The 126,979-nt window shown below is 36.4% G+C and overlaps 2 protein-coding genes across 3 annotated transcripts; one reads left to right on the top strand and one right to left on the bottom strand.

Moving 5' to 3' along the window:
- Positions 1–25,315: 25,315 nt before the first annotated feature.
- Positions 25,316–64,337, bottom strand: NUP58 (nucleoporin 58). Its single transcript, XM_040621660.1, has 15 exons — positions 64,052–64,337; positions 59,278–59,420; positions 55,490–55,639; positions 54,548–54,685; positions 51,821–51,931; positions 47,441–47,465; positions 46,283–46,348; positions 45,793–45,967; positions 41,724–41,803; positions 39,528–39,646; positions 39,016–39,098; positions 35,968–36,169; positions 30,427–30,525; positions 28,746–28,841; positions 25,316–27,474 (listed from the first exon to the last, which is right to left on the bottom strand). Exons 1-15 carry the CDS (start codon positions 64,156–64,158, stop codon positions 27,305–27,307), a joined length of 1,764 nt encoding a protein of 587 aa, XP_040477594.1. The 5' UTR covers positions 64,159–64,337; the 3' UTR covers positions 25,316–27,304.
- Positions 64,338–84,066: 19,729 nt separating this feature from the next.
- MTMR6 (myotubularin related protein 6) lies at positions 84,067–118,261 on the top strand. Of its 2 annotated transcripts, XM_040621656.1 has the most exons (15): positions 84,110–84,251; positions 95,637–95,753; positions 99,571–99,733; positions 100,978–101,135; positions 101,656–101,784; positions 104,292–104,426; positions 105,070–105,183; positions 106,571–106,703; positions 107,427–107,536; positions 107,942–108,067; positions 110,824–110,873; positions 111,295–111,495; positions 113,229–113,360; positions 113,446–113,572; positions 114,983–118,261. In XM_040621656.1, the coding sequence occupies exons 1-15, from the start codon at positions 84,228–84,230 to the stop codon at positions 115,241–115,243; spliced, it is 1,980 nt and encodes a 659-aa protein (XP_040477590.1). In that variant the 5' UTR covers positions 84,110–84,227; the 3' UTR covers positions 115,244–118,261. The 2 variants fall into 2 exon arrangements, with proteins under 2 accessions (XP_008690375.1, XP_040477590.1); XM_008692153.2 differs by lacking the exon at positions 105,070–105,183 and having other exon boundaries at positions 84,067–84,251.
- The last annotated feature ends 8,718 nt before the right edge of the window (positions 118,262–126,979 follow it).

The raw sequence follows: 126,979 nt of genomic DNA, 5'->3' as shown, positions 1-126,979 counted from the left end.
TGGAGAGCAATGAGAATGAAAACACAACGGTCCAAAACCTATGGGACACTGCAAAGGCAGTCCTAAGGGGAAAATACATAGCCATCCAAGCCTCACTCAAAAGAATAGAAAAATCTAAAATGCAGTTTTTATATTCTCACCTCAAGAAGCTGGAGCTGGAACAGAAGAACAGGCCTAACCCACGCACGAGAAAGCAGTTGATCAAGATTAGAGCAGAGATCAATGAATTAGAAACCAGGAGCACAGTAGAGCAGATCAACAGATCTAGAAGCTGGTTCTTTGAAAGAATAAATAAGATCGATAAGCCACTGGCCTTATCCAAAAGAATAAAGGACGCAAATTAATAAAATTATGAATGAAAAAGGAGAGGTCACGACGAACACCATTGAAATTGGAAGGATTATTAGAAACTTTTATCAACAGCTATATGCCAATAAATTAAGCAATCTGGAAGAGATGGAATCCTTCCTGGAAACCTATAAACTACCAAGACTGAAACAGGAAGAAATTGATTTTTTAAACAGACCAATTAATTATGAAGAGATTGAAGCAGTGATCAAAAACCTCCCCAAAAACAAGAGTCCAGGGCCTGACGGATTCCCCGGGGAATTCTACCAACCATTCAAAGAAGAAATAATAGCTATTCTCCTGAAGCTGTTTCAAAAAATAGAAACAGAAGGAAAACTACCAAACTCATTCTATGAGCCCAATATTATCTTGATCCCCAAACCAGGCAAAGACCCCATCAAAAAGGAGAATTACAGACCGATTTTCCTAATGAATATGGATGCTAAATTCTCAACAAGATCCTAACTAATAGAATCCAACAGTACATTGAAAGGATTATCCATTATGACTAAGTAGGATTCATCCCTGGTGCAACGGTGGTTCAACATTTGCAAATCTATCAGTGTGATCATCATATCATCAAGAAAAGAGTCAAGAACCATATGGTCCTCTCAATACATGCGGAAAAAGCATTTGACAAAATACAGCATCCTTTCCTGATTAAAACACTTCAGAGTGTAGGGATAGAGGGTACATTCCTCAATTTCATAAAAACCATCTATGAAAAGCCTATAGCAAATATCATTCTCAATGGGGAAAAGCTGAAAGCCTTTCCCTTAAGATCAGGAACACGACAAGGATGCCCACTCTCACCATTATTATTCAACATAGTACTAGAAGTCCTTGCAACAGCAATCAGACAACAAAAAGGGATAAAAGGTATCCAAATTGGCAAAGAAGAAGTCAAACTGTCTCTCTTCACGGATGACATGATACTCTATATGGAAAACCCAAAAGAATCCACCCCCAAATTACTAGAACTTATTGAGCAATTCAGTAACGTGGAGGGATACAAAATCAATGCTCTGAAATCAGTTGCATCTCTATACATGGACAATGAGACTGAAGAAAGAGAAATTAGGAAATCCATTCCATTTACAATAGCACCAAAAATCATACGTTATCTCAGAATTAACTTAACCGAGACGTAAAGTATCTATATTCTAGGAACTACAAATCACTCTTGAAAGACATTGAATAAGACACAAAAAGATGGAAAAATATTCCATGCTCATGGATCAGAAGAATTAACATAGTTACAATGTCTATGCTACCCAGAGCAATCTACACTTTCAATGCCATCCCAATCAAAATACCAATGAGATTTTTCAAAGAACTGGAACATACAGCCCTGAAATTTGTGTGGAACCAGAAAAGGCCCCGAATCACCAAGGAATTGTTGAAAAGGAAAAACAAAGCTGAGGGCATCACGTTGCTGGATTTCAAGCTATACTACAAAGCTGTGATTACAAAGACAGCATGGTACTGGCACAAAAACAGACACAAAGACCAATGGAACAGAATAGAGAACCCAGAAATGGACCCTCGGCTCTTTGGGCAACTAATCTTTTGACAAAGCAGGAAAAAACATCCAGTGGAAAAAAAGACAGTCTCTTCAATAAATGGTGCTGGGAACATTGGACAGCTACATGCAAAAGAATGAAACTTGACCACTCTCTCACACCATACACAAAGAGAAACTCCAAATGGATGAAAGACCTCGATGTGAGACAGGAATCCATCAAAATCCTAGAGGAGAACATAGGCAGCAACCTCTACGACATTGGCCACAGCAACTTTTTTCATGACACATCTCCAAAGGCAAGAGAAACAAAAGAAAAAATGAACTTGTGGGACTTCATCAAGATAAAGAGCTTCTGCACAGCCAAGGAAACAGTCAAAAAAACTAAAAGGCAGCCCAAGGAATGGGAGAAGATATTTGCAAATGTCACTACAGATAAAAGACTGGTATCCAAGATCTACAAAGAACTTCTCAAACTCAATACGCGAGAAACAAATAAATCATAAAATGGGCAGAAGATATGAACAGACCCTTTTCTAATGAAGACATACAAATGGCTAACAGACACATGAAAAAATGTTCAAAATCATTAGCCATCAGGGAAATTCAAATCAAAACCACACTGAGATACCACCTTACGCCAGTTAGAATGGCAAAAATTGACAAGGGAGGAAAAAACAATTGTTGGAGAGGATGTGGAGAAAGGGGATCCCTCCTACATTGTTGGCGGGAATGCAAGTTGGTACAGCCACTCTGGAAAACAGTGTGGAGGTCCCTTAAAAAGTTAAAAATAGAGCTACCCTATGGCCCAGCAATTGCACTACTGGGTATTTACCCCAAAGATACAGACATAGTGAAAAGAAGGGTCTTATGCACCCCAATGTTCATAGCAGCATTGTCCACAATAGCTAAATCATGGAAGGAGCCAAGATGCCCTTCAACAGATGACTGGATTAGGAAGATGTGGTCCATATATACAATGGAATATTATTCAGCCATCAGAAAGAATGATTACACAACATTTGCTGCAACATGGATGGGACTGGAGGAGATAATGCTAAGCGAAATAAGTCAAGCGAGAAAGACAATTATCATATGGTTTCACTCATTTATGGAACATAAGAAGTAGGAAGATTGGTAGGAGAAGAAAGGGAAGAAGAAAGGGGGGGGTAAACAGAAGGGGGAATGATCCACGAGAGACTATGGACTCTGGGAAACAAAATGAGGGCTTCGGGCGGGGGGGAATGGGATACGCTGGTGATGGGTATTAAGGAGGGCACGTATTGCACTGGGTGTTATACGCAAGTAATGAATCATGGAACTTTACATCAAAAACTAGGTATGGTGACTAACATAATATAATAAAAAATATTATTATAAAAAAATAACACGCAAACACACACACACACACAGAGAGAGAGAGAGAGAGAGAGAGAGAGAGAGAGACAGTTCCAGAATGGTAAAACAAATATGGCAAAAAAATGGTAAAATTTGTGAAATGTGAGTGAAAGTTATATAAAGTCTTTGTATTATTCTTGGAACTTTTCTGTAAGTCCGAAATTATTTCAAAATTTGAGATAAATATTTCAAAAGTTGAAAAATAAAATAAACAAGACCAGAAAAAAAAAAAGAACTGTTCTCCAGGAGGACTCTCATGAAGTAGAAGAAAAGCTGATTATACTTATTAAAAGGATGAGTCAGATAGCTGGGAAAATTAAGAGAGCCTGGCAAAACTGTTGGAACTTTAAAGAGAAAGAGAAAAAAAATTCTCAGGGCCTCCAGGCAAAAAACTCAAATAACTTGTAAAGGCAAAAGAATTAGACTGCTAGCTAAAAGCAATACACATGGGGAAACCGCACAGCTACAGGCAAGAACCACTTTCTTACACCATACACAAAATTTAACTCAAAATGGATGAAAGACCTAAAAGTGAGCCCCAAAACCATAAAACTCCTTAAAAAAAAAAAAAACAAAACGAACACAGGCAGTAATCTCTTGGACATTGGCTTCAGCAACATTTTTCGAGATACATCTCCTGGCTAAAGGAAACAAAGGCAAAAATAAACTATTAGGACTACACCAAGGGAGAAAGCTTCTGCACAGCAAAGGAAAGCATCAACAAGACAAAAAGGCAATCTCCTGAATGGAAGAAGAAATTTTCAAATGACATATTTGATAAGGGTTAATATCCAAAATACATAAAGAGCTTATACAACTATGACACCAAAAAAATAAATAATCCAAATTAAAAAATGGGTAGAGGACCTGAATAGATATTTTTCTAAACAAGACATAGAGATGGCCAAAGGACACATGAAAAGATGCTCAGTATCCCTCATCATCAGGAAATGCAAATCAAAACCACAAGGAGATACCACCTCATACCTGTCAGAGTGGCTCATACCAAAAAGATAAGAAATAACAAGTGTTGGTGAAGATGTGGAGAAAAGGAAACCCTCAAGTGAAATCATATGGTATTTGTCTTTGACTGACTTATTTTGAGTAGCATTACACCTTCTAGATGGAGCCATCTTGTTGCAAATGACAAGATCGCTTCCTTTTATACAGCTGAGTAATATTCCATTGTATGTATGTACCACATATCCATTCATCTGTCAGTGGACACTTGGGCTCCTTCCATATCATGGCTGTTGTAAATAATGCTGCAATAAACATAGGGGAGCATGCATCTTTTCAAATTAGTGTTTTCATTTTCTTTGGCTCAATGTCTAGTAGTGGAATTACTGGACCATATGGTAATTCTATTTTTAATTTTTTGAGGAACCTCGATATTGTTTTCCACAGTGGCTTCACCAGTTTGCATTCCTACTAGTAGGACATGAGGGTTCCTTTTTCTCCACATTCTCGCCAACATGTGTTGTTGCTTGTGTTTTTTATTTTAGCCATTCTGACAGGTGAGGTACTATCTCACGGGAGCAACATTTTAAAGAAATACAAGGAAAAACACTATGAATCAAAGTATGTAAAGAAAATGTGAACCAATACTGATCTAGCCAAACTCTTTCAAGCTCAGAGATTATAGAAAAACAATATTAAAAATGCAAACTACAGGATATAAAAAACAAAATAGATATAAACATATTAATCATAGGAGATTTTAAGATACCGCTCTTACTACAAGTTAAGTCAAATGGACAAAAAATAAAAATAATAAAGACCTAAACAATATAACCAATAAAGTAGGACTTCTTGGATATATATAGAGCTTCATACATTAATACTAGAGAATATATCTTTTACTCAACTGCTCATAGAACATTCACAAAAATTTATCTTATGTTAGGTAATAAGGAAACATAGTAGCTTCCATAAAATACAAATAATATGAACGATGCTCTGGTCACAGTGTAATAGAATTGTTAATTAGTAACAAGTTTTTTTTTAAGAAATATCACCATTTAATTGTGACACGAAATATGGCTATGAAAGCTAAAATATACAAAGAGAATCTTTTTATTATTCAAGACACCAAATGCACAGAGGTTAAGAGCGTAGGCTCTGCCATTTATCAGCTCAGTGAGCTTAAGCTCAACTATGATAACCTTCCTCTTCTTCATCTGTAACACAGAATTTAAGAGAATTAAATTAAGTACGTCACTGAGCTCACTGCCTGCATACTGTGAGCACTCAGTGATTAACTGTAAGCTCTAGCCATTATTAGGGGTTGATAGTGATCTGTAAATCTCAGTAATTGAAAATTATAGATTTGAGGGGCACCTGGTTGGCTCAGTCAATGAAGTGTCTGCCTTCGGCTCAGGTCATGGTCCCGGGGTCCTGGGATCGAGCCCTAAGTAGGGCTCCCTGCTCAGTGGGGAACCTCCTTCTCCCTCTCCCTCTACCTCTTTCCCCCTGCTCATGCTCTCTCTCTCTCGCTCTCTCTCGCTCTCTCTCGCTCTCAAGTAAATAAATAAACTCTAAAAAAAAAAAAGGAAAAGTATAGATTTGACAGAATCGGGACTTAAAAAATCTTTTTAAGTGTAGGGAAATTGTACTCTGAAAAACAGAACTCAGTCTAAAGGCTAGGAAGTTAAGAATTTACATTGTGGCTAGCAGAGTTCTACTTCATAATGAAAAATGGATGTGCCCCCAGGGAAACTCAAAACTACCACGAGATACTACCTCACACCTGTCAGAATGGCTCAAATCAAAAACACAAGCAACAACACATGTTGGCGAGAATGTGGAGAAAAGGAACCCTCATGCACTGTTGGTGGGAATGCAAATTGGTGCAGCCGTTGTGGAAAATAGTATGGAGGTTCCTCAGAAAAGAATTACTATCTGATCCAATAATTCCACTAGTGGATATTCACCTAAAGAATACAAAAACACTAATTTGAAGGGATACATGCACCCTGATGTTTATAGCAGCATTATTTACATCAGCCAAATTATGGAAGCAGCCCAAGTGTCCATCGACTGATGCATGGATAAAGAAATACACACACACACACACACACACACACACACACACACCGGAATATTATCCAACCATAAAAAAAGAGTGATTTGCAATGACACAGATGGAACTAGAGAATATAATGCTAAGGGAAATGAGCCAGTCAGAGAAAGACAAATACCATATGATCACATTCATATGCAGAATTTAAGAAACAAAACAAATGAGCCAAGGGAAAAAAAGGTGGGAGAGAGGGAGGCAAACCAAGAAACAGACTCTTAACTAGAGCAAACAAACAGAGGGTTGTCAGAGGAGTGGTGGAGGGAGTGGAAGAAAGGATGGGTATTAAAGAGTACACTTATCATGATGAGAACATTAAGGAAAAAAAAATGGTTGTGCCTCTAAAAGGATATTTGTGTTATTTTTGACTAGGCTACAAATGAAACTGAAGGTTAATTATGATTTTCCAGTGAAATTGGTAAGGTGACACTTAATAGGACCTGGTGGGATCAATGTTTAAATTTTTTCTCCCTCTGAAAATTTTATTAGGAGATTTGATGAAACTTAAACAAATGTAGCATACCCAATAAATTAAAGTCAGATAGTGAGCTTGAATGTGTGTCTGCGTGTTTCTTCCCCTTTAAAAAGTCCTGGCAGAACAGACATATTTTAAAAGGTCCTTCCAATGGAAATTTAAAACCTTGTTTTTAACAACTCTCATGTGAAAGCGCAGTTTTTTAAATTACAAAGTCTCCACGGAATAGTTATTGAAAAGCACTAAGAATCAGAATCTATGAGATACTTTTAAAGATAATGATAAAATCTATAGTCTTAAAACATATACCAATGAAAATGAAAATTAAATTATTAAGCTAAATGCTATTTATAAGAGACATGACAAAAATATAAGGACACCGAAAGTTTGAAAGCAAAGGAGGGAAAGTTTACATTATACAGATATTAACAAAAAGAAAGCAAGAGTGACTGTTAATAAGAGACAAGACAGATAATAGTAATATTACTAGAGGTAAAAGGGTTCTGCCTAATGATAAAAGATTCAATTCACCTAATATAATAGCCTTAATGTGTATAATGAAAACTTGATAGAACATCAGTGTGAAACTGACAGATACATCCTTACTGTGGGAGATTTCAGTACCCGGAGTTCTTGTCACATGGTATAATGCAGCAATCATAGGAAGAACACGCAGTCTGCAACGAGAGTCATGAGTGATTCCTTACTCTGGTACCTACTAGCTGTGTGATGTTGGACAAATTACTTGATTCCTTTCAGTTTCCTCATTGGTAAAATGAAGGTACTGATATTCTCACCTTAAAGGGTAGTTAAAATAATTACCTAATAACTAATGCAAAGAGCCTAGAACATCACCTGGTACATCACCTGCTATGTAATTGCTCATTATTTCATTGTCAAGGTCAAGTGTACCAAAAACAAACAAATGTACAAAATGTAGAGGATTTAAACAACATAAATAAAAGTTTGATTTTTTAATAGGCATTGAAATCTTGCACTCAACAGAGAATGTTCTTTTCAAGCACGCATAAAAACAGAGCAAGTGCTATATCAAAGGCTTCAAAAAGAGTACAGACCACGTGCTATGACCACAATTCAACTAAGTTAGAAATGCATAACAAAAGTAAATATGTGTATTTTAAAGAATATGGTTGGAAATGTAGAGACTCCCTGCTAAGTAACTCATGAGGCAAAGCAGAATGCATGCTGAACATGAATACTTAGAACTGAACATGAGTAAAAATGATCAAAGTTTGTGGGATAATGCTAAATTGACACTAGGAGATAAATTTGGACACATCATGTTTATGTTAGAAAAACAAGAAATGAAAAATAACCCAAAAACTAATTAGCCTAATGTCCATTTTTAGACATTAGGAAAAGAGCAACAGGGAAGACAGAAGATCCAAGAATAGGAACCAAAATTAATGAAATAGGAAAGAAAGATATGATACAGAGAATCAACAAAGTCAACCGTTTATGCCTTCAAAAAACTAATAAAATAGATAACTACCAGTGGGATGGGGAGAGTGGCGGGGGGGGGGGGGGGGGGGGGATAGAGAGAGACACAGAGACAGACAGAGAGACACACACACAGACACACAAAGAGGAGGTAGTTTATAAAAAAGATAATACATTATGACCAGGTTTGATTTATCCTATGAATGCAAGGGTAGTTTAACAGAAAATAAATGAGTACAATTTAGTACATTAACAGATTAAAAGAGAAAACCTTTATCATCTCAATCGATGCAGGAAAAGGAAGAAATTCAATACCTATTGATTTTTTTTTAAATGTACACACGGGAATTTGCTTACCTAGATAAAGAGAAACTGTAAAAAAATAATAATAATAATAACCTTTAAAGGTGAAATACTGACCAGGAAAAAGACAAGAAAGCTGACTATTATACCTGCCCCTATTTAGCATTGTACCAGTGAAACCAGCCAGGGGGAAAAGAGAATAAAACCAGGTGAAAGGTCAAAGGATTGCAAAGGAAGAAACAAAATGGATTATTTGCAGAGGCTGTGACTGTCAAAGGTAGAAATGTCTAAGACATATATAGATGAATGATAAGAAATTATTAGAATAGGGAATACAAATTCATTATATGAATTCAAAATTGCATTTTATACAATAAGAAAGGTTAATTGTTTCCTTTAAAAAGTGAATACCATTTATAATAGCAATAAGAGCTTGTGAATAAATCTAACAAATAGTGTGCAGGTCCTACTATGGAAAAAGGTTATAAAACTTTATTAAAAGACATTAAAAAGACCTAAATAAATGGAACCTTATACCATGCCACTTGATAGAAAAATTCAGTATTATATGATGTAATTATCCACAAATTAATCCATAGATTCAATGGAACTTAAGACAAGTTTCCAACAGGAATTTTCATGAAACTTGAGAAGCAGATTTTCATCCTTCCTAGAAAGGGCCAAGAATAAGCAAAACAGTCCAAAACAAAGAACAAAGTAAGAGAACTTAACCTACTAGACATATTATGAAGTTACAGAAGTTAAGCTTGTAATTAGTTTCTGTAACAGTTAAGTCAGTGTGTCATTGATGCTGGAAGAGCTGCACAAACCCATGGAGCAGAATCGTGAGAAGGCGGTGTGCACATACGTGAGCTGTGATCTAAGCCAGAGGCTGTGCGCTGGGCAGTGGGAAAATAATAGATTATTCTATAAATGGTGCAGAGTTTCCATGTGAAAAAAAATGCAATTGTGTCTCTCACCCCACACCTGAGTCAGTTCCAGGTGGAAAGAGCAAAGACTGTTATGACTTCTAAGTAGGGAAAGATCTTTATTTTTTTTTTAAAGATTTTATTTATTTATTTGACAGAGATAGAGACAGCCAGCGAGAGAGGGAACACGAGCAGGGGGAGTGGGAGAGGAAGAAGCAGGCTCATAGAGGAAGAGCCTGACATGGGGCTCGATCCCAGATCGCCGGGATCACGCCCTGAGCCGAAGGCAGACGCTTAACCGCTGTGCCACCCAGGCGCCCCGGGAAAGATCTTTAAAATAACCCCCCAAAAACCTATAAAATCATAAAGGAAAAAAATGAATAATTTTAACTACATTAAAACTAAGAACTTCCATTTATCAAAAAACACTCTAGATGAAAAAGACAAGCCACAAACTGTGATTAAACACTGCAACATATGTAACCAACAAAGGATGGACAGCTGGAATTTATGAGTTAATAAGAAAAAGATGATAGAAAAAATGGGCAAAAGATATCACTGATATTTAATTGGAAAGAAAAATATGAATGGCCCATATACATATGAAAATATTCTCAACCTTATTAGTAATTTAGTAACTAAATATCGAAACCACCAGGAGACACCATTTAATACTAATTAGACTGACAAAAATTAAGGAATTTCTCATTACCATAGCTAGCGAGGATGCAGAAAGAGAGACTCACAAACACTGTCGGTAGGAATGTAAATTTATAGAACTCCTGTGAAAAACAATTTGAACATTTGCATAGTCAAATACTCCACAGAAGAATAGCTTTAAATCTTGTGACTATCAGTTGCAATAATATATTTTATATCCCAAACCAGTACAACATGCTTACAAGTGAAAATAGTGTTCTATGTGGTATGCTGATATTTTCTATGTTTTCACACAAAAGTCTTCATTTCTTTTATACAAGCCCTGCCATGAATTTATATAGAGTCAGTCCCAGCCATTTAAACCTCTTACTTTGGGCCTTCATAAAGGCATTATTTTTATATAGAGCAGGCTGGTGTCACAATTGAACCCCATGCCTTTCTCTCTTGACTTCCATTTTTGTCTGAGCATTTTTTTTTCACATTTCAGTAAACTCCCTCAGTTCATTATAACTGAGTGCTTATAACATACACAAGTCACACATTACTTCTGCTAAATATCTTCCTTGATCCAACAATTTCACAGCAAAGGAAACCATCGACAAAATGAAAAGGCAACCTACTGAATGAGAGAAAATATTTGCAAAGCATATATCTGATAAGGGATTAATATCCAAAATGTATTTTTAAAAACTCATACTACTCAATAGGAAACAAACAAATCAATTTAAAAATGGGCAGAGAATCTGAATGGATATTTTTCAAAGAAGACATGCAGATGACCAACAGGTACATGAAAATGTGCTCGACATCACTCATCATGACGGAAATGAAAATCAAAACCACAAGGAGATATCTTCACCTTACACCTGTTGGAACAGCTATTATCAAAAAGACGAGAAATAACAAGTGTTGGTGAGGACGTGGAGACAAAGGAACTCTTGTGCACTGTTGGTGGGAATGTTAGTTGATGCAGCCACTGTGGAAAACAGTATGGAGATTCCTCAAAAAATTAAAAATAGAATTACCAGATGACCTGCCAATTCCACTCTGGGTACTTATCCAAAGGAAACGAAAACACTAATTTGAAAGGATATGTGACAACCCCATGTTCATTGCAGCATTTTTTACAATAGCCAAGACATGGAAGCAACTTAAGCATCTATCAATGGATAAAGAACATGTGTATATATATATACACAATAGAATGTTATCCAGCTACATAAAAGAAGGAAAATTTTGCCATTTGTGACAATATGGATGTACCTTGAGGGCATTATGCTAAGTGAAATGTCGGAGAAAGGCAAATACTATTTTCTGTGTGAAATCTTAAAAAAAACAAAAAACCTGATAGCTACAGAGAACAGATTAGTTTTTGCCAAAGGTGGCTGTGGGGAGGTGGACAAAATTAGTGAAGTTGATCAAAAGGTACATGCTTCCAGTTATAAAATCAGTAAGTCACGGAGATGTAATGTGCAGCATTCATGTGAAAGTTGCTAAGAGTAGATCTTAAAAGTTCTCATTACAAGAAACAAAAAATTGAAACTGTGTGTAGTGATGGACACTAACTTTACTTATTTTGGTAATCAGTTCATAACACATACTGATACTGAATCATTACGTTGTACACCTGAAACTAATATGTCAATTATATCTCAATTAAAAAACGATTGCTCCTTGAACTCACTAAAGTTTTCTATAAGTAAGGTAATATCTCTCAAATGTATCTTCTTTTTGGAATTTGCCTAATGTTTTACATATTTCATGCTTTACGATATGCAGCTATATCTCGTGGCCAAATTTTATGCATTCTAAGCTTTATGCTCTTCATAAAAATTCAAATTAAATCAAATGAATTTCAGAGTGTTATTTTGTCCCAAGATCAAAAGTATAACTATTAATCATTTCTGATTTTATTAGGGTTCTCTAAATATTATAAAATGAAGATTTAAAAAAAGGCAGAGGTCAGATGGTGTACTCCTCCATAGGAATCCCCCAAAGACTTCCCATCTCACCCAGACTGAAAGCCAAAGCCCACGTCGTGGTTTACAGGGCCCTACACAGTCCGATGGCATTTTATTTCTGATCTTCCCATAGGTTCCTACTCTCCTCCCTCTCTTCATTCTTGCCATGATGCTCTTTGAATGAGCCACTGAATCTTCCTTCCTCTGATACGTTTACACCATTTCCCCAGTCTGCTCTTCCCAAGTTTCTGTAGGGCTCCCGGCATCACCACCTCTTAGCTTCACTCAGACCCCATCTTCTAGGTGGGGCTTCTGCAGCTACTTCCTCTCGCACTGGAAGCCTCACCCCCAGCACTCTCTAGCGATCTTTCCCACTTTATTTCTTCCATGCATTTATCACCGCCTCACATTCTACATATTTACCTTCTTATTTTTTATGTAATGGGCGTCCCCCGACTAGAATATATATTCCACGAGGGCTGGAATTTTTGTTTGATGTACTTACTTATTCCAACACTGAGAAAGGTGTCTGGCACATAATAGTTGCTCAACAAATATTTGTTAATAGAACGAACACAGGAACGGTGTATGCTTCCTAAGAATGAAGTGCATAATACGCAGATTGCCGATAAGCATAGGAAAAGATGGTCAACATCTATGTTATTAGGGAAATTGAAATCAAACCCACAATGAGACACTATTTCACTCCCACTAGGATGGCTATAATATTTAAAAAGACAATAACAAGATATGAAGAAATTGGAACCTTCATATCCTGCTGGTGAGAATATAAAATGGGGCAGCTACTTTGGAAAAGTTTGACAGTTCCTCACAGTGTTAAATAGTCACCATGTGACCCAGTAATTCCTTCCGAGGTACACACCCATGAGAATTGAAAACATGCATCCACGCAAAAACCTGTACATAAATATTCACAGCAGCATTATTCATAATAGCCCAAAACTGGAAACAACCCAAATGTCCATTAATTGATGAATGAATAAGCAAAATGCATTATATCCATGCAATAGAATATTATTCAGCAGTAAAAAAGAATGAAGTACTGATATATCCTATAATACAGATGATCTTTGAACACGTTATGAGAAGTGAGAGATGCCAGTCACACTTACATGAAATGTCCAGAACAGGCAAACATATATATATATATGAACAAAAAGGAGATTAAAGTTTGCCTAGGACTTGGGGTGGGAGTGGCAGTGGTATGGGAGAATGGGGAGTGAGTACTAATGAGTATAGGGTTTCCTTTTGGGGGGCCAAAAATATTCCACAACTTGATGGTGGCATTGCATGACTTTGTGAATACACTAAAAACCATTGAATGTATACTTTAAATGGATAAATGTACAGCATATAAATTATTCGCAGTAAAGCTGCTTTTTAAAAAAGAATGAGTTGTATACTTAAAGTTAACGAATATTTAATTCGCTGTACTTGGTCAACTGCATTTTGTATGAACTTTTCCTACTCCATCTGTAAATTTCCCCCAATTCCTTACATTACACTGAATTAGTAGCCTACTTCCCAGTTTTTTAAACCACTCTCAGTAACTGGTTTATGATCCATTCGATCATCCGTAAACCTCAAAGGGCAAGTTTTCTTTACTGAATTCAATTCATCTTGACCAAACTCACTCTAGGCCTTCTAGTTCTGTTCTTAACTAGTGAGGTTCATAAAATGATTATCAGAAGTTCCTTGTGAAGTGGATATCTGTTGATTCAATGACTGCTCAGAACTGGATTTTTCTTCCTACTCCATCGGTTTCTATAACACTGGGTTTTCGGAATCCGGTTAAAACCTGTGATTTGTTGCCTGAGAAAAAAAGAAAAATAGTTCAGACTGCATTTTGACAATTATAATTGTTACTATTTATTGCATGCTTAGCCTGTACGAGGCACACATGGAAGCACCTTCTATGTCTTAACTCATTTTAATCCTCATGGTCAACCTGGAAGACAGATGTTATTGTCTCTATTTCACTAATGAGTCACTTAAAAGACAGAAAGAACTTGGCCAAGGTCATCCACCTACAAAGTGGTGGAGCAGAGATTCTAACCCTAGCAGCATGTTTCCAACACCTATGCGGAGAAAAGTCAGCAGTGGGTCACTGAATTAACTCACTCAGTTCATAAATATTTATGGAATCCAATCAAATGAAGACACAAAAACAAAACAAAATAATGAGACAGGGTTCTTATTCTGGAATTACACAATCTAATGTGGGAGAAAAATATATTCTTGAGCACAAAAATATAATACGGTAAGCCTGTATCATAAGGTCCAAAGTCAAACCAGAGCGAAAGGTGCATATCAATTTTGCTGGAGATGGTGAAAGATGAGGAAAGATGGCACTGAGAGGCAGTTTACGCCAGACAAAAGAAGCAGAGGGTACAAATGCAAAGTGGTATGAAAAGAACATGGTGTCCTGGAATGGCCTTGGTGTGTGAGAGCAGCAGAAAAGGGCTGGTCAAGTGGATGCCTGGCTGTGAGGGATCCTGTATATTCTGCTAATGCATTTGGAATAAAGAGCACCAAAGAGTATGGGCTTTATATAATCTTATTTACATTTGGAGGAGGTACCTAAGGATTCCCATCATTGACAAGGGAAGAGACAGTGAAAGGGTAGAGACGGCAGATAGTAGGCTGGTATAACAATTGACCTTCTTACACTGTTGGTGGGAATGCAAGCTGGTACAGCCACTCTGGAAAATGGTATGGAGGTTCCTGAAAAAGTTAAAAATAGAGCTACCCTACAACCCAGCAATTGCACTACTAGGGATGTACCCCCAAAGATACAAATGTAGGGATACAAAGGGGCACCTGCACCTCAATGTTCATAGCAGCAATGTCCACAATAGCCAAACTTTGGAAAGAGCTGAGATGTCCATTGAGAGATGAATGGATAAAGAACATGTGATATATATATACACACACACACACACAATGGAATACTACTCAGCTATCAGAAAAGATGAATACTTACCATTTATATCAACGTGGATGGAACTAGAAAGTATTATGCTTAGTGAAATACGTCAGTCAGAGAAAGACAATTATCACATGGTTTCACTAATATGTGGAACATAAGAAACAGAGCAAAGGATCATGGGGGGAGACTCTTTACTACAGGAAACAGACTGAAGGTTGCTGGAGGGGAGGTGGGTGTGAGGATGCAGTAATTGAGTGATGGGCATTAAGAAGGGCTGATGATGTAATGAGCACTGGGTGTTATACGAAACTGATAAACTATTGAACACTATATCTGAAACTAATGATGTGCTCTTAAGTTGGCTAATTGAACTTAAAATTTAAAAATGCAAAAAAAAACCCCCAAAAACCTCCGCAATTGACACAGATTTTTTTTAAAGAAAGAAACAATTTAGAAGTTTGTAGTTTATTTCTCTTTTTAGGTTTATGATAAGCCATTTGTGGTCCCAAGACCATGGTTAGTACTATCTAAAGCAGTACTGTCCAGCAAATATAATGCAAGTCACATATGTAATTTCAAATTTAAATTAAATCAAATTAAAATTTAGGAGCCCCATTAAAACAAGTAAGACAAACATGAAATTACTATTTTATTTAACCCAATACATTATCATCTCAACATGAAATCAATATAAAAATATTAATATTTTATTCCTTTTTTCATGCCAAGCCTTCAAAATCCAGTGTGGGTTTTACAACTAAAAGCTTCTCAGATGCTACTTTGGAACTACTGGATCTACATGTAGATTTCCTAAAATTTACAATCAGAAAGTAGACTTGTATATCTGGGTTTTTCGAAACACACTTAAATGTTGCCCAGGATTTAAATTGAATGTCCATTTTCAAATTTAAATTGATTCAAATGAAATTTTTTTCTAAAGATTTACTTCTTTATTTTTTAGAGAGAGAGAGAGAGCACAGGCAGGAGTGGGGAGGGAGAGGGAGCAAGAATTCCAAGCAGGCTTCAAACCCAGCACAGAGTCCTTTGTGGGGCTTATCTCACGACCTTGAGATCACAGGCTGAGCCAAAACCAAGAGTCCAAGGCTTAACCATCGGCGCAAACCCAGGAGCCCCTCAAATGAAATCTTTAAATTCAGTTTCTCAATCACACTAGCCATATTTCAAGTGCTCAGTACCCACACATGGTGAGTGGCTACCGTTTTAGACAATGCAGATTGAAGTACTAATTCTGAACCAAGGCAGAATGACTTACCACACACTCCTGCTTGGCTTATCATAGGTGTTCACTAAATATGTTTGTTACTATCAGAAAGCATAGGATTTAAAAAATAGAGAATCTGGGCCGCCTGGGTGGCTCAGACAGTTAAGAGTCTGCCTTCAGCTCAGGTCATGATCGCAGGGTCCCGGGATCCAGCCCCACATCAGGCTCCCCACTTGGTGAAAAGTCTGCTTGTCCCTCTGCCTCTGCCCTTCCCCCCTGCTCATGTTCTCTCTCCCTCTCTCTCAAATAAATAAAAAATCTTTTAAAAAATAAAATAAAATAAAATAAAATAAAATAAAATAAAATAGAGAATCACTGATTCTAAACCAACTACAAATAAAACCATGTATAAGATGGGAGGAATTCTTTTAGAAACCAAAAGGAATAAATGTTGGGCACATTATTTTTGACTGTTATTTAAAAGCACACTTTTCTTTAGACCAATCCTCTCTTCGGCTACATAGAAAATGTAGACCATGATTAGAAAGAATTATTCTTTGTTATTAACGTACCTACAAAGTAGTAAAACACAAAAAACCCAGTCCCAACAGGTCAGGAAATTTACACTGTGCCTTGGATAATGGTAGAAGAAATGTCCCACTAGCCCTCCTGCAGGAGGGAAATCATCTCCCCTGCCCCCTGCTGTCAGCTGCCCTGCACTGCAGAGCTCCAATTCTGGATTCACTGCGTTCAGAGGGATGACAGATGGCCAAAGTCCTTCCACAGCACCAAGAAATTTGCCAGATGGTGAATACATTTCCTTCCTTCACTCTCACATCTCTGTGAGTAGGGAAGGCTGGGAGCCTGGCTTCCTGTGAGTTGGTTTCCCCACCAGTCATGGCACTAGTAAAGGAGAATGTAGAGAGGACTCCTATGACAGTTAAAGGAGAGAAAAGTAATGGACAAGGCCAGTGTGCACCAGAGCAAATGATTATACTGGCACAGCAGGTCATTCAACAAGTGGGGTGAACGTAAGAGACAGCTGGGAGCAGTGTGGACTGGGGAAAATCGGAGGGTCAATGACAGCTCGGAAAGGGCAGCTCCCTGAGTAGGTGGGGAGGCCAACCACTGTTGCCAGATCTGTCCACTGCCTGTTCACAAGAAGGAGATTTGGGATTTCATGTAAAATCTGTTTTTTAAAAATCAGCAAATATTCTGTGGGCCAAACCATTCAAGTTGCAGGTCTCTAGTTTACAACCTCTGAACATAAAGTCACAGAAGGTCAAAATAGGGGCACCTGGGTGACTCAGTCGGCTGAGCATCCATCTCTTGATTTCGGCTCAGGTCATGATCTCAGGGTCATGGAATCTGTCCTGTGTTGGGCTCCATGGTCAGTGGTAAGTCTGCTTCTTCCCTCCCCCTGTTCACGCTCTCTAAATAAAAAAATCTTAAAAAAAAAAAAAAAAAAGTTCCAAAAAAAAAAAGAGCAACACCAGAAACAGGGTTAAAATAAAAGCTATGTGAAGGATAGTTATTTTGAAGAAAGGATAATGCAAACTTGATCATAGACAAGAGAGAATAAAATCACTGCTGGGATAGATGCAATCTAGGTCAGTTTATATCCACATCAGGAATAAGATAGATTCAGTAGAATATACACCCATAACAATCAAGTAAAGGCCCTCCCTTTAGAACTATATTTGGGGGCACCTGGGTAGCACAGTCAGTTAAGCATCTGACTCTTGGTTTGGGCTCAGGTCATGATCTCAGGGTTGTGAGATCGAGCCCTGCCTGGGGCTCCGTGCTCAGTGAGGCGTCTGTTTGAGATTCCCTCTCCCTCTTCCTCTGCCCTTCCTGCTTATTCTCGCGCACTCTCTCTCTCTCTCTCAAATAAATGAATAAATCTTAAAAAAAAAAAAACCACTATATTTGGATTAGATCTTTCAAAATACACTCCCACTACAAAACAACTGAAAATGATGGGTAGAATTTTTTAAAACACTTTAAGTAGGCTCTATGCCCAATGTGGAGCTTGAACTCACAACCCCAAGATCAAAAGTTCCATGCTCTACTGACTGAGCCTGCCAGGCACCCCTAAAAACGCCTTAGAAACTCATAGCTGAGCTAACAAGAAAAGGTAAATTCTTAGAAGTCAAAAAATTGAAGTGAAAGCTTGAGGAAGGGGGAGCACAGAGGCTGGTAGCTGCCAGTGATCTAGAGGGCTTAGCAGATGCTGAGGGGACAGGCCAAGGTCCAGGAGCCTGTGCAGTCTACCAGTTGTCCCCCAGAAAACATTGTCCCTTCTTCTTTACCAATAGGAGCTTTAGCTCAGGCCTGACCACCTACCAAAAGACCTATCCCAGCCTCACTTGTAGTGACCAGGTTCTGGCCACTGTGATGTGGGCAGAAGTGACATATGCAACTTCCAGATCACACTCTTAAAAGGAAAAGAAGTGTTCTCTCCATGCTTTCCCTCTTCCCATGAGCTGGTACGCAAATATATTCCACTGTGCAGGCAAGAACATTAATCTCCAAATAGCAGAACAACACTATTAGGAGTCTTGTCCTCTGAGTCTGCTGAGCAGTCACGTCAAGCCTGGATTGCTTGCTTGGACCATTGGATGAAAGAGAAGTAAACTATCTTTTTCAAGCCACTGCATTTTGAGGTCTCTTAATAAAGCAGCTTTGCCCGTATCCAAAGTAATATGAGCCATAACAGTAAGGAGATGAGAGAACCCCCCCCCCCCCCGCTTCGTAGAACAGGGACACCAAATGCCTACACTAGGAACCACCCTTTTTATCTAATGGACCAGAAGCCAGTGATTAGTTTAGGCTTTGTAGGCTGTAGGGCCTTACACTTACAAAAACTGTAAGTGGGCTTGAGTTGGCCCACAGGCTATAGTTTGCCAACCCCACTGTCAACATATTACTAAATAAATAAATAAGAAAGTATCTGATAAAGATAAAGTATCTGATAAAGAAAGTGCCTGTTGTCGCCTTGGCTCTCTCAAGTGAAAGAAAATTCTACTGAGAATTCATTACTCAGAATTGACTCTCAGAAGGGTTGCTGGCGGGAGGGGGGGTGGGAGGATGGGGTAACTGGGGGACGAACATTAAGGAGGGCACGTGATGTAATGAGCACTGGGTGTTATATAACACTGATGAATCATTGAACTCTACTTCTGACACTAAGAATACACTATATGTTAATTGAATTTAAATTTTAAAAATAATGAATAAAGAAAATAAAAATTAAAAAATAAAAGATGGTCTAAAACCACAAAGACAATGAGAATAGGAAAACTTCTGCAACTGGGGGTGAAGAAAGGACTGAAAACAGAATTGACTAAAAGCTTTAAAGATGAAAAATGGTCACTTCCAAATGGAGAAAAGGGAGACTGCTGCTTTTGTAACAAGGCTTTTAGAAAAAGTTGACTCTTTAAACTGTGTCATGTGATTTTGATAAGAAATAAGAATTAAAAAATGAAAATAAATTCTGCTATTTTCAAGAGTAAGAAATTCACTAAACCAGTAATTCAGTTAGAAGAGCATAATACTGATATACAAAAATAGATAAAAATGTCTTTAAATGTTTATGTATCATCAAAAATAGGGATGACTTTCAATGATACATTTTCAATCTTATTTATATATAAATGATTTTAATTATATCTGTATACACACAAACACATACAGACACACACACCTCACACACAATCAGTTTGGGGGAAAAAAATACAAATAAGACCACATCCACACAGGCTCAACACTACCTACATAAGGATTCTTAAAGTGGTAGTTTTTAGAAACTTCTTAACAGATTTGAAAAATAAGATAAAATCAGTCCATCAAACAAGGGCTCAGTATAGAAGGTCCAATTAAAAGATAGTTTATTCCAGTTTCCATAGTGAACCTATACAGTTCACCAAGTAAGGTAAGAATAGAATTTGTCATTCGTGTTGTTTACCTAAGAGTTGGTGTCCTTGAATCAAGTTATCATGCTATATAGGAGAAAATTTTTATTTTTTATTTTTTTTAAAGATTTTATTTATTTATTGGACAGAAAGAGACACAGCGAGAGAGGGAACACCAGCAAGGGGAGTGGGAGAGGAAGAAGCAGGCTCCCAGGGGAACAGGGAGCCCGATGCGGGGCTCGATCCCAGGACCCTGGGGTCATGCCCTGAGCCGAAGGCAGACGCTTAACGACTGAGCCACCCAGGCGCCCGAGGAGAAAAATTTTTTAAAAATGCATTGGCCACAGAGATTTAACTTTTCTTCTGCCTTCTCAATGTGTAACAATATAGAAGGCTTAAATTTAGAAACGACACTGAGCTGAAAGTACCATCATTTAATAACGGGTTTCTAAGAGACTCCACTAGAACAACACCTGGGATTTTGGAGTCTGAGTCTTCACCATCATCACTGAGCACTTGTGTCATTTGGGGCAAATTAGTTTCTTCTCCCATCTCTAAAAGAAAAATGATATCACCCACTTTGTTACTGGAATGCTCAAAAACTTCATGATTGTCAGTGCACTCTAGAAAGTGGTATGCATGGTCTCTTTTCAGTCCTGCCATTCTCTAGTTATGGCCTGGCACCAGCCACCTAGCTGAGTCTGCTAAAGACGTCATACAATTATGAAGTTGTAATGGTAAATAAAGACTATAAATCGTATAACTTAAAATGTCTTAATTCTCTTTTTTCTTCTCATTGACTTCTCACTCATTCCGAGAAGTCATTAAAAAAAAAAAGACTAATAAATTTTGGCAACATAAAAAAATTAAAATTTCTCCACAGCCAAAACAAAAACAACCATAAAGAGGTGAAAAGGTTAACTGTGAAACATTTGCAATACCTAAGAAATGATATAAAATATGAAGAAAGTTTGAAAGCAACATGAAGGGGGGATGATGACGTAAGTTTCATTTTAAAAAGTCACATGGATCCAAGACTAAAGGTTTAAAATTGTTAGTTTTTCCGAACGTCTCTACAAATAGAAAGTGATTACATCCAAAGAGCTCTTACAAATAATTTTTTAAAAGATGGCCAAATAACACACAAAAATGTTCAAACTCCCTCATAATTAAAGAAATTAATAAAACTAGATACCATTTTCACCTATCCTACTAGAATTATTTTTAATAGAAAAAAATAGAACCGATCTAAATATTCACCAACACAAACTGGTTGTTAAACACAATGTGGACATATATGCTATGCAGCTATGAAGAGAAACAGGTCCCAGAATGAAAAGAAATGTAACTGAACCTTCCTCTTGCCTTTTATTTTATCCCTTTATGTTGTTCAAATGCAAAATTATCTTTAATTAAATAAACATGTGGTTCTTTAAATTCCAATTGTTAATACTTCATTAAAAATAAATCATATTCCAGGGCACCTGGGTGGCTCAGTCAGTTAAGTGTCCGACTCTTGGTTTCTGCTCAGGTCATGATCTCAGGGTCGTGAGATCGAGCCCTACGTCGGGCTCAACACTCAGCACGGAGTCTATTCAAGATTCTTTCTCCCTCTGCCCCTCCCCCTGCTCTCGTGCACTCTAATAAATTAATAAAATCTTTAAAAAAAATCATATTCACTCATTGCTCAAAGCCACCTACAATTTTTGAGTTTCCCCAAGCCAAATTAGTATCTCCTCTGTGCTCTCAATAATTTTCTTTGTATCTTTATCCTATCACTTAAGAAGAAGCTCATATTGTATTATACTTATTTACATTCAATAAGAGTTAAAATCCTGAACTCTAGAAAAACAGCCTGGGCTTACAGGCCCATCTACTTACTAGTGACCATTAAAAGTTACTGAACTTCTCTGTGACTATTTTCTCACTTGTAAAAAAGAAATAATAGCATCGACCTCACCAGACTGAGGAATAAATGAGCTCATATATGGAAAGCTCTTAAGAGTAGGCGGGTGCCTCCACTTAGCACCGGATGTTAGCAGTTAGTGTTGAGCACAGAAAGTACCCTACTCATATTTATATTCCTCTAAATTCCCAGCAGTGACTGGCATACAGCAAATATTAATAAATGTTGACTGAATTCAACTGACTTGCTACCAGGCGATTCAAACAGGGTTGAGGATGACAAAAACAAGGTCTCTGCAAGTTAAATTTACAGCCCACTCTTGAGCTCTGCAACCTTTGTGAGTCTGGTAGGTGTTTTGTTGGGCTTCATTGGCAGATTAGGTAGAAGAGGAAAAGTGCATTAGATTGAGTAGAAGGCAAAACACAATTTGGACCATGACCAGCTTTTCCAGTAATCCCTACTCTTTCCTCTATCTGCTGCTGTCTCTGAGCACCTAAGCTTCTCGCCCATTTCCAAGGTCTCCTCGGGCCAGTTGAGGTTCATCTCTCTGTAAAGAGAGATCTCGTCTCACGCAGTCTGAGCATGTAGCGCGCTCTCGGGTTCCAGGAGTCAGGCAAGCCTTGCTGGAATGGCTTTCTTGTTAGCCTTCTTACTGTCCTAAGAAGTCCAAATTACTCCCCCTTACCATTTTCAAGGTGAGCAGAACACCCCTCATGCTGGAATGACTGGCTTTTCTTTGAGCCTCTTCACGGGGAAGCAGTGGGAAAAGGGGGCTTACGGGAGTGCAGCCGCTGCTTCTTCTTAATACTCTTTACACCCTCGATGTGATTATTCACCCTCAAGTCCCATAGCCCTTTGTACTTACCTTGCCTTGATCTATAGTTTGTCTACTTGGAAATTCCCTCATGTAAATCATGTAATGTCATTACCCTCAGTGCCTTTGAGAGCCTAGGCATGGCGATCAGTGTGCTATTCCTGTTACCACAGAAAACCCAGCGCCATGACTTGACAGCCATGTGACCTTCCAGTAAACCGCTTAAATTAATTTAAACCTCAGTTTCTTCATCTAGGAATTGGAGTTTTCTGCTTTATAGGATAATATTGCGATTAAACAGGGTCAAGAATATGCGCCCAGAATAGACTACACACTCAGTAAGTGGGTGATACCCATAGGTAAAGGTGACTTTGTGAATGAGATTTAAACCAGGTCCTCCAGCTCAGATTTTTCAGGACAATTGACCCTGTGTCACCGAGTCCCAAGGTTGTGTCCCCTAAGTAATAATTTTGTGGTGTGAGCTCCAAAAATACAGTGCAGCCAGGTCTATACATGGTGAGACTGGAACAAGGAACAGAGGGAAGGGGATGCCAAAGCAAATGTGATAAATCATTCAAACCCAAATATTTCACACATAAAAATCCCATTATAATGTTGCCAAAAGCACTACTCAAATTCCCTTGTTGCCAAAAAACACTACTTGAGATTAGGAAGACATTAACTTGGCTTTATGTACCATCACAGAAGAACAGTTAATCTGCTTCTGTAATAATGCAAATGACCTTGTACCAAGTGCAAGAAAAAATCCACACTCAGAAATAAAATCAAGATGCTGTTAGGAAAAACACTTAACCTAGTATCTAATAACACTGTAAAACCTTGCTGAAAGAATAAAAGACCTAATAAACGCACATATCGTGCTATCCATATTAAGATGTCAACTCTCCCCAGATCATATTTTATTTGTATAAACCCAATCAAAATCCCAATAAGGTCTTTTAAAGAAAAATATAGGTACTCAAGTTAATTTTATAGAAAAGAATAAGTGTCCTAAAATAGCCACTCCACACAAAAACAAAAACCAAAAAAAAAAAAAAGAAGAAGAAGAAAAGAAAAAAAAAAAAAAAGGAGTAAGGTAGGGCAGCTTCCCTATCAGGTACCAAAATAAAGCACCCAGCTCTAGTGATCCCCGGCAGTGAGGTACTGGTGCAGAGCAAGAGCAGCGATGCTGGCAAAGTATCAGGGGCTCATGTCATCCAAGTGCTTTACAACAGATTCCATTATTAATACAACTACCAATCTTCATTATCCCCACTTTTCAGATGACAAAGCTTCAGGTCTAGAAAAGTGAGTAACTTGCCCAAGATCACACAGGTTCAAGGCAAGGGTCTGAAGCCAGCTGACTCCAGGAGTCCAGACTACTTCACAAGAAAAATATTAATGTCCACTATCTACAGAGATCATTAAGAAAAAAAAAAACCCTACTAAATAACCTAGTATAAAAATGGACAAAGGATATCAACATGCAATTACATTAACATGCAAATGGCTAAATATATATTAAAAAGCTCAACCTCACAAATACTTATTATTAGGATTAATAATATCTAGGGTTACAGAGAATACTTGGAAATGGGTACTCATACATGCTGCAGAAGTGAATGACTTACACAGCAATTTTGGAAGGCAATCTGGCATTAAAAAATACAATGTGTATGCCTTTTCAGTAATTCCTCTTCAAGCATCAGTCCCAAAGAAATATTAAACGTAAGCACAAAGAGCTACATACAAGGATATTCACTGCAGCTTTTTCTGTAAAACTGAAATACTGGAAAGAACCAAACTGCCCAATCACAGAGACTATGTTACAGGATGGTACATAAAAAGCAAATTACATAGACTCACAGGGGAAAACACTGGTGATCTATCGTTAAAGGGGAAAAAAGCAACTCATAGGGAATACAGATTTTTAACCCATTTGTTAGAAAAAGAAAAGGTATCTGAGAATAAGAAAACGTGAGAAAATGAGAGAGAGAAAATAAAAGAGAAAAAGAAAGAATAAACATTTGTGCACATTACATGGAAAATGGCATTTTTTAAAGGGGTCGCAAAGGATACACACCAAACTACGAAGAGTAGACACTCAGGGGAAGAAAGTGGGATTAGGGCCTGGGAGTTGAAGGGGACTTTCACATTCTACCCAATATTCTTCTATATAACTACGTATGTTTTTGTAATCTTGACAGGACAAAAGCAAGTGACAAAGAACTTACTATCTTGTGTTCATGCTGTAATTTTTTAAAGCAGCAATATATTAAACCTGGTAAAAAGAAAACACTAAAAACTGACCAAAGAGAATAAAAGAGCAATAAAATGAAAATTACATATTAAGAACAACTATTGACACCTATAAAGATTCAAAGCAACTGACACAATAAATTTTATTGTTTACATAATGATAGGCTCTGGACAGAGTGAAGACAACGGCGACAATGACAACACATTTAAACTCCTATCACAAATTGATCTGTTACAAATTTCCAGTGGTTCAACATATTAAACTGTAAAATATATAAAGAAAAAAATAAGGAATATAAATATTCAGATTTTTGCAGCACAATGCAACATCCTTTTAAAAAAAGTTTGCTGTTACTGGGTATTTAATTCTGACAGTAATTCAAAACACAAAATCCCACATTTTCCTACTCTTCCCCAAAATCTGGATCTGGGGACTGCAGTATTAGAGAAGTATGCAAAAATAAAAACAACTTCAGTGCTCAGAAACAAAGCATTTTCCTTATTTTAATGCATCAAGGCGCAAAAGTTTCAATTCCAAAAAGCCAATCATTGCTATATGCGGATAAATAAAACATTTAACAACACTTTAATAATCAAACCCAACTAAGATTATACTAAAAATATATATGTGTGTGTGTGTGTATATATATATATATGCAATACCTATTTTAGAAAAAAAGGTGCCTTGGTGAAAATGATTCTGAAAATATTCACTTGATGCACATTATGTACAAAACCTTCTATATAAAAAATTAAACTATTTTCAATGAAATTCCATGTTCACATCCCATTTGAAAACTGTACTTGAAAGATAAGTAGGTCTACCTAATGGTTTCTGTCTGAAATCATGGCTAAGGCAGTTCTCTTTCCAAGGGCCCTCTTTTTCACCCACTCTATGTCACTAATACTAATATAGACAAATATTACACAGATGCAGTCTGACATGCCTATGTGTTACTACCTGGAGTTCTGTTCACTGTTAAAATGGGACAGTTTTTAGTTGCTACAAAGAATACTTTTTTTCTTAAAATATATTGTTTCTCTATTCCAAATTAAGCACTTACTTAAGACATTAAGAGGCTGATAAAACCACTCCATTTGGTGTCAATATCAATAGCCCTATAAGAAAGAACTCTGTATTGGAATAGCTAGAAAAGTTTCCACTAAAGTAATAGTGCATCCTTCACCTGCATAGAATCAATTTGGCTTAATAGCTCTTTGCCCCTAGACACTAGTCTAGAGTTCAAATATGCTCTTGAAGGTTCATCTCAGATATGAAAAAAACATCTCATATAGGCAATATGAGGGTATATGGGATAATAAAAGTTGTTACAATCTGTTCAATGATTCTTACAGCACTCCTCATTCAGAGTAGCTGCTAAAGGTTAAGGTGGAAACAAAAATGAAAAAGACTGGGGGCAATGAAGCGGAGCTGGTCAAATATTTACACCAGTAATCATTTCACTAAGTCTTTAAGCAAATAACTGCAATGACCGGGTACCTTTAGCTCATCATTCTACAAGCACTGAGGATTTGAAGCTTAAAAGGTGAAAAATAGAATACCCTTAGAAAAGGGGAACAAGTCTGAGGCAAAAGTTGTAGGTCTGTAAATATATATTTTATATGAACACACAACTGTGTGTATTATTCTGTATATATTTACATATATATTCACAAGATGCCCTGCAGTGTAGTTCAAAAGGCCTTTATCAAGGAACAAACTTGATTCTAGTATAGGACTTAGAGTTCATACCATCTGTATAAGAAACAAATGTGCATATATTCACATCATGTAAACCTTATCAACAAAAACACTGCTATGACACTAGGTTAAATAGGTTTTACTAATCAGTGATGTAATCAGAACATTTCTTACACTGACAATCAAAATAATGAAAAATACACAACTGGGTTTCAAATTCACAAGAAAAAAGATGTTTCGCATGGCAAACAAGAACAAAGTTCAGATTCCAGAGTAGGGAAAAATATCAAAACTTTATAAATCTCCTGGGATGCAATTTAATTACTGCATTGATTTTAGAAAAATAGACTCAGAATGAACGATGCTGCTATGAATTCTCTCAACCACATCAACCCATATGTTTATCTTTTTCCTCTTTTGTTTCCAGCTGGAGGTTTCTTCAACTGAAGGAGTTGTCCTCCTGTTCCAAAACCTGCAGAGGCAGGATTGGACACCCCAAATGTCAAACCAGCTGATGCCGTGATGCCAGGATTGCTGAAGTTAAACCCAGATGTACTTGAGCTGCCAAAGCCTTATGTTTAGGGAAGAAAATATTCATATCAGAAGTTAAATCACAAAAACAAATATAAAAAATGGGGATGAGAGGTAAATTTCTAGCTAAAAGAATACATAATTTGTAAAAATAGCAAGTATCTTAGAACCCTTAATTTGTAACATGGAATTTTACAGGAAAATAATTTAGCTAACAACTAAGAGGCACCTTTAAAGACAGAAGTTTAGTGATCCAGGACAAAAGAGAAACCTTAGCACAAATAACTGAACTCTACAGAAAACTTCAAGTTGATACTTTCCTGTTAATTAAATAAGCCATGGTGCTTTCCTCCTCAGCCCCTCTAGAAACTATTACCAACATGTAGAAGAGAAACTTCACAACCTTTGGACCCTCCTGTAATCCTAAATCCTCCAAGAAGGCCTTAACCCACGATTTTCAGGGCCATGAACACACCAAAGAGTAGTATCAATTGTTCTGATTTTATAAGAACCCTTGCAACACTAAGATCAAGAACTAGCACAGCCTACTTAACTAAGAGTACCATATTTAAATTATAATCCTCAAACCACTGAATTCTGTTATTTTACTCTTTTGGAACTGCTGATTTTAAATACCACTTAATATTAAATGGAATTTCCTTAAAACTCCCTCAATTTAAACATAATTTAATAAGTATTATGTCATTATTTTAGACATGTTATTTATCCCTACACACTGCACGTTAAAGCAAGCCATTATTTACAAACATAGAGAAAATGGAGAAGAAATCTTGAATTTTCTACTCGAAGAATCAAAAGAATATATACCTATTTCAAATGAACAAAGAACCCAATTACCATCATCTCTAAGCCTGATGTTCTTAAAACCAAAGGGACTGATAACTAAAGAACATCTCTTTGGGAGAAAAATTATCCTCCTAAGTAAATAATGATAAAAGCTGGATTAAAACCTTTATTATGATGGGTTCTTTTTATAATAATGAAGAGACTTGTTTAACCATGAAACTAGCCTTTGGGTTTAAAAGACTCTCTCTCTACTTAGTTAAAACAGGACATAATTACTTTTTATATCAAACTAATAAGTCTTGTTGGAAATATTTTACAAACCTGACTTTTAGTTTGTAAGAGAGAGAAAACTATATAATTTGTTAGGCTTGCATGCTTCATTCAGGGAGTAGAAAACAAATCAGGGATCATTTTTGGATACTGGAAATAACAATACTTATACTTTTAAATTAAATAATTTGCATCTTTAAATTTGCCTGAAATTCAGGCCAAAAATACACAAACCTGCACTAAGACTTCCTGAGGGTTTATTTGTTGTTCCAAATCCAAATGTGGAGGCCCCTGTGGTGCTGCATCCAAAACCAGAGCTAGTTCCAAATCCTAGTGGAAGGGTAATAGAGAAATATACAATGGTATGTAAAACACAGGTTAAAGGATACTGATAAATAAAACCGAAAATCATCAAAGGTCTAATAAATACAGTGCGATTTACTCTTTCGCATAAGACTTTTGGAAGAATCAGGTTAATTCTGAAATAAATATTTTGTATGTATTTAGACTAAATTTATGACCCTTTAGTAATTTTAAAGAACAAAGCCATAAAGAACAAGATCATATTAGTATTTTCTCTCCCAAATGGACTAGAAATGTTAGTGACCATTCAAATATGATGTCAAACAGATATAAACATACCTACTTAGGGATATTTCTTTAAAAAAAAAAGACTGACTAAATTCATAAATAAGCATGACATGCACAACAATTTAAACACCAAGTACCATAAGGTAACTTTACTCTGCTTTTTAAAAAAACGTTTTCACTTACAAACCTTTACCATTGAAAAACTGCATAATTACCACATAGTCAATCACGTTAAATCTACTCAGTACAGTAGGCTCCTGTCACATACCAGCCGATGTTAGCAACTGAGAAATTCAGAGTGGGAGCATCATGGTTTTTCTCTTAATGCTACTATTCACAATTTAAATATAGAAATATTCTTCATTATATAAAGTTGAAGAGGTGATTCTGCTAAGTAAAGACTTTGTTTCCATTCTCTTAAAAGTCAAGTGCTCTAAAAATAAAATTCAAATTCTTCTTGGGCTACTCTGCAACAACTTACCTAAAATACTGTTTGACAGTATTATGGCCTATAACACTAAGAAATATGATAGCAAATTGGATTATAGATCATAGGAAATATGCTGTCTGCCAGAATTCTATTAATTACAATTGAGTCTACTATATTAAGTAACCTTGAATGCTCATTGGCTTCCCTCTTATGATGATGTATTTTAGTGGAAATAAGGGAATCTTATTCATTATATGACAATACGCTTGTCACAATACACTCCACTCTCAAGTGCCCACACCAGAGAATTGTGAATACGTTTGTGTTTGGCATGACGACCTGCAGAAGACTTACCTTACTAGTTAGAATTAACTTATAAAACTATTAATTACTATATATACAAGTAGGCATAAAGGCAAATATGCCAAAAGTGCTCAGGAAAAGACAGAAGCCGAGCTGTTCAATTATAATAAAATTATTTCCCCATTTAAAGTGTTCATTTACAGAAAAAGAAGATAACGATTAGTAGGATGTATGTCCAGAAGCAGTTCGGACTCCAAACCGATGCGATGTTAAGACTACTGATTTTTTAAAGTTAATTAAATTTATTAAAACTAAGTAATTTTCAAGTTCACATTTTAGCATATTGCTTTGAAAATATGAACATCCCTACCAATTAATTTTACTACATTTATATTTACTATTCACCAAAGATGAAATGATTTTTTAAGTTCTAAATCTAATTCTAGAAAGCACTAATTATGTTTGGAGAACTGTTTTTGTCAGATGGAACCTTCACTTCCAAAATAGCAGACCCTCTTAAAAATTTTTACACGCTACTATCAATTCAAATGTATAATAGCCCAATGCAATATTAGAAAAGTGAAAGTGTACCTCCAAGGTTTGAAGAACCTAAGCCACTTGATTGCAAGCCAGTGCCAATACCTGAGCCGAATGGCGTTCCAAAACTAACTCCCAGAGATGGCTGTGGCCCTGGTATAACAAAAAACAAAACAAAACAAAAACAAAACAAAACAAAACAAAAAATGGGGGGGGAAAAAAAACAAATTTGCCTTACTCTTTCAAGATTAAAGTTTCCTTATGAAATTATTTTTTAAATAAACAGTGATTAATTTTGACAAATTCTATTTGCTAAAACTCAATTTTCAGGATGTCTCCCCAGCCTGATTTATCTATGCTGATTTACCTATCCAAAAAAAAAAATTGTTTTTAAGTGACTTGTTCGTGCCATACAATTAAGAGGCTTACCACACTGAAAGATGAATGTTAATTTAACTTACTAAATAATTTGAAATCTTTAATGTATTGTAAATTATAATTCTTTTAGTTTTACTTCTAGAATGGTTTTAGATCTCCCCACTTGTTTTCTAATAAAATTATTTGGTGTAATCAGTAAAGGTTTTTATTTTTTTTCTTTTTAAAACAAGCTCCTTATCGTTAGAGTCAAGTCTCAACTGATCAAAGAGACTGACACTAACGTGGCAAAACTATCATGTTACTTCATAAGAGTAAGTACCCAAAAACTAGGCATCACTTTATATGAAATATAAATGATATATACAATAAATAGATAAAAAACAAGACAATGTTTTATTTTATTAAATTTATTGTTCATTTTAAAGCAAATCAATTACACAGTAACATGACAATTCCAACTTGTTCACAAAAAGTGATAACTGAGTTCTATTATTAAGCTCTGCTACATTACACCACTTATCACCTGATTAAATAAGATAGATAATGAACATTTACAAAGGCACCGCTGTGTACCTTGACAGATTCAATACATTCAAGATTTCAATTCAGAAGTTTCTTTCCAACATTTTGGAAAATGTACTCAGATGCAGAACAATTAGTCATCCTTTTCCCGTTTGTTACTTTAAAGATTTTGGCTGAGTTTGTTTGGCAAGAATAGCATCAAACTTACTAGCCTCTCTTTTTAACTACTTTTTTTCTTTAACTAAGCAGAATACAAAAATCTAAAAATCTCTCATTTGATAAATAATTTATGAAAATTATTCAATAAATTTCATAGTACAATCTTCAGTCTTGTCTTTTTCAAGCACAGTGATCAGTGCATCTCAAAGTTGAGGGAACTGCCAAAGTAATATACAGATTGAAATTTAAACTTTTCAAAAAAATCAAAGCCTTCAAGTTGTTCAATGAAGAATGAGGTTTGTATATTCAAAAGGTAGTGTAAAATTATAAAACATTAAAAAAAAGAAAAAGAAAACTCAGGAAACTACATTTTGCTACACTGGGACAGAAACTGGACTTTTCAAATAGCTTCTACCCAGAAAATAAAGAATAAGAACTAATAGCAGCTGGAGTTCTTATACTATTATTAAAAAATAAATTAAAAAAGGATTTAAATTTTTACATCCAGTTTGAGATCAATTTGAGAATAAAATACCTGCCTAGCAGCTCTTTTGTAAAATGTTACTATAGGAAAAAGAAACTAAGCGTATTACTCTCTTATTTCTAACAAAAATAATACGTAGAAAACACACGTCCAGTTTCTTGAACACTGAGAGACTTAAGTATCACATGTTGATAGGAGGCACTGCTGGTGGAAGACCCTAAAGAATAATGCACACCACAGCCCTCAACCCTACAAGTCATAAGAGTTACTCAAATAACATGCTTTTTGTTGTGTGTGGGTCTGTTTTTAAGAGTAACCCTAATCATCGATATTCAGGATCTAGGTAATCAAGAACTCTGACAATGACAAGACTTTCCATTGCACAACAGGTACATGATACTTTGAGTTTTGTACCTTCACACAAATTCTGAAGGCAACATCATTTATAAAACTAGTAGGCAAATGTATAACATTTTTTTAATATTAAAAACTCATGATAAATATCTCCCATGCCAAAGTATTAGCATATATTACACTCTGGCCACCATATAAATTAGTTTCACTATTAGAAAGCAGAATCTAAATCCTTCAGGCAAAAGTCACGTAAACAATTCAAGAAATCTGTTTCAAAATCTGAATAGTCATTCAATGAGAGGCTTAGTTCCATAAATAAAACCAAGTTAGTAGTAATATATCCCAATAATTGCCCAAAGTGAAATCTTCATGTAGAGTAACATTTTACAAAAGTTACCGTATAATATATTCACACACAACAAAATCGAGTTTAGCACTGTAATTCATATTTTCCAGAATAAATTCTACTTTCTTAAAAGTAAAACTGCATTCACAGGAAAAGGACTAAAGTGCTAAAATTTTTTAATAATTTTCAATAATTACTCAAAATACCTAATGTAATTAGTATGATTATTCCTAAGTCATATTTTAAAAATAATTTTTTCTTAGAAACAAAAAATGCCTTTTCCCCAATTCGAAAACTTTTAGTTACTGATTTAATGGGGAATGTTCCTTTGGTTGTTAAATACAACAAAACCACAAAACTACAAGAAACTAAAATGAAATACTTAAAATTTCCTATTTAACACTACATCTTAAATGTCCAAACCTACACTAAAAGCTAGAAATTAGGAATTCCTAACAAAATGTCTCAGCTCTCCTTAAAAATAGCAGCTAAGTCACATGAGAATAGTCTTATTATGTAAACATCAAGAACTTTTAAAAGTGTCAAAACACAACAGCAAAACTTAATCCCAATACGTTAGCTTAAAACAATCTATCCTAAGTTAAAATTATACTGATAATCCTAATGTAAATGTCTTAAGCTTTTTAAGAGGCTTCAAAAGCACTGATGGACAAGTGTACTCAAGATCTACTAATATGTCATTTATCCATGTATTGATGCTTATTTCATACATAATTAGCCTGCTGGTTTTTCATCAATTCTCTTCAGCCTTCAGAAGCAATAACCATAAATCATGCAGGCCTAATCTCTATTATATTTTTTTCATTAAAAAACACCAAAGAAAAGTTAAGAAGTCACTTAAATTCATACCTTCACCTCCAAGAAAGACCACACAGAAACCACCTTCAGAAGGTAGCAGCCTAAGAAGCGATCTGCACTTTTTACATTAATGAAGTCAAGAACCCATATGCAACCAAAAGCAAAACCCCTGACAACTCAAATCTTGCACAGATCAACAGTGATGTATAAAAATAGCACACCAGCTTTACCTAACTGAATCTACATGGTCTTTTAAAATTTGTTATTGGCACTTAAAAAAAAAGAAAAGATGGCCTCAAAATCATGAGACATAAAGAATAAGTCACTGAGTACAAAGCACAACGGAAGAATTTCTCAACAGGCTATAACTCATGAAATCAGTACGTATCTAAGAGACCTGCTCATCCATCTCCCTGTAGTGGTGACATGACTAGAATAACTAACATTCTGACTACAAGATGCATAAAGGAATGCACTATCAAGCTAGGGAGGCCTTCAAAGAAACAAAAGGAAAAAGAAGACATAATGCAGAATTGTTACTACTATTGTTTAGCTTCTCAGTTCTAAAAAATATACACAACTCAAAATAAAAACAATGTAAGACTGTTAAGGTTGATAAATTACAATTCCTGCCAGCTGATGAGGAAGCCCTTAAGTGGGTTTCAAAACTGCAGGGAACACAGAAAGCACAGTCAAGTTTCCCTGAAGCCTGGCAAAAGTCACAGATAAAATTAGATGAGCAAAGGCTCCTCAAGTTGATTACTCTAAATCAAGCTAACACTCTCCACAACAGATAGCAAACACCATACTCAACTCATATAGTTTACCTTTGTATCCTTGGAGCCTAGCACATAGTAGGCACTCATATTTATAGAATGAACATATATCTTATGTCCATGAGCCCAAAATGCATGACCTCTCAAGACTGACTACATAAGAGAATTAAAAACAACAACAACCCTGACAAGTGGTTTTGCTTCAAATTTAGTTGTATACCACAGAATATAATTCATTTATACCATGACATTTTAAGTTACTGACCTTTCTCAAGTTGTATTTATTAAAATGGAAATCCCTTATGTTTTAAAAACATTTAACCAAAACCCATGCTTATCTCATCTTTTGTAGGATTGATATTGGCTCTGAAAAGTAAATTGATACTATGTTGGTTTGATTAGCTGGTTAAATAATCAGGAGAACTGATAATCATTAATTATGGGACTGATTCCTATATTGACTTGATAGGAATCAGCCACATAACGACTTTTTTCCCCCTCCGTGACTTGAGAATGGAATCCTACACTCCAGCCAGCTAGAGAACTACTACAGAGTGCCACTGTGAGCCACTATTCACATGGGTCCAGCCATGGAATGTGGACGATTTGGCATAAACCAATCATCAGCCATTCACTGATGGTAAGTCAATTCTGTCATCTCCAAATGTGAAGAATAATTTTTAAACTGCCAGTACTGAAAACCAGAAAATGCTTTCCTAGTAGAGGCAGCCTAAATGCAATCTAGATATGCCTGTTTTTTACTCTTTTTGTACTATAATTTACTACTGGACTATATGGAACTCTTAGAAAGACACATGCTATAGGATAATAAGCATTACTCAAAAATTTATGAATGAGTAAAGTAAAAAATCAATATCCATTAAGACTATATGTTCTATGTCATACTTCAAGCCTGACAAAAAAGAGACTGTAGGAGTAAAAACAATAATCTCCAAAAGACACAGGACCAAACTCCACACTGCAGAACGAGACCACAAAAATGTTTCTATCTTTAGAAGTGGAATTAAACCAAGGACTAAAATTATCTGCTTCCCAGTATCTCATCAATTATTTTCATCATTTGCCCAGCTTCCCAGTTCATACTTCTTAATGTGCAATCCAGAACATCTCAAAACATCTTTTTCCTGCTCTTGCTACTGTTCTGTTCATTCTGAAAAGGTACAAATAATTCTAGCATGTACTTTCTTCCAAATTTGGTTAAGAGGACCTGTACTCTGTTTTCAGTCATTATGCATAAAAACAACCAACTGATCTTCAACATACCTTCAGTTATAATAATGTACTTCATCCTAAATGTGGGTAACTCTGTAATCACTATGTATGAGGAAACGAGAATGCACCATCTATCAGTATCATATATGAAAAATGCAATGTATGGCTGGATTATCTCTGACTTTAAAACAATAAATGATACAATCACAATTTTAGAATCTATATTCTTAAATGTAATTCGGTAGTGAAACACCATGTTCTAAAGGGCATTTATAGCAATACAGCAAATAACATTAAGTAATTCACAATATTCAATATCTAACTGATGAATAATTATTGCTAAGACTACCCTGCATTTTTCATCAGGTATGTTTATAATTGTGTCCATCACAATTTTTAGATTGTACTGGAATAGCTACTCATAGAAATTTCTTCAGTGCTAACACAAAAGGAAGACTTATAAAAATGCACATCAATGTTCTGCATTTGAACAGTAAGAAGCTATAACTTGAATGCATTCAGACCTGTAGCAGGCTGTTGCTGCTGTGTAAGTGTTGCAGCCATGGCAACGGCTGCTGCATTTGGCATGTTGCTGAAAGGGGTGGGTCCAGTAGTAACTCTGGGTGCATTCTGCCACTTCTTGGCTTCTGCTCGCCTGGCTTCAAACACATCTACAGCATCTCCCAAGAACATTTTCCTGTAGCCAAGGTACTGTTCTTTTAGTACCTAAACGAAAGAAAAAAAGAGATGGTTAATAAGTTCTCTGTTGACTTTGGGAATATATGAATAATCTAACTAGGAAATAAGTAAGCAGACAAATGAAAGACACTTGCCAATATTATACATTCACCCTAAAGTGCAAATCAAAGTGCTAGTGAGGCATGGTGTGGGAAGTGATGCATGCAAGCTCTATTACTCTCTTGAGTATTTTCTTCCCTATTTTTGTCACATCTTTACAATAAACTGCCTAAAATATTCTGGCTCCCTGACGCCCTCTTTAAAATGAGTTAGCAAAACTTTTAGACAAGCAAAGTAGTATCTAAAATTCCATTTTCAATATTCCGGTTTTTCGCCTTTCCCCCTCCAACATCCAACGTTCGGATTCAGAAGGCTAAAAACATGTACTACATATTTATCTTTAAAGAAGGTTTATAGCCTTCTTTAAGAGACCTGGGTGACAAAAGTTAAAGTAAGAGGTTACGTTAGCAGAGAAAGCTTGGAGGGTATAAAGAGAGCTTTTACTTTATCAATATAATTTGACTATTTTACAATGAGAAAGACTCATGTTGCTCTTGTGTCACCAAACTGGGCGGGGGTAGGGAGGGAAAGTGAGCTTATAATTTCAGAGTAAGAAAGAAAAATTACCAAGTTCATAAAGTGGACTAGTTCACACAGTGCAACATCTTCTTTGATTAAGACCATTAATAGGAGCGATTCTACTTCATATCAGAATCACTAAACACTTTCATTAAAGGTTTAATCTAATTTAGATCAGTTTTAAACAACTTTTTGCAGAGATGTAGAATTTTCAGATTTCCTACCATTCTCAGCAGAAATTAGTATGAGTCTTTTTGGTCTTAACAGGTAGAGCATTTAGAAATCTTACTGTTAATTACAGTATTTAAAAGTTATCATCCCCTTTTTGTGTGGACATCAGTATTTGATGTTCCAGTCCCAAACTTTCCTACCTCTATAATGTATTGAAGCAGACCTGCCAAGAACTGAAAACTGCAGGAAATCCAGTCAGAAGTAGGGTATGTCATATCAGAAGAATGAATTTTATTAAAATTGATCTCCCCCTAATCCATCCTCCCTTTTCTCCGTGCAATCATATGCACATACCCATGCAATGTCTGGCATCGACAGCCCATAAATTTTAATTCTACTTCAGGTACTAGAAAATAATGACCTACCTTAGAAACTTGAAAGACAACTGGTTTAACACTGATACAATGTTCAATTTTGTTGACTTCCTGGCTCAGGTAGTTTAAGCCTGTTTCAGCAGATTATCTCATGAAAAACAATACACCAGGAACAAAAATAAAAAAACACCTCTTGTGAGATTTCTATAAGTCAGTCAGTCTAGAATTTAGTTTGCTCACTAAATGCAGCTGAAAAGAAATGGCAACACAGCACATCCCCTCACAGAGCGTCCTCTGGTTCTTAGGAATGTGCATTACCAAAAAAAAAAAAAAAAAGTAGGTCAAATTGTCACGTCAAGTTTATCCAACATGATTAGAGGTGATTTTGTGTGAATCTGTCTCACTGTTTTATGGTCATTACTGAAAAGGGTAGTTTTCAAACCAGAGAGGAGAAGCTGCCACTGAAAAAGCATGTATACTTACAAATGACCTGTCTGGAATTTGTTTTAAAATATTCCAAGGGGAAAAAGCATCTCTGTGTGGAAAATTGATAAAGCAAGACCAGCAGGATCTTGATAATGGTTGAAGCTGAGTGGTGAGTAGCTGGGCATTCAGTACAATAATGCCCTACTTTTTGTGTGTATATTTGAAAACTTTCACAGTAAAAATTAAGAAAAAAAAATCTGTACAACACAGACTTCAAAGTATCAAAAGGGAATCATCTTTAGCCCTTTAAAAAACTAAAATAATATTTATTACAGACCTATAAAGTTCAAGAAAATCTGACAAAAATTCCTTTAAGACTAAATTATTGAAAAAATTTGGTTTAGAATTTTAAATATATTAAAGCAAAAGGTCCAAAGTACGCTCATTTCAAACACGGTATAATTTAAATGGTTAACTTTTTAAAAATCTATTACCATGTACCAGATTAAAATAAAAATGAAAATAATGACAATCTCAAACTTTATTCTATGCAGTTACTAATTTATTTAGGCTCAGGTTTGGATACTTTGAATTTTAAAGGTTTTTCTGACTATATAACTCCAAGAAAGAATTTAATTATATTTGTCTGACTAGTTGGAAAAAGTATACTTACGTTTAACATTTCGCATAAATTTTAAAAACTAACATTACACAAGGTACAAGATATTCAGTGACAAATTATTTTATTTGTTACTTAATAAACACAAACAGGTCCCTGTATTTAAAAGGGAAAAATGTTGTAAGCATTTGATGACCAACAAGTATTTAAAACATACCTAAAATTAAAGCAGTGCAAAATGATTTCGCTACTAAGAATGTTTATTTTCTGTAGTGCTGCTTATAGTGGAAAAGATGGAAACAGCCTTAATGTCCAACAAAAGACAATTGGTTAAGGAAACTATGCAAGTATATACAATGAAAACCTACATTACTACTAAAAATGATGCTGAAGAAATATATGTATTAATGTAGAAAGTTGTTTAGAATATACTACTGAAAAAAGTTAACATAGCTGACTACATAGAACACTTGGATCTTTTTGGAAAAAAATAGATCTGTGATTATGTCTGAGTATGATTATGGATTATTTTTGTTTTATTCTTTTTCACTTATATGTAATTTTAGCTAGTGCTGTAATAAGCATAAATGCTGTGCTCTGCACATAATCAGATACTTCACTTGGGTCTAGATATACAGATATGTGAACTGGTAATGAAAACTTACCTTTACATTTTCATGAATAGACTGAAGTTGTGCAGCTAAAGCTACAAATGTTTGATAAATTTTCTGCATAGCCATTGACAAATCTATAAAAGAAAATTATATTATCACACAAGTATCTATGTAACACAATCAGTATTATTTTTCTATTACTTGAGTCCAATTTTTGGTACAGTTTAAGGTATAGGAGGAGAAGACTACAGGAATATTTGCATGAATAAGAGAAGACAGCACAGTGAGCAGACTAAGAGGAGGGTGTCTGCATTAGTCATCAGGGGGAAGGGAGGAGGCTCTGAGACTTCTGCCCTAGTTAGTGTAGTAACAATTCATAATAAAGCACTTTATATTTACAGAGAATAAAGATTTAATCAAGGGCTTAAGGAAATTTTCTTATAGCAGCTTGAGACAACTATTAGTAGTTATTTAGAATATCTATTATATAATAACAACTTAACCTCTCTCACCAAAAAACAGTGCTATCTGAAAAAAAAAAATCACCACAGAAAGCATGTTACCTTGAGGAGTTATATGGGAGTTATTTGCTTGAGTGGCAAGATGGTTTTCTAGTTCTTCAATCTGCTGTCTGTACTGCTGAAGCTGTACCTCAAACTGCTGAACCAAGACTCTGAAGTAGCTATACAAAAACATTTACAAAGTCAGATCAAAGTTTTAAAAATATTATTTTCCTTAACATTCAAAATACTAGATAAATATATGTCCCCATATGACTTAGTCTGATGACCTAATGACGTAGCACAGATATTACTGAAAGAAAAACTAAAACTCGTAAGTTACCAAGGGATCAAGAACAGATGCACATCCTTACTCTAATCATGAAAAATCCCAATTAAGGGAAAATCTACAAAATAGCTTTATACTCTTCAAAAGAATCAGGGTCATGAAAGACAAAGACTAAGTAACTGTTACAGACTGGGAGAGATTAAGGAGAAATAACAACTAAATGTAAAGTGAATAGGATCCTGGAATCGGAAAAGTACACTAGTAGAAAACAGATCGGATCCTGGAGAAGAAAAAAGGACTTTAGTGGCAAAGTCAATAAAACTCAAATAAGTTTTGCAGCTTGATTAATAATATCGCACCTATGTTAATTTCCTATTCTTGGTGGTTACACAGTATGTTAACGTCAAGGGAAGCAGGGTTAAGGGATATTAAGGAAATTCTTTGTATTACCATTTTTGCAAGTTTTCTTAAGGTCTAAAATAAGTTCAATAAAAAGTTGTTTTTTTTTAAGCTACAATTGTCAATGAGATTTTACAAGCAAGTACTTATGGTTCTTATATTTATAATCTGAAAACACTATAGTGTTTACAGAAAGAATGTGTAATACTACTACTATTCTGATAAATTTAACCAGAGAATGCCAGAAAGATAAAAGGAATCTTGAATAGCATGCAAAGCATGCTGAATGTTATTCTGTAAGAAATGGAGGACTATGAAAGCTTTTTGCAGTGGAAAATGATATAGTTCAGCCCATTTCAAAACTAGTTCTGATGGCAGCACGAACAAGACAGGGATAAAATACTAGAGGAAGTCCACGGAGGAAATACAGACCATGCTAATCTGAATAAGATAAAAGGAGCATCACTGTCCTTGTTAACTTCCTGATTTTGATCACTGAATGGTGGTTATGTAACAGAATATATAAGAATATATTATATTTAAGGAATACATTATATTTAAGGAATATATTATATTTAAGGAACACACACTGAAGTACTTAGCATAAAGTACATGTTTGCAAATAACTCAAATTGTTCAGGGGGAAAAATATGTATATGCATACAGACAGCAGGGAACAAAACAAACATAGTTAAAATATTAACATGTAAGGAAACTGGATAAAAGACATGGGAATTCTTTGTTTTATTCTTGAAACCTCTCTATAAGCCTGAAATCATATCATAATAAAAAGTTAAAAGAAAAAAGAAAATGAGGGACCAGGAGTCAGACAGACCTATACCACTCACAAGCTCAGGGCTTCACCTCTTCATGCCTCAGGCTCCTCATCTCTAAGAATGGAATAGTAATGGCTGTAGAGGTTTTGTGGAAAATGAGATAAAGCAGGTAAAGTGCTAAGCACATCACTTGGCATAAGGTAAGCATCTGATACATATTAGCTATTATTATCTCTACCAACACAAAAGGATATTAAGAAAAGAGACAAGATAGAGATCACAGGGCAACTACACAAATACACAACCTAGGTGATGAGACTGCAGATGGATTTTTTAAATTTTAACTTATCTACATTTTCTAATTGCTCTTCCTGAAGACTTATCACCTATGTGAATAAATCTACGCAAATAAGTAAAAGGGTTAAACTATTTCTAAAATGCCCTGTTTAAGGAAGGGACTATCATAAAATTATTTTTAAATTAAAAAGTCCTTATTGGTAAAAAATGTAAGTTTCTACTACCTGCAAAATTTAATATAGTGCAATAGGCCCTGTATGTAACAGGCAAACAAAGTGTAACTGCATAACAGTGGTTAAAAGCTCAGATCTTAGCTGTCACTTACCCTCCAATAAAATGAAGGTAAGAACTGCCTTCTTAGGGTTATTATGAGAATTAACTGGAGAAATCCATGTTAAATGCTTACTAACCCAGGTTTGCTACAGAGTAAACTAAAAATTCTTAGCCTGTGTATTATACTGTTCTGCTTTGTTAAAGTGAGAAAATCTAGTAACTTACTCAGCAGGAGCTGTGTTTTCATGTTGGAGTCCAGGTGGTGTTTTCTGGGTTCTTAAAGCTATTTCAGCATTCTTTAACTCCTAATAGAGCAGAGGTTTAAAAAACAAAAAAAAAAAAAGACCAGTTAAAAATACTAATCTTCTCTGGACTGAAACTTCAAACAACGCCACTTTCATGCTATGAGAACATGCTATGTTTAACCGGCTTTACAAGTTACTAAAACCTCTTCCCAAAGAAGACAAAGTACACCTTTAAAAAACTTTTTTTTTTTAAAGATTTTATTTATTTATTTGACAGAGATAGAGACAGCCAGCAAGAGAGGGAACACAAGCAGGGGGAGTGGGAGAGGAAGAAGCAGGCTCATAGTGGAGGAGCCCGATATGGGGCTCGATCCCGTAACTCCAGGATCACGTCCTGAGCTGAAGGCAGACGCTGAACCGCTGTGCCACCCAGGCGCCCCACCTTTAAAAAACTTTATGATACATTTATAATGAGCTGCTGATCTTAGAACTATGGACTTTGGGGCACCTAGGAGGCTCAGTCGGTTAAGCAACTGCCCTTGGCTCAGGTCATGATCCCAGGGTTCTGGGATTGAGCCCCACATCATGCTCCTTGCTCAGCGGGGAGCCTGCTTCTATCTCTCTCTGCCTGCCACTCCCCCTGCTTGTGCTGTCTCTCTGACAAATAAAAAATAAAATCTTAAAAAAAAAAAAAAAGAACTATGGACTTCTAAAAACTCATGAAGTTAATTCATCTACAGCACAAGACTCTGCTATTACTTAAAAATCTTTAATATATAAACATAGAAAATGCTGTTTTAAAAAAAGCAAGGTAGTCGCAATAATAATGTTGAGGCTGATGCAGCAGCAGTTAACATTCTGGAAGTGAAAAGGAAGCACTATGCTAAAGGCTTTATGTGTTCTATATCATGGTTCATCCTCAAAAACCACCTTATAATGTACGTGATGTCTCCCTTTATACTAATGAAGAAGGGAAATTACAAGGACATGAGGTAACTTGTTCAGACCCATGTAACTGGAATACCTGAGAACTGCATCAAAGCAGCCCTATTTTAGAGCCTACACACCTAACCATTCTTATATTGCCTTCTTCTGTTCCTCAATGCCATTCCTATCTTTTAGCCAGTGGTTTTTCCGGACTGATACTGTGGTTTTACCCCCTTACATCCCACACTATTACCTCACTTACTTTCGACCTCTATTTAAGTTCTCTTATTTAAAAAAAAAAAGTACCTTAACTTTATATTCCTTGCAGCAACCTCCTGCCCTCACTTCACTGCCAAACTAAGTCTCTAACAGTCTCTACCTGTTCTTTCCACTTCCTTTTCATTCTTCATCTCGGTCTTCCAACCTATCTGACTTCAGGACAAATGCCCTGCAGGGATCTGGACTATTAATGCTGAACCCTGCCTACCTCTTGCCAGGCCGACTCATAATCAGTGCTCCTATGATACTAAACTGCTTACAGATCCTCAAATGTGCCTATTTCATGGCTCCATGCCTCTGCTTGGTATTCTTTCTACCAGCCTGGTGAGCGCTCATTATGTTCAAGATACAGCACAAAGGTATCCTACTCTGGACAGATGATAAAAGTGCCCACTTGAGCCCTTTGTGCCTCTGTCATACCTCATACCTGGAACATGTTACCCATCTAACTCACTCTCCCTAATATATTTTAAGTCTTTTGATCCCAAACGCTTCTGTTGAACTGCTCTATGTACAACAGATCCTTAAAAATGTTCACTGACTACATGTAACCTCAACAAACCACTGGTACCTGCCCTACCCAAAAAAAAGAGACTTAAATACCCCTCATATTTTAACTCTTGAGTTATGTAACCAAAAAAATGAAGGATTTAAGAGACTTTGCTTCCATAAGGTTCTAGTCTTTGAAATCACAACACTGCTCCTCAGAATTGCCTGTATTTCCCAAAAAGGCTTTCTTTGAAAAAAAGGTTTTAGTGTTGAAGAAGACTGATAACTACTTCACTAGGAGTCAGAATATTTTCTCAATTGATAATTCACTAAACTGTGGGTAGAGCAATAATTTCTGTATTAGAAGTAAGAATCTTAGATCAAATTTCTTTGATATCACCTATCAAATTTTCTAAACTTGACTTAGATGACTTTTTCCTTACGGAAACTTTCTTTGACTCATCCTCCTCTTCGTTTACCACCTTTATAGTCTACCCAATGTTTTACTATTTCATTTGCACCACTAGTATCTTTGGGGTTGGGTCTTTATCTCTGAAAGACTGTTAACAAATCTGGTACATAAAAGGTATTCCACAAATATTTATGAGTAGAATCATCCAGTGCTAGCGTTACAGTGGATCCCATTTTAGCATTTATTTCTCTTTTTCCTGAGTTTGCCTCCTCCATTACTGTGCTAATGACGCCTCCCATATAAATAATTTCATATATTTCACATAAGAAATTTGCAATTTCATGTAATGTTTAATTGGAGTCTAAACATTCTCCACTGTCTAAAAGCATAACATTTCCTTCCTCCTAAAAAGATGATACATATGTATCTGATGATGTATACATCATGGAAAAGAAACATGGGAGAATATCTTAATCATATTTAACTAAAGAGCTTGTAGGCAACCAGGAAATCTGAAAGCAGACAATAAAGGCTTTTGAATTCCTTTTAAATATCATAGTTTAGAATAGCTACTTTAGTAACATATTTTTATTAAAAACATCACAAAGTATTCTCTAATAGTTGACTGGAAGACACATAAGCACATACAAACTTCTAATTTTAAATCAAATAAGTCCTGGGGATTTAATGTACAGCATAGTGACTATAATTAATAATACTGTATTGTATACCTGCAAATCGCTGGGAGTAGATCTTGAAAGTTCTCATTTTTTTTAACTAAGTATGGTGGTAGATGTTAACCAGATTTGTTGTGGTCATTTGGCAGTATATACAAATACTGAATCATTACATTGCATACCCGAAACTAATTGAGTTTTATAAGTAAATCATATTGCAATAAAAAAGGACATATAAGCACCTTTAAAATTTTTACTTAAATTATTATCACTTTATTTATGAAGCATAGCACTCTGATAAGCCCATGTTTTAAAAAGGCATATTACAGGGCCATCTGGGTGGCTCAGTTGTCATGAGATCGAGCCCCGCAATGGGCTCCCTGCTGAGTATGGAGCCTGCTGGAGATTCTCTCCTCCTCTCCCTCTGCCCCTCCCACTGGTGAGTGTGCACCCTCTCTCTCTCTGGCTCGCTCTAAAATAAATAAATCTTTAAAAAGGCATATCACATAAAGCTCTTTAACAGATGAGGGAAAACTTTAGTGAAAGATTTCTAGACTGCCATGATCAGATCAAGTATATTTTATAATTGTGAAGTATAAAACAAATCATCAACCATCATTTTTCCCCAACAATGTAGATAAAAACTATTATATATTTTATATTTATTATACCATAGTAACAAAAAACAAGTACACATGAATGACAAAAAACATGAGCCTCATTAACATTTTTAACTAAGACATAAGACTAGCAAGTCATCAGAATATTATTTATAAAGTACAATAGTTTTTATTTAATCACTGACAGATTTTTAAAAACATATTTTTCTGCCTAGCTTGTATAATATAGCAATTTAGCCAGCAAGCACTCTTATGAAGCAAACTAATTAAGAGTATCAGCTCTAGAGTTGGATTATGAGGGTCTGAACCCAAACTCTTCCATTTATTAACAAAGCTCTCTACCCATTTTCTTTTTTTTTTTCTCTGCCCATTTTCTTATTTATATAACGAACGTAAGAGTGCCTACCTCATAGAGCTGTCATGAAAACTAAACTGGACTAATACATATAAATTGCTTAAAATACTGCATCATAAATAGCAAGCACTCAATAAAAACTAGTAACTACTATTATTACAGCAACTTAAATACACAAGCTATACAGTTTTCTTATAGTGTATTTGTATCAAGTCTTATAATCTATAAAAGAATGATTTCCACTTAAACAAAACAAAACCCTACAATAAAGTGACTGTAAGTTAGTTTACCTGAGCAGTTTCTATTTTCAACTTGTCAATATTGAGGGTGTTTCTCTGTAATCCACTGGCAGCCAGTGACAGAAGCTGCTTCAGAGCTTTAATATCTTCTTGTACTTTAAGCATGGCTTTTGAAGACATTCTACTAATTTCTTCTTGTACCTGTTTTTGTTCCTTCACAAATTTCCTAAAAAGATACATAAAACTGAATTAAAAAAAAATACACCTTTGGTTTCCTACAGGAAAAAAGTATATTTACACTAGGTTGGTCAGACTCCTAGTGTTTTAAGAAGGAAATATTAAAAAATCATCTACGGCTCACATGCTTTTTTCAAAATGACAATAACAAAGTTTTAATTCCTATTATTCTGCTTTCTCTCAATTTATAAAAATATTAAAATTTTTACCCAAGTTAAAATGTTTAAAAGGAAGAAATGTTCCCCCTAAAATATAATCTAACATTCTTCAACATGATTTATCTAATTACATTTGACACACTTACTGGAGATTTTCAACATCCTGGCAGATGACAGGAGGTAGATTTTCATCCTTCAGTGCTTTACTATCCCTAAAAAAATGCCACAGATGTATTAAAGCCATTGAGATTATAAAAAGCTGAAAGTTGAGTTCCACTAGAGTATGCGTTAAAGGGGAGGAAATAAAGCAAATATTCCCCATTTATAGCTTTCATGGTTGATTTCAAATCTCTTTATAAAAAACTCTAAGTTTCCTGACCTTTAAAATAACTTTAACAATTCATCTGACAGGGAGATTTCTTTTCTAAAAAGACTGGCATCTATCATAAGTACACATAAATGCATCTGACCAAATGTTTAAGAAAAAAATGAGAAAATACAACAGATTAAATACTGAACTAAGCTCCCCTGGCTCAAAAATTCTATGACTGACTTTTTATTCAGTTTAAAAATATTAAAACATGCATTAAAGAAAGTCTACAAAACTTCTCATAACAAGATGCTCACTATATTTTACTTTAATTATTTCAATTTATTCTTCAACAAAACAAAACCTAGGAATGGGCTAAGGGAATCATAAATATTTAATGAGGATAGAAATAGGTGAAATTTGGCATGCTGTAATGTAATTATGAGTTAAATTTTAGTCAGAGATTGGCTACTACTTCCTTGATATAACCCTAAGCAAACCTCAGTCTCTTCCAGCTTTCTCATTTATGTAATAGGGCTAAAATATTCACAAGATGTTTTGGAGGCATGAATTTGATCATTTATTTACAAATGTCTTATTTAATGTAATACAAATTAAGTAAGAAAATATAAGTGTAGTAAAAATAGTGATCTTCAAACATATATGATGTATATGGAGGCTTTTCTCCCTCTTCATCATCAGAAAATGGTACGATATAGTAATTTATATATAAAAGGTGTTTTATACATAAAATTGAGCATAAGACATCCTAGAATTGGTTATAAATTTTCCTAATGATTAAAAATTAAAGATTTGACCTTTCAAAATCTTTCCAGAGCATATATTTATTATTTTATTTTAGACAAAAAGTGAATCGAATAATTTTTCTTCTAAATGCCTATATGGTTTCATTTACTTCCAATACCACCTGCCTATAAATTAACAAATAAAATTCTTCAATTAAAATATTTCAAAAGTTAAATTGTAAACTTACTCTGGTCTTGTTCCCGTTTTATCACCTAGAAAATTCAAGAAGCTTCATGTAAAAACAAGTCATTTAATAATGTAGTCTAAACACAAGTTTTAATTTAACACAAACTAAGGTATAAATAGAAACTGCTAAGCATTTTTTAGGCCTCTTACACATCATGTGAGGTCATGACTTGTCACAAACTCCAAACACAGCATGTTATGGAGACATATTCGTGTATATATAAACACAGTTATGTATCTGATTTGTATCTATTTCTTTCAAGGGCAAGAATCTTCCTCTTTCAACTATCTTCCATGAAAAATATTCTTGCACAGTACAGTTTAACTCCTGAGAGTTTTACCTGATGCTTTCTCAGGTTCTACCAGTTTAGAATGCTAAAACATGTCAGATTACCTGGACGTCTCTAAATATTTTACAAAAGCAGCAATTTTTTTTAAAGATGAAGTTTTTAATGTGTGCAGATATATCAACAACTTTTTACTAACACCTATTTAGTGGTCATCACATTAATAGTATATGTCTAAAAACAGAAAAGTAAAAATGCTCTGTCAGCAAAATGCAATGACTCACTTTCTACTTTTCCAAAATTTATTTCACACTACAAAATAAGACCTGCTTAATTAAGAAAATACAGGAACACACAAAACTTCATCCCACCAGAGAACCTTAACGGTTCCTCTTACAACCTATTTCTGCACTTACACACACACATTTTTAAAAGCAATCAGGACGACTGTAAGTTAACATATCTTCTCAGCATGTTGTAATTGTCTTTTACATGTCACTTAACATGATTTTAAATGACCACAGAATACTGATGACATAGCTGTATCAGAACCTTTATGCCCAACCCTCTTCCTAACATAAGAGCATTCATTATATAAACAATGTTGCTACAATCAATGTCTTTATCTCCAAATACTTGTGCATGACTTTATTTGTATTCCAAACAAAGAGGAATTTATAGGTCAAAGATTCCATCAGGAAAGGCTTCTGATATATTATCAAACTGATCCTTTAAAACAATTGTTCCAATTTATCTTCCCACCTACTATGAATAAGAATACCTTTTCCATCACACCCAACAACAATGAACTTTTTTTAAAAATAATCACTGCCAATGTATAGACAAAAATGCCACTTCATTATAATCTAAATTCATATTTTTTTTTAATTTTATTTATTTATTCGACAGAGACAGAGACAGCCAGTGAGAGAGGGAACACAAGCAGGGGGAGTGGGAGAGGAAGAAGCAGGCTCACAGCGGAAGAGCTTGATGTGGGGCTCGATCCCACAACGTCGGGATCACGCCCTGAGCCGAAGGCAGACGCCCAACCGCTGTGCCACCCAGGCGCCCCCTAAATTCATATTTCTGACAGTACTAAGTAAAACATTTCAAATGTTAATTAGACAAGTATATTTCTCCTTTAGTGAATGGCCTATTCAGGCTATTTATACATCTTTGAGGAATGTTTCTCACTGACTTCTAAGAGCTATTTTAACATTAAGCATATATATATTTCATGTGTCTATTTCTAAAATCAGACCCTAATTTTAAGATACGACTCAATTTCAGATGTTAAAATGTGAAAAAATAAGCATCTAGAAATCAAGTATTTTACTTCCAATTTCTCATTTACCTTTTGCCTTTGTCCATGGGGATTCTTTTGTTTACCTCTTTAATCTAACTATAATTTATTTTTCCATATTTTGTATTTCACTAATTCTCAGATCTTTCTCTTTCATAGCTTAACATTTCTGAAATGTTCTACAGATGGGGGTCTTTGGATGAGACACAGTAATATAAAGTAGGGATTTAATTTTTTTTTGAAATAGTGCAACTTTTTTATTCATTAATGTACTATTTTGCTCTTTCTTTGATATTCCATTTTTATTATATTTACAGAAGTTTATATACAGACAACCTGTGTATATAAAACTTAGGCCTGTTTTTAGCCTACCACAGGCCCTGACTAGACCATCTAGCTTAGCATCTGTAATACCTGTGGACTGCTATAAAAGCTCCCTAACAGCACTCCGTATCTGTTCTTGCCCTCCTGCACATTATCTTCCATATGGCTGCCAGAATGCTCTTCTTCAAATATGTATCTCATGTCACATTATCCACATCAAAACGCTAGTGGGTCTCAACTGTCCTCTGTGTAATTATAAAACTCCTTAAAGTGGCACACATGGCCCTTCCCTTTATGATGTCTGGAATCTGATCTTCCCATGCTGTAGCTCACTGGTCTTCCAGCAGTTCTTCAAAAGAGTAAAGATCATCCTCATCTCTAGGTCTTGTTCCATGCTCCCCCCACTTACAGAACATTGCTTCCTACCACTCTTCATCTATTAAACCCAATACTGCAGGTCCAGGCTAATTGATATAGCTACTAGAGAAACAGAGAAATCCTTTAGATTAAAAAAGAACCCCTTCACGTGTATAGCAGGTTAAAGGGAACCAGATGTGGGACATCAAGTCATGTGCACTTACTCTACATATTCCTTTTGTTCAACTCTAAGGAACAACCTGAGAGGAGGACAATTGGGGGGGGGGGATTAACTCCTTATATTTCTCTTACTCCTTTGCCTCAATCAGCTCTTTTACATGGAGCCTTAAAGCAATTACAATAAAGAGAGAAACAGTTTCATAATTAAAATCAAAGTAGGTGGAGGGTACCAGACAGCTCCAGCCGAGTAAAAAAATAAGCTGTTAAAACATCTAAGATTATTTTTCTAATTTTGAAGTTGCTACAAAGAAAACTAAGTAAAAAACAAGAGATACACCCCAATGTTTAAAAATCAATTTTCAGTCAAAGAAACATAATCCCAAATTTTCTAAGTTTAAAAGGATTTTAGGATAGCCGGCTTTTAAAACAGTACTTCACCCTAGAATAGCATCTCTAATAAAAACCACATCCAAATCAAAAAATTCTCACATAGATATATAGACTCAGCATGTTTTACATCTTCATCTATTACGTCATTCTAAGTTCTTCAGAGGGGTTCAGTGCAATATGCATGTATATACCCTAGTGAAACATCCTTTCATCAGAGGCAGAAGAGACATTGCAAGACAAAACAAAAAATCATGCACAGGGAATCAACAAAACTAAAACACTTTTCAAAATGAATCTGGATTGGCAATTTTTAAAAAGAATATTCAGCATGGCAAGAGCGCAGAGAGAAGGGCATTTTCATATTAGCTGGTGGGAAATAAATTGGTAAAACCTTTCTGGAAAGTAATTTCACAATATATACCAAGAGTCTCCAAAACTCTCCTTCTCTTTAAGCCAATGATTTAATTTTCTAGGTATTTGTTTAAAAAAAATAACCAAAACTATGAATGAAAATTTATAATAAAAGGAAACACCTAGACAGCATTTACTATGTGCCTGGCTCTGCTGAAGTTTTATAAATAGTAATCCTCAGACCAACACTGTTCTTTTCCCCCACTTTACAGATAAAGAAACTAAAACAAAGAGGGATAAGTAACCTTAATAAGGTCACTAAGCTTGTAAATAGTTGGGGAGATTTGAAGCCAGACAATTTCAGCTCAAGTCTACACCCTTAAACTACAATACTATGTTGCCTCTCCCTATAAAGATGCTCAATATGTTGATACTTCCCAGAATAAAAGAACTGAAAACAAACATTAATAATAGAATGATGGTTGACTAATGATACACTGATTCATAAAGGTGATATTAAAGCAGCAGTAAAATATTCCTAAAGAATTACTGAACTGACAAATACTTGTGATATAATACATGAGAATGAACAGGTTACAAAGTAGTACAGTTGACCTTTGAACAATGCAGGGATTAGGGTCCCAACCCCCCAGGCAGTTGAAAATCTGCACATAATTTTTGACTCCCTAAATTTTTGACTCCCCTAATTTTTGACTCATAGCTTACTGCTGACCAGAAATTTTACTGACACTATAAAGAGTCAATTAACACACACTATGTACTAAATATTGCATTCTTACAATAAAATGTTATTAAGGAAATCATAAGGAAATCGTAAGGAAAACACATTTACAGTACTCCACTGTTATTTACTGGAAAAAATCCACTGTAAGTGGACCTAAACAGTTCAAAGCATGTTGTTCAAGGGTCAACTTGTACACTGTATATGCATGCATGATCCCAACTTAAGAATATATATTAATACACACATTAAAATAGCTACATAAGACATATGCACATACAAAACTCAGTTTTCTACAAAAATAAAATCTTAAACACACAGTACACACAAAATTTGTGAAATATAAAGCAAACAAATTTAAAAGTAAAAATTTTACTAGTGAATATATAACTAAAAATGTTCCTGACATAGGAATTTAAGTTACTGTTAGAACATAACATTACTTACTCTTTTTATCTGATGAGCTACTAAAATCTATACCACCAAGGCCTTCATTGCCTGCAGTTGAAGTTGCTGCTGTGGTTCCCAAAGTCAAGCCTAAAGCATTCTGTCCAAGTCCTACAAATAAGCCAAATATAATTTACAAAGTTCACTGAAACTCTTTATAATGATTTTCCCTTAATGACCAAAGCTCTCAAATGCTTTTAAGTTGGATCCCATTTTTCTTCATACTTGATTTAAGCAAATGACAAGGAATAAGTCTAGAGCTGGGAGTCAATGGTATATGTAGTTTGGATGATATAATTTTAACTTCTTTACTTTTTAGGTAATTTTTTTTAAGTGTAGTTGACACACAATGTCACATTAGTATACAACAGTGATTTAACAAGTCTACGCATTATGCTATGTTCACCGTAAGTGTCACTACCCCATCTGTCACCATACAACCGTATTACAATACCACTGATTATATTCCCTAGGCTATACTTTTCATCCCTGTGACTTACTCATTCCATGACTGGAAGCCTATACCACCCCCCTCCCCTTCGTCCATTTTGCCTGTCCTCCCTACCCTTTCTGGCAACCATCAGTTCTCTGTATTACGGGTCTATCAATTTTTCTTTACTAAAAAAGTCAGAGTGTATCTGTTAATTCAATAAATGTGAACATACTATTTGTTTTTTAAACCCTCCTAAAAAAGCAGTTTTAGTTTGTATATTTTAGGTGAATACTTCTTGTCTTCCAGTCATGCTTTGGAATTGTATACTTTTAAAATAATCTAATATTGGATGTGTTAATTAACTTCATGGGCATTTATAATGTGCATGTATATATGAAATCATCATGCTCTACACCTTAAATATCTTACAATTTTACTTCTCAATTATACCTCAACAAAGCTAGTGAAAGATAAATAAAATAAATAAATAAAATAACCTAGTAATGATTTATAAGATTTCAGTATAACATAAAGCAAATAGTTTTACTATTAATGAAATTTAAAGAACTAAGAGTTGGAAGCCTTACAGTTCAAACATCATCAAAATTTCAAACTCCTAAGCTTTTTTAACAAAACCTTAATGAAAGAAGTAGACTTCATTTATTTAAATCCTACCTCACACAAAAGGAATTGAAGGGGCTAAACTATAATTAACCTTAAGTCATTAATGTATGCTTGTGAATCAAGTAGAAAAATTTTAAAGACCATGCACTGGTAAATTATCGAAGTCCATGCATTTCCAAGCCGACACACTGTGGTTCTTTTTGGACAGATGCTATTTACTTTAAAAGCAGAGGAAACAGTAGGATATACTGGATAAGAGCATGGGATAACTGAAAACTGCATTTAAATACTGGCAATGTGTGAAATATAGCTAAATAAATGTCCATTTTTAAAAATATCAATGGCATCTTTAGGTTAGCATAACCATAAATCAAGCACTGACCTGTATCTAGAGTCTCAAAAAAATTAGAACAGGCCTAAAAACTCATTAGCAAGACACAAAAACAATCCTCCACCTCCCTTTTCTGTTATTTTTGTGTTTTGCTCTAACAGGAATCTTTGGGAGAGATGTTTACTTATCCTGCAAAGAAATGTTACAGTCATCCAGTGATTTGGTTATTAGGAGACATTTTGAACAGCTACAAGGTTAGACAATAGTGACAAAAATAAGTATTTGAAAGATCACTGCAAACTTGAATGCTACATATTTTTACAGATTATCTTCACCAACTGTTTTTTTCCCATTCCACTGACCTGGAGTTTCTTCATTAAATTTAGTATCTGAATAGAGTACATGGAAGAACCATTTAACTTTAATAGAAAACACCAGGTCATACTCCTTCCTCTCTCCCACATAACCAGGTATTAGACACATATGATGTCTTCAGTAAAACTTCTGAAATTAAATAGCCATTATAAATGAACATATGCATTATTAGAAATTCTGTGATTTCAACATGTTTCAATGTTGAAAAACATGTTTTTCCTAATGCATAAATTGTTAAAGAGAAATTCTTGATGTTTTATTGCTATGTGAGATAATTATACAATGTTTTCAAATCAGCGGAAAGCTTTTCTCACTCCTACGTTATATTATTATATTACATTACATATAGTATCATATTTCCTCTATTATTCATTCCCAATATTCAAAACATCTGTAGAATCCCTAACATGAGGCTAATTTCAAAATAAGCATGAAATGAAAAATCAATCCAAGACAGAAAATATTAAGTATTCTCTGCCAAGTGAATTGATAATTTAGTATTTCGCCTGACTATCATAAATTTAATACCTGTGTTCTAAAACTGCCTTCAAAGCATGCTAATACCCTCTCCTGATGTCTGTAATGGAAAGCCATTCTTAAAACCAGGGCTTAAAAGTTTAAGTTGTTTTACAATGGACTTAGATACTAAATGACCCAAGACTATGCAACTGCCATTTATTAAAAAGGTAAGTTTCTCTACAATAGTTTACAGGCTCCTTAAACAGGCTCTTCTTTGCTTCTTGATCTAGTCGGTCAATATTGAGAAACAGAAAAATTTACTTCTACAATATGGCTAAGATGTCTAATTATGTACGAAAAACATTACTTTTTATTCAGTTTTCATACTAAACAAAAACCATACAGGTTAAGGAGACAATGTGGTCTGTTCAAAAGGTCAAAATACAGATAAAGTAAATTTAAATATAAATATTTATTATTCCGGAAAATGAATACAATCAATTACCTGATGTCGCTGTATTTGAACTCTGGAAAAGCGAACCTCCCAAACCAGCTAAGGCTCCCCCTAAGGAAAGGCTTGTTGATGCGGTGGTAGTTGTGGCTGTTGTTCCACCCAAATTATTGAGGGTAAATCCTGTAGATGCTGTAAGAAGTGAAACTGTAAGGCTTCACAAGGAAACATCACTTCTAAGAACACCAGAAAAAAATACAAAACACTTCCACCAAAAACAAACCCCCTCATGTCCGTGATAAAATTCACTCTTAGGGAAAACTACTCGCTAAAGATAAAACTATATGTACTTAAGAATAAAGAGAAATAGTACCTTAAAGCAAACGCTAGTGACAGAAATAAGAGTTTTGGGTAATACTAGAATGGTATCAAGTAACTGATTCCAGACAGTAATAGAGTTTTCAACCCAGGACACCAACTCCGCCTTCAAAATGGAATGACTCCTAAGCCAGGCAAGGTTTATGCAAACTCTTATCCTTCCTTGTCACCAAAATGCTCCTTGAAAACAAAGTGGATATTAATAGTTTTACATGTTACCTCTCACCCTGTCCCTGCTATGCTCTGTAGAGATCAACTTCTAGGATGGCCCCTGCTGCTTTAAAGCCCAATGATGATCTTCTTCAAAAATCAGCAATTTAGTAGGTCAAAACTGCTGAGTGATTAAGTGTTTGTTTGTTTGTTTTAAAGTTGGTTTCTCACGGGGTAGGGAGCCCAATGTGGGGCTTGAACTCACAACCCTGAGATCAAGACCCGAGCTAAGATCAAGAGTCAGATGCTTAAACAACTGAGCCACTCAGGCGCCGCCCCCCCCGAGTGATTAAAATAAAAACTTTCCAAAACCAAAGTTATCTTTAATAAAGGTGGATACCTATATTCACTAGCCAAAAACAAAATAAAATTCAACCACAAAACATGACTTTTTCCATTCTGCCTTACCTGCTGGAGTTGATGTCAGAGCAGACGAAAGAGTAAGACCACTAGCTGAGGTAGAAGTAATAGGGAGAGCAAATGGTGTGGCAGATGCGGCAGGTTTAGTGAATCCTAAACTGAAACCTGTTGTAGACGCAGATGTAGTGGCTGGCGTTCCTGTGTCAAACAAACAAACAAAAAAACAAATCCTATTTTACCATAACTGTGTATGTACCATACCAGTTTCAATCAGGATCCCTAAAAGTTTGTGATCCTACTTTTGTAGATAGAAGGATACTTGGATATGTATGAAAAAGGAAAATATACAAGTTGGAACCAAATCATGGCGGATACTTAAAAGAGGACGCTATGATTTAGGAAAAGCAAAATAAAGTCCAATCAATGTGGTAATATTGAAATCCAATTTCAGTTCGACCCCTGGATTTACCTAAAAGAGCATTTACCCTTCCTTTCCTTTATACTCAGCAGAAAAATATCCCTCCCCTCCAAGGCTAAACCACCATTCTCTACTGCTTCCTCTTCCTTTTGTGTTTCTGTCTGCTTCTGCTACTCCTTTCAGTCTGCTTTTGTCCATCTCCTTCCTCTGTTCACTTCTTATATGATACTGCTTATGGCTCCAGGCCTGCTCCCATACTTTCCAACTGCAGAATTTCAACTAGAGGAACATGGGTCTAAATCCACACCTACCAGAGTCTCCACTGGTTACCTCTACCTGGATGTCCTTTCCCTTTGCACCTCTTCATCTCCCTATACAAAAAAAAACTTTCCTAAATCCCCAGCCGTGGTCCACTCAGTTGCTCAAGCCAGAAACCATAATCACCCCTGACATCCCTTCTCTCTCCTGCACTCCACTAGTCACAAATCCTGTTGATTCTACTGCAGAAATAGCCCTGGATTACAAGCATCCTCAAAACCCTTAGTTCAGGTCATCTCCCTCTCAAGTATAATTATAATAACCTCTTAATTTGTTTCTGTGCTATTGGTCCTTCTAAACTTTAATCTATTCTTGGAATTATTTCGGTTACTTAAAAATGAGAGAGAACACCAACAAAAAATAATACCCCAGTGATTCTCCCTGACTGAAGGTTCTTATTAGTTCTATACTATCTCTACACCATAGAGTCGAAAGGCATGGCACACAACCACCTTTCCTATCTAGTCCCAACCTGCTCCTCACACCCCCTCTCCCTATCATTCACACTTCTGAATCCTAAACTCCAAGAACCAAGTACTCTTCCTATTTCTCTGGATCCCCTTATGACTGGGCCTTTCCACTCCTCCATCAGGAATGATGTTTCCTGCCCCCAATATAAACTCCCACTCTTATCTTCCTCTGCCTTCCTTGGTGCCTTTCATACTTGTTAGAGTATTTACCAGATCACACAAGAACATATTACTATTCCTGCCAGTCACCTTCACCTCATAACCCACTGAATGCCTTACTCATGTACTCAGCAGTTCTTGGCATCATCAGTACCATCCTCACCACCTGTACCATCACCACACCAACAGCTAATGCTAAATGTTCAAAGCATTATGTGTACCTAAGGCCACAGAGTTAGGAAGTAGTAGCTGATCAAAAACATTAAATAAAGAAATACATAACGACCTGTATTTTGGCTTCTCCTCGAGGCGCTAAGAGAAGCAGCTGCCAGAAATTGAACTTCGGACTGCCCTTACCACAACCAGAAATTCCTGCCAGAGTACAGTGCTTTGAAATCCTGTATGGGTTCTACAATCTCAGAAAATAAGAGAATCCAACTGTTTGCCCTTGAAGCCAATCCTGTCCAAAACTCTGGTAGCAAACAGATGTGTTACACTTTCTGCTGATAACAGGTGAGTAGCATCCAAATGAACAAAGTCCACCACTCTTTAATTTCAATTTTTATTTTAAATTAATAAATTTAACTGAGTTTCCTCACTGTCCTTTCATTCATTCATTTCCTTGGACATTATTAACTGCCATCCTACTTACTCACATTCCCTTTAGCATATCACTACAGAGACTATGATGTTTTTGAGATGGAAGGAAATCCAAAAACTTTTTAGTCCAATACACTGGTTTTATAGATAACTAAAAGCTGTCAGATACTACATGACTACCTGAGACCTCACAATGATTTGGAGGTACAAGCAGGGTTTAATTCCAAGACTTCTGGCCTATAGTTTGTTGCTTTTTTTCACTAAGAGGATTCAAACAACTACAAAATACAATGTGAAATAAATCTCCACAGAAAAACCATTTCTGTATTTAAGGTGTTTTTTCTGAATTAAAAAGTCATTGACTTTTTTAAAAACTCCAATACTGAAAGGTCCTGTAATGAGTCGGTGCTGGCGATCTGTATTAGGTTCCTTACATGCTTCCTTCCATACCCCAGCTCTGTGAGATATTAAGAAAGAGAAAAGTAGAAAACCACAGATCTGGGGTCTTTCCTCAAAAATTCTTACCCAGAGTTAATCCTGTAGTTATGGTTGTTGCTATTCCCGGGGACAAAAAGAGAAATAAAATTTAATCATCAATGGAAGATGACATTTTGGGGGGTTTATCACAAGGGCAGGACTTGAAGTCATCCTCAGGGTGTGATACTACAACAACCAGTATCTTCCACCATAACCACTAATACAAACGTTCTTCCTATAGCACTGGTTTTCATATTACAGGCTGTATAGAATTTGATAAATTAGGGAATAAGATTTATAAATGCAAACAACTACTGCTTATAGCAACATTAGGCAAGGACAAAAAAAGCTACTCCAAGCAAACACTGGCACAGAGAATTGTCTCAGAAGCTCACTGGCTGCTCTCATATTTACTCCTGCAGTTCTTACATTTTCTATGTGTGGCTGTGAAAAGTTGCAATCAAAGCTGGAAGGTCAATGCAAAAAGTGGTAACAGAGACCAAGAGGCCCTGAATGGAGAGAATAGAGTAAATAAAGAAGTAAAGTTTTTAAATGGCAGCACCAGTGAAACATATTTTTAACTTAATAATAACCAAATATCTGTTAAGTATTAAAAAACAAACAGCTTTTTATTATTGAAATGTCTACCAGAAACCTTGACCTCTAGCCCCTTCCCCATCGAAACAACTGTTTTAATTATACAAAAACTTAAAACATCTCTTAAGAAGGTAAATTATAATGTTATAGCAAGATAGGATTCTGACCGTCCCACATATGCTAAATTAATAAATATCCAAATTGGTAAACTTGACTTATCTTCACCAAGGTAACACACTGCATTATATAATCCAATATAAAAATTAAATTAATTCTTTAAAGAAGTATATCTTCTATGTGTCAAGTATATTAAAAAAAGTTATTTAAAAAGAGACTTTATTTCTTTAAATGTGTTTTCCTTCCCCCTTTTTTTTTTAAGATTGATTTATTAATTTTTGAGAGAAAGTTTGAGTGTATGGGGGGCACAGCAGAGGGATAGGGAGAAGAGAGAGAGACTCTCAAGCCGACTTTCCAAGGAGCCTGAAGCCCAAAGCAGAGCTCATTCCACAACCATGAGATCATGACCTGAGCGGAAATCAAGAGTGAGACCCTCAACCAACTGAGCCACCCAAGCGCCCCTAAATGTGTGTTTTCCTTTACACTAAAATAGATCATAAAGAATGTTGGGCCTATCACTGGCCCTTAATTCCATATCCCTATATATTTTTTCATCTTACTATTTACCATTTTTCAGGTCTGCCACCAATGACAATCCCTGTAAAGGGAAAAGATACAGAACAGAACTTGAAACAGAATATCCCATACCTACTCCCTGCAAATGTGACAATCATCCTTACCTGTATTTGTTCCTCCTAGAGTGAACCCAGTGGTAGGTTTTGATCCAAAGAGCCCAGTTCCAAAACCAGCTGAAGGAGCAGATGTAGTTGCAGGAGTTGCAGTGCTTCCAAGAGTTCCAAAATTGAGCCCCACAGAAGGGTTGCTTGTTTATAAAAAACACAAAATAAAGTCTACTAGAGCCAGTATTTCCTTAAGAAAAATAAAAATTAACTCTTCAAGGTTAAGTATCTTCTTTCATTTAACATACTCAATATATTGCCAGACTACAAAAGGAACTATTTTTAACCAACCAAATTCAAATATTTTCCTGTTCTCTTCAAAAATATGTCACATACAAAAGATTTCAGATCCCAAGTAATCATTAACAGTAACACATACTCTGCTTTTATAAGTTTTATTGAAAGCTAGCATATTTTAAAATGGCCATAGAGAAACCCTATGAATGTGGATCATTTTCCTCTTGAATGACTCATGTATAGTTTACACTTCTAAATCATTTGTTCTTCCCCAACTACTACTAATATAAAGAAAAATAAAACATACTCAGAAATAAAAAAGTTATTCTAAGTTGTCTTTGCCACCTCTCTGTTGCTATATCACCATAATCATGGAGTTGGGCAGGAAGAAGAAGATGCAGTTAGTTTTCTTGCCACCAAAACAGCAGTAAGAACTGGGGTAGGGATGGGAAGAGGAAAAGGACTAAACATAACCTGGCAAGAGTAAAATACAAGGCAAAATTACCCTCTATCCAGATTATGTTTTCATCAGCAGAAATCCTCTTCAGAGTTTTTGAAAGCTTAAAAAGAACAGCTGATAATAGCAAGTGATGTGAACAAAGTTCACAACTTTCAGCTATTCTTATCAAAACTCAGGGGCTCATATTTGCTATCTATAGTGGGAAAGCAAATATACAAATAAACAAAAAATCCTGACAACTTGACACTCCAAAAACTGTGTAGGAGAGTTAAGAGAGATGTTAACACATAACATAATGGGAGCTACCATTTATCCTATATAGGTATCCTCATTCCGTCTGCCTGCCCTTCCAGACACAATCACCGTTAAGAGAAGCCAAGGTCAGTTTTAAAAAGCTTGAAAGTCTGGGACATTTCAATTTAAGGAGGCAGCAGTCTTATGGCTGGGTTCCAGTACCAGCTCCCCAGTATCCTTGGGACTTGTGTGACATAACTTAGCTCTTTTGATCCTCTATTTCCTCATGTGCAAAATGGGAATAACTTGACAGACTTTTTGCAAAAGATTAAAAGATTATGCATGGTGAATTAACTTCACTTAATAAATGCTGCTACTACTGTCATCATTAGGAACTTAATAAATTCAACTAAACACATTATATACAAGGTATTATGCCAGCCAATCACTGTGAGGGGAACAGAACTTGAAATCAGCCATCAACACCAAGTAGGGGGAAAAAAGGGAGTGTGCCCTGTGTCTTAGTTTATCACTGATTTTAAAACGATCTCTAGGAGCACAGGTGTGTGAAGTACAGAGGGTTGGCAGAACAGGGTTGCAAAGTCTCAAGAACAAAGCACAAATCTTTAAACATTTAATCGACTGAATTAAAAAGGTATTTTAATAAACAATTATTGGCAAATTTTGACCTCAAATTAAGAAAATGGTTATTATGCTCTCCTCCCTCCCAAATAATTCAGTGATGCCATTTGATTTTACTGCTACTCCATAAACATACAAAAGATGTACAGTGAAATTATGTATTTTTAGACAATTAAAATATTTAAAATTTCTTGACAACTTAAAATAACTGAAGACACAATGAAGTGTTTCATAATTAAATATGAAAACATTACCAAAGAAACACATCAAAGTGATATCTTCTTACTCAGAAAAGCAAAAGAGAAATTTCTCTGCCGCAGAGAAATTTACTTAGTTTAACAAAAACCACCCCAGAAAGGACCACGTTTTGTCTCAACCCACTATTATCTGCCAATGACTCATCAGGATATGTTAAAGAAAAGCCAAGTTGCCTCCAACAGGTCAGGAATACTGTTTTAACTTCTCCAGCATGCCCTAATGTGGACTCAGAAAGTAACATTTATTGAGCACTTACCAAGTGTCAGATATGATGCCAAGTACTTTACATGCTTTACCTCATTCAACAACTCTGTGAGGTAAACCCCTTTCCAGATGTGGGAACTGAGACTTGGAGAGTAACTTCGCTAAAATGATTTACCTAAAGAGACTAAGTCACCAGAAGGCACTAGGGGAAGTCAGGTCTCCAAACCAATACTCCACCAAACAAATGTTAGACTGTTTCTCCTTTCATTCATTTATCTAAACCCTAAAACTCTAAAAAACTTTAGAGGTTTTTGTTTTGTTTTGTTTTAATTTTATTTAAGTAATCTCTATACACAGTGTGGGGCTTGAATTCACCATCCCAAGATCAAGAGTTTCATGCAGTTCTTACTGAATCAGCCAGGTACCCCTTACCTAAGCCCTTCTAAAGACTGTGTACATGTTTCTAGCTGATAACTAATAATTCCTTTACTCAGTCATTCAACAAATATTTATTAAAGCCCTCTTCATGTACCAGGAACTGTCACAGGAATTGAGGATGGAGTGGTAAATAAGACTCAGATCCTGCCTTCAGTAAATTTCCAGATTATTCAATCATTCATTCAAAAAATGTGTACTGAGCTCCACCATGTCTACCAGGGGAAAAAAAAATACAACAACCAGTATGAAAAGGTCTTTGCTGTCACGGAGCTTCCATTCTATTGCTGGGATCAGAAAATAAACAAGTCAACAAAAACACAATGAACTGATTACAACTGTGATAAATGTTATGTTACAGAGTACTAAGAAGATGGAAACATCCTCTACACTTACAGATCTAAAAAGGCCTCTGTGGAGATGTCGACATTTGAGTCCCAAAAGTAGGCACTAGCTTGGCATATGAGGCAGGAGGTGGTAGGGGAATTCCAATCAGAGAGAACTGCCCCCAAGTGGGAAAGGGTTTGGCCAATCCCACCTGAAGAACTGAGATAATGCCCAAGTTGCTACAGCAGTATTTTTCAAACTAAGATTAGGATCCATTAGTATAAAATCAATTTAACAGATCACAACTAGCATTTTAAAAAAATGAAATGCAACAGAAGAGAAAATATCAAAGTGCATCACATAAATTAAGGATAAATAGCTTTCTTTGAAACTCTGTTTCAGTTATTTCTTTGCCTGTACCTATAATGAAATAATTTTTTTCATGGTAGGTCTGTATCACTAAATTGGAACAAACTGAAATGAGGAGATGGGCTTAGGATGAGTCTGAGGAGGTTCCAGATTATTTGGGTCTTGTGGATCACGGTAAGATTTATTTTTACCTCATTCCAAGGATAATGAAAAATCATTAAAGGAAGGCAATGGGATTTTAAAAAAAATGACTCTGACTATAATGTGGTAAAAAGGTTTTTTTTTTCCAAAGTAGATTTTTGAGACAGGAATTGCGATTCCATTGAACTAATCTAAGTAGATGATGGGAACAGTTTTCATCAAATACCAGAAGGGTTACTGGGTGAAAACCTGAAAGAAATCCTAAGTATTTTTATAAGAATGTAAGCTTCAGGAGAGTAGGACCCTTATTTATCTCACCATCTAAAACAGAGTCTATTATACAGGAGGGTGTTCAGTAAATATTTGTTCCATGAATGACAAGAGCTTGCAACAGGGTGATGGCACTGGAAGTGAAGCAAATGGAAACTGAATAATTAAAATTATCAGGCCTGGCTGATTAAGGGTGCAGAGAGAAAAGGCGGTATTAAGGTACATTCCCAGATTTTTTACTTGCCTATGTAGTCTGTACCCGACCCCCACCCCTGCCGCTTTTTAATGCAACGAAGATATTTTTGCCTTTTTAATCTACAATCACATCCCTCAAGCTTCAGGAGATAGCCTGTAACACTTTCTATGCACACTTCTTGATGTAATGAACTCCTCCACTTTTACCTTAAAAAGATTGAGTTCTAAACATTAAATCTCTCACCATGAAAATGACCTTTAACTATTTTAATGGTCTCTTTCTGGACCTTTGCTAGCTATATTTCGTCACCGCCTGAAGTGGTGGTTTTGCAGGTTGCACAAAAACGATAAATACGCTACCTACATTTTTCAATGTAAGTAGAAGATAATGTGAGTCATTACAACACTCATATACTAATTTGCACATACTGTTCAAAATTATCGCCAATAAATGACGCAACACGTATTTAAAACAAGAAACTACAGTAACAAAGGATAGGGTTCCATTAAGTACAAAGACGTGAGCTCGTTTAAAATACCACCAAATCATTAAAGCAGTGGAATGTCCAAAACTGTGTATCCTGCAATGGAATCTGAATTATCAGAGATAATCTTGTAACTGTCCTCCTTAAAATTTTCTATTGTCTTTTTCTGCAACCCCAGAAAAAGCCACAATGTCGTTCATTCGTTCTGTGCCTCAGACTACCTCACTGCTAGGACTCGGCGTGAAATCCCGGGCCTTTTCACCCAGCCAGACCCCACTCGGTAGAGACACTGTGTGAACCATCGTGGATTCTGGGGACCTCACAACCCTGTGACAATCCTCCCGACTAGGCCGCCAAACGGCAGGACTACGAGGCTGGCGCTGCGCAAGTTTTTTGTTTTTGTTTTTGTTTTTTCCAGGCCCACCAGAAAGGAAGCCAGCGGGAAGAGAGAGGGACGGGCCCACCCAAGAGTCTCGCGGGGAGGACCCCGGCCGGGAAGGCGAGGAAGCTCGGTTACCTAGATGCCCCGGTCCCGAAGGAGAAACCGCCGCCTGCGCCGGTCCCGCCGGCGGCTACAGTGGTGGAGCCGAGCGTGCTGGTCCCGAAGGAGAACCCCGCGGACATGGCTGCCGGGGCTCAGCGCCGTCAGGAAGCTGCAAGGGGTCTGGGACGCTCCTCTCTCAAAGCCACGGCGAGCCCGGTAGCATCGCTCTCGCCCAGCCGCGACCTGGCGGGAACTTCAAGCCCCAGTGACTGAGAGGACAAGGCCAAAGTGGGTGGGGCAACCACCCGAGAGCACGTTACGGCGCCTGCCGCGCGCACGTAACTCACCAGGAGCGAGCCCGTCGCGCAAGGCACCCTGGGATGGGGGTGGGTCGGCGCGCTGCGCAAGGCATCCTGGGAGGGGGTGGGCTGGGGGCGGTTCCGGCCCTCTTAAGCGGTAGGCGCGTAGCGGTAAAGACCAGCGAAACCGTTTCCTTTAGTCCTGTACTGGCGTATGCGTTGACGTAATCTGTACTTTATTGCTGTTGAATCTTAATTATTGCTTATGTCCTTTCCTACTGCTAAAAGGGATGGGCGGAATCCCAGAGTGGGGAAGGCCCTATTGAGCAATCCAAGCCCTGCTATAGAAAAGGAGGCGCGCTCAGTCTTTGGTTGGCTGCGGTCCTTTTCCGGAGAAGGACGGGGAGACTGCCTGCTCCCTGACAGTTCGGAAATCGATTGATAATAATTCGTTCATCCGCTTCACAGCGTTTGGAGCCAGTTGCGAGTTGCCGCCCAGAAGGCTCAGAGAGCGTCCTTTGCTGGGGGGGGGGGGGTACACCCTGTTGGTAGTGCTGCGCAAACCCCCTGGACGTCAAAGGATGTGGTCAAGTCCACGAAGTTTTACAGTGTATCCCGCTGGGTAGGAGTTTGGGACTCCCGGCCAATCGCGGGAGATCGCCCCGATAGCTGCCTTCTGGCTTTGGGCTTTGCCTTGCTCTGACGCCCCTTTGCTACCTGCTAGAGGAACCGCAAAGTGGAAAGGATAGGTACGGAAACAAGCACAGTATAGTGAGGAATTTAAGGGTTCCATGAGCGACCCTTAAACATAAGAAAAATGTAGATTTAAGGAAGAAATCCCCTCTTGTAGAATGATCAGGAAAGGCTTCGTGTCAGTGGTGCATTTGAGGTGCTGTCATCATAATGTGGGTCTTCATTCAGAGATTGTTACATTACTCCCACAAGTGGTTTTCCTACCTGTGATTTCTTACAGTAAAATTCATCCCATAAGCAACCAGCAGATTTGCTTTCAAACATAATTCTCACCACTGCACTGCCTTGATGGAACACCCAGTGGCTCTTTAGTGTAGCACTCATTCTCCGTATGACAAATCTTTCTAAGCTCACGTCTCACAACTCCTCTTAAAGCAGCACTTTCTTCTGTGTTGAGGTTAGGATTGCTGCCTCCTGTAGACTGAATTGTGTCCCTCCAAAATTCATGTGTTAAAGCCTTAACCTCCAATGTGATGGTGTTTGAAAATAGAGCCTGTGGAAGGAAATTAGGTTTACATGAGGTCATGAGGGTGGGGTCCTCATGATGGTATTAATTCCCTTATAAGAAGAGACATTAGAGAACTCTATTTCTCCACTTCTGAGGACACAGCTAAAAGGCAGCCTTCTTAGGCAAGAAGAGAGCTGATGGTCATCTTGATCTTGAACTTCTCAGCGTCCAAAACTGTGAGAAATGAACTTCTGTTGTTTAAGCCACCCAGTCTGTGGTATTTTGTTATGGCAGCCTGAGCACTTATACATTATCTGGGTTTGTTTAATTAAAAACTAAATAACATTTTAAATATTATGGGAGTTACCATAAGAATAATAAAAAAGGGACATATTTGAACTGTAGTATAAAGAAAAATTTCATAGTGATTGAACAGGAGGAGAAAAAATATTGAGGGTTTTAGAGCTTCAGTGATCTAGAGAATGATATCAGTGAAGACTTATGAGATGGTCAGTAAGAGGACTATTGGGGGAAAATCTAGGGTACTTTCACCGGAAAAAAAAAAAGATTCAGATGATTTTTGGAGGAAGAGAGAATATGGCTCCCTACATCTTTTAATTCCATTGTGTATTCTTTCCAAAAGTTTTGAAGAATATCAACATAAAATTAGATCAAAATGCTTGGCACAGGGGCACCTGCGTGGCTCAGTTGGTTAAGTGTCTGCCTTTGGCTCAGGTCATGATCCCGGCACTGGGCTCCTTGCTCAGCGGCGAGCCTACTTCTCCCTCTGCCTCTTCCTGCCACTCTCCCTGCTTATGCTGTCTCTCGAAATCTCTCTCTCTGTGTCAAATAAATAAATAAGATCTTTTTAAAAATGCCTGGCACATACAATTTATATGTTAAGTAACAAAACATGTAAGATTAGCTGGAAGGAAAGACCATGTGAAATGTAGTAGGGACTAATATGTTCATAATAGGGGAAACTGATGTGGGCTATATAGGAATTATCTTTGCAATCATTCTGTAAATCTAAAACAGTTTTAAAAATAAGTTTGTAAGGGGCACCTGGCTGTCTTGGTAGAGCATGCAACTCTTGATTCTCAAGGTTGTGAACTCAAGCCCCATGATGGGTGTGGAGTCTAGTTTTAAAAAAAAGCTAAATAAATAAAAATGAGTTTATAAAAGAAAGTAGTGAGAAATATGACTTAGATAAAAGTTTGAGTTTTGGGGGAGCCACTCAAATTAACAAATTATTCTTTTAAGTTTATCAAAGTTTTAGTATGGCATTTTGGTCTAGTAGTTGGCAGAGTAGTTTAAATTATGCAACAGTAACTCCCAAGATGCCACAGAGAGGAGCATGCAGAGATGGAAAGTGGACTACTTAATGAACAGTAGTATTACAATCTGTTACATGCCTCTGGATACACGCAGTATAAGATTGGATCTCAAAGACCTTTTCTCCTATAGCTTCTTCTGTTTGTCCTATTAGCAAGAAAACGCTTTACATCCTTTGTTCTACAGAAATAGAACTCCAAAGAAAGCAGTTTCTATAAACCAGTTAATTGGTTACTCAGTGGAAAGCTTGATATAAAATGTCAACATAAGCTTCATGCCTATTTAAGCCTAAAGCCTGTGCAGCCAGGCAAAACCATGGAGCACAGGTATTTGGCTTAACCATACTTATTTAGAATAACACATTCTACTCCAAAGGATGTTTCAGATATTCCTCTTTACCATTGTGAGACCTGAACCCATGTATCAATTCTATGTGAATTACTGTTTTCCAAGGATGAAGCAAATGATTCAGATTCAAAATTATACAGCAAACCACTTTGCTTCCCCTTGTTTTTCTCTATTATGAGAATCATGCTAAGAAACCCCATCTTTTGCTGATTTACTGGCTGTATGGTGACACTGTTAATGTCATAATTAAACTGAATTATCTGAAAGGCAATAGCACTGTAAAAAATTTTTAATTTCAACTTGCATTAAAATGTCTAAAGAGGCTTGTTTCCGTGGTAAGTTTAGATCAGGATAACTCTGAGAAGTATCATTTGAGAGGTTCTAACATAGAAAGGAAGTTGGAATCTTAAGTCTATTTAAGAGGATCTGCAATATATATGGTCTGATCCTCTGAAATATCCAAGAGAGAATTTATAATTTAGAGCCTATATATAACCAGTTGACCTCTGTCTTGAATTTATTCCTGGGGATCTATTGACTTTAAAGATTTAGATAGTGTCCTTCCTTTTTAAAAATCCTATTAAGTTTTCAAAAGATCCAACAACAACAAAATTTATGGAGAGATAGATCAATAATGAAAATGTGAGAAAATGTTAGTAATTGGTGACTCTACAAGAAAGATATATGGTTGTTCATTGTACTGCTCTCAACTTCTCTATAGGTTTGAAATTTTTCATAATAAAAAGCTGGAGCCTAAAGCTAAAACAAAAGTTTCCAAGAATAGATCCAGTAATGATCTGTTTTCCTGATTAAGTTTTCATCCATCACCCATGAAATGAAAAAAAAAAAAAAAGGAAAGGAATATAGGGAGTTTTACATGAAGCTAATTTTATTTTTTAATTTATTTTTAAACATTTTACTTTTTTAAGTAATCTCTACACCCAATGTGGGGTTCAAAGTCACAACCCCACGATCAAGAGTCACATACTCTATTGACTGAACTAGCCAGGCATCCTGAAGCTAATTATATTTAATTTAAAGTGTGGTCATTTGTTTTGAAATTATGTCCTTCCTATTGGTGAGTGTGGGGGATGGGACATGAAAAGGTTGCTTTCATGACCTGATAATGATAATGAATAACAATAAGATCAGGAAAAGAAACTTGGCAATGTCAGCATAAAATAAATAAGGGAAGCTATCTTGTTGCCATTCATTTTCATGCTTCCCTTTTTCCTTAAAAAAATCCCAATATTGTTCAGTGTGGTACACATTTACCTATGGCCAATTAGGTGTATGGGGGAGACTTGAGATGAGACTCACCTCACGTATGAACATGACTCATTTAAAGGAGTAGCTGCCATACATCCCTTTTGCCATTCTCCTCCTCCTTCTTTCCTGCTGCCTGGGACTTAGACACATGGCTGGGTCTCCAAAAGCCATCCTGGTCTGTGAGGAACTTGAGAATGAAACTTACATGCCACGGAGGGTGTAGCAGAAAAATAGTATCATAGAGTCATCATATCAGCCATGATTTGCCTACCTTAAGACTTCTTTTATATTTTAAGATTTTATTTATTTATTTGAGAGAGGGAGAGAGAGCACGCTTGAGCAGGGGCAAGGGCAGAGGGAGAGGGAGAAGCAGATTCTGCCACTGATCAGGAAGCCTGACATGGAGCTCAGTCCCAGGACCCTGGGATCACGACCCGAGCTGAAGGCAGACGCTCAACCAACTAAGCCACCCAGGCTCCCCTTCAGACTTCTTTTAAATGAAAGAAAAAATCAACTTCTGTGTTAAGTTATCATAGTTGGGTCTACGTTATTCATAGCTAAATTTAATATGCCAGTTTAAGTAGGAACCCACATTAAAAGATACATTTTACATGTGTTACTGAAGAAACAGGAAATATCCAAGATGAACCAAGGTCCAGATTATCTATAGGACTGCAATATAGTGATACAGGCAACAACAAAGTATCCTGTTATCTAATTGTTTGGAAACATGCTAGCAGAAGGCACAGTCAGGTTCTAGTCTCAAAAACATGGGAGCCAAAGAGGGAGAATGTATCTGCATTTATTGCTCTCATATTTTAAGGAAACAAGTCACTGTACCTGATGGACTCAGTGTCCACTGTCATGAAGCAGAAATGTATTCAGTGACTGTTCATAGCATGCACAAAATTTCCCTCAATTCTCTTTGATCGGTTTTCCCATAGCTTGATTAGACCTCTTTTGGTTACAGGGAATAGAAATCCTCTCAAAGTAGTTTAAGCAAAATGTATGTGGGGGAGATATGGGAAGATAGAGTTACTGGTATGTCTTGTTATTGAGACACGGGAGACAGACATGGAATACAGAGAAGTTTCAAGTGAATCTAGACAAAAAGGAATAGCCAGGCCTCAAGTATATCAGAAAGCAACAGCTAGCTCGTAAGAAATGAACTGGAGAGGGTTGCCTTTATTTTAGAGAACTGAGAAGATCTGGAGGTCCCAGGGGATGGGGGAAGGACTAACCAACTGATTGAGTGCCCAAGGGAGACAGAGGGGCATTCAGGCATCTGCTGCACGAGAATCTGAGACCCGACTCTCAAGGAGCAAAGGCTAGTAAGCAAGCGGGGAGAAAGTGAGACAAACTTGGCAAAACAGATTTCCCCCCACCCCTTCCCCACCTCCAACCCCACTGCTATCAAACCAGGAAGGTAGAGGGGAAAAGAAACTTTGAATAGGAGCAAATTTATATTTATGTTAGACTGAACTCTGACTCCTAAAAATGAGATTTTTCTAAAACCCAGAGTAATCGGTACAAAGTTATCTAGAGATAAAAGGAGAGACAACAAAGAGCCTTAAAGGGTAACTGTGAAGAAAAAGCTGCTGCGTGTTTTACCCCGTAAGAATCCAGTGTTCAATGAAGGGATTACACAGAATAGAGCACTACCGACCACTGTATAAACCAATGTTAATAGCCAGTGTTAATGGACAGAAAGATCCAACATGGATACCAATTAGGTAAATCATCACGATTTGCTTATCTAAAGGATTCAGAGAGTCACACAATCAGGATACATTGAAAAATGATGAGTAATTTTCCTTAAGACAGAATGAGAAGGAAGCCTCCAAATCCTCAAATCCTGAGAGAATGAGAGTCATACTAACCTCTGGAAATATAATATTTCTCCCTTCCAGTATGAGACTGTGGCATATCGGCTAACTTGGCTATGTGCACTTTGCTGGGCCAGTGCACGTCCTCACCTGCAGTTATAGAATACATAATGTGATCACTTGCATACAGCGTACACTCAGATAAGCACAAATGTTTCATCCATCACCATTCTCCTCAAATGAACACAGCCTGATCCAAATAAATTCCTAAACTCAGTGCTGAAGAGTTAGAATGAGGATCAGCAGGTATGCAGACGTCTGCAGGGATTCTAGGATGCATTCTTCTTAAAACACACGTGCACACACCTCTTATTTATTGAGCATTCATTGAGGCCAGCTACTAAGCTTGAGCATTTCTCTTCATTACTTCATTTAATTAACACAAATAACTCAATGGAAAAAACGACGGTAAATACTGCTACTTACAAATAAGTAAACCAAGAGTTAGAGAAATTAAATAATTTTACTAAACTCACACTGATGGTGAACAGCAGAAATGAGATTTGAATTTAGATAACTTTGATTCCAGAAAGAATTCTGATCATAGATTTCATCTTCTGCAATAATATACCCAAAAATAAAAGCTAAGAAATGGAGTCAAGTGAAATATTCCTGTTTTTTTAATGACTTATGTTTGTTTAAGAAACACCCAAATTAAGAAGTATACTTGTCTGGGGTGCCTGGGTGGCTCAGTCATTAAGCGTCTGCCTTCTGCTCAGGGCGTGGTCCCGGCGTTCTGGGATTGAGCCCCCCATGGGGCTCCTCCGCTGGGAGCCTGCTTCTTCCTCTCCCACTCCCCCTGCTTGTGTTCCCTCTCTCACTGACTGTCTCTCTCTGTCAAATAAATAAAAAAAAATCTTAAAAAAAAAAGAAGTATAATTGTCTTTACAACACCTCATTAGATGGCAAATAGTAAACATAATCATAAAAGCATCAACATTTACTTTTAAAATATGAAACGTTATCTCACATGACAATCATAGTATCAGACACCTCTTAACACATTTTGTAAGGGAATTAAGTGATTTTTTAACAGTGTGAAAACAAACATTAAGCATAAGGGAGAAATGAATGCAGGAGGCTCTGAGTCCTCATTATTTCAAAACACCATGATTGTTTATTTAATATTTTGTTGTCTATTTGTTATTTTTGATGCAAAAAACCACCATCTTTAAATAGAAGTTCAATTAAGAAAATGCCATTTCATTAAAGTCATCAATAACTAGTCACATCACTATTGTAAGTTGTTTTTGTAGGCGCATGGAAGGCAAAATCTAGGTGTCCCCTAAGACTAGGATGATAAAGGAAGTTACAATTATACACATCAAAACAAAACTAATCAAAGCACAAACATTTAAGGACTCCATAGAAAGTGTGGCATCTTGATAGGAACTTAGTTGGCTGAATGGCATAGTTAAAAAAACAACAGGGCCCTCAGAAGGGGCTTTTTCAGTAATAAAACCTAAATTAGGGTTACTTGATATATCCCTATAATAATGAACATTCAGGGCTGCCTCCAGAGGCTTCCCTGGCCCAGAAACACTACTATTTGTCCTGCAACTGATACATCTCAATAAGATTTACAGATGCATCAAGATTTTGGCTGAATGAGAACAGCTTATCACAACATTTTTTCCCTTGCTCTGAATTCATGCTAACTAAGCAAACCTCTCACTGTAAAGTGTCTGCATACACTTATAGGAAGAGAATATGTTGACCTCATTACTGTTCGCTTTAAACTCTATTTCTCATGGTCAATGATTAATTTGGTATTTTTATATTCACCAGTGTAACTAGCCCTAAGGAAGAGATCTCTTCTTGGCTGTCTGGTCTTCCTTCGGGTTAGTCTCAGTGGACTCCTCCATTGAAAACTATAACTGTTAGGGGCGCCTTGGGTGGCTCAGTCCTTAAGCGTCTGCCTTTGGCTCAGGGCGTGATCCTGGCGTTCTGGGATCGAGCCCCACATCAGGCTCCTCTGCTGGGAGCCTGCTTCTTCCTCTCCCACTCCCCCTGCTTGTGTTCCCTCTCTCACTGGCTGTCTCTCTCTCTGTAAAATAAATAAAATTAAAAAAAAAAAAAGAAAACTGTAACTGTTATAAGTGCCCTATTTGCATAAGTGATGAGATGAAGACAGCAGGAAATACTTAATCTAATTTATTTTGTTGTGCTCCCACTTTTTTATGGAAAGAGAAGATTTAGGAACACTGGTGCACATTGAAGTCCTCTTAAACTGGACCATATGCTTGATGAACATTAATAAGAATGAAACACATCTAAATGAATGAAACTCTTCTCCTTTCTAGTGTCTCTTTATTTCCCTTGAGTGAACCACTCCTCTGTAGTGACAAAGGAATTAGGGCTCTTTGTTTCTTGCGTAATCGCTAGGGGTAGAGCTACTGACAGAAACAAATGGCCTGGATCCTTTGGATTTTTCCTGTGGTGCCTAACTGGGGTTCTACTCAGTCTCTGCTACTGCTGCTAGTAACACATCTGTTTCCAGACTTCCTTGTGCCCATTCAAATGCACAGTAATGGGGGGGATCCGCAACAAATTTCCTACGTCATTGTAGTCTCTGCTACTGCTGCTAGTAACACATCTGTTTCCAGACTTCCTTGTGCCCATTCAAATGCATAGTGATGGGGGGGATCCCCAACAAATTTCCTATGTCATTTTCATCGTTCTATAGTTTGGCTTGCCAATTGTCAAACTCTCCTACAAAGATTGTTTCTAATTAACATTTTCTTTCTTTTCTTTCTTTCTTTTTTTTTTTAAGATTTTATTTATTTATTTATTCGACAGAGATAGAGACAGCCAGCGAGAGAAGGAACACAAGCAGGGGGAGTGGGAGAGGAAGAAGCAGGCTCCCAGCAGAGGAGCCTGATGTGGGGCTCGATCCCATAACGCTGGGATCACGCCCTGAGCCGAAGGCAGACGCTTAACCACTGTGCCACCCAGGCGCCCCAACATTTTATTTCTTGAAAGGATGGTCAAAGATCATCAGATATCAGAGAACAGTTGTGACATGAAAGTCAGAAACCAAAACAACAAATCTAGGAGTCTAGAGGGAATAGAGATAATTTAGGAAGCAAAAATAAATAAACTTATTTATTTATTTTTATTGTATCTCACACCTAGAGATATGAGATCTGCAAAATCAGAACCAGGTGCTACTGAAAAAAAATTGGAAAAAGGAAAATGTATTTAACCAAATGAACTCTTAGCCTGGAAGGAACAATATTACGTAGCAGTAAGCACACCAGTGCTCAGATCTTGCATTCTAATATCATTCCAGTTAAAATGACTAGATCTCCTTCAGAAATGGTTAATTCTAAGAGCTGGGGTGGAAAAGATGCAAGATGAGCCTGGAACAGTGCCAGAAAGTCAGGAAGTGCTCAAAAACAAAAACAAAAACAGCCCCACCTATATTGATGAAGTATGTCAAAGGGACATAGGAGCCAAGTGAAAGAGTTCCTGATGGCCAAAGCTGGAACAGTTCGAGCAGGAAAAAAAGGAACTCTCAGATTATAACCAAAAGTATAAAATGAACATCCATGAATCCATACTGACGGAATAATGACGGAATAAATGAATGAATGAACGAACAATGAACAAACAAACAACTAGGGAAGAATAGGAAAGTATCTTATGCCGAAGAATTCAAATAATTTATGTAGAAACACTACCCTTCAAGAGAAGAACAACTTCTTACTCTGTAAGCGTAGACTGTGAATAGTGATTTCTTTCAAAAGAGAACACTATAGAAATAGGGGAAATAGTACCTTTATGGTGGAGAAGCTTGACAAACATTACCTCAGTCATGTGATTAAGGTGAACATCAACAGTTATTAAACACGTTGGGGTTATGTACCTTTGACTTGATGTGATAAAAATGGCATTTTATCTCTGTGATCTTCCTCCCCCAAATCCGTAACCCTAGTTCAACTATAAGAAAAACATTAGGCAAATTCCAACAAGGGCATTCTACAAAATCCCTAACCAGTCCTCTGCAAAACTGTCAAGGTTATAAAAAGACAAAATCGAAAACTGTCATCTTCAAGAAGTACACGACTCCTAAAAGTAATGTGGTATTCTGGATGGAATTCTGGCATAGAAACAGGACATTAGATAAAAACTAAGGAAATCTGAATAAAATATGAACTTTAGCTAATTATAACATATCCATATTGGTTCATTAATTGTAACAAACATATCATACTAATGTAAGATACTAATAATAGGAGAAACTGGATATGAAGTATGTGGGAACTCTCTGCCTTACCTTTTCAATTATTCTGTAAATCTAAAGCTGTCCTAAAAATAAGGTCACTTAAAATTCAAAAAGAACTATTGGAAATTAAAAATATAACTGCAGCAATTAAAAAATATTAGAAACAATGGACTATAAATTTGTAAGAATTTCCCAGAAAGTATATTAGAAAGACAAAGGCCTAGAAAATAGGAATAAAAGGATAATAAAATTAGAGTCACACCAGGAGTGTTCACATCTGATAAGACAAAGAAAGAAGAAAGGGAGGGAAATAGGAAGGAAGAACGATTTGGACAGAAGAAGAGAGGGAGGAAAAAAAAGCAGAAAAAAAATAGAGAAAAAGGAAGAAAGAATAATTATCTCAGAAATAATAGAAGAAAATTTCCCAGAATCAAAGAAAATGTGTTTTTAGATTAAAAGAGCTTAGCATGTATGTAAAACACAGGATGGAAATAAAGGAAAAAACCAAGCTTCCTTATTTTAAAATTTCAGATTACGGGGGTAAAGAGATCCAAAAAGCTTCCTGAGAAAATAAAGCAGGGACACCCACAGGGAAACGAGGAAGTCCTCAGATTTCCGGACAGGTACATTGGAAGTTAGGATGTGTTTCTGGTAGCTCTCAAAATCCTATGAGAAATTTTTTTTCCAGCACAAGATTCTAGACCCAACCAAACATCCAACAAAGATTTGCCTTTCACCTTATTTCAGGAAGTCAATAAAGAATATACTCCATCAAAACAAAACAGAACAGAGTAAGTAAATCAAGAATAAAACATAAGATCTAGGAATTCAACACAAAAGACTTGCTAGGACATTTCCCTGGCTGATGGTGTAGGGGAGTCCCAAAGACAATATCCGTTTGGTAGGCCCAGAGAACAACTTGACCAGACTGGAACAAGAGAAGAAGAGGTTCTTAGAGATACCTAGGGACCTCTAGAAAGATGTCTCAAGGAAAAACAAGGGAACTGAGAGATTATCTGCCAGCGTTAACCAGGAGGAATATTGGATCTAGTGTGAGGCTAGTTAACACGAGAGTCAAAGAAAGCTAAGCAAGTTACTCCAAGAGGCCATTGAGCCAGGGAAAAAATTTCAATTATATAAGAAAGGAAATGTAAGTAGTGTACTTAATTTGGATTAACAGTGAACAGAATATAAGAATAATTATGATAATATGAATGTGCATTTAATTTTTTTTAAGTGTTAAAACTCTAGGAGGACAAGAAGAGGGAGAAATGTGAGTCTGGGAGCAGGGATGTTATAAAATAGCGAAATTCTGACTTTCGGTGAAGGAAGTAAACAGAGATCATCTAAAACTGAAAAAAAAATCAAGGAAGAGTCCCATAACTATCTTACTTAGACATATGTAAGTAAAAACAGAAGAAAAAGACAGAAATCAAGATGAGTGCTTTGGGGAAGTAGGGATAGTGATGAAGCATGGGATAACCAAACTTTGTCATAAGCTTTATGCTACTCTTGAACTTTTTTTTTTTTAAGATTTTATTTATTTTATTCGACAGAGATAGAGACAGCCAGTGAGAGAGGGAACACAAGCAGGGGGAGTGGGAGAGGAAGAAGCAGGCTCATAGTGGAGGAGCCTGATGTGGGGCTCAATCCCATAACGCCGGGATCACGCCCTGAGCTGAAGGCAGACGCTTAACCGCTGTGCCACCCAGTCGCCCCACTCTTGAACTTTAAAAACCATTATATATTATTTTGGAAAAAAGTTCAAATTTCCTACTTCATAGACTTTTCCCAATTGTGAAAATACCATACTTGCAGAAGAATGCATAAAGTATGTAAGTACTGTTATAAACTAGACACCCTCGTTTCTAAACACCACATTGTAACCAACACTCATATCAAGAAACTGAGCTCTGCAAGCAACTTAGAAGTTAGAAGCCCTTCCTCAATCACACTCCAATGGTAACCATTATCCTAGCTACTGTAAGGATATATTCTTTACTTTTCTTTATAGTTTTAACACCTACCGATCACCCCTAAACATAGTTGAGCTTTGCCTATTTTTGAACTATAGTATAAATGGAATTATATCATACGCATCATTTTGTGCCTTGTATCTTTTTTTTAAATTATTTTTTAAGTAGGCACCACACCCAGCATGGGTGCCCAGAGCAGGGCTTGAACTCACAATCTTAAGATCAAGACCTGAGTTGAGATCAAGAATCAGATGCTTAATTGACTGAGCCACCCAGGTGCCCCTACGCCTCACATCTTTTGCTCAACCTTATGTTTAAGTTTCACCCTCTTTACATGTAACTGAAGATTGTTCCTTTCCATTGCTGCATCATATTCCATTTTACGACTATATCACCATTTATTTTACTGGTGCTATTGTTTATAGTTTGAGCTATTAGAATGGGGCTGCTATAAACATTATTATACATGTATCCTATTGCATATGCTTAGGATTCTCTAGAGTCCACATTTAGGAGTGAGTTGATGGTTTCTAGGCTATGTACATGTTCCATTGGATAAGGGGATGATAAACTGTTTTTGAAAGGCTTTGTAACAAATTATACTCCCACAGCAACCATGGTCTGAGAGTCCATGCTGCTACATATCCTTGCCAAAACATGTTACTGTCAACATTTTTTAATTTTCCTGATTCATAATAAAGTTAAGTACTTTTACATATATTTATTGAACTTTTGGCTATCCTATTTTGTGAAGTCCTGTTCAAATGTTTTTCCCGTTTTCTCTGTGGAGTCTCTGCCTTTTTCTAATTTATTTGTAGGAGTTCTTTATATTTTCTGAATATGAATCCTTTTTATATCATATGTGTTAAAACTGCCTTACACTCGGGGCGCCCGGGTGGCTCAGTCAGTTAAGCCTCTGACTCTTTATTTCAGTTTGGGTCATGATCTGGGATCAAGCCCCACATGGGGCTCTGTGCTTGGCGCAAAGCTTGCTTTTCCCTCTCCCTCTGCTCCTTCCCTCCATTTGCTCTCTTTCTCTCTCTCAAATAAATAAAATGTTTTTGAAAACTGCCTTACACTCCATGGTTTGCCCTTGTACTGCCTTATTGTTGTCTTTTTTTTTTCAGGAATAGAAATGTACAATTTAAATATTGTTCAATTTATTATCTACAATGTTTGTATGGTCTGTTTTAAATATTTTTCTCTATAATAAAGTCATAAGAATATTCTCAACTACCCTCCAAAAGTTTATTATGCTGCTCTTCACATTTGGGTCTTTAATCAACATGGGAATGCTTAGTGTGGGGTAAGGATCAAATTTCATCTTTTGACCTGTATAGATAGCAAATTTTCTCAGCCGCATTTACTGAAAAGAGAGTTTCCCCACATTAATCTGCAATATCACATTTTTCATAAATCAAATATTTACATACATGTTGTTTTATTTCTGAACTCTCATTCTGTTTGCCTATTCTGGCAACACACCACCTTAATCACTGTAAATTTGTAAAGTCTCGAAAATTCCCTTGGGAAAATCTTGCCTTCTTGTTCTTCCTCAGAATTATTCTTAGCCCTTTACATTACCATATATATTGTAGAATCAGCTTATCACACATACATACTGACAATTCCTCTGTACCCCCAAAATACATACACGCACCAACCTGTTAGGATAGTGATTGGGAATACGTTGAATTTGTAGATAGATTAGTTTGGGAAGAATTGATATATTTTTAAATTGAGTTTTCTATTCCGTAAACATAGTGCATCCTTCCATTTATTTAGGTCTTCTTGTGTGTGTGTGCGTTAGGGAGAGAAAGAGAGAGAGATTGAGATTGATCTATCTCAATATATCTAATATAGCTATCGATCCATCCATTTATGAAGTTTTATAACATTCTTTATAAATATCTTAAACACATTTTGTTAAATTTGTGCGTTGACATCTGATATTCTTTTTATGCAGAGGCAAATACATCTTTTTAAAATTTCATTTTCACCTTCTACTAAATTGAAACTTATATGCTGTTTCTATTATTTTAGCAGTTACCCTAGCAATTAAAACATATAAATGCAACTTTTTTTTTTGAGAGAGAGAAAGAGAGTTGGGGGTGTGGGGGAAGGAGCAGAGGGAATGGGAGAGAGAGAGAGAGAGGATCTTAAGCAGGATCGATCTCACAACCCCAAGATCATAACCTGAGCCAAAATCAAAAATGCAATGCTTAACTGAGTGAGCCACCCAGGCACCCCTAAACACAACTTTTTAAGACTCAAGTTAATTAGCATTCCTACTCTTAACCAAGATGATGCAAGGATCCTAAGATACTTCATTACACTTCTCACTCATATATTTGAATTGTTTTTTTCAACTTTAAAAAACTTTATTATTATTGTTTTATGCAGTGTTTATTTACATTCACATTTCTTCACATTTAAAAACATATTCATTTCTTTTGTATCTTAGATCTTCTATCTGTGATCATTTTCCTTATTCTAAAGTATAATTTAGAATTTGCTTTATATGGGTCATGGCAAACTTAGTCTTTTTGTTTCTGTTTTTTGGAATATGAGACTTTTCCCCTACTCTCACTTTCTAAAAGTTATTTTTTCCTGGGGAAAGATATTTTATTTATTTATTTATTTATTTATTTATATCTGTTTTTTAAAGATTTTTTTTTTTCTAAGTAATCTCTACACCCAACTTGGGGCTCAAGCTTACAACCCTGAGATCAGGTGTCACATGCTCTACCAACTGAGCCAGCCAGGTGCCCCTGGGAAAAGTATTTGAGATTGTCAGTTGTTTTTTTCTGTATATGGAAGATACCGTTACAATGTTACATGGCTTCTATTGCTGATAAGAAGTCAGCTGTAAGTTTAATTGTTGATCTACTGGAGGTAATTTGTACTTCTATTCTGGATCCTTTTAAGATCCCCATTTTCGTCTCTGGTGTTGCCATAATGAATTCACCATAGTGAACTTGTAGTTCACTATCATGTGTCTAGAGATGAATTTCTTTGTATTTATCATACTTAGAATTTGTGGGCTACTTTATTCTGTGGATTGGTGTATTCCATGCATTCTGAAAAAAAAATGTCAGGCATTATCTTTTCAAATATTATCTTTGCCCCAGTCACTCTCCTTCTCTCTCGTATTTTTGTGAAACTATGATCGGATTTATGTTAGATCTTTTCATTCTATCCTTCATTTTTCTTAACCTCTTTTCATATAATCTTTTTGTCTCTCTGTAATCCTTTCCTTTGTGGATAATTTTCTTTTAGTAATTTCTGGTTTTCTAATTCTTTCTTCTAATTTGTCTAATCTGTTAGACCCATCCAATGAGCTTTCCATTCCAATTTGTGTATTACATGTGTGGAAGTTATATTTGGTTCTTCTTCATATTTGCTATATCATTCAAAAATCATTTTCCCATATACTGCAGACATTTTAAATATCTTTCATTTCTTTAAACACAACAGCTGCTTTATAAACAAAGCCTGATAATTATAAAATCTTTTATTGCCATTGTGTCATAACTGCCAATGATCTCTTGAGAATTGTTTCCTTGTGTACTAGTTTTTTTTCATTGTGATGAATATTTTCCTTTGAAAACTAATTGTGAGAATTATTTGACACCTATTGTAGAGGGATAGTCCAACCAAAAAGGATTTGTACTTGTTGTAATAAGATTCCTAGGCACTATTAATTCCAAACATTTTCAACTATATCCACAGCTTGACATTTGAGGCAAGTTTTTTAGGTGGTAGGAATCTAGGCTGTAAATCCATCTATTAACTTTTTTGTGGTTGTAATATTTCCCAAACAAGCAATTTCTCAATATCAGTGCAAATTTCCTGACGTATTCTAGGGGTTGGGTTGGTTGCATTTCCATATGGCCCTGGCTTTATGTAGGAAGAGTGCCTCATTAGACTCCCCACCTGAGTGGGTCCTAAATTTTGACTTATGAACTTTGTGTCCTGTAAGAAATGGAAACGGTCCTCTTGCCACAATTTCACTATCCTGCTTATCTCTCTGGGTATACACTTTCCCTTATATTTTGCACTTGTAATTCTCACTCGTCAGTTACCTGGTACTTTACAGAACTTGATTTCTACTTTGTTATTTTAATTTTTCTTAAAGATTTTATTTATTTACTTGACAGAGAGAGAGACGGCGAGAGAGGGAACACAAGCAAGGGGAGTGCAAGAGGGGGAAGCAGGCTTCCCACCAAGCAGGGAGCCTGATGTGGGGCTAGATCCCAGGACCCTGGGATCATGACCCCAGCCAAAGGCATACGCTTAATGGCTGAGCCACCCAGGTGCCCCTGTTATTTTAATTTTTTAAGGCAGGGTCATTTCCTAGCCTATTATATTATCATAGATAGAACTTTTATACGGATTTTGAAAAACAAATCAGTATAGAATAGCTGTTAAGAATACAGACTCCAGAGTCAGACTGTCTGGCTTTACATCATGGATCTAAGCTTTATCTTCTCTGCGATATTGGGCAAGATACTTAACTTCATTGTATTCCACTTTCCTCATCTTTAAACTGAGGAAAGGAATAGTATTTCCTTCATAACACAGGTGAAGCATTTGGTACATTTTCTGCCTCCTGGTAATCACTTATTAAGTGTTAGTTACTGTTATTACCTCTCCACGAAAATTGGTGAGAGAGAAAGAAGTGAGAAATGACAAGAGAAAGTAGGGAGGATAACCTGGTATGTGAGGACAAACTGTAGGGGAACAGGAAATGGGAAAAATGACAAAAGATGTGGGAGAAATGGTATACAAAGAGGTTTTATCGAGGAAGTCCTGATGTATGTTATTCAATATAATTCACCCTATTCTCTCTCTCAAAAGATCTTCAGTAAGGACCTACATTAGTTTTCAATTTTTTTTTTTTGGAAGCAGGATTCGTGTTTCTTTTGGATATGATACTGTGCCAAGACTGGTGTCTAGGTGGCTCGATCTTATTCCTATTTCATACATACCTACAGGAGTAAGTAATTTCACCACAAAGACTGCTGTGTTTAATAAGTGCTTGCTTTGGCAATCTGTCTGAAGCCTAGCAGGCATTCAAAAAAAACAAAAAACAAAAAACAAAAAAACCCAAACCAAACGCACCAACACCAAGACAAGTTGAATTAAGTAAGTGAATGAAATGCTGGCAAATTTTTAATTAGAAAAGAAAACTTTTCTAGTTACAATAAGTGAGAGCGCTTAGTACAGAACACTGGGGAAACATAAAGCAGGGTTTCTCCACCTCTTCACAGTTGACATGTTGGTCTGGATAATTCTTCATTGGGATGTATGCGTCTGCCGCAAGGTAGGACGTGCAGCCGCAGAGCTAGCCTCTACCCCCCAGATGCCAGTAGCACTCTCTGCACGTGCACACAGTTGTGACCACTAAAAGTATCTCCAGATACTGTCAAATATCCTCCAAGGGGCAAAATCTCTTCAGACTGAGAACCACCGAAATAGAGGAATTATAAAAAATCACCCACAATCCTCCCATCTAGAAATGTAAACTTTTTGTTTATATAAATAAACATTTCAAAACAGAGTCACATTTATCTTATCATTCTATAGCCAGCTTATTTTTCACTCAGTCATACAGCATCAACATTTTTGTTATATAATAGTCCTCTGTAGCATAATTCTTTTTGGTAGTGAGAGTACTTTATAACAAAATAATCCTAATTCCTCCTTCCTCCCTCCCATCCCTTGTATCGTTGCTGTCCTTCCCTTCATTTCACTTATACATAAACACACACACACACATGCACACATGTGTGCACACACATACATAATCAGATATATTATTGCTATTAGTATTTTGAGCAAAATGCTTTTTATTAGGTCAATAAAGAATAAGGAAATGTTTTTATTTTACTTTCACTTATTCCTTCTCCAATGCTCTTCCTTTCTTTAGGTAGATCCAAGTTTCTGACCTGTATCATTTTCCTTCTCTCTAAAGGACTTCTTTTAACATTTTTTTTTCCAAGGCAGCTCTACTGGCAACAAATTTGCTCAATTTTTGTTTATCTGAGAAAGTCTTTATTTCACTTTACTCTTTTCTTGCTGTGCAGCCTCATCACATCTAAAGAGAAGTCAAATGTGATTCTTATCTTTGCTCTTCTATTGGTAGACTGTGTTTTTCCTCTTTGCTCTTCTATTGGTAGACTGTGTTTTCCCTCTGGCTTTTTCAGGATCTTTAATCTTTGACTTTCTATAGTTTGAGAATGATATGCGGTTTTTCTGACATCTCTGCTGCTTGGTGTTCTCTGAGCTTCCTGGGTCTGACTTTGGTGTATGACATTAATTCGATAGAGTATATCAGACATTATTGTTCCAAATACTTGCTTCTGTTCCTTTCTTTCTTCTTTGGATATTCATTACGTGTGTATTACACCTTTTGTAGATGTCCCGCCATTCTTGAATATTCTGCTCTGGTTTTGTTTTTCTGTTTTTTTGTGTTTTTCCCCCTAGTTTTGTTTTTCAGTTTTGAAGGTTTCTGTTGGGATATCTTCAAGCTCTCTGAGGATAGAGAGCTCTTTCCTCAGCCATGTCCAGACTATTAATAACTTCATCAAAGGCATTCTTCATTTCTTTTGCAGTGTTGTTTTTTGTTTCGTTTCGTTTTGTTTTGTTTTATCTCTGTCATTTCTCTTCAGTTCTTTCTTAGAATTCCCATCTCTGTTTATATTGTCCATCTGTTCTTGCATGTTGTCTCTTTTATCCGGATAAATTAGAGTCTTTAGCATATTAATCCTAATTGTTTTAAACTTTCAATCTAATAATTCCAACATCCCTGTCATATCCAAGTCTGGTTTTGATGCTTGCTCTGTGTCTTCACACTGTTTTCTGCCCTTCAGTATGCCTTGTAAGTTTTTCGGGATTGTTGGACATGATGTACTGAGTAAAAGAAACTGCCCAGCACTGGTTGGGCCCATAGGATTGCGGCTTGGCACTAGATCCCAGGGAGGTTATTGCTTGTGGGTTTCCTATTCTCTTAAATTGTGATTCTCTGTATTTGCCTGCCCCTCTCTCTAATTCTGGAGGTAGCGGTGTGCCTGGGACCTCAGTTCTCTTGCAGATCTAGGAAAAGTTGATGATTTTTAGTTTGTTCGGCTTTAACTTGTTAAGATCTACCGCATACTTTTTTGCCCATTGAACATTTGTTTATTTAAGATCTACTCCATAACTTTTAAGGGATAACTTGTGTGCATGGACATACTACACTTTTACATAACTAATTGTGTAGTATTGGGAATTTTGATTGTTTCAAATAAGGCTACAGTAAATAAACCCGATGATACTTAGAATAGATTCTTGTGGGGGGGGAGGGTTGGTGGTGATGAGCCTCCACATGCAGGGGGCGCTGTAGGACCCACGGCAGGCCGGGAAGAACCAGACGCCGCTCTCCCTCGGAGGACACTCTGCCCCGCGCGTCTTCTCCCCTCAGCTGCCGCGGGCTTGGGGAAGTGTTTCTAGGAGACGGCGCCGTCGGCTGCGCCTGCGCGGTTGACGCTAGCAGGGGGCGGGCTGACGGGCTGCGGCGCAGGCCGGCTGGTAGTTCCTGCTGGGCCTGGGTCGTTGGGCCCGCCCTGGTTCTCTCGCTCAATGGTACGCCCGTGAGTCGCGTTGCCGACGGACGTCTCCTCGGGATGGAGCACATCCGTACGACCAAGGTAGTCCGACGTGGAGAACTGTTAGGCTCTAGCCACGGTCTGACCCGGCAGAGGTTGGGGGGCGACGGTAGCTCGGCTGGCCGGACCAGGGGGCCTGCCCTGGCCTAGTCTGGGAGGGCACGGGCACTTAGGGCCCGGGTGGGTGCGGAGGCCTCCTGTACCTGTGGGACTGGGCGTCCCGCTTTCACTCTTTGGTGTGGTGTGGATGATTTGGGCTGCTGGGGGTTAAGTCCCATGAAATTGGTCGCCGTCCTCTCAGCGCTACACTTTCTTGGGCAAAATTGGGGCTGCTTTAGCTTCGCTGTTTTCAGGCATTCGCCTCCCCAGAGACCGGAAAACGGGTGGGTCCTTAAATCAGCGTTGCGATATCGTGTAAGCTTTTCCTTGTTCACCATGAATTGTCTTGTGTCACAGATTCTTGATGCAAGTTTTGGAGGCGCTGAGATCAGCACTCTGCTCCACCTCACTTTGTTGTCTCGGTCTCCAACCAGTCATTTAGATTTGGTATTCCGTCTTTGTGCTTCAGAACTTCATTGTCTTTAGTGCCAGTAGTCAGTTTAACAGAGGAGTTACTGAGAAGGAAAACGTTATCCCATATTTTCAAGTGTCTGATGGAACTCTTTTTTAGTTGATCTTATTAAGTCCCACGCTTAATTTTTGCGTGCGAAAGGCATTTATTTTTAGGCACGAACAAGTATTCTTATAATTCCATGACAGATGTTGAAACTGAAGGAAATGGCATCAAAATATTACCAAGTTACGTTGCCAAGAATTAAGTTCAGCTTCAGCCTAGGGAGGGAGAAGACATAAATCAAGACAAGAAGAATTGAATAACATGATTTTAAGATGGCCTGGAGCCTAACAAAGTCAGGAAGAGGACCCACTGTGAATCTTGACTCCTCATGTTTTGTTAAAGCCATCACTTAATTCCTGCGCATCCTAAAGTTACCGTTCATTTGGAAGAAATAGCAGACATACGTTGTCTTCATTTGTTCCATGGAGAATTCGAGGTCTATGTCCTTAAAATGTTTCACGAACCTTTTTAAGGTGTGAGGGATTTTTGTTAGAGCTTGTTTATAACATTGCACATACTATAATAACTGAAGATTCTAAAAACTAACCCCTTTTTGAAAATCTCTCTTTTTTTTTTTCTTAAGAGAAGAATGGTAAAGTAACTGTATAATTCAAGTTGCTGGCTCTTAAAGTTTGAAAATAGAAGGGTGGTTAAGTAAATAACCAAACTAGTAGAAAACAAAGATGGAAAAGAGGACCAGAGCATGCATGAGATCAGGTTCTTGTCCTGGTTCCAGGGTTCCAAATGTGTATTATATAGTAGTTTTTCACAGTGGGCCTATCCTGATGGTTTAGTAAGGTGCTTTTATGACTTTTTAAGGGGGAGAAGATTTCTGAATACTTTTCTATTAAAATTATTTTTCAAGTTGTGCTCTTTTATTACTGAGTTATTCTTCTAGCATAGGACCACCGGTACTCCAGAATAATCGTAAGTGGCTGTAGGTAGACTGCAATTAAACTAATACTTAATAGGTCCCAGTTATTTGCCAGGCACAGGACAGACACTGGCTATAGACCAGTGAGCACGATAGACATGGACCTCACTGTACATTCTGATAATTGATGTGTGAATTATAATATTTTCTTAAATTATGACTTATTCTTAAAAGATATTTATGAACATAGCCTATTGCATTATTTTTTTAAAAGATTTTATTTATTTATTTGACAGAGAGAGACACAGCCAGTGAGAGAGGGAACACAAGCAGGGGGAGTAGGAGAGGAAGAAGCAGGCTCCCAGCGGAGCAGGGAGTCCGATGGGGGCTCGATCCCAGAACCCTGGGATCACACCCTGGGCTGAAGACAGACGCTTAACGACTGAGCCACCCAGGCGCCCCTAGCCTATTGCATTATTATACTATTTTCCATAACCTTCACTTGGACATGGTTAATTTACTGCAAAAATGATTGTATTTCAGAACTAAAAATGAATTGCTTTAAGTTTACTTAGCTGTTTTGAAGTATGCAGTTTAGTCACTATGATAAAGTAGTCCTATGTAACTATTTGTTCTATATTGAGACAGCTGTATTTGAAAGGTAGTAATTACCATTTCTTGAGCAACTCTATGTCAGTGTAACCAACTGTGCAATATTACTTTACAATATTTATAATTTCACAAACATGCTAATTTATACACAGTTGTCACTAATTTCTTAAATAACCCTACCAGTTGGGTACATTGTCAGCATTTGCAGATGAGAAGGAAATAGGCTTGGAGAATTGAAGTAATCTGCACAATTATCTCATGAAGGGTAGAGTTAGGATTTAAACCAAGGTTTGTCATATTTTTTTTTCATTACTTCTCTAATTTTAATCTAATTGTTAAAATGTATTAATATTCAGAAATGAATCCTAATAATAATAATTCTAAGAGCTTTTTTCCTGTAAACCTCTTTTTGACATAAGTAAATTATATTTATGTGATATTATTTTTGTATTGTTATGGTCATTGTGTGTGTGGGTTTTTTTTACTATTGCTTATGAACCAGAGATTTATCAGATAAACATTTGGTTTACTTACTATATGGCATAACTAAAGGTGTCAAGTCTGAATTTGAATTTCTGAAAGACTATTTCCAAGCTCTGCCTATCATTTTCAGCTCTGATTTCACCATAATGAGATAGTCTTGCCAAGAAACAATGGGAAATATGCAGAGACAGTTCTTCTTTATGCAGTCTTTCTCCTTTCCCTGCCAGGCTCCAGTGCTTCGGCTGACATCATCTATTGATGTCGAATGATGTTGTGCTGTTTGTGAATGGAACTTTACAGAATGTAATGGAAGAATGTTTTCCTAAACTATATATGGAAGACTGCTTTCTAGAATCTGTTAAGGAATGGAATGTCCCATGAAAATCTGACCCCAGTAGGGCTCAAGTTGAATTATGCCTAGTAATGCCTAGTTTGTTCTTAGCTTGCTACCCATTTTTGTCATTAGAATGTGCGATCATAGGTGTATGTACACAAATATGTGTAATCAGTTACAAAGAGATGCAAACTAAGAATGACTAAGAATAAGAGCCAGTAGATTGTGGGGAGCACCTGAATGCTTTTCCTCACATAAAGTGCTATTTGACTCACTCATGTTATCCTATTATACAGGTGAGAAAACTGAAATTTGCAGAAATTAAGTAACTTATCCTGACTCAAACAGCTAGTTCTAATAAGGAAGAGGTGGAGCTGGGGACTTGAATCCAGGTCTTTCTGATACTGGTCCTGTTCTCTTAACCATAACACTCCTCTGCCTCACAGAGTAATTGTCTAATCAGGAGATTTGAGTGGCGCCTGGGTGGCTCAGTTAGTTAAGTGTCTGCCTTCAGCTCAGGTCATGATCCCAGGGTTCTGCGTAGAGCTCCCTGCTCAGTGGGGAGTCTGCTTCTCTCTCTGCCTGCCCCCACTCGTGCACCTGTGCACGATCCCTCTTCCTGTCTCTCAAGTAAATAAATAAAATCTTTTATGAATAGATAGATAGATAGATAGATAGATAGATTTGAATAGTGAAGTAGGTCAGTGTGAGTAGGACTGGAAGGAAGGTAAGGGATGGAGGAGAGGAACTTAGGGGGTAGGATTTTGTCTAGTAGGTAGCCTATTATGAGGGTGTAGGGTTAGGGAAAAGGTGTGCTCCAGAAGAATAGATTCGGAAGTTGTCACTGTTTAGGTAATCATCAATGTTTTTTTTTTTTTTTTAAAGATTTTATTTATTTATTTGACATAGAGACAGCCAGCGAGAGAGGGAACACAGCAGGGGAGTGGGAGAGGAAGAAGCAGGCTCATAGCGGAGGAGCCTGATGTGGGACTCGATCCCACAACGCCGGGATCACGCTCTGAGCTGAAGGCAGACGCTTAACTGCTGTGCCACCCAGGCGCCCCATCAATGTTTTCTTTTATGGATGAGTTTATGCGAGGCGTATATATAGAGGCTCTGTGGAGAAGAGTGTGAAGGTTAGAGCCCTGGGAATACTTAAAAAGGGGCAAGCAGAGGAAGAGGAGTCAGAGAAAGAGTATTAGGGATATAACGGGAAGAGGGGAATCACAAGGAGGGAGGTCTTCCCTATTCTAATTTCCTTCTTTGTTCCCTCTTCTCTGCTCTCTCCTTTTCTTAGGGCCTGGTACTGTTCTGTGTACTGGGGAAATGGTGGTTCCCAGACAAAAGTCCCTGCCATTCCAAAACTTATTTTCTAGTTGGGGGAGACATAACAGTAAACAAAGTTAACAAGTCAAATATATAATATGGCAGATGGTAGTGAATGCTATGGAGAATGCCAGGGTGAGGTTGGGGGAGGGCAGTTGTAAATAGGGAAGTCTTTACAGAGATAGGGACACTTGAATACAGACTGAAAGAGAGAGCAAACCATCTTCACAGGGGCAGGAGTTGGGGAGGGGAGGCTGGGAGAATCCCAACAGAGGGAACAGCAAGGACAAAAACCCTATGGTGGGCATGCCTGGTTAGTAAAAACTAGCAAGAAGACCAGTGTGGCTAGATCAGAGTGAGTGAAGGAGAGAGCACAGTAGGAGATTGAAAGTTGGGGACGGGCAAGTCTTGAAGATGAATGTGAAATCTTTGCTTTTATTGAGTGAGACAGGAAGCCATTCATGGAAAGTCACCTGTGTCCAGTGCTGCAGAAAAGCAAAATAAGATAGGACTGAAAAGTGCCCTTGGTTTTATGATCTGTTTTGTTTGGTGAGTTATGCAGCCAGACGCTGTTGTAGGAACTTGGGATACACAAACAAAGAGAGATGAAAGTCTCTGCCCTTTTGCCTTCACAAAGGCAAATTGAAGCTCTTTCTTTTTGAAAGATGTCAGTGCTATGGAGTATGGAATAATGATACTGAGAGTCCCGAATGGGTGCCTAGCTAAAGGGGCGGCTCACAACAGGTGAGAGAAACTGTGACAGTGTGTTTTCTGTCTGCTTCAATAGCCCTTGTCATGTAGTTGTAAAGTACAGCTGTTGGCTACAGAACGTTGATTGAATGAAGATGGCCATTGGTCCTTTCTAGTCCCAGAGGCCACTTGGTGTCCGAATTTTCAGGATGTAATACCGAGTATGTGAGATATCCTGTGTTTTTTCATTTCCAGCTTTTGTAATCAGCTGAAATTTGATCTTCCTTTTCGAGTACCTTTTAGTGCAGGCCCGGAGTTGGCAATAATTCAACTAAATGGCCCTTAAAGTAATGTGTTGGCATTTCCCATCCTTACCATAATGACTATACCCTCCAATTCTCTTCTCCCTACTCTGTTTCTTCTTTGCTTATTTTTTCTCTTCCCAAAACCTTGTTTTTCTTCCCCATTCTCTTTTTGCCTGTGATAATACCTATAATTAAAGGGTCCTCTCAGTGCTGGGGACTTGAAAGAGTCGGGATTGCTTCCTAAATACCTGATTTAAAACATTTCCAGGAAAGCATTGGGAAAAATCTGTAGCAACATCTGTAAAGTCAGTTCCTTGGTGATAAACAGAAATATGAGGCAGCAGTTGGTGCTTACAAGTTGGCTAAGTCTCTGGTTTGAAATTTGTATGCTGATAATTTTAGCAAAGAAAAAGCTCTGCTCTCTTTTGTTTTTTACATTTACCCTGGGACTTGACAGCTAAGAACAGAATAATCAGTAAGTTTTCTCAGAACCTAAAGTTTCTCCAGAACCTAACGTACTAAATAAATGTTTTGCAATAATGTTCAGATTAATTTTATTATCAGTCATATCCATATAGCAATTGCCATATTGGAGCAGTCATGTAATGATAGACTTTCTATTATATTTTCTTGATTTGAATATAATTTTCCATTTACTAGGGTAATAATCTTCAGTTTATTAAAGTCCTATGTAGTCTCTTTTCTCTCAGATTTACATTTCCTTTTATACCGTATCTTAGTGAATGGCAACCAGTCTGACAAGCTTAATATACATCTTCAAGAAGGGCTTCCTCTTTATGCTGTCTATTGCAGCTTAATCTCGGCCCTTATCATATCTCTCCCAGGCCCCCCTAGATTACTTCATTAGCCTTTTACCTGGTTACCCACCTCCTGTCTCTTCTCTACTCAACATTTTCTCCACATTGCCATTGGAAAGATCTTCTTAAAAAACATACCTGGTCATGGGCTACTGTGCTTAAAATCCTCTGTATCCTTTTATCTACAACATAGATGCTGTACCTTACAGGTGTTTCTTTTTCATTAAATGTTAGTGCCTCTCCCCTTTTGTGTTCTCTCTCTTCTGAGAATTCTATATTTTCTGTGTTAGAGTTAAGAAAATTTTGTTCAGCTTTGCTTTCAATATTATATTAGGAAAACAGTTTTTTCCAGCTGTAGGACACATTAGAATATTGAATTTGCTTTTAAAGGCTATGTGCCTCCTCTGTCCTTTCTCCATTTGAATTTGAACACTAGTTTAATACAGAGGACTGTCAGGGCTCAACTTAACCTCATCAGCTTATTAACTTACTAACAGTAGTCATTTTTGCAAACATCTGAGCACTTTATTGCAAACGTGGGGTAAAGTACCTATATTTATTATCCAACCTTACTACAGCCCTCGAGGAAGAGATTGTTGTCCTTATTTTATACATAAAGAAAATGAGACCCAGACTATTTGGCCTTTAGTTGATAGCCAGTAAATTTCTGTGGAGTGAATCAGTAAACTCTCTTTCCTGAAAGTGTATATTTATGTGGATGTTCTTCAAAGATGTGTGTGTATGTGTGTGTGTGTGGGGGGGGTAAGCATATACCCATAATGCAGTTGTATATTTTAAGGGACCATAGTTGTAGGAAGTTCTTTTTAATGGGAGGACTACACAAGCTGGGGCCTTAAATATTTGGGAATGGAGCATAAAGATAGAGAAGGAACCTAGCCTAATGTGAGTTAAGAGCAAGAGGGATTAATTTGGAGTTAGAAGGAATATCAGTTGCATAAAAATGACCTGATGAGCTTCTTAAAAATACAGATCTTTGGGGGCACCTGGGTGGCTCAGTCGGTTAAAGTGTCTGATCCCAGGGTCCTGGGATTGAGCCTCACATGGGGCTCCCTGCTCAGTGGGGAGTCTGCTTCTCCTTCTCCCTCTGCCACTACCCTGTTTGTATCCGTGCTCTCTCTCACTCTCTCTCAAATAAATAAATAAGTAAATAACCTTTAAGAAAAATACAGATTTTTGGAGATGAGTGAAGTTGAATGGGGCTTAGGATTTGTATTTATGCAGAGTTTCAGAGATGATTCAGATGAACAGCTAGGCTGTGGGACTTGAATGTAGGTAACCAGAATTAAAAGATCTAATAAATGGAATTTCAGATAATTTTGGATGTAGAAATTAGGGGGAATCAAGAAATAGGCGTGGAGTGTTAGGAAGAGTATTTTTAACTTGAATTTCCAATCTTGATAGACAACAAGCCTGAAAGAACTACGTAGTGTTATGCAGCTCTAGAGGAAGAGTGACTTTGTCTTAATTGGGTGATGGGGTGGAAATAGCAGACTGAGAGTCCACACGTGTATTTAAAAACAAAAAAAGCTGAACTATAGCTATACGCTCTTGGTAATTTTTCTACTTATTTTAAGTTTGTTCATTTATTCGTAAATTACTGAATATTTACCGTTCATGTATGTGGGGAAAAGGTGGCAGAGAGAAATGAGGGACAGTATAATGTAACAAAGAAGAACTTTATATAATAAATCTCTTGGATGATTTCAGCAAGAGACAACTGGTAAACTGTGGACACCTTCTGTTTTCTCCCTGTGGGAAATGTTTCTATGGCCTTTCACCCTAGTTCAACGAACATTTATTGTGTCAGATGCTATATTAGTCATTAGGTAGTCAGATGTAAATAAGAGACGGTTCTTGCCCTGGGGTATGTTATGGCTTTAGTGGGAGAGATGTACACATTAACAGTTGCTTTATAATGTAGGAACTATTCTAACAGTAGTGGAAGGTTCAGATTTTAAAAATATTTAAGCTATAAACTTGATAGGAATTGGTGATTAATTGAATATTGGGCGGTCAAGAGGAAGTTGTAAGATGATTCCCAGATTTCTAATGTGGGTGACTGGATGAGGATGGAGTCATATTAGATCAGAAATACAGGATTAGGAACCTTGTGAGGGGTGAGGGAAAATCAGTTTCATTTTCTGTATGCTTAATATGAGTCTTAAGATATCCAAGTGGGGCAGTATAGCATGGTGGGAAGGTGTTCTACCTCAGGAATCAGAACTGTAACAAAGGGTTATTACCGCGCTATTCCACTTACTAGATGTTACTAGCTGTGTGGTGTTGGGACATTTAACCAACTTCTCTTAAGTTTCAGTTTCTATACAGAGATTAATAGTACTTACTACATAGGAATTGTGAAAATTAAAAGAAATAATGTATCTTAAGCACTTATCATAGCACTGGGCATATAGTAAGACCTCAGTACTATGTCAGGAATTATTATAGTTATTATGTGTATAGCAGGCAGAGCTCAGAGTTGGGCACTTAGTTTGGAGAGTCATTAACGTATAGGTTAAAATAATGACAGTGAATAAAATGCCTATAGAGAATGGAGCCCCTGAGGATGAATAGTAAGGAATAGGGGTTGGACAGAAGAGGGTTAAAATTCAAATGAAAGTGATGTGATTGTTTTGAGTGTAGATAATTGTGTGTATAGAATTTGTGCCTTGTCAAAAAATTATTTATGGCTTATGATTGAAGCATAACAAATATTTATGACCTTTTGAAAATCCACAGATTAAAAAACTTCATATGGACTTGAAAAAAAACAAACTTAGTTTTCAGTTAAATTACTGATAATAACATCAGCCACCACTCCCTTTAAACTACTTGCCAATATCTTTTTTTTTAATCTTTTTTGAGTACTATGTGAAGTGCTACAAAATGATGTTGGCACAAATTGTTTGCTTGAGTAGTGTTGATACTTCATGGTAACCTTTATTTCCATATATATTCATTAATTCTCTTTTCTTTAGAGCCATTAACACTTCGCTTTAATTGCTTCAGAGGTAAGGCAGGTGAGATTTATATTATGGTATTGCTGTTGGTTGGCTTCAAGTCTAGCACAATTGAAGAGGAGTCAGCAGTAGCTGATCCCATTTTCTTTAAGTGTTTACATTTAAGGTTTTATTCAAAGTGGGTTGTATAATGAAATTAGATTTTTATTTAAGGAAGAAATGGTCCTAAACAATGAAATAAATGCTGATCTCCAAGAGAAATTTTCATACAGGTTTGTAAGAAGGAGGTTTTCCTGTTACCTTAAAGGGCAATGTGTATAATGATCTGACAGTTTTTATATGTCAGATCAACTGTCAGACTTGAGCTATATAAATTAGATCATATCTCTGAGTTTCCAGAAAAAAATGTTAAAACTCAATTCATTGCTGCCCCATACAAATAAAATTTTGTATCAAAAACAGGTATTTTAATTTTACATTTAAATTTTAACTTATTTGAACAGCTGCTGTTATAAGTAAAAAAAAAAACTCTGGAATTAAATTTCTTTGGGAGAGCTAATTAGCTTTTTACATGGTAGTTATTATTTTGGAAATAATAATTTCATAATGGGGGCATTTGCTTCTTCAATTTTAGTAAGGGAAAAAAAAATATATGTGGGGGGGAAGTACAGAATGAATGAGGTAATTGTTAGTAATCTGGCTTTGAAGACCTACAAGTTAAAAAACTGTCTACAACCTGCTGTTATAGCTGTGGATTAAAAATTTTAAGTTGGTAATGGTTGTTTTACTCTTTTTCCCTCCCCAAAAGAATGGGCACAAATAAATAATTGTGTTTTCAAAACAGTGGTCTCTTACACAGTCCTGGCCAACTGTAACCCCACTCTCCAGTGGCAACCTCGTGTGTGTGTGCGTGTGTACTATTAATAAAGAAGTACTGTGTACCTCACTGTCTCAGCCACTAGAGGACAAAGAAGTAGCACATGATATAATCTGTGACAGGGAATTCAGAGCCAGGAGGAAGTAACTACAAAGCTGAGACATTAAGTAAGTCAATTAATTTTCTGAGAAGTATTCCAGTCAGGAGATCGGGCATCAGTGAGCCCCGAAGAATGCTTAGCACTTAGCTAAGCAGAAGAGACTATCTTAGGAAGGGAGAACAGTATGAGTAAAAGCACAGAGCTGACCACAAAACATTGTCTTGGATGGAGTGGTGAGGAGAATATAGAGATTAAGTTGGACTTTGCAACCATTTAAGTGTTTCTTGATATAATTTTTCTGGTAATTTACCTCCATGATGCTAGATAATAACTGTATATATCTATTACTTGATTTGCTAATGACTTAAATACATGAACTCTTGCATCTCAGAATGGCTAAAATTAACACAGGAAACAACAGGTGTTGGTGAGGTTGTGGAGTAAGGGGAACCCTCTTGCACTGTTGGTGGGAATGTAAACTGGTGCAGCTACTCTGGAAAAACAGTATGGAGTTTCCTCAAAAAGTTAAAAATAGAGCTACCCTATAATCCAGCAATTGCACTACTAGCTATTTACCCAAAGGATCCAAAAATACAGATTTGAAGGGGTACATGCACCTCAACGTTTATAGCAGCATTATCGACAATAGCCAAACTATGGAGAGAGCCCAAATGTCCATCAACTGATAAATGGATAAAGAAGATGTGTATATATGCAATGGAATATTACTCAGCCATCAAGAAAATGAAATCTTGCCAATTGCAATGACGCGAATGGAGCTGAAGGATATTATGCTAAGTGAAATAGAGAAAGACATATACCTATGATCTCACTCATATATGGAATTTAAGAAAGAAAACAGATGAAAATAGGGAAAGGGGAAAAAGAAAAATAGGGAAATAAACCATAAGAGACTCTTAATGATAGAGAACATACTCAGGGTTGATAGAGGGAGGTGGTGGGGGATAGGCTAGATAGGTGGTGGATACTTAAGAGGGCACTTGTTGTGATGAGCACTGGGTGTTTTATGTAAGTGATGAATCACTGAATTCTACTCCAGAAACCAATAGTGCACTGTATGTTAACTAATACTTAAATTAAAAATGTATGGATTCTTGGATATGAAAACTGTTTGTTTATCATGTGCCTCCTTCCTGTTTCCCTTAATATTTGTGTTATTTTTTTTTTTTACAGAGTTGCTTTATTGGTTTTATTTCTAACTCTAAATAGTACCTGTGTTACTTGTGGTTTACACAGTCCCCAAGATATGTGAAATTTAATGTTCAACATTAAATGAACTTATGTTTTTGAATAAAAAGAGGAAAAAATTTGAAAATGGTACATTTAAATCCTGGGATAACAAAGAATTTGTATTACTTTTGAAATGAGAAATAACTTTTCTTTTTTTTAGGTTGAGCAAGTGAAATTACTTGATCGATTCAGTACCAGCAACAAGTCACTAACGGGAACACTCTATCTTACGGCCACACATCTATTATTTATAGATTCTCATCAGAAAGAAACCTGGGTAAGAAGGACATCTGCTGTACTGCAGTAATGGACTTGGCCTCTTGCTGTATTTCATTTTAATCATGTACAAAAAATTTAATCATTGGTTACCTGTTTCAACAAAAAAATTTTCAAAGTCACCTGATCACTTCTACCTTCCCTCCTAATAAAACAAGGATACCATGTAGAATGTGGAGCTCTCTTGTAAGATATGGCAAGACTCTTTTTATCTGCATTAATAATTATAAAATACCTACTTGTTCCTTTTAAAAAATTTGAGTAATATATGTACATATTTAATAGTTCAAATGGCATAGTCCACTGTATTTTTTTAAAGATTTTATTTATTTGAGAGAGAGAATGAGAGCTCACCCCATCCATGTTATTTTTATACCAAATTGCAGTTATGGTGTTTTTTAATTGATTGATTGTAGATCAAATAATACAGTAATGGATATTTTGTATATATTTCTTCCTGTATATGCCTGGGAGTAAAATTACTGGGTCTTAGATAAGTGCATATTTTTCTTCACTAATGTGGCCCCTCTCCAAAATAGTTGTCTCAAAGTATTCTCAGTAGAGTGTGATACATTGTCCATCAGCAGCAGCAACATTGATATTGTTAGCTCTAAAATTTTTGCCTCTCTGGTGGATGTGCAGTTGTGATTTTAATTTAATTGTAATTTTAATTTACAAGGAAGTCGTCTTTTCAGATATCTTGGCCTTTAGATTTCCCTTTATTTTTCTCTTGGGCTGTTTGTCCTTTTATTGGCTTTATAAGAGTCTGGTTGTTAATGTTTTGTCAGGTATGTGTGTTGTAGGTAATTCTCCCAGTGTGTGGCTTATCTTGTGTGTATACACGTCTTTGAATTAGAGTTTAAAATTTTAGTGTATTAGATTTTTCATTTTTTCTTTCATGGTTTATGCTGTTTTCTGACTTAAGGGATTCTTTTTTTTTTTTTTTTTTTTTAAAGATTTTATTTATTTATTCAACAGAGACAGAGACAGCCAGCGAGAGAGGGAACACAAGCAGGGGGAGTGGGAGAGGAAGAAGCAGGCTCATAGCAGAGGAGCCTGATGTGGGGCTCGATCCCATAACGCCAGGATCACGCCCTGAGCCGAAGGCAGACGCTTAACCGCTGTGCCACCCAGGCGCCCCTGACTTAAGGGATTCTTAAAGTTATAAAGATTCTCCTGTACTTTTTTTCTAAAAGCTTACATTTTGTGTTTCAAGTATAAGTTGTTAATACATATGGGAAATATTTTCTTGGATGATATAACTTAGGGATTCATTTTTATTTTTATTCTTTTATTTTTATTTTTATATAGATACTGGTGCCGTTTATTGACAGTTTCAATGCATTAATGTGTAGTATCAACTCTGTCATAAATAAAGTGAGGGTTTGCTTTTGAACTCTGTTCCGTTCTTTTGATATATTGATTCCGCTGTATAATAGCATACTGCTTTGTTGACTGTAGCTTTTATTTATTTATTTGTTTTTTTAAAGATTTTATTTATTTATTTGACAGAGAGACAGCCAGTGAGAGAGGGAACACAAGCAGGGAGAGTGGGAGAGGAAGAAGCAGGCTCCCAGTGGAGCAGGGAGCCCGATGCGGGGCTCGATTAACGACTGAGCCACCCAGGCGCCCCTGACTGTAGCTTTTAATACAATCTCTCTTTTATTGTACTCTCTTGATTTCCCCAGGAAGGCCATCCAGTTGATACGTGATTGCAATAAGTAAGTCAAGATATTTACCTGAGATGTTGATCTCAGAGAAGTTGTATTCCCTTGAGGCACTGGTGCTCTTCCCCATCCAGTGTTGGCCCAGGAACTGTCAAGGGTTTCACCTAGCAGGGCCTTCTTGTAAAATCATTAGTCATGTTACCGTCCACTTTGTCTACCCTTCCTTTGTCCGTATGCCTCAGTATCTTCTCAGTATGTTTTCCATCTCCTAGAGATAGGGAAGTTTCCCGTAGACCTCTTCTTGGAGATGTTGGGAACATAGTTTGGGGGACAGTGAAAAAACATGTGTTATTATCTCCTATTATTGTCCTTAAAATGCCTTTTTATCAGTATACTCCCATATGTCTCTCCTGAATGAAATCTGTTTAATACACTCGATCCATAGAAATGAATATTTTAGATCTAGAAGGGGACTTACTAACTTTATCTTTTTTCTTATTTTACAGATAATTATTTTTTCAAGATCACATAACTAGTTAGTGGCAGAGCCAGGTCTCTTCAAGAGTAGTAACTTGGCACAGCCCTACTAATATAAATGTTAATAGTGCTAAATCTTAGCCATAAGTTGGGCTATGTGTAATGTGTACTAAATATCTGTGTTATGTATACTTTTAATGTCTGTAGAACAAGTTCTTATCAATTTTTTAAAGCTTTTCTTGGTTATTTTTTGCATTTAGTCTTGCATGAGAACTTGAGAAAATATATATAATTATTATGATTAATATCAACATTTAATATTATAATTCTGTAATATATATGTATGATATAAATAATCATCCATCTCTTACCCTGCCACAGAAAAAGGCAAAAAGCAGTTTGGAATTTTTTACTGAACTTATATTAAAGTTTTAAATTAATTTGGGATGAATTGATTTCTTGTCATGATATGAGTTTTATCATTCAGGAACCTGCTATGACTCTAAGATCCTTGATTTTCTAGAAAAACTTTCTATAAATATTTTAAATTCAAAAAATATATAAATAAATATTTTAAATTCAAAGGAATGGTATTGAGAAAAAGAAAACTTTTTTTAGTAGCAAGCAGAATATTAGAACTGATATGAATGGTTATCATATATTTAAAATGCCATTAACTAGTGAGTTTATAGTAGGACTTTCTATTCACTCATTCATTCAGTAAACATTGTGATGGAGGTATAAGCAATGACACTTGTATTGCTGACTTGGTCAAATTTTAAGTTTGGGTTTAAAAGATATAACATTTGAAACTTTTTAAAATTTAAGTAGGGTCATTGTAATGGTCCAGATACTGTGTTAGGGGCTGGAGATAAAAGGGTGCTCAACTTAGCCATAATATTGCCCCTTACGAAGTTCCCAGCCTCTGGCTGGAGAAATAGACATTCACTATGCAAGGAATTACTCATGTTCTAAGTGCTGTGAAGGGAAACTATAGGCATAAGAAAATGGGGGGGACCTAACTTACTTGGGAAAGGCTGTGGGGGTTGTCAGGCTGTTCTTGGTGATGAGATTTAAACAAAGGCCAGAAATAATACTGGAAGTTCCTAGGTGAAGAAGTAGATCTACAATTTCCCAGTTAGTAGGAGCAACTCTGTGTGTGTAAAGGAGATTGGTGCATTTGAGGAGCCAAAAGAGGACTCTGTCACTCGAACTTGATGTGGGAAGGGACTTGAAATGACTCTAGAGCCAGAGTCTGGGAAATGACATGACTAGATTACTTTTCTTTAATCGCTTTTTAATGGTCTCTCACCTGCCTTATAGAAAATGGATTAGAGGGGGTCAAGAGTAGATATGGAGAGAGCTGTTAGGAGGCTATTTATAGTTACCCGGTGAGAAATAGTGGAAGCATTGCAGCTAGGGGAGTGACAGTGGACATGGAGAGAAGTGGACAGGTTACAGAAGTATGCAGGAGATGCAGTTCTCGGGGTTTGATGGTGTACTGAATATGTGGAGTGATGGAGGAGGTATCAGCGTAGTTCTGGCTTAGGCATTCAGTCACAAGTTTTGAGTACTTTGCTTAAAGAGGGCATTTCTAGCATTTATGTGCTCTGGAAGAGAATACAGTATTTAGTGCTTTTTTATGATGATGATCACATTTTTTTCATGCTGTAGATATTGCACCACCATATTGCCTTAGTAGAGAAACTAGCTTTGACTACTTCTGGATGCCCACTTGTGATTCAGTGCAAGAACTTCAGGATTGTGCATTTCATTGTTCCCAGAGAAAGAGATTGCCATGATATTTACAATTCTTTGCTACAACTCTCAAAACAAGGTACTGTTTTTAGAGACCAAAGCTTACTTAATTTTGAGATGGATTATCTAAGATACTTAATATGCCATTGTTACTTTTTGCTTGAAGTTACTCTTAAGTTCTTGTGCACTCTATTCCAAAAAATTTGGCTTGGAAATAATTAGATACTTCTGATCTGAATTGTAAGAATGGTTTCCACAGAAGGGGTAGGAGTAAGGAAAAAGTTAAACATTTAGAGTACAGATTTTAAAAACCATAGATATATATTAGTTTTTAAAGTTTGTTGGTAGCCAACAGCAGAGGTTTTTTTTTTTTTTTTCCTCCCCTCAAGTGGGTATCCACAACCAAGGGGAATAACTTGGAAATTGATTGCTAAATGAAAAGTTAAGGAAGTTCAGGCTCCTCTGGTAGCAGTGGGACCAATGAATTTAATTGACCAGAGTGGAGCATAAGGGAGATGATCAGAGGGAAAAGAGAGGGTGAATCCTACTTTACTAAAGGTAGGAGTGAGAGGAGTGTAGGCTGGAAAAAGGAATCCTGTCACTATGCCTTTGGGATCTGGAGGCTTCCTTCCCCCAACATGACTTGAATTATGTAGATCTTTCCAGGGGACAAAGCACACTGGTTACTGAATGTTACTTTGTCATTGAACACCTGGACTGCAGTGGTCTAGGTATATATACACCCTTCTTTCCTAACACATAAAGCCTGTAGCATTTATCCCGTTGTCCCAAGTTAAGCCAGATCTTATAGTAAAGATAGTTCTGTCACTTTAGGGGCTTAATATTATTCAGGAGTAAGTGCTTTCTGGAGCTCTGGGCAATCGTTGCCAGTTTTGGTCGACACTGTCGTGTGGGAACATTTATGCAATCTCATGTTCTATATGCCATCTCTAGTTTTCTATCACAACATTAGTATTTCAATTTTATATCTCATTTGGGAAGTGTAGTGGGTGAGCAGTGTCTGTGTCATTAAAATTATACTTTTAAGAAAAGGAAATATTATACTATTTAATATAAAAGTATTGTTTCTTAGCTTTTGTTGATGATATAAATTGAATCTCAGATTGATATGTATGCCTTTAGATGCGATCATTTGAATTAAAGACCTGAGAAAATAAATTGAGTTCAAATATGTTCAGGTATTAGTTATCTCTTTGAAAATTTTAAAGAAAAAATGGAGGGATAAAACTGAAAAATTACTGTTATTTGTAGAGTTTTAAATCCTAGTCGTATCATAACATTTATGTATTTTGTATACTATAGCAAAATATGAAGATCTCTATGCATTCTCTTATAATCCCAAACAAAATGATTTGGAACGACTACGAGGCTGGCAGCTCATTGACCTTGCCGAGGAGTATAAGAGGATGGGAGTGCCAAATTCAAACTGGCAGCTGTCTGATGGCAACCGAGAATACAAGGTAGCTCAGCAACTTTTTTTTTTTACTTTTTTTTTTATATTCCAGTTAACATACACTGTGATATTAGTTTCAGGTGTACAGTATAGTGATTCAGCACTTCCATACAACACCGGGTGCTCATCATGACACGTGCCCTCCTTAATCCCCATCCCTATTTCACCCATCTCCCCACCCAACTCCCATCTGGTGACTATCAGTTTGTTGTTTATGGTTAAGAGTCTGTTTCTTGGTTTGCCGCCCTCTCTTTGTTCCCCTTTGCTGATTTGTTTTGTTTCTTAAATTCCACATATGAGTGAAATCACACAGTATTTGTCTTTCTCTGACTTATTTCGACTTAGCAACCCTTTGGAGAAATTCAGAAAGTGTTAGTACTGAGAGAGTGTCATAGTAGTAAGTTGTCTGTATATTGCTATGTACTGTTCTTGCATTTAGTAAGTTTTAAAGTTTTTTAAAGCTGTTTTTTAACTTCATAGTTTTTGAACTGTGGGTAGAATGGTTATATTTTATTTGATTTTTACAGATTTGTGAAACTTATCCCAGAGAACTTTATGTTCCCCGAATAGCAAGCAAACCGATAATTGTTGGTAGTTCCAAGTTCCGGAGCAAGGGAAGATTCCCAGTTCTTTCCTATTATCATCAAAATAAAGAGGTAAGAAGAGATTTTCTTTTTCTTTTTTTCTTTTACAAATGTGGTATAACCCCCCTTCAGGTTTAAGTATCCAGCGAACACTCATTTTTACATAGGGAGGTCATTATTACAATGTTGCTGATAGAGAAGTGTTGGCTTTTCTCTTGATTACGTTTTTTGAAATTTTAAAATTACCCTGAGATATAGAAACTTTTATACTTGTCATTGTTCTTTCCTCCCCTATCCTCCTTCAGTCTTTCCTTTCTTCTGGTAGGGGTTTGAAAATAATGAAATTAGTGAATAGTTAGGTTCTTCTTTCTTGTGGTTCTCTTTTGATCCTGCTTATATTTGGGGAAACCAGATGGTTTTGACAAATCAACTATTGAGAAAAAGAAGAGAGCCAAGGGTATTTCAGGCTCACAATTTTTATAGAAAGCTCTTCCAATCAGAAGGATTTTGCAATACGGAGAGGGGGAGGAGACATCTTTATACTGAGATGCTTTAATAGGTATTGCTCATTACAGCAAAATTTTCCTTTGTAGCTTGTAAGAGTAGGCCACAAGGTACTATGTGTTAGATGCTTTATATGCGTGAAGTCCCATGATAATTTTATAAGGTAGGCTCTGCTAATTGTCACTTTCATCCTGTAAAGAGAGGGTAAATCACTTTTCCTATATCTAACAGCTAGCAGGTTGTGGAGTTCCATGCCAGTACTGACTCCCACTGCTTTGTGACCTGATTTTTTCTCCTCAGGAAGCTTTTAGAATCTTTATTCCTCAGTGTTCTGAAATTTCACAGTGAAGTGCCTTGGCGTGTTTTTTTTTTAATTCTATCTGGGAACTCACTTTTGGGAAGTTACTTCTCTATTTCTGTGGTAACTTCCTCTCTTCTGTTACTTTTCTTTGTACTTGTGTGTGTGTGTGTGTTAGTTGGCAAGTGGGCTCCTGTAAGCCTCCGTTTTTCTTAGTTTTCTCTCCGATTTTCCATCTCTTTCTAGTTTTTAGAAAATTTCCTCAACTTTGTTTCCAGTCCACCTCTTTATTTTTGCTCAACCATTTTTAAAATCTAAGAACTCTTTCCTATTTTCTGAACTTTTTAGACATTTTTCTATTCTTGGCTGTGATGACTGGGTTCTCTGAAGACATTAAGAATTTTTTTAAAAGAATTCTTTTGCTCCCCACATTAGTTGTCTGTTGCTCACTGCATTAGTTGTCTGTTGCTCAGAGTTCCTTTTTGCTGTTTATTTTGCTTTTTTTGTTTTTCATGTCTTTCAGATATCTGATTCTTGGCTGGCCTCTCATACTTAAAGAGTGAGGTACCACAAGCTATTTAGAAGTTTGTGTGCATGAGTGATTTCTGTCTTTGGATTCTTTCTGTTGTTAATTTTCATCCCAATATGTGTGTTAGTTCTGTCCAGGATTCAAGTGTGGGAAGGCAGATTCGAGGATCTCACATTTTTTTGTAGGCTTTACTTCATCCTCTTGTTTTGGGGGGGTATAGGGCTTCGCTCCCACCCACATCTGTGCATATTGTCCAGAGTCTTCAGGTTAATCCTTTTCATAGAATAAACTTTGTCTTCAAGGTGAGGGAAGATCGGGGAGCCTTAACTAGTCTCTATCTGAATATTCAACCAATTCTCTTTTCAGTTACACTCCAGCTCAGGCTTTCAGAGGTACCAAATCAATGCTTGCTTATTGTTGACTTATAACAACTTGGCCACTTTTTTTGTTCTGGTAAATTGGTCATTACTAACTTGTCAATCGATTGCTTTCATTTCCTGAAATTTTATTAACATCTCTACTCTATTTTTCTCTCCTTTTCCGTTCTCTTTAATCTTTTGATTTATACATTTTAGATGTCTTCATTAGAACTTTACTTGGGTTTTAGAAGGGAGCCAGAGGTAAAAAGTAAAACTTTAAACAGAAATTCCTAATCTGTTCTTCATAGCAAGTCATAGGGAGTTATGACTGGTTATGGCCTCTGTTTGACACACCCATGTTTGTGTACATTGTTTATTGGAAAGCTGGGCTGAAAATAGATATTCAGTGCCTAACTTAGAAAGTACGTCTGAAAAGAATTTTATATTTTATATTTTATTTTCTTCTATTTTACTAAATTCTCATGGTTTTATTTTGTATGTGAATTTGAAATGTGTGAGTTTATGTATACTTTTTTTTTTCCTTAATGATGCTATGGCTGGAATGATTGGGTATGGTTAAGTTGGAGTTGGTATTGATGAAATTGGAGAAAAAATATATGGGTCTAAATCTTCTAATCTTTTTTTAAGACTTTGAACAAGAGTAAATATCTAATCCACCATAATATTGGGAAAGCTTATGTAACATCGAGATGTTCACGTAGTGTTTAATTCAAATAGGATGTCAAGGTGAATATCTTCTAATTGTCCTGCCAACTTAAACAGATTACGCATTTGATTTTAACTTTTGTTTTTCTTTTAAGCATTTTTGTTTAAGACATGTTTTAGACATCTTTGGATAATCTGTTGTTTTCTGTCCTTTTAAAATTAGGCTGCCATTTGTCGATGTAGTCAACCACTATCAGGATTCAGTGCCAGGTGCCTGGAGGATGAACATTTGCTTCAAGCCATTAGTAAAGCCAATCCAGTCAATCGCTATATGTATGTCATGGATACCAGGCCCAAAGTATGTGTCTTGAATCTAGTACAGTCTGTTAGTTTAATTATCTTTGATACTTTAATTAATGAGAGTTGATCAATTTACCCATATTTAACCTATCTGAATCCCAGTTTTAAATTAACTGAGGCTAATGATACTGAGGAAAGCAGTCTTTTAAAGGATACCAGCTTAGGAGACCTGTTTCCCAGATGGTGATTTCTCATGTCTTCTGATTTATATATAAATTTAGAAAAACAGATTTTTATATTGGAAACTCTTGATAGTGTGGAAGTCTTATATTATTATGAAGAAATATTAAATAGTGTATGTGTTGTGAAAAATTAGAAAATCTTATTCTTTTGGTAGAATTTTTAATTGTCAAAACACTTTGTGTTAAAATAATGGGCCTTAATTTGAAATATTCAAGAAAATAAGGAAAATAGTGAGTTAGGAAACACTGAACTAGAGAATTATAAATAGTGAACAGGAAATAGTTGTTCTGTTAGGCATCTGTAATGTTAGGTTCAATTTTTATCATTGAGACAAATGTCAGAATCCCTTTTTCTTTTTATAAACACAGTTAAGCAACTAATTCATATAGGATCCTGAAACTAAAGTAGTTAAAATCCTGAATGGTAATAGCTAACATTACTTTTAATTTTTATTATAGCATCGAATGCAGAGCTGGTGGGCTACACAAAAGGACATTGGCAGAATTATAGTGAGGATTTCTTCAAAAATCTGGAATGATGAGAAAATAAGAGAAAGCGATGAGAAAAAGCGAGTGAGCGATATAGAGCACAATTTTAGGCAGCTTTGTTGAAAGGAATGGTAGCTGTTTTAGAAGTTATTCTCATCATTATGCATTCTCACAAAAAATAATGGAGGAAACAGAAGATGAGATTAATTTGAGTAAATTAAGAAGTATTAAAACCTAGAAATTGATAATTTGATAATTTTTTATCTTGTTAACAAGAAAAGACTTTCTTAGAAGTCAAGAATGTTGGTGATATCTCTTGTAAGACAAATTTTATTTTTCTTCCTTGTTTAATCTGGGTGGATTCATTGGTCAGAATTACTTCCAGGTGATACTAGATATAAAAGATGGTTGTAATACAAGACTTTCTGAATATGAGGCCTGAGGGTGATCTGTTCCCAGGACCTAGTACCTCTTATTTATATAATTGACTTCTACACAGAAAATAGGCCTTTCTTTGGTAGTTTTGTTTGTACTATTTAAACTTCAACTTGACTGGTAATATTGTGGAACCATTTTAATATCTAACTCTCACCTTTGTCATCATAGGTGCTGAATAACCAGTGAGTCAGTAGGTAGAATTGAACTGTTCTTGTTACCAACCTGGGCCCCCATCTACTGAATGAAAAGTTACTTTTTCTTCCAATTTAGGTTTTGTTTCATCCAAGTTCATAAGAATATTTTGTAAACTGTAGTAATGTGCAATATGAAATCCTAGTCTGAAAGAATTAAACATACCAAATCTTAAATGAACCTCTGATAGCATTTGATCTAGTGACCAAAGACCATGGGCCAGTGGCAGTCTGTTTTCTCCTTAGAGACCAGTTTTGGCCCAATTTTTGGAGATGCATCGAGCTAGTGGATTATATGCCATGGTATGTACTGTGTGGGCCTCCAGTAATCTCTAATATGGAGAACCTCAAATAATCTGACGTCTATTTCAGATCCAAATTTTTCAGGGTCCCTGTGGCTCTCTGAATGATCTTGTGTTCCACACAGGCTTGCTCTGAAGTGAATCTAATAGGTTCATCCTGTAACAGAAAACTTCCCAGCTCGGCTCATCTCTGAATCATTTAGGATTCAGATAAGAGATACTTCTTTCTTTTTTAAATTTTGAAATATTATAAACATAGGGAAAACTAAAAACATAAGTGAATTAGTTTCATAAATTATTTGTGGGGGAACTTCTTGTCTGACCTTTCCATTATATAGCAATTGTGTTGTTACTTTATATAAAGTGTCCTTACTCTTAATAACATACGTGACATTTTTACTTATTAAAAATGGTAGCATATTCAGTTTTGAGGAGTTCTTTAAACTCTGCTAAAATATGGTTTATTTAGTATTTTCATGATGCTTTGGTAAACTAAACAAAAGCAATTTGTCTCTAAATTTCTAAAACTTTAAATTTCAGCTGAATGCTATGGCCAACAGAGCAGCTGGAAAAGGTTATGAAAATGAAGACAACTATTCTAACATTAGATTTCAGTTTGTTGGAATTGAAAATATTCATGTCATGCGGTCCAGCCTTCAGAAATTACTGGAAGGTATGATTATTTTTTGTCTTTGAGGCAACTTTTATCTAATAGAAATATAATGTTAGCACATTATAAAATTTAAAACTATGTAATTTAAAATTTTCCAATATTCACATTCAAAACGTAAAAAAAAAAAGTTGAAATTAATATATTTTACGTAATCTATTAAAAACATGTTAACATGTAATCAGTGTAAAAAATAAGTAGTGACACATTTTAGATTTTTTTCCTTTAAGTCTTAAAAATTGTCTAGTATGTATTTTACACTGTTAAATCACATCTCAGTTTGGACTACCCATGTGTCAGTTCGGGTAGTGGCTACTGTGTTGGACAGTACAGTTCTAATGGTTTTGCAAAAAAAAAATGGTTATTATTAGATAAAAATTTTTGCTTAGTCTGTACAGTGAAGATTAATAGTAATGCTCCATTTAAGTATTAAGGTATCTTTCCAGTCGTGGTGCGGAATTTTAAAAATCAACATATCAGACTTTTAAACACTTAGTCCTCCAAATTTTTTTTTTTTAAAAGAGATTGGAGCTTTTTTTAAGCACAAAGAATGACAGAAAAATGAACCCCAAAAATCCAATATTGAGGTTCTAATAGCATCTTTTCATTTACAGGGTCTTGTTTTTTATTTTGTCCTCTTCCTCCCATTCACTCACTCAGAGCTTGAATAGGAGAAGTGGAGATTCTAGCCGCATTCTAATGAAATGTTTTTTTTCCCCTTTTTAGTCAATGGTACCAAAGGGCTTTCTGTCGGTGACTTCTACTCTGGTTTGGAGAGCTCAGGATGGCTTCGCCATATCAAAGCTGTTATGGATGCTGCAATCTTCTTAGCCAAAGTAACTCTTCTTCGCTCATATTTTGTTTGCGGATTTATAATGGTTGGGAAGGAATGCATTTATTCTGTTGGGTGCTGGTACCCTTTCCAGTCAGATAACTTTTATGTTTTACTTCTTCAATGAGGCTTACTTTAATTCAAGCTTTAAAAGATCATGTAGCACTTCATGTAGGGACTTAAAAAGAAATCCCCAGACACTTGGAAACAGCAGATTTGGTTTTGTTTTTTGTTTGCTTTGTGTTTTGTCTTGTTTTTTGGAAGTTATGCTGTGACAGCATTGTCCTTGCTGTCCTTGCTCTTCCTTGTAATGCAGTACTTGCTATTATAGTTTTTGAGTCAGTAGTACTTAACTGATATACCTAAAATGTATTCTGCTGTAATCTAAGTATGTGATCTTCCTTTTCAGGCAATAATGGTTGAAAATGCAAGTGTGTTGGTCCATTGTTCTGATGGTTGGGATAGGACTTCCCAGGTTTGTTCCCTTGGCTCTCTTTTATTGGATTCCTACTACAGGACAATCAAAGGATTCATGGTAAGGAGTGATTTGGCTAGACCAGTGATTCTCAAATAGGAGTGATTTTGTCCTCCCAGGAGACATTTGGCAATGTTAGGAGACAGTTCTGGTTGTTACAAAGAAAAGGGTGCACCTGGCACTTAGCTGGTAGAGGCCCAGGATGCTGCTAATATTCTGTCCTGCAGAGGCTAGCCCCTGCAGCAAAGACCTAACTGGCCCAAAAGGTGTATAGTGCTGAGGCTGAAACACCTTGAGTTAGACTGATTTCCATTTGTGCTATCTCTTTGACAATAAGTTTTAAATTTAAAAGTATTTTTTCATCTACAGCCATACCACCCTGAACGCGCCTGATCTTGTCTAAGTTTTTTTTCTAAAACGTTACAGTAGAAATATTCAGTATTTTCTCCTTCATTTTTATCCAACAAATATGAGTGATGTAAAACAAGGCACAAATGAGAGTACTTAAAAATTATGTTCTAGAGGAAACTTTCTATTTAAAATGCCTTCATTCGCTAATTGTAATTACACATTAGTTAGCATGTTTTATATCCGAAGATTAAATTTCTAGTTGAACAGATTTTCTGCTTTGTGAAGCTAAAGCCCTGGCTCCTGTTTTTTGTTTGTCTTTTAACACGTGATCAGATTAACTTATGTTTTCAAAATTTACATCTTAATTCATGACAAGTAAAGTAAGTAAAGAGATCGTAGAAAGTTTTCATTAGTTTAGAATAATGAAATGCAGTGCCATCTTGAAGCAGGGGAAGATTTAACATCACCAGCTCCCTTTCAGCACCATTATTTGGTGGCACTGACATACTGAATCTTAGGCTGAATGGAAGTGCTGCTAATAAAATTATGTGCAGCTTACCTTAAGAGTATAAGATGAGGAATATGTTCTTTGCCATGTTTGGCTTTAATTGTTTGCTAGACATTCAAATGAAATCATGTAATAAATGCCCAGGGACAGTGTGAGAGCTTCCCAGGCAAAAGGAACAATGAGAACCAAAGCATAGCTCCGTAGGCTGAATGCAGATGATATGTGATGGCTGGAGTTCAGGGTGTTAGAGTGGGATGCTTGGGTGCAGAAGGATATAGTGGGATGAAGGGCTCAGGAAGAGGAGACTGGAATTTGGCCTTTACCCCCTTTGGATAGTGAGAGCCATTAAAGGGCTTTAAATAGAGGAAACAGTAACTTGCTTGGGTCTGCTTTGTAAAAAGATGGCTTGATGTCTTCAAGGTGGAGGGTAGTGGAAATGGAGCGGGGAGACCAGTGTAGAAACTGGTAGGATAACTCAGGAGAGAAAAGAGGGCCAGGAGTAAGGCAGTATCACATGAATGCAAGAGGAGGTAATAGGTTCAACCTCCAGGGATGCTGAGAAAGTAGAATCAGTAAGAATTGTTGCTGGGTTGGATGTGGAGAAGAGAGGAGGCCTTTTCCAGGATGATTTCCAGTCTCTGGACTCAGGTGCTAGGATGGATGGTGCTGTTCTCTTGCTCTCTACTGAGAGAAGCAGAAGTCTAAGTGCAGTGAGAAAGATACTGAGTTAAGTTTTCGATGTGGGTGTGTAGAGGACCGGCAGATGGCCTGCAGTAAAATCTGGGGCTCAGCCTGAAGACCACCTGCCTGAGGTCACACAGTTGTGGAAGCAGCAAAGCTAGGATTTGAGCCCATGCAACATGGCTCCAGAAACTGTATCTTTCCCTGTCACGTTATATGGCCTTCTGCAAAATTTACAACAAAGAAGCTAAAGGTGGCTTTTTAAAAAAAAAAATCCCTGGCAGTGAGTACTACCTCCCTCTACCTCCCTTCTTTCTTTTGGGGTGAGTTTCTCCATCCCGTCATTTTGTCCGGTAGGAATTTAACCTCCCTGTTCTAGAGTGTGCTTAGCTGAGAATAAGGATCATGTTGCCTCTTGGTGCTTCTTCAATGATGCTTCTTCTCTCCCCTTAGTTATGGAGTTTGTTTTGTCAGTCTTCAGGCGATTTCTGGGGTATTTAGGATGATTTGATCATTATCTATTTGTGTTCAACTGACAAGACCAGCCTGGGACCCTCCTACCCCACTGCCATCTTATCTCCCCCTACAGGTGGCAGTTTTGACACTGTAAAGAATGTACTTGGTGATTATGTAATGAAATTATGAGATATATTAAATACTAGGAAGGTATGTTGTGTAAGTTAGACTGACAAAAATTAGAAGCCTATTACTTCAGTAGAGTTGTGACAGACAAAATACATAAAGAGAGTCCATTCAAGAGGTTGGATATTACCGTCTGAATTTGAATATACACTTTTTATTGGTGTCTTTATCATTTTTTTTCTGGTAAGTACTGTATAAGTAATGTACCACAAGTAAGCCAAAAGGTTTAAAGCATACACCCCAGTCTACCACCCACAGTTAACACTGTTAACAACTTGATTTACATTTTCGTAGCCTTTTTTCTATGCAGATACCATCATTAGACATACAGAAATGTAAATGTGCTAACGCTTTATAACATGTAATTTTCACTTAAAATATAATAAATACAACCGAAATGACTTATGTCACAGGATTACTATATTTCTTTTCTGTGTCATTTTTAGTCTTTGTTAAACCAACCTCTACTCCAGGTTCTTGCTGTCTTTTGCCTATAATTGAACAAAAGTTTGTTTTGTTTTATTTGCAACCATAAGTTAAAAGGGTAAATGCTGTTAAGATAATAGGATTTAATCCATGTTAAACAAAAGGAATTGAAAGTAGTTGTAAAATGGGTTTGCTTTTTCTCATTAAGGTTTTAATAGAAAAGGATTGGATCTCTTTTGGACATAAGTTTTCAGAGAGGTGAGTCATAGTTTTTACATTTATATATTTTGTAAGATTAGTAAAACCATTTTAGAGTGCCAGACTGTTTCTCTTCTTCATGAACTTGCATATCCAGTGGTAGGTGAGAGTGCTATCGGTTTTTTTGTATGAAAACTGACTTAATTTTTTCTGTCATTTCTTTCAATTCTCATACCTTTGTTAATTTTTGTGGCAGTTTATTACCTTCCTTTTTGTCTGGACTGTGGTACTTAGAAGGTAATCCTTTACAGTTGTTGAAAAACTTACAGATTTAAATTGTTTTTAATAAAAACATTATGCTTTTTTTATGACAATAGAGTAGTGTTTTAGGTTCATGTGTATGTGTTTAAATTTGATAATACCGGAATAATTGACTTCTTTCAGAGGCATTTTTAAAAGCTTGTACTTTCTGGGGGGCTAGGTGTGGCCATTTGGATGGTGACCCAAAGGAAGTCTCACCGGTGTTTACTCAGTTCTTGGAGTGTGTGTGGCATTTGACCGAACAGTTCCCACAAGACTTTGAATTCAATGAAGCATTTCTTCTTCAGATCCATGAACATATTCATTCATGCCAATTTGGAAACTTCCTTGGAAATTGTCAGAAGGAAAGAGAAGAGCTCAAGTAAGACAGTTTGCATAAAATGGGCTCTTTTTTCCCTACTTGGTTGAGGTCTAACATAAATCATAGTGGAATATAATAAAATATCTTGACAGTATGTAATAGAACTGAATTTTATTGTAAAGATTTTATTGACTGGTATTTCTGAAGCTAAGTACCCTCTATCCCTCACATCCTCAGGTTAATAGTAAAAACATTTTAAAAATTTGTTTTGAAATGTAGCATACATACAGAAAAGTACATATGGCATAAGTGTGAAGCTCAATAAATCTGAAACTCATCCATCTATGTAACCAGCACCCAGAACAAGAAACCTTACCAACACCCTGGAAACCGCCATCCTACTCCTCTCTAGTCTGAATGTATATTTAGAACAGAAAAATCTTAACATTATTTTATTTCTTAGAAAGTATTGGTCATTAAGCTTTAAAGTTTGGTAAAGGATTTAAAAACTGTTGGTTTTAAGGTAAGACGAAGCCTTATAGTTTTCCTCACATTTCTAAGCAGATAATTTTTTGGGGAAAATAGATCTATGTTGGCTGTAGTGTCTGTCCCTGAGTTGGGTCTCATGCCTCTTCTTTCCTAATCAGTCTTTGGGGAGTAGGGGTTTCTGGCTAAATTTTGATACAAAGGAAATGTGGGATAAGGCTGTGAGAAGTGCTTACATATAAATTTTTTTTAGGTTGGGTTTCTGAGTTTAGATTTCTTACAAGTCAATAAAGAGCAGTTATAGATCCTTGAATGTTCAAGTGACGTATTAGAGAAGCTAAATCTGGTAGTAGTTTGAAGATAGCCACATGCTCTCACTCTCAACAGAGTTGAAGGCAGAACTGGGAGCACTTGGAAGATTCTAAAGACGTGTAAAGGGAACTACAAGTGAAACAAGAGTATGACAGAGGTGCAAATCAGAGAGCATTCAGACTTCGCTCTGTGCTATAGTAACTCACAGTAGTGTATCATAATTTGGAGCAGGCGACTCCGAGAGTACAGAGCTCTTTTAGGAAACACTGTTCTCAGTTAGTGCCAAACGTCCTCTACAAAGGAAGATGATAATAAAAGCACTTATTTCCTAGTCGTCTTTCTCTAAGAACTTACTTATTGGTCATCTTAGGGGTTTAGAAAAATGAGCAGACTCTCCATTTTCCCCCTGTACCCCCATCTATTTTATATTTATTTGGTAAATATACTATCTAAATCATTCTACCCTTTATCCATTTACTTTACCTAACTTACTCTTAGAGTTGCAATATGATTGGCATCTTTTTACTGTTGAATAATGTCCTGATTTTTCCTAATTCCCTTTTTTGCTACTCACTCACACTTAAACTTGTCCCTGCTCTGTAATACATGTTACTACAGCCCAGATATAGGGCTAAGAGAATGAGGCCAAAGAGTGATACAAGTGTCTTACTCTATATACATGTGTATGGTGATTTGAAATAGGTATGACAGAGACCATGTTTATGAAATTGTGTGAGTCGAATCTCTTAACGTGTATGGTTGTGAGAGAAAATGATAGACCTGTGTTATGTTCAGAGAGACATGGTTTTATGTATTTCATGATTATAAGTGAAAGGAGAAAAGGGAGAATACAGAATTCAGAGACAAGGTAAGGTTAGGTTGCAAAGAGAAGGAAAAATTAAAAACTTAAATCTACTTGAGAGACAATTGCCTGATTGATAAAAATGAGTATTAGCATCTGTGGGATAGATCTTTGTTTTTCTCATTACACTAAGGTTAAAGGAAAAGACTTACTCCCTGTGGCCATTTCTCCTGGATGACCAAAAGAAGTATTTAAATCCTCTCTACAGTTCCAAATCTCCGAAATTTGCAGTTTTGGAGCCAAATACAGTATCTTTCAATTTTAAGTAAGTTGGCATCATTGAGGTATTTATACTTGATTTTTCTCAAACACAATTTATTGAGTTGTTATTTTTTGTTTTTGTCATAAAGGTTTTGGAGAAACATGTACCACCAATTTGATCGAACATTGCATCCTAGACAGTCCGTGTTTAATATAATTATGAATATGAATGAGCAAAATAAACAGTTAGAGAAAGATATTAAGGACTTAGAATCTGTAAGTATCCTGAAGTGTCTAATGCAATATATTTGGAATATTAAATTAGTGTATTTCCTTACTTCTGTTCTCAGTGTAAATTAGTATATCTAGAAACCTCCTGAGTACACGACTGCTTCAGAATCACATCTCCTCTACTTTCAGTGGGTTAGTTTGAATTGCTTTCCCTGAATTGCAACATTGAAGTATTTGAAGTACAATTGACCCTTGAACCATATAGCTTTGAACTGCACAGGTCCACTTATAAGTGGATTTTTTTCGATAAATACAGTACAGTACTGTAAATGTATTTTCTCTTGTGATTTTCTTAGTAACATTTTTTTTCCTCTAGCTTACTTTATTGGGAGAATACAGTATTAATACATACAACTTACAAATGTGTGTCAATGACTTTATGCTATTGGTAAGGTTTCTAGTCAACAATAGACTATTAGTAGTTTCATTTTTTGGGGAGTCAGAAGTTATATGTGGATTTTTGATTGCACGGGGTGTTGGTTCCCCCAACCCCTGTGTTGTTCAGGGGCCAACTGTATGTGGAAAAGTAGAGATATGAACATAATATCAGGGAATCTACCACTAGCTTTGTGAGATTTTAACATTTATCATATTCATTTCAGATCTTTCATGTTTTTGTTTTAAGAAATGAAACATGATAGATATATTTGAAGAAATATACTCCTCCTTACCCCTCCCCACCTACTTTGTACTGAATTTGGTGTTAATTGTTCTTGTGCATATTTCTATATTTCTACTATATTATATATGTTTTTTATCCACAATTTATAATATTGCTTTGTGTGATTTGAAATATTTTTATTTTATATTGAAGAAATACAAAAGAATATATTTTTACAAGGTATAAAAGAGCAACAGAAACATGAATGCACATATACCCTTCACCCAGCGTAAGGAACTGCGTGTTTATAAAACTATGTAAAGGTTGTTACATTGTCATGCTTCATTTACTCAACGTTGTTTTGAAATTTATCCATGTTGATACATGTAGCTTCGATTCATGTGTTTTATTAAATAACTACTGTATAACATTCTCTTATATGCATCTATCACAGTCCATTCAGCTACTACAGAACATTTAACTTGTTTTCAGTTTTGGATTTACATGATAACAAAGGAAGTTAAATGACTTTTCATATATTTGCTGGCCATTTAGTTTTTCCTGTTCTCTGAATGGCTTATTCAAACCTCCATTCATTTTTCTGTTGGCATATTTGCCTTTTCCTTATTGATCTGTAAGAGTTCTTTATACACCAGACATCAATTCTTAGTTAGTCATATATATATATATATATATATCACAACATTTACAAAAGCATGGTTTCTTCTTTCATCTAACCTATATTGAACATGTAGTGTGTGTAATTAGTAATTTTTTTCAAATTTGGATTTTAGAAAATTAAGCAACGTAAAAATAAGCAAACAGATGGAATTCTCACCAAGGAATTGTTACATTCAGTTCATCCGGAATCACCTACCCTCAAAACTTCCTTGTGTTTTAAGGAGCAAACTCTGTTGCCTGTGAACCATGCTCTTCGAACTATAGAGGGCAGCAACCCAGCAGATAATCGCTACAGTGAATACGCAGAAGAGTTCTCCAAGTCGGAACCTGGTGTGGTCAGCTTGGAGTATGGTGTGGCCAGAATGACCTGTTAGGTCTGTAGAGTATTTTCTGGACTGACTGTAGTGCGAGAAATGGATTATTGTGAGAATGATCTGTGCGCATAACCAAAAGGAATTTGTCGAATAATGATCTTACAGTTTAAAAGTTGGAGAAAGGATAATAACTGCTCTTGTGAGAGAAATAAGTCCGTTTAATTGCATTTCCAGCAGGGAATGACTTTCAGTTCTTTATGAAACGAGTGGTGGTGGCAGATTTATTCAAAACACCATTTGTAATGTATGCTAGTGAATTGACATTTCTGTATGATTTATATGTTAATTACAGCCAAACATGAATAACCTTCCTTAACTGTAATTTAATTGCCAGGAAACAAACCTCGACAAAGTTCTCTCTTACTTAATAATTGACATGGCATGTACTTTTGATTATATAATTCTGTAACTATGAATATTTCCATATTTTGCCTATTAGTGATGTTTAATGTTGAAGTGCCATGAAAAATATTCTAAGAAAGCCTTAAAATCTGAATTTATTCTTCACTCTTAAGTTTTATAGGCAAGAGCAGGTTTTTGATTCTTTGGGTTTTTTTCTTTTGGTCAGCCTTGTTTTATTTGTAAAGAATTGCACCGTCGTTTCTGCAGGGGCTGCATGCTACAACACTCCTGTATAAACAGATGTGGAAGTGCAGTGTTCAGTTCATGGTCAGCTGCTCCCACGTCCATATTCAAAATTAATGAAACTGAAGGTTTCGTTCCAATTACAGTTTCTGCAGTGCTACATTTGATGACCAGTTTATTTACGACTAAGATTATTGATTTTTTGAATATGTGTAAACATATCTGACTTTCTTTTATGTATGGATTACTGCATTCTTTGATTCTTACTTTGTGGTTGGCTTTATTCCTTGGATAACTGTGTAACTTTAAAAAGCTAGGCTCTAAAACTGTTCCTAGAAACCATTATCTCTCAATGAGTTGCTCTTCCCAGAACAAACTTTCAGTTTCCCCAAAATTTTGGGGTTAAAAAAAGGGAAGTACAGATAGTTTAGACTTTGCTTGGTTGCATGAATTTTAAAGCAGCCATTTCTCTGTGGAACCTTTTTTTTCTCTCTGTTTACATAGGAATAAAAAAGGAAAATTAAAGATAGCCTAGTACAAAGTTAATGTTTAGCAAAAACAACTTAATGCTAAGAAAAGTTTCATTTTGCCATGTTATATTAACTGTTCTGTGTGCCAGTAACATATCTGTAAATGACAAAAAACACAAAAACAAAAACCAATTCACATGCAATTGACAGTATCACCCAGCTGGCTTTAAAATTGAAGGTTTAAGTAACATGACTGGCAAGAGGTATGATTCAGGGGTAGTAGGAAACCTGGGTAGGATCCCTAATGCTTCTCTTTACTGTACGTATATCTATTATATTAGTTTTGAGCATAAATATCTTTTTCAAATGGGAAAAAAAGCTTTATTGTATGAGAACTTATCTAATCCTGTTTATTTTTCCAATGCTTTTGTGTAATGCATTATGTAATAAGAAAAATACTCCTTTTTAAACAGTAACAGAAATGTACTATAAAATACAGTTTGTGATTTAGCCAAGTCTATTTCCATACTGAAGCTCTGGGGCAGGAAACTTAATCTTTGTGACCACAAAGGGTAACTTTTGTGCCTTGTTACTTGGTTCCAGTTACTGATTATGGTTTTAGAATCTTCCATGGCAGACTTCTTATATTCAACTTTTTTTTGGTTCATTATCTTCAACTTCAGGCATATATATGTGTGTTTATGTGCTCACACATGGACTGAGAAATCAGTTACCATCTTAAGTGACCTACAGGGTATATGTTGGCAAAAAGCAGATTGTGTATATGTCTTATAAAATTTACTTTCAATGTGTTTGGGAATGTATAGCATGTAAATTATTACATATTATTTAAAGGTAATTAAATGTTCGTATTTTACTTTGGATGTTTTTCTTTTGAAAAAAAAAACGGGATCAAGTTGTGATTGTTTTTTTTCTTTCCTCACTTAGGCAAATGGACCTGCACATTATACTAATCATAACACTATAAGGTTTGAGCAAGTCATTTTCTAAAAGGTTGATGTTGATAAATAATAACTGATATGTAAAAATAATTTCCAAAATATTTAAAATAGGTATAGTGGGCGAAAAGGTTCAGCATAGGTGATAATATCACTTAATTTCGGTGGAAGGCAATGTCCAGTATATACATTCAGGGTAAAATGTCTCACCAAAGGCAGATCTGGAGATAAACATGATGATGAAGATGACTTGCAGGAAAGAGTTTATATGGGAGTGTTTTGAAAGGTTAGCTCGGCTAGAAGCAGCTCAGAGAGTCTTGACTAAATAAAGATGGAGGGAAGTGCTTTTTTTTTTTTTTAAAGTTCTCTTTATTTGGTGGAGTAGCAGGGCAGGGGGTAATATCAGGAACCCTCCCCCCTTTTTCAAGACTATTTTTTTAAGAGAAGTTTTAGGTTCACAGCAAAATTGAGAGGAAGGTCCAGAAATTTTTTATATACCCCACCAGAGTAGGACCTTTGTAACAATTAATGAACCTGCTTAACACATCATAATCACCCCAAGAAGTCCATAGTTTACCTTAGGGTTCATTCTTGGTGGTGTATATTCTGTGGGTTTTGGACGAATATATAATGGCCTTTATAGTATCACACAGGGTATTTTTCATGGCCCAAAAAATCCACTATGCTCTGCCTATTAATCCCTCCCTATCCCTCAACCTCTGGCAACCACTGATCTTTCTATTGTCTCCATAGTTTTACCATTTCTAGAGTGTCACATAGGAGGGATCATATAGTGTGTGGCCTTTCAGATTGACGTCTTTCACATAATAAATGCATTTCAGGTTCTATGTTTTTTCATATCTTGATAGCTCACTCATTTCTTTTTTAGTACTGAGTAATATTCCATTGTCTAGATGTATCACAGTTTATTCATTCACCTATTGTAGGACACCCGACTTGCTTCCAAATTACGGCAATTGTGAATAAAGTTGTGTTTAAACATCCGTGTGCAGGTTTTTGTGTGGACAGAAGTTTTCATCTCCTTTGGGTAGATACCAAGGAATGTAATTACTGGGTTGTTTGTCGTAAGAGTATGTTTAATTTTGTAAGAAACTGCCAAACTGTCTTCCAAGGTGGCTGCACCGTTTCCCCCAGCAGTGAATGAGAGTTCCTGTTGCTCCACAGCCTCACCAGTGTTCAGTGTTGCCCGTGTTGCCAGTGTTCTGCATTTTGACCATTCCAATAGCCTTTTCTGACGTCTTTTTGTTTTTAAGGTCAGCTTGAGAGTACTGAAAATTTTTCAGTTGGCATTCTAAGTTGTATGAAATTCTGTTCATTTACAGAACTATTGAGAGTAATTGCAGACTGTTATCAGTGATGTTGATCCATTTTCACTGGCCAAATTTTTGTTGTTTTGTTGGCTTTTCCATGCAGTAGTCCAATTGGCATTAACATGTTTTGGTTAGTTAAAATGCAGAACCTATTTTTAAAAATACATAACTATAAGCTTTAGAAATCTGTAGAAAAAGATCAACTGTAATCTAAAATCACTGAATATCTGAAGAACAGAATATATGCTGTTGTACTTGTCTTCTAAGAAAAAAACACCAATTTCTGCCATTTTTATAAACACTATAGTGCTACTCTAGTTATTTCTAAGCAAGTAAAATATCCCTTTGCACAGCAACTTCTGCGAAATAGTGGAACGTGTAACCGAAAGCAACTTTCAGAAGCGTTTGCATCTAACAGTATTTTGGAGATTCTGTGGCAGAATAGTGGGAGAATCACACTCTAAACCACCCACCCCAATCCGTAAGCATCTCTCTTGCTCTTAAAGGAAATGCAATTCCTCTTGTGTGAAGAGCAATAGCTTGAGGGCATCATATTTATGAAACTGCTACACAACAGGGGTGAGAAATTAACCTTTGTTTTAGGCCACTGAGAATTTGGGCTCTTTGTTACTGTGCTATAACCTAGTTCATCGTGAGTGATGAAACCATTAGCACACCTCAGAAGTTAATAATCCTTGGATTTCATCTAAAATTCAGTCTTCCATTGACTCCAGATGGCCTTTGGCTTATTTTTGCACTCCTATCCAGTTAAGGTTCGCGCATGGCATTTGCTTGTAGCTCTTTAGCCTCATCTTGAACAGCCCCTCACCTTCCTTTGCACTGATGTCTTGAACCAGACCAGCTATGGAGTATCTTACCACTTAGTGCATTTGCCCAGTTGTTTCCGCCGGGTGTAGTTTAACTTGTCCCCTATCTGCTGTACCTCCTAGAAAATAGGCATTAAATGAGATGCAGATCAAGCATTTTAGGAAAGATGCTTTGCATTTCATATTGAATTACTCAGGAGGGTAAGATAGGCTGTTCCACTATTTTGATGGTGTTTGGTCACTTGGTTGGCCTCTCCTTATAAAGGTATATATGTATTTTTTCCCTTTGCACTTACCAAATGCTCTGCCAGGTGTTATTTTGACATCAAAATGAATATCCCATTCCCTAACAACCTGCCCATTGATAATATTTGCCTGAATCAATTATTTTCATTAGGTCTTCCGAAATGGTGATTTTTTAAATTTGTCTTTCCTTTTACATTTATCTGATGGTATTGTTTATTTTTTTTTTTAAGATTTTATTTATTTATTTGACAGGGAGAGAGACAGCCAGCGAGAGAGGGAACACAAGCAGGGGGAGTGGGAGAGGAAGAAGCAGGCTCATAGCAGAGGAGCCTGATGTGGGGCTCAATCCCACAACGCCGGGATCACACCCTGAGCTGAAGGCAGACGCTTAACAACTGAGCCACCCAGGCGCCCCCTGATGGTATTGTTTAAAGAAATGCTTTCATTCATCAAATCAGAAAATTCCTCTGAAGAAAGATGTGATAAAAGCTTAAATCTTCCCTTTAATCACTAGTTTTCAGAATAAGGAGTTGTGATGGTCACCTCCAAACACTAGTGTTCTCTCTTTCTGTAGGATGTGTATTTTTATAATCTGTCCAGAAGAGCTCCAAGGTCCTTCCATACCCTTTTCACGTACCAGTTAGTTTTGAGCACATCTTTGGTTTCTGACATGAGCAGGTGTCCTAAGCTCATCTTGTGCTTTCTTTACTCCAGTTTTGGAATCAGCCATTTCTTGAAGGAACCTTTGTTCCTCTTAGTGGGGAATGATATTTAAACCAAACTCTGGACATATTAGATGTGCTCATTGCTACTGGGGCATCATTGCTCCCAGGCCCTTTCAATGGACAGAGCTAGAAAATGTATTTTTAAAAATAATGAGTTTAAATCATAGTAATTCAAGTTATTATTACCACAGTGTTTTCTTCTTTGATGTGTATCTCTATTTCCCTTATACTAAAAATCTTAGTTTCTCAGTGATTTCAGCTCAGGTCACGAACACAGGGTTGTGAGATCAAGCCTCACACTGGGCTCTGTGCTGGGCATGGAGTCCGCTTGAGACTCTCTTTCCTTCTCCCTCTGCCTCTCCTCCCCCTCTAAAAAAATACATAAAAAATAAAAATCTTAGTTTCTAATAGCATGTGTAAATTGACATTTTTTGCTTTATACTAAGACATTCAAAGTATAGCTTCAAAATTATAATTAGTACTACTACTAATAATAGGAATACTGAGTAAAATTTAAGATTTCTTTGCAGTTCTCTTTATCCTTATATATATCCTACCAAGAATGTACAAAATACTGTATTCAGAAGTCACTTGAAATTTCTCTGTATGCATTACAGTCATACCTCAGAGATACTGGGGTTTGATTCCAGACCACTGCAATAGAGTGACTATCACATTACGTGAGTCTAATGATTTTTTTTGTTTCCAGTACATATAAAAGTTATTTTTACACTATACTATAGTTATTAAGTGTGCAATAGAATTATGCCTATAAAAACAATGTACATACCTTAATACTTTTTCGCTAAAAAATGCTCACCATCATGTGAGCCTTCAGTGAGTTGTAATCACTGATCACAGCTCACCATAACAAATAAAATAGTGATGAAAAAGTTTGAAACATTGTAAGAATACCAAAATGCAACGCAGAGATATGAAGTGAGCAAATGCTGTTGGATAAATGGTGCCAATAGACTTGATGTAAGGTTGCCACAAACCTTCAATTAAAAAAAAAAAGCAGTATATATGAAGTGCAGTAAAACAAGGTATGCCTGTAGAAATTTGAAATACAACTGAGATTTTGTTTTCAAATTTAGGCTTTCTAATTTTGATTTAGTGGATTTTTAAATAGGTAAGACAGTTCAAAATTCAAATTTATATTAAAAGGTATATCCAGAAGTCTTACTTTCATTACCTTCACTTCCTCCTTGTTTTTTTCCATGACTCTTCCATCCTCCCCACCATAGGTAGCTGCTTTTATTGGTTTCTATTACCCTTCCAATGTTTCTTTTTGTAAATATATGTGCATACTCACATCATGTATATACACATATATATTTATTCCCTTTTTTCTTTTTTTTTAAGATTTTATTTATTTATTTGACAGAGAGAGAGGGAACACAAGCAAGAGGAGTGTGAGAGGGAGAAGCAGGCTTCCCACCAAGCAGGGAGCCTGTTGGGGGCTCAATCCCAGGACCCTGGGATCATGACTTGAGCTGAAGGCAGACACTCAACAGCTGAGCCATCCAGGTGCCCCATTCCCTTTTTTCTTGAACAAAGGATACATACTATATATATTATTCTATATCTTGAATAGACTATATATTCTATATCTTGAATAGATATATACTATCTATATCTAAAAAAGCAAGCTTTTTTTTTTTTTACTTGACTCTTGGAGATTACTTCATATCATTACAAATAGAGCTTGCTCATTGCTTATTTAAGGCTGCATAATACTTCATTGTATAGATTTTATTAAACTAGTTAATTCAAGTCGTTCCTATTTTTAAAACTTTATTATGCAAATGTCCAAAAGTTCAAAAATAACAGTAGTACAATGAACCTTCATGTTCTCTCTAGAATCAATTTTTAATGGCAGTTTGCGAATCACATTTGATTGACAGTCCACCGTTTTTATTGTTGGCATATATTAAAACAGATTTCAAACATGCTATTTTACCCAAATAGTTCAAAATGTGTGTGTGTGTGTGTGTGTGTGTGTGTAGATAGGTAGGTGATAGATAGATAGATAGACGATAGATAGATAGATAGATAGATAGGTAGATAGACAGATAGATAGATAGACAGATAGATAGATAGATAGATAGATAGATAGATAGATAGATAGAAAATAGATGATAGATAATAGACAGGTGATAAGAAGGCATGGTAAAGATATTGTATATTGATGGATGAGGAATCAATATATTTTTTCTTTTTCATATATTTAAGGCCATTTGCACTTTTCTGTGAGTTGTGTGTTCATCACTTGCCTGTTTTTTTTCTGAACAGGTTCTATTTTGTCTTTACTTAAGAGCTTTTTATATTTTAGGGAGACTAACTCTCTATGACATAATGTGCCAAATATATTCTCCTTGTTTGTCATTTGCTTCTGGTGCTTTTTGCCATGCAAGAGAGTTTTATATTTTGGAGGTGGAATGCTATTCATCTTACACTCCTTGTTTTGAGTGATAGTTAGACTTTCTAATTCTAGGCTATAAAATAATTCACCCATGTTCTTTTAGTACTTACAGGTTTGTTGTTTTTTTCCCATTTGACTCTGATCGATTTGGGGTTTGTTCTGGTATGTAAAAACAAATATGGATCCAAATTTATCTTTTCCCAAATGGTTATCTTGTTGTTTCAGTCATTTATTAGTAAATTCATCTTGTCAGTGATTTGAGACATCATGTTTATGTACTTCCGGATTCCATTCCTTAGCATTGGGGTGTCTATTCACGCACCAAAGCCATAGAGCTGTATTTATCAAGGCTACAGGGTAAAGCTTACCCCGCCTTGTCACTTTTCTTTCTCAGGGTTTTCTTTACCATTATTGTTATTATTTATTTTGAGACAATCTCAACTATGCAGAAAAGTTGCAAGTACAGAAGGAACATTTTTCCTGAACCCCTTTGATAGTAAGATGCCGACATGCTGTCCTTTCTCCTTTAGGCCTTTAGTGTATTTTCCCTACAAAGACATTCTCATGTAACCACAATGCAGCCATTAAAACCAGAAGGTTAACATAACCACTCTATAATCCTCAGACCCCCGTTCAAATTTCCCAGCTGTCCCCTAAATTATTTGAAAAGACAACCCAGCTGTTGAATCCACATTGAATTTGGTTCTCCCGTCTCTTTAGCTTCTTCAATCAGGAGCAGTTTCTCAGTGTCTCCTTGAATTTCATGAGTTATTTTGTACTATCAGGTGAAATCAGTTTATTCTGCCACTGGGGATATTCATTATGATGCCTTGTTTAAAGTGGTATGTCCCAGGGCGCCTGGGTGGCTCAGTTGGTTGAGCCTCTGACTCTTGGTTTTGGCTCAGGTCATAATCTCAGGGTTGTTAGATTGAGCCCCACATTGGGCTCCATGCTGGGTGTGGAGTCTGCTTCAGATTCTCTCTCTCCCTCCCCCTCTACCCCTCCCACCTGCTCTCACTCTCTAAATAAATAAATAAATAAATAAATAAATAAATAAATAAATAGATAAAATCTTTTAAAAAATTCTCTCCTCCCTCTGCCCCCCACTTTCTTTCTCTAAAAATAAATAGATGATAGATAGATAGATGATAGATATTTTTAAAAAGTGATATTTTCCAGGTTTCTTCAGTGTGAAATTACTTTTTCCTCTTTAAAACTAATTATATTAGTATTTTGTGGAAAAGTTCTTTGAGCCTGTGTAAATTTTATCATCAAATTTTCAATTTATTCATTTATTTATATTAACATGGACTCATCTTTGGTGTTAGCATTGCCACAATTTATTACTTTATTGTGTGTAACTTACTGCAGCTTTCTGTATTTACTGTATCTTTTTACTATGTAGACTTTTTTTATTTAAAAAATATTTTTAAACATTTCTTTTAGCTACTACATATTTGGACTTGTATTCAAATGGTTGCCTTTTTAGTGATACTTTATATGATGCATCTAATTCATTTTTTTACCTTACTTAGGTGTCTGATTTTTTTTTGTCCTCTATATGTAATAATCCTTGGCTCTCATCTGCTACTTACGTGTCAATCAATGAGTTGATTCTACTCTTCCCCTTCTCTCTCACTTCTCCAGCCTTGTTCAGCTGTTTTATTTCCACTTTGTCAGAGCATATGACATTACCAAAATATCCTTCCACCCTTATCCTCAGTTTTGTTGTACTCTAGAATTTTTCACTAAATATCTTAGATGCTAAACACCAGTCTTTTACATCAAACACCAGGGATGTACTGTATGGTGACTAACATAATATAATAAAAAAAATTATAAAAAAATAAAAAACACCAGTCTTTTGCCAAAGTTTCCCCAGTGGAGCTTATCCCCGAGAAGATTCTTCAAAAGGGCTGCTTGTAGGTACAATCTTTCTGTAGTTCTTGTGTGTTTCAAATATTTTCTATAGATTTTATTCTTTCAGGGTAGCGTGGCTGGATATAAAATCCTTTGCTCACACTTTTTTTCCTGGAGTTTCTTGAAAATGTTGCTTACTTTATTTATTGTTGAGAAGTCTGATGCCAGCCAGATTTCTTTTCGTTATAAGTGACCTGGTCCTTTCCCTGGAGGTCCAGTGCATTTTTTTTTTCTTTTTAAAGTCAAGTTGTTTTATAAACTTATGTCTTGCAGTTACCTCTTCTAGGTCGGTTTTTCCAGGTACACTAGGGCCCAGCTCAACATAGAGATTCAGGTCTTCTATTTCAGCAAAGTTTTCTTGAATCATCCTTTAAATATTAATTTTATTGTTTTATTTTACTTCTTCAGGGGTTCAAATTTCCTAAGTGTTGGATCTTTTCAGTTTTCTGTATCAGTTTCTCTTTTTACCATTTTATCCATTTCTGCTTAATTTTTTACATTTTTTATTTCTTTCATCTATGCTGCTTATTGTGTTTTTAGTTATTCATATTCTCCTTTTGGAAACTTAAAATTTAATCTTTGTTTCTGGAATTGTTTTCTTTTGCATCAGTTTCTTTTTCAAGTTCGTTAATTCTTGTTTCACATCTTTTTGTTTGTCCATTTCCATTCTGAGATTTTGAATTTGTGATTAGTGGTTGTTTATCTTATCGGCACTTCTTTTAATTATATTTTAATGCATGTTTTAGTATTACTACAGTTTACCTTTACTTGTAGACTTTCTCTTCGGGGTTTCATCTACTGAAAAGTTTTAACTCGCATCTTTGTTTTCCTCTTATAATAACTGCACATGGATGCTTGTTTTTTGTTTTCATAAGTATTTGTGCAGAATTTTCTTGAAACAGTTATAGCAGGTGATCCTATGAAGAAGAATGGAAGAATTAGCACGTCATACCAGGTTTCTCAGTTCAAGAACTTCCTCTTTTGTTGCTGTAGTGAAGTACAGTTTCTTTAATAAATGTGCCTTTGTTGTCTGTCCTCTGATTTATTTATATTATCTTGTCTCAGCTTATCTTTTGTTGTCTTCTTTCCCAATATCTCCACCTTTCAAAATGCTTTCTTTCCCCTAGAGGTAACATCTTCCTAAGATCACCACAACATATGTTCCAAACCCCTTCTTTTTGACTCTATAGTTTCAGAAATGCTGTCAATATTTCTTCACTTAGATAGGGATTATCTGTCTATGGGCATGAACTGTAGCTGGTGTTAACTGTCCACTGAGACCTCATTGCACTCTCATTCATTTTCCATCTGACTCTCCACTGTTGGTGTGTACTTTGGAAATTGGAACCAATTCTGCTGGCCTCAGATCTTTATTTCCCCAGTCACATTTAAGTTGAAATTTATAAAAATTTCTCAGTTATGCTGCAAGTGAGTGCCAAAAGGGACTTAATTAGCCCTCCCTGTTGATCTTTACAGTTACACTGATGAATTTGTGGAAGTTCTAATGGAAGTAATTGGATCTAAAGGTGGCAGGGGTCAAGTGGCTGCACTCAACTGCCAAAGGCAATGTGGGTATGGTTACTGTAATGGACGGTGGACTCAAAACAGCAATCAGAATAGTCTAACTCATAAAGACCTATGGCATTGGCTAGTTGATAATAGTGTTTCTAGAAGTCAAATAGATAGGAAACCTACTAAATTCTTACTTGATCTGTGTAAACAGAAAAGTTTATGCTCATTGGTCTTGTCATGTTCCCTAATATCCAGAAACACATGGCTTGATAGAACAATGGAATGGCCCTTTGAAGATTCAGTTGCAGTGCCAGCCAGGTTCCAATGCCTTGCAGGGCTGGGACAAGGTTCTCCAGAAGGCTGTATATGCTCTGAATCAGTGTCCAATATATTTTGTTTTTAATTCCATAGCCAGCATTCACGATTCCAGGAATCAAGGGATTGAAATGGGAGTGGCATCACTCACTATTACTCCTAGTGACCCATTAGCAAAGTTTTTGCTTTCTATTCCCATGATATCATGCTCTGCTGGTCTATAAAGGCTTTTTAAAAATAAGTATTTAATTAATTTATTTGAGAGAGAGAGAGCACACAAGCAGGGGTAGCACCAGAGGGAGAGGGAGAAGCAGGCAACACTCTGAGCAGGGAACCTGGTGCGGGACTCGATCCCAGGACCCTGGGATCATCACCTGAGCCAAAGACAGACACTTAACCAGCTGAGCCACCCAGACAATCC

This window comes from Ursus maritimus, unplaced genomic scaffold (assembly GCF_017311325.1).
Source record: "Ursus maritimus isolate PB19 unplaced genomic scaffold, ASM1731132v1 scaffold_10, whole genome shotgun sequence".
Classification (NCBI taxonomy): Eukaryota; Metazoa; Chordata; class Mammalia; order Carnivora; family Ursidae; genus Ursus; species Ursus maritimus.
The sequence above is the reverse complement of the archived record's forward strand: the minus strand, read 5'-3'. Positions and strand labels throughout refer to the sequence as shown.

Bases quoted from the DNA above. Each gene is read 5' to 3' on its own strand.
- NUP58 (XM_040621660.1), bottom strand. From the start codon at position 64,158: ATGTCCGCGGGGTTCTCCTTCGGGACCAGCACGCTCGGCTCCACCACT. The intron at 36,170-39,015 runs GTAAGTTTTCAT...TCTTTCGTTTAG, and splicing joins CTATTCATGAAAATGTAAAG to GTACTAAAAGAACAGTACCT. The intron at 28,842-30,426 runs GTACACTTTCAC...CCCTTCCACTAG, and splicing joins AGGTTCTTCAAACCTTGGAG to GATTTGGAACTAGCTCTGGT.
- MTMR6 (XM_040621656.1), top strand. From the start codon at position 84,228: ATGGAGCACATCCGTACGACCAAG. The intron at 111,496-113,228 runs GTAAGACAGTTT...CATTACACTAAG, and splicing joins AAGGAAAGAGAAGAGCTCAA to GTTAAAGGAAAAGACTTACT. The intron at 113,573-114,982 runs GTAAGTATCCTG...TTTGGATTTTAG, and splicing joins ATATTAAGGACTTAGAATCT to AAAATTAAGCAACGTAAAAA.